The sequence below is a fragment of the Cupressus sempervirens genome, chromosome 4, assembly GCF_028749045.1.
Source record: "Cupressus sempervirens isolate cs-2001-9-10 chromosome 4, ASM2874904v1, whole genome shotgun sequence".
Lineage (NCBI taxonomy): Eukaryota > Viridiplantae > Streptophyta > Pinopsida > Cupressales > Cupressaceae > Cupressus > Cupressus sempervirens.
Window position 1 is genome coordinate 893,928,113 of NC_143121.1, and position 144,179 is coordinate 894,072,291.

Genomic DNA, 144,179 nt, shown 5'->3' on the forward strand with positions numbered 1-144,179 from the left:
GAAGGCACTAGGTCTTAACAATGTGAGGGATTCTTTGAAAACCTAAGGTCGATGCAAAGATGGGAGGAGGAGATCCTATTTTAAATGCTTGTATGGGGAGTGGTACCTATATGAAAGACTAAACCTATGAGGGAATAAGTGCACAAGTGTGTGTGGAAAAAGATAGACCTGATCAGAGTGAATCACAATAGATTTGTTGATAAGGCTATGGTTGACACCTTGTCACAGAGTTAGGTTCTAAATTTTGTAATCCCACTCACTTTGTAATGCAATGTTTACTCTGTCTTTCTCAATTTGGTCTAGCTTGGAAATCCTTGGGTTGGGGGTATGTCTTTTGTGTTCTACATCTATCTCCTTGTAAACTGGCATTTGTGGAAGTTTAGCCTTTTTGAACTTAGTCTTGGGTTGGCTTGACATGAAATAACCCTAATGAGATTTGATTGTAATTGTGGGGTTTTATAGGTAGTGACTACGCTAAGTATACCTTTTGACCTTTGGTTGGAAACATAAATTGATTTAGGGATAGCTAATTTTGTCAAAATGGTAAAGCAGTGAAGTGGGGCAAACTAGACTTTTAGGTTTTGTTGCAAATGAACTTGCTAACAATCCTTTGGTCAAGAAGTAGGGAGTACTTGTTTTGAAGACAAAATATGTTATTTTCGGTCAAGTAGGATAGGCAACAAGGATATTTTGAAAAGAGCAACTTTTTTGGTTTTGAGCAAAAGGATTGTTTGCAACTAGAGTTTGTCGGGTATTTTGTGGGTTTTTAGATAACAAGTATAGGTAAGGATAAACCAAGAAGGAAAAATGTTGTTGCGAATGGACTTGCTAACAACTGTTTGTAGATGAGATTTTTTAAAGACAAAATGTGATATTTTCGGTCAAGGAGGCTAGGCAACAAGGATATTTGAACAAGGAAAAAAATTTGGACCAAGGAGAAAAGATTTGTAACTAGGACTTGCTTAGTGATTTTGTTTGTTTTCTTGAAGGAATAAGTATAACTTTTAGACAAAGGGAAAATTGGACCAACAAGACAAAAGTTGTTGCGAATGGACTTGCTAACAACTTGCTTTTGAGATAACAAAGGTGGAATTTTTTTGATATGAGGGTTTTTGTGAACAAACAGTTTCTCAAAGGACAAAGCAACTTTGAGAAAGACAAACAGATGATCTCTTTAGCAAAAGGATTTTGATAGTAACCACAGAATTGTGTATGTTTTACAAATGTTTTTCACGGGTCTTGAGCACAAATAAGATAGTTCAAACACACACTTTATCCCTAAGGTCAAATTTTTTATTGAAATATGCTATTCAACGGCCCACAACTTGGTCTCTCCTAATTCTAGTGTAATATGTCCCTCTCATTGAAGAGGTTCATATTCACAAATTCACAAATGATACCCATCAAAGAATATTCAAGGCATGACAAATAGAAGTTCCCCTTCTGTGGGAACAATGACCCTTGGAGATGAAACTTAAGTGGCCTTATGCCTCTACTAGGGGAGCACAATGGTGAGTAATCTTGAGGGATGTTGCTTCCCTTGCATAGTGAATGAACATAGCATGGAAAAAAGTGAGATACTTTTGACTAAAATGGTTGTAAATGGGTCTGTAGTGTCTCACCAAATGGTTGTTATGTATGTAATCCACTTAAGAATCTATTCCAAACATGCTAAAATCATGAGAAAGTTTTCACACCTCAGATTACCCCTAGAAACACACCGCCCGAACTTGGGTGATAGAGTGAGAAAGTTTACCTTTCCCCTCATTTATATACCAGCCAGACTTTTTACCAGTTTGAGCTTCTCACCAAAGGGGAAGCACTTCCCAGAGGTGGATGAACCACTAGAAGCACTCCTAGGTTGTTGTGAATGATCTTGCTAACAACTTCGGTACATGCGTCACTTATTTAAATGGTCTTACTTTGCAAGAAAGAGAGAAGTCAAAGATGTGCTAAAAGGCAGAATCTCAAGACACGCAAGACATTGGATTCATTGCTATTTGGAAACTTTAGTGCTCTATTTTATGATTTGAAGATACATGTGATTAAGATTTCCAAGATTCTTTCCATCTTAACAACGTTGCCAACAAAGTAAATCAAGTCAACAAAAGGGAAATCGTGCACAAAAGCTTTAAAGTGAAGGGAATAAGAATGTTTTGACTTTAGGGCATTCAAGATTGGATGAAGTTTATTTTAAGCACCAAATTTGAAGTGTTCACACATAATGTTCTTTAACACTTAAAATTAAATGTTCATCCCATTGATTAATTTTAAGCCTTTAACCATTCATTCTATGAAAAACAAACAAAAAACAAGATTTGTTCAATTTTAAGCTTTTAAAAGAAAGTTATGATGATAAAACCTACAGAAAACCAATTAGCATAAAAACCTACAACAAAAAGTGTTAGCAATTACAATAGAGTGGTCAATGATGCAAACCTGTGGGTTTAAGTAGTATTCCCGCAGACACGAGAATGTGGTCAAAGGTCGCAGGAATGTTGCACAGGATTGGTGAAAAAAAGTAGGAAAATGAGGCCGCGGGATGAAAATCATAGAGTGATCCTGTGAGCAAGCAATCCCATGGGAGGTTTTATCAACGTTCCTATGGACAATTTTTTCAATGAGTTTGACTAGTCAACAAGGAAATTTGGTTTCAAAGGTTTGACTGACTAGAGACAGCATTCCTGCAGGTAATAAAAAGTGATCCCATAGGCAGATTCTAGCGTGCCCATGGGAGGAAGTATGGCAAGGATGCGGGGATACTTTGCAACACGTGCAAAGGAGGTTTGGTGACAAATAGAAAACTCGCTTTCACAGGTTTGCATTCTCGCTTGTGTATAGCTGCAATCCTGCGATCACGGGTTTGCATTCTTGTGGTTGTGGGATCGTCAACAAAAAGGTTTTTGAAGTGTTTTAAAGTTTAAAATGATCAGATGGCCAAGAGCACGTTTCCCAAAGGGTGACAGGTGTACCTGCAGAAATGTTAGCAAACCATTTGCAAAAACCCACAAGCATAAAAGGTTATTTTGGTTAGTTTATCACAAAAAACTCAAAAACATGATTAGATTGACCCAAATGTGAGGTTACACTGAGTGTGCCAAAATGTATCACCTATTATCTAATAATGAAAATTGAATACTAATCTATTAGAGCAATCTCAATACTAAACAAAGCTAACACTTAAGATAGGACCCAAGAAGACAATATAGAGGAAAGTAGACCAAGAATGGTAAACTCCTCAAGAGCTTCTCATGATGATGAAGCTATGTCCCTGATAGGAGGGGATGTATGCTCACATTGTGCCCAAGCTTCCAAAGGATGGGGGATTTCACCAAATGTGTGTATGGACGATGGTTTCAAACAATGGAGATATGGAGGGATTTCAGCATTATAATGGTATTTTGGTAGTTTTTAGGCTTTCAAAATAGCATGATAACTTTGCATGAAAGGTGGATGATATTTGTGAAGGGAGAGGGTTTCATTTATAGGCTAAGGGGTAGAGATATGGATGGTTAGGATGCAAGGATGGTAAGATGGTGAGGGAGGGTCAAGATGCACTCAAAAGAGAGCACATGGATTGTGCCTATTTAGAGCCAATAAGGAGGTGACACTTATCACAAGGAGGATCAGTGTGAGAGGATAGGATAAGGGTTGGTCAAAGGAGTAAAGAGGGAGGTTGAGTAAGTAAGAGGCATGTAAGAGTCATAAAGGGAGTTGTAAGAGATGTAAGAGTCATAAAGGGAGGTGTAAGAGATGTGGTTGAGTTTGTTGACTTTGGCTTGGGTTAGCAAGTCTTAACCCTTGCTTGAAGTTGTGCACATGTTTAGGAGAGGGATTAAAATTAGCTTAGAAAGGGGGTTAGGGGGTAAGTGGTTTAGCTTTGATGGGATGGGTTGGTTAGTTGGCTAAGTGAGCTTAGTATGGGTGAATGGGTTGGATTAGGGGTTAGGATAGGGTTTAAGGATGCTTTTAAGACTTTAGATATTTTATTAAATGATTTATTTAATATAATTGGGGTATGGGATTAAATTAAATAGATTTGAGGATTTATTCAATTTAATAGAGGAATAGGGATTTAATTGATAAATTGATTTTGGGTGTTCATTTGATTTTATCAATTGGACTATAGTTGATTAAATTAATTAATTAACTAGGGGATGACAATTAATTAATTAAATAGTAAATATTTAATCAATAGTGTCCTAAGAGATGACTAAATACGATTACCTATTGATGTAATCAGATTTAGGTGTCTACAATAGGTGTTATCTTTGTGCACTGAATCCAAATAGAGAACAAATTTTGGCAGGATATAATGATCATACTTCAGCAATTACTTTCATGCAGTAAGCAATGAAAACATTATGGATAGGTTGCGTACCCATGTCAGAGACAATTTTTTGATATGCATGTAGAGAGTGGGGAATATAGAAAGGTCTTTCTATTCTTCACATAGAGGGTGAATTAGAATGTGATATTTTCATTTGAATCAAGAAGATAGTGATAGAAAATGGGAAAGGAAGAAATTTTTACATCTATATTCTTGTCTACAACGTTTTATCACTTTACAATAAAATAAGATTAAAAATTGGTTTCTATACAGTTGCTCCATCAATTAGATCAAGGTTGTGGCCTCTAGAGGTAGTTTCCTTAGTCCGATCATGTTGAACCTTTCTTTTTGTTGAGAAGGTTGGAGCCTTGGATTTACTAGGTTGTATCCCACATTTGTAGTGATTAATCATACCATGGTTTTTACCCAAAAGGGTTCCCACAAGATAATTCTTTGTGTCTTTGTTTTCTTTGTGTTCATTCAATTGCATTTACTTTCAAATTTTTGAAATATGTATTCAACTGCTCTCACTCTCAGAATTTTTTTAGTTTTTCAATTGGTATTAGTGTCAGATCTCTCTTTCAAAGGATTAAAATCTTGAGGGTAGGTCTATCCTGTGTCACCATGAGTTGCTTTAGAAGGTCTTGCTACAAATTGTACACCCTTATTTGATGGAACTAACTATGCATTTTGGGTTTGTGTATGAAGACATACATTATGTCATTGGGTTGTGATGTTTATTTAAGCGTGGTCTGTAATGCCCTGTTTGGAGATCCTTGGAAATAGGGATAAATATAAGCCAAGATAAAAAAAACTTTAACAAGTATGAATGTACATGGCATACAACATACGAGGATCACAAAGATCACAACGAAAGACTAACCAAACATCCCAATGCCAACAGATCTCCAAACATCACTACTGACAAAATTGACCAACAATAGAAGACACAAAACTGAATTTGAATCAAAATATTTTGAATTCAAAATGTGACACCAAAGGATTGAAGAGCACCTAAGCAAATAGCCAAAACACTTCTTGAAAAGTTTGGGTCAAACTAAAAAGTGTTTGTTGTCCACTCAAACAGGTTTTTGCAAATACCAGATGATACTTTAAATCAACACTGGGTGATACTTTCTAATATTGTACAACTTTTCTGGAGAAGGGGTGTGACACTTTCAAGGTTTGGGAAAAACTTCTCTCAAGGGCGTGTGATACCTTACAAGTAGCGTATGACACTTCTTTAATGGGGGTGCAATACTAGAAAGTATCACACGATATCTCTCTAAGAGATGTGCAATACAATCAGGGATTGAACAATAGATCTCCATTGGGTGTGTGACACTATATTGTATTGCCCCATGCTGACACATGGTCGCCCAGGAAACAAGAAACAAACTCTAAGAAAAAATAAAAGAGTAAAATAGGGTTTAGAACCTCCACACCAGGGAGTATCGGATCTACAATTCAAGGTGTAAACTCTCAAACACAATACTAAAGGACGAAAACAAAATCTAACCATCTAATAATCGATGAAGGGAAAGTATAGAAGGAAACATCACAGTGTACTAAAACAATATCGCAATAATAGAAATAACATGCAATGAATAGTACAACTGAATTAAGTACATGGTTTCTCCCAAGCATAATAGCATCATAAGACCGTTGTGGGCCCTAGCCATCCCCCACATGTAACATCCCAAGATACCAATTAGATCATCAGTACTATCATATAAGGATGTCACTACTAAAATGTGCTAAAACATAAGCAGAAGGAAATCTAGCATGCTAGAAGTAAAGCATAAGATAATACTACAAATACAGATCACATCATCTATCATATGCTAATCATCATAATAAGGAAATGTGTTAATAACTAACATCATCTAAACATGATATACAAGCATCCCAGTGAAAGCATAAATCACAAGAAAGCATACTCCAGAACTTGAAGTACCAAGTGGAGACATCCAACAACAGTCGCACTAGGACAATAAATTGTCTCTGTACACTGGTCCCTACTAGTGGTATAGGTAGCTACGCTACCCAACCATGTGGAACCCGTAGGCCCACTCTCATCGTGCTAATGGAGATAATGAACCAACCACAAACACACATAAAAGCAAACATCCACGGCTAACACTCACACCAAATAGTAAGATGATTAAAATCAAGAACATAGGCAATGCATAAATTACAGGTCCTGGGAAAACACTCAATGGACTACTAAGTAGGAGCTGACATCATAAAGAGTCACTAGGCATCAACAATCCCAAGCTAGTATTGGCAGTTGCACTCTCCAACAGAAGGTGCACAATCTGGGTGGCAACTCTTCCCAATGGAAGATACTCTCCCCAACATTTTAATTATCTTATATTTATTACCAACCAACAGGAATAGTCACTAGGTTTCAAGATAGAAGCCCCTCCATGTGCTACCTACCCTACCTATGCTCATCCAATGATGAGTGACCATAGGCATGCAAATTCCCAACCCAACCCCAATGATCACAACTTATGGAAGTACCATGAAAGATAAAGCCTCACAAGTCACCCAAAAAATGTACGCACACGTACTTGTGTGTGGCACACCACCATCATGAAGATCATAACACAAGGACTGAATGAGACCATAATGCAGAAGGTCACTCAACTGAAAAAAGAATCGGGAGAACGGATGTTGCATGCATCCCAATGCAACACAAAAGTGCAATAAAGGCCCGATTGACATCCAAATAGATAATCTAGGTCCACGACCAAACTCATGCCAAGAAAATCTAAGAAAATAAGGTGGTAAGCAAAATAAGGTAAAAACCTCAAAAACTAAAAAACTTTGAAATTAAAACCCATTTGGCCTTTGGGTAAAAAAACTCCAAAAATCTAATAATATTTGGGTTCAGACACTGTATGCAAAAATGGCTAGCATAATAGTGCAAAACCCCAAACCCCATCCCAAAAATTGGGAAAATGTTCATACGTAACCAACCATGCAGAACCAGCAAACAAAAATAGAGGGGGACACTAGTTCTCAACCTCCTAACAAATTGCTACTAGAAGCGGAAGCTAAAATGAAGCAAAAACAAAAAAAAATGGGAATGCCCTACCTGACAACAAAAGGGGTTGAAACTGAAAACAACACAATAAAATAATATGCCCGCTAAAGCTGTCAGAAATCATGGCAAAGCAAGGTCTCCCCGAGCTAGATCCAACGAGATTGATCTCGTGAAAATCCCACACTCACAACTCTCAGAACGAGCAAAAAATGAATCCTTCAGGAAGAGGATTTCAAAAAAGCTCTGCACTATTCTAATTTGCAAAATAGAAAAGTGAGGAATTAAATTCCTCTTTCCAAACTTATTCACTTTTTGAGTGAACAGTCGATTAGGACATATAGCTAGTTAGACTAGCTAGACTCCGAATTGACCCAAACAAAAATAGGTTATTCCTCATAACAGGAATTGACCTAAGGCAAAGCTGCCAAAAATTAAATTCAAGAAGATTTAAAGCCCAAAAACCCAAAATCATAGAAAATCACTTAACAACTCTCGCGATAATATGAACCTCTAAATGCACAAACACACTCATTATTCTAATCATAATTCAAATGATTTTGGATTTAATAATCACCAAAAGGTTTAATTTAAACAACTAAAATAAGAATATGTCAACCATACAAGGACAACATTGGTAAAATGAATAGCTGAATCACTAACTCCATGTGCTACTACCAGGGATATAATTCCTGCACACTAAAACACATCATCAAGTGCAATTGCATATAATATCATAGCATTAAAATACCTCATTAATCCATTTACATCACTCACATTTGCATAAAGCATAAAGAGACAAGAATGAAGTAAATCATCATAGCATAAATCCATCACATAACATAATCAAAAAATATGTCCTAATACTAGATGATCAGATATCATCACAGATCTACTATCATCTCAAAATGGCATCAACATGCAAATATGATAAACTGAACAGAATAGCAGTATAGCATCTACGATATTGAATCAAAGTATAACATTCAACCCTCAGGTCATCTCAAAATACATATAATAAGAGTATCAAGTATCTCTCGTATCAAAATGGACAAGGTACAAACTACAAACACGAGAGGCACTACATGGTCAATGGCTACACTATTCTAGCCCAACCACCCACTAATCGTAATTGTAAAAAGGATTTTGAGAACAATGTTAAGACCATGAATGCTTTATTATGTGGACTAACTGAATCTAAGTTTTTGAAATTCATGCATTGCACCTTAGCCAAAAAAGTATGGGACAAGTTGTTTAATACCTATCATGGAGATGTCAAAGTCAAGAATCCCAAGGTCCAAACACATAGGGTTGTTTTTGAAAATCTTCACATGAAAGAAGATGAGAGCATTGTTGTCTATTTTCTTCAAGTTGATGAAGTTGTTAATGCATTGAAAGGATTGGGAGAAAATATTGTGGAAAAAATAGTGGTTCAAAAGATTCTTTGCTCTCTTACTATGAAATTTAATGCTAAAGTATCTATTATTGAAGAAATGTCTAATTTGGATAATCTCACCATTAATAAGTTGCATGGTATTTTAATTGCCTATGAGATGAGAAAAAATGTTGAAGGCGCGTCCAAAAGTGAGATGGCATTCAATGCCTCTAACACTAGTAAGGACAAAGAAAAGAAATAAGGTGAAAGTTCAAATGAAGGCTCAAATGACAAAATTGTAGATCTTGTGAGGAAGTTGAAAATGGTCTTAGCAAGAGTAAAGGAAAGATCTCTCTGAAGTGTTTCAACTGTGAGAATCAAGGCCACTTTGCATATAAATGTCCTTATGAGAAAGAAGATGACGGTCAGGATGAAAGGAATGCAAAGGCTAGAAGAATAAGAATATTTTTTAAACATCATTGGAAAGATGATAAAACAAAAATGGTATTATACTCTAAATATGGCAGAAAAAATTCCTCAAGCAGTGAGGATGATCCTCAAAATAATGAGATTATGTTCATGGCCATTGATGACTTGAATTTGGACCAACATGTTAATTGTGGGGTTCCCAAGTTTGATGGCTTGAATTTCACCATTTGGAGTTTTAGAATGATGACCTACATCAAGGCTCTTGGACTTGAGGTTTGGGAATTGTTTTACCTGAATATGATCCACCCCTTAATCCTCTGAATTGTGAAAAAAGGGTGATTGCAAATGCAAAGGTAGTGAGTGCTAGCATAAGTTGTCTTGCAGACTCTCTATGCGACAAAGTTCTTCATCTCAAAATAGCCAAAGAAATGTGGGAGAAATTACACAACACCTATGGTAAGACCTTCAAGAGGATATGACTCGTTTAGATATGGAGGACAATTTGCTTGAATATCAAGACTTCTTTGAAGATGTGGTTATGGATAATGATGAAGTGGACTTAGAATCTAAATTAGTTGCATCCTTGGCTAAAATTAAGGAGAACAAGAAGAAAAATCATAATCGTGTTGATTTGTTGCAAGTAGAGAGTGAAGAAAAGTTGAAGATTTATATGGATCTTAGTGAAGCTGAAAACACTTGACTAATCTGAAAATACAAAATGAGGAGGCCAAGATAATTTGTGAGATTCTTGATAATCATATTTAGCTTAAGGAAGGTAATATTGCCAAGCTAGAAGCTAAGATTATTTTAGTCAGAAACATTGGTAAATCTACTACCTTGTCTAGTCTGGAGTTCTCAAATAGTAACAACATGTCCTTGGATCACATTCTCGCCTCTCAAAAATCAACTCTTGACAAGAAAGGTGTTGGATGGGAAGAAGGTGAAAGCTCTCTATCAAAAAGAAAGGGTCGGTTGAATTCAAATAATGGTCAGCATGCTATCTCTCAACATATTCAAGCTGACAAGGTGAACAAACCTTTCTTTTATGGTTATTGTTTTTCTTGTAATTACTTGGGCACAAAGCTATGAATTGCAAGACCGGTTACAGAAGAAATCCTACAATTTTGAAAGGAATTTCTTTGTTTCTTTTAGGAGATTTAATTTTATATGCTACAATTGTAACAAGTTTGGTCATGCTTCAAGGTTTTGTAATAATTATGATGCGGGGTCACTCACCAAAGATGGAACTAAAGTCATACCAAAGATTGTCAAGGTATGAAAGAATAATAACTAAGAGGATTCACACAAACTTGTAGTTGTTTGAATAGCTCTTCTAGCTAAGAATGAAAAAGATACATGGTATATTGATAGTGGTTGATCTAGACACATGATAGGTGATTTAAGTAAGTTTTATTCTGTAAGACAAATGAAGAGTGGAAAATTAAGGTTTGTTGGTAGTTCATCTGCTATAGTTGTTGGTATAGGTAATCTCTTGCTGAATAATGGTCAAACTGTTGTAGAAAATGTTCTCTATGTTAAAGGGTTGAAACATAATCTATTGAGTGTGAGTCAACTATGTGATCAAGGATATGATCTTAGTTTTGATTCAAACTCTTGCACTATTAAGAAAGGGAAGAATGTCATAGAAAATGCAAATAGGGCAGCTAACAATCTCTACATTCTCAGGGGCTCTAATAGTGAAACATGTTGTCTAAGTAGCATGAATGTTGCTTGGCTTTGGCACAAGTGTCTTGGGCACATTAAATTTGACAATATGGTCAAAGATCAAAAAAAGGAAGTTGTAAGAGACATGCTAAAGATGGAGAAGCTAGTTGATATTATGTGCAAGAATTATCAAGAAGGGAAGTACACTAGAGTTTCCTTCAAACCAAAAGAACATTCCAGCTCTAAGGCACTTGAGCCAGTACCCATGGATCTTTGTGGACCAACTAGAACAACAAGCCTTCAAAGTGAGAAATACTTTATGTTGTTGATTGATGGTTATACTCGCATGACATGGGTTACATTTCTAAAGGAAAAATTAGAAGCATTAGATAAATTCAAGGCATTTAAAGCTCTAGTAGAGAATGAAATTGATTTAAAAATCAAAGTTTTACGTTCTAATAATGGTGGAGAGTTCGTTTCTAATGAGTTTATAGGATTTTGTGAACTTCATGGTATTAGAAGGCAAGTTTCAGCCCCAAGAACACCATAACAAAATGGTGTTGTGGAAAGAAAAAATAGAACTATCCAAGAAATTACACGTTGCTTGATGAACGAAAGAAAGGTGAGTAATACCTTTTGGAGAGAATCTATCCATACAACTGTTTATATTCAGAATAGGACCTCGTTGAGATCCAAATTCAATGACTCCATATGAACTTTGGAAAAGTAAACCAACAATAGTCAAGTATTTTTAAAAAATTGGTAGTTTGTGTTATTGGAAGAGATGAAGATAACTTGGCTAAGTTTGATTATAGAGTTGATGAAGGGGTCTTTCTTAGCTACTCCTCGAAGAGTAAGGTGTTTAAATGTTACAACAAAAGGTTACATAAAATTATTGAAAATGATAATGTTAAAATTCATGAAGTCACTAACATTTCCAGTGAGAATGTGGATAGTCATAGTGAATAAAAATTTCAAACCAGCACTATTGTACCTTCTTCATCTCAACTCATACAAGTTGGAACAACACGAAAAGATGGTGGAGATGTCATTTGAAGCATGAGCCTCAAGGTGAAATTGATGAGTCCTCTTCTTTTTAAACTCCTTATAAGTTTGTTGAAATGAATCATCCCTTAGATCAAGTCATAGCTGAAAGGAGACTAAGGGCTACTAGAAAAAATGTTAATTACTTTGAAGAAGATGATCTTTCATTTTTGTTTTTGTATGAGCCTAAATTTTATGAAGAAGCAGCCATGAAGAAGGAGTTAGAGCACATCCACAAGAGCAATACTTGGGAGCTTGTGCCAAGACCCAAGGGCAAGAACGTAATAGGGACAAAATGTATGTTTTGTAATAAGGTGAATGAAGAAGGTAAAGTTGTTAGAAACAAAGCTCCTTTGATTTGTAAAGTATTCACAAGGTGAGGATGTTGAATTTGATGAGACCATTGCACCTGTAGCTACAATAGAAGCTATTAGAATGTTTCTAGCTTTTGCATCCTTCAAAGGTTTTAAAGTGTTTCAAATGGATGTCAAATATGCTTTCCAAAATGGTGATTTAAATGAAGAAGTTGATGTCAAACAACCGTATGGTTTTATGTTAACTAATAATTTGGACTATGTATGCATGCTGAGGAATTCACTCTATAGTTTAAAATAAGCTCCTAGAGCTTGCTATGACAAGTTGATAATTATCTAAAACAACAATGTTTCAAAAGGGGATATGTGGAGAGAAACCTATAGCTTAAGGAGGAAGGTAACAATATTCTTATAGTTATTTATGTTGATGATCTAATTTTTCATTGTAATAGCCTCAAAATGAACAAAGAGTTTGCTAATTGCATGAAAAGTTAATTTAAAATGTCTATGTTGGGGGAGTTGTCTTATTTTCCCGGCCTACCAATTAGGCAAACAACTTATGGCATTTTTATTTCACAAGCAAAATATGTTAGAGTTGCTTAAAAGATTTAAAATGGAGGATTGCAATCTGGTTAGCACTCCTATGGAAACCAGATGCAAACTCAGTAAGGATGATGTGTCTCCCTTTTTTAATCAAACATTCTACAGGTTAATGGTAGGTAGTATATTTTTTGTTAGAGCCACTAGACTTGATATTATGCACGCTTTTGGTTACATTGCAAGGTTTCAAGCATCTCCAAAACAAACTCATGTTAATTTTGTTAAGAAGATCTTTAAATATTTAAAAGGAACTATTGAATATGGTCTTTGGTTTCCTAAGGGTTTTGGTTTCTCTCTTACAGCCTATACAGATGCAGACTGGGGTGGCTCATTGGATGATAAGAAGAGCACAAGTGGATGTATTTTCTTTCTAGTCGATTATTTGATTTCATAGCTTAGCAAGAAACTGTCTTGCACTTCTTTATCTACTACTGAAGCAGAGTATATTGCAGCAGTTTGATGTTGCACTTAAGTAATCTAGATGCAGAATACCTTGATTGATTACAAGATTCGGTTTGATAATCACATCTGCATATATTGTGATAATGCGAATGTCAAAGAATCCTATTATGCACTCCCAAACCAAACACATTCCTATTAAGTATCACTCTTTGAACGAGCAAGTTGCTAACAACATGGTCAAGCTAGAATATGTGTGTTCAAAGGAACAAGTTGCTAATATTTTTACAAAACTATTATCTCAGGACCGCTTTGAGCATCTTCAAAACAAGCTCGGCATTATGTTGCCTAATTAAATGGCATATGTTCAAGTGGAGATTTTCATAGCTATATCTCATGGTCATTTATGTCAAGGGGGAGTTATGTCATATGCTTGCAGGGGGAGTTGTATATTCATCTTTAGGACAACTCAGTTTTAGGAATATTGTGGTATCAATAAAAAATAGGGGGAGATTGTTAGTATATTTCATTTCAATATTCTAAATCGAGTGACTTGTTCCTATAGGAAATCCACGAGAAAATGATTGTTTGTTTCTATTTCCATGGGAAAATGAAGTCCATGGGAAAGTTTGTCCACAAGAAAGTTGTCCATGGAAATTTTGTCCACGAGAAAGTTAGTCCACGGGAAAGTAAAGTTCACTAGAGAATATTTAGTCGGCAATATTTCTTCACTATACCCTTTGTAATTGTTGACGTTATGTGTGTGATTCTTGAATTTCTAAAGTGAGGCTACAAACTACTACACAACATAGTAGATTCTCTGATTTTCTGAAGGTAAGAGCTATTTCTTTTGTGCGTTGAAGCCAAATAGAAAACAATTTTTGGCAAGATGTATTTATCATACTTCACCGGTTACTTTCACGTAGGTAGCCATGAAAACATTATGGATAAGTTGTATACCCATGTCAGAGACACAATTTCGATATGCGTGCAGAGAGTAGGGAAAATAAAAAGGTTTTTCTATTCTTCACATAGAGGGTGAATTGGAGTGTGAAATTTTCATTTGAAGCAAGAAGATACTAACAAAAAATAGGGAAGGAAGAAATTGTTGTGTCTGTATTCTTGTCTACAGCATTTTATCACTTCATGATAAAATAAGATTAAAACTAGTTGTAATATATTTGCTTCATCAGTTAGCTGGAGGTTGTGGCCTCTAGAGGTAGTTTTCTCGATCTGATTAGGTTAGAGCCTACTTTTGTTGAGAAGGTTGGAGCCTTGTATTGGAAAAATAGAACAGCAAAAACAAAACAGAGAAAGAAGGAACTTTTAGCTTGTTTTATTGAATAATAGATGCAAATTTATGCAATAGCTTAACTCAACAACATTCATAAATGATTGCTAATTAGATTAACAACAAACTACTTCATGATTGACAACACACAAACTTGTCAACCAACAGAAACTTATGGACACCTAACTCAAACACATCTACAATAAGAACTTGACTCAAACTAGAACTCTTTGACACACACCTAAACTAAATTTGTGTTGCCAACAACTCAACAAGGTTTACCACATGTGCAACAATTATTATTGACTACCGTTGGAACATTAATTCCAACAGCCCCACTTAATGTGATAACTAAAGGAAACATTATCTAGAAATTACACTTTGAAAATATGTCATAGAGGAGTAAGACTTTCTCATAGTTATGCAACTATTATCCAGCTTCAAAACACCATTGGACACACCATCTCAACATGAAATGTCTCATAAACAATGCCAAGCTTCCAGACTTTCAGATCTCCTTGAACTATTGGACACGCCATCTCCACATGGAATGCCTCATAACCCTCGTAAAGGTATAGCTTCTCCAATTCTATGGCAGCTCAAATTTTTCAAGCATCCATCTAGACTCTACCACATCTATTCCTATTTTTCAAAGCATTATTCTCTTCAAAATCAAACAAATTCTTCAATGAAATCATAATCATCTGATGGTTCTTATCTTGGCCTCATCTTCTTAACATCTTCTTTAATAGACAAAACTTAATAGGAAGATAACTCTAATACCATATTGGAAAAATAGAACAGAGGAAACAAAACAAAGAAAGAAGGAACTTTCAGCTTGTTTTATTGAATAATAGATGCAAATTTATACAATAGCTTGACTCAACAACATTCCTAAATGACCACTAATTAGATTGACAACAAACTACTTCATGATTAACAACACACACAAACTTGATAGCCAACTAAAACTTATAGACACCTAACTCAAACACATCTACAATAAGAACTTGACTCAAACTAGAACTCTTTGACTCGCACCTAAACTAAACTTGTGTTGCCAGCAACTCAACAAGGTTTGCCACATGTGCAACAATTATTATTGACTACTGTTGGAACATTAATTCCAACACCTTGGTTGTACTAGGTTGTAGCCCACATTTGCAGTGATTAGTGATATCGTGGTTTTTACCCAAAAAGGCTTCCGTGAGATAAATCCTTGTGTCTATTTTTTTTGTGTTCATTTAGTTGCATTTACTTTTAAATTTTTTAAATATTGATTCACCCCCTCCCCCTCTCAGTATTTCTTCAATTTTTCAATTAGAACAAGCAGCATCGAGTGCCAAAAGCTATATGAGCTAAGTGACATAGTTTGATGTATTTGAGTTTGGAATGGCACAAACTCGTAGTAAACTATTTTGTCAAGTTGGAAGCATGTTTATATGATCGAGGAGTCAATGATAGATGCAATTACGCTTATAATTGTGGATAATTAATCCCTATGTTATATGATTAGCCAATCATAAAAATGGAAAGGTCAAGCAGCAAAAAGAATGAATTGTGATCATTGAATAAGATTTGGAAGCTTCATCAAATAACTATTTAAGGAGGGTTTTAGACCTAATTTTAGTTGTTACGAGTCAGAAGTTTAGATGTGAAGCTGAAGGTGAATTCAGTGGAGTAAGTGTAAATCAAAGGATCAAGGCATTGTTACATTCTAACAAGTGTATCAGGGTAAATCTCTTGACAGAGTGGTCCTAACAAGCTTATGTAAATCTCCTGATAGAGTGCTCACTTAATTGTGTAGTTTAAATCATTTAATCAAGCTAGACTTAATAATCTTGTAAGCTCTTAATAGGGCAGACTCCTCACAAGTTAGATCATCAGAGTTGATCAAACTTTGTAGCCCTAACAAGTACACTATTGTTGCAATAGTGAAGATTTTGTGAGTGTCATCCCCACTGCAGTTTACCTTCACCTTGGAGGGTTTATGCGTTACCAAATCTAGTGTCATGTGTTGATCTATTACTTATATGCGGTATTCATGTTATTAGATGTTAAATCTGATACTACATGTTGATATATCATATTGCATGTTCAAATTTAAGGTTAAGGCAGAGATATTACATTCACACTTAATTAAACTTAAACTTTGCAACACAAGCATTCACACATATAACACAAATGTTTAACATGGAAACCCTATAAAGAGAAAAGCCATCTAGGAACCGACAACAAAAATAATTCACTCTTCTTAAGTAAGCTTTGCTAGGAGCCAACTTTGTTGAAGGTTACATGCACATTTTTTATGTGACCTGGTTAGAGGATTTTAACCAAAGATCATTTAGACCTTATCACTCCTTGACATTTCTACAAAGTGGCTTGCTCTAAAGGACTTACAAACATCACTAATCAATGCTACCATATAAGATCTCAAAGACTTGTTAGGTTCACTCAATTAAAATATGTTATCTCCTACAATGGTAAGAAAGTAACAGTCAAGTGATCTATCAAGTTTAACACTACCTTGCTTGTTCATATCTTTGCTTCACTCTATCTCTTCCTTCTGGTCTTTGTCTGACTAATTAACACAGTTCCACTTTCACTTGGGAATTCCTCTTGCTTGATCTTCACACATATGTTCAGGTCAGTTCACCTTATGTCTTCTCTTTCACTTCAATTTGCATAATCAACAACAATCAATAATGATCAGCAACCAAAAATAATCGCGTTCATCTCCTTACATAGGTAACTTCTGCTTTCCACAATCTTCCAAATTTTGCCACTTAATCACGATCATAGATCTCAGATTAATTGTATTTAGTCACTCAAAAAATATACTTCCTTCTTAAACTTTGTGCTCATCTTCCTTCTGCCAAATCTCATTCATTAGATCTTCATTACATTTTTTTGTCATAGATCTTGTAACTAGCTTTGACTTTATCATTTGAACTTCTCGATCTTTCTTAATTTCCATCAAATGTCGGCCTTATATTAATGTTTTCTTTTTTTAAAAATTGTTCAGGCTCAATGAATATTACAACTTGAGTCGGGCAATACATCACTCAGTTAACACTGAAATTACTCGATTAACACTAAACTTTAACTCTTATTTGCCAAGCACTCGATGACAATTGTAGTAGCTTAGTGAATATTGTATTTCTTCTTTCACTGTGCAGTTCAATCTATGTAACTTGAACATACATAATCTTCAATACTTAATCACAACATTCCATGATTGTAAAAAAATTAAACCAACATTATACTATCACAGTCCAACTCATTCAAGTACCCATCGAATACCATACATATCATCATACTTTCTTCAAATCATCTTCATCAATCAAATCTTGTGGTACTCGACTGAATTAGCATAATGTCTAACCAACTAAGGCTTGACATCAATGACAACATAACAACTTATATGACTATTTTACATACAATAACAGCATTATCAATTAGGACTAACAATTGCCAATATATTATGATTGTTTTTTATATTTCTCAATTGAGGAACAAATGCTCGAAGACTCAAAATCCCCAATCCTCTAAAACTCAAGGGGTTATTAAAGCTAAATAGATTTTATTTATTTATGCATTAAACGTATTAATCTGTCAAAGTTTAGAAGACATACAAACAATAGATAAACCCCTAAAATGATAAATAATCAAAAGCATCACTTTATGCATAAAATGTTTCAAAATAGTCAAAGTGTACCATATATAAGGCAAAAGTCCTAAAAAATTAAAAGCATCATGTAATGGAGTAAATATCACCCTATTAAAAGGAAGTTGTGTTCCTTTAAGAGTCAATTTTGCAACACTCATTCAAATACTTCCAACTAGATAAACTAGTGAATATATCTTATTAAAGATAAAATAAAATAAATATTTTTTTATTGTAAAAATATGCCTCAAGCTCTCTAATACCATGTAGGAATTGGCCTAAGGCAAAGAATGAAAATGTCACGATCTATAAGCTTAAGAGATAGCACAAGAGAGACAAAAAAAATAATCAAATGAATAGTTCAATAATGATCAAATGGTATTATATCAAAATGTCCAATATTCAGGTAAGTCCAATGTAGATGTTCCTAAATATATAGGCAATGCATGATATCTAGGAGTGATGAAGTGATAACCTATCAACTAGACAAAGTGTAGTCACATGTCCACCAAAGTTGGATCATCCTCCATTGTGTAAGAAAGTATGTGAAACATGTGCAACAATGAGAGGATGACATAAAGGTAGAGCTCACAAACAATGAGGTACGAGACAAGAAAGAAGTTTGTGTATAAATCTCTTGCACTATGTGCTAAAATAAAATGCAAACTACTATGTATTTACATGACAACTAATAGACAAATATGTTGTCCTAAGTAAACTTAAGTGTAATTAGTAATATTTAATTACACCAACACCCCCCTTTTAAGTGCAACTTAAGGGGATGCACTTAAGCTTAGAAAAGCTAGATGACAATGTACGATGGGTCGTAGCTACTAGGTCATCCTAGGCACCCATGTACAATATGGAAGTGCAAATGTAATGCAATCTCTCATGAAGTAGTGAAATGGGGAAAACCTCATGGGAAAACACCCCCCCCCCCCCCCCCCCCCCCAAAAAGAGAGATGAAAAAGAAAGAAATATGCATGGATGGATCAAGTTTTCCCTTGGCCAAGGTTCCCTCAATGACAAATCATAGCGTTATGAGTTTCTTATTTTTGTATATAGTTTTTAATTATTTCATTCTGCATTCATATGGTTAAGTATTAAAATACATGGTGTAAAAGTGTTGGAGTATTGATTCACAAAACAACTTACAAAAAGGCTACAGAATAAAAGTATGGACAAGTACAATGCATAATGGACATAATCAATCTAAAAGAAGACAGATCACTTTTCTTGTTTCATTCCTAACAATTTCAACAAGTTTTCTTAAAGCAAGGTAGTTCTTAACAAGACTTCATTGTAAATCCCTCAACAAGGTAGTTCTTAACAAGACTTCATTGTAAATCCCTCAACAAGGTGAAAACTGTAATAGTGGAATAAAACCGCATAGCAAGGTAGCCTTTGATAGGACTTTCAGTACATCTAACAATGTATCAGCCACTCCTAACAAGGTGAGTCAACTAGAAAGTAACATTTGTAGCTCCTATGAGGGAAAAACTTTTCTATTGTACTGAAGAGTTGTGGGTGTCATCCCCACCACAATTTTCCCTGGATAACTGGGAGACCAAAAATCTGGTGTTATTTGTGTGCATGACTTGTTTATTGTTCATTGCATTATTGATTTACATTTCAGTTATATGGTTGAATAGGTGAACAAGTTCACTTGCTGCAAGATAAAGTATATTAGTATAATGTTTCAGGTTTCAAGTTTGAATTAAGTGAATTGTTACAGCACTAAGTTTGAATTAGTTTAATTTCTTATATGAATTTAGAAATTATATATTTATAATTTGAATTAGTTTAATTTCTTATTCTTATGTGTGTGTGTGTGTGTGTGTGTGTGTGTGTGTGTGTGTGTGTGTGATCTTTTAAAAATCTTTTAAAAATAAAATACATGAATTAAGAAACTTGCACTGGCCATCAATTTTAGGCCTGCCCTAAAAAGTTACAGGAAACCATTGTACAAATCTCACACCATCAGTCCATGAAACAAAGAATGCTACAAACAAAAGGGAAAATGCACTTCAAAAATTGAAATGTTGGAATACTCATTCTTATTTTGTTTCTGAATTCATACTCATTCTTTTTTAATTCCACAAGCAGAGACTTTCTAAAGCTCAGTCTCAATCTTGCTTGAGCTTTTGACATCACAACTCGCTAACAATTCTGCCAAGTTCGATAATATGAACTTGCAAAATAGGAGGCTGAACCACTTTATTAACTTAATTTAAGTCAGCTACGAATTAACCAAATTATGCTTTTCAATCATTGCTACAAAAATTACTTGCCGGAGTGTGCAGCTACCGTCAAGCTTAAACAGTCTATTCAAGTACCTGCAGCGGAAAAAACGTAGACTATCACAAACTCATACGTGGCATTTGAAGCTTAAGTGAAAAAAGATGGTTTCAAGGTTTCAAGCATTTAATCTTAGGTAAGGATACAAATAAAGAACAGAGGATGCATTTCAGTAAATGGAAACTGACAGCATAAAAGGAATGTTACAAAAGATATGAAATATGTATGTAGTATCAAAATGTAGCATTTTCGAATTTTCCAACCTGTTTTCATCTATTCCTGTTCAGTCATGCCTCAAGGCAAATTGAGAATTACTTCTCGCATACCAGTGCAATTACCCTTACTGTATTTTATAATTCATGAACCACGTTTCTTATATGTAAAGAGAGCACCAATTCTTCCATATTTGTGCAAGAAAAAAAACAGGAGAGTTCTCTCTAGGACGATCTGTTGCCAAACCTTTACATGAGCATAGTTACATTTCGATTCTATGATCGATTTCAACATTTTAATCATTAAAGATAAAATATCTTTTTTTACTTACTAAACAAGTTTACCAACTATTCAAAAAACAAGCACGGATCTGCAGTTACCAAGAGCAATCTACTTTAGGCATTGATCAGGAATGCATCCTAGGCAGATGGGAAGATGAATTTAACTCAAGTAACTGATTGGCATCCAGGAATATATGCATGCATTCTACCATACATTTACTGAATATACTGAGGAAGAGGCCATAAACTCCCGACGGATCTACTGTCATACTCTGAAAAGACACAGCACCAAGTTCAGCTCCTATGGTAATAAAGATCATTAGTATTTAAAATATATTGCTGCATGGAAGGTCCCTATATAAGGGAAAGCGGAGGATCGTAGTGTTTCTAGTTGGAGTACTCAACTAATAAGCAATTGCCTATGCTTCAGGAGTAGCACATTTCATTTATCTCTTCTTTATTTTAAGTCCTGCAAGCATACAGAACCCTTTTAATTCAACACTGGCACCTTCCTCACTTTCCCTCACTATTTCATTTAGTCAAGAGCAGCATCCATGGAATCTTCTCAACATGTCATCAACATGGATTGGACGTGTAACATGAATCAATGGCATCTGCTTCATGTTTATTTCCAGTCATGGAATGCATATGAAATTGCCACATCACAAAATCTCTCTGAATGACGGCTTACCTTCCTCCAGTGACATCCAAACGGTCACAAACTTTCAAGAAGAATCTTTATAATTCGTCTGTCATTTCTTTCCCTGTTCAAACTCCATCAACACTCACTTCTCTGAGGATTGATCCTTCGTTTGTTATATGCATTACTTCTGAGACCTTTTTCTTCCATCCAACATATTGTTATCCAGTAATAATTTTTTAACTAAATGTCTCCCGGGAAAATATTGGAACTAAAGTTCCAGCTGGCCAGAAGGAATCTGCTTCACTCAAAAATATTGACTATCACCTCTTCTGTTTCACAGTGCACTGAAACCTGCTAGTGTAGACTCTTAAAGAATTATCCCTTGCTTTTCTCTCAATTCCTTTAAGCATTCCTTCTCAGGTTTAACTATTTGTTCCTACGCATTCACAATCAGAGTTTTTAAAGATTGATCATTTGAAGTCTATTCCTTCAGCTGATTCCTTGATCAGAGGTCTGCAATGATTAATGAGGTCAAATACAAATGTCTATGAGTTCTTCATCCATAAACACAGAAAACACAATCTTAGTTACCCGTAGGTAAAATGAGTAGAGATATGTCAGAATAAGATGAGATCACTGACCAACCACCACCAGCCAGAAAATGGAATAGAAAAACGATCTGTTACAGTCCAAAACTTCCATCAATCCATCTGCAAAGGCTTACCATAAATTTTCATTTACCAAACATCATGGACCATGAAAATTTAAAATACTTAATGAAAGATGGACTTAAAAAGACAGCTTTTGCAAAGGCCCCTGTAATCTCTAGAATCCATAGTACAGCCTGTTGACATGCTCTCCCTCACTTCTATAAAATCAAAACTTATAAGATATAATGTTATCTTAATGCACACATATTATAATATGTAAAATATCTACTTAAATGTTTTCTTTCATATTGAATGAAGCTGCAATTCAAACAATGTGCATTGCACTTGCAACTCATGGCCCTTTGGCCAATACACCAAATGCATTTCAGCATCTATTTAGCCTATTTTAAACTGGATGTCATATCAACTGTATATTTATTGTTATATTCATATCATCCACACTAGAACAATCCAAAATATCACTGCACTAGCCCCACTGAATCAGTTAAGTCTTCAATGGCTTATTCAGCACCCTATCAACCAGCATGCAAGTCAATTAGCTAATACATTAATACACTATGCACCTCACAGCCTCAAGGGCCATTCTCTACACTCAACCACCACATAAGAACATCAATGAACTCTCCAGGCTACCACTCGCTTAACCTGCATAAGCAAGCTTCTTGTCAACCCTCTCAGCTCAACCCATGCTCCCTTCTACCTCTCTATGCCTACAATAAGAGAATCGATGATCTCAGGAAAAATGAGCTGTTGCCTTAAAGTGACAGTTCATCCAACCATCATTCATTGCTCTACTTTTTCCCTTTTCTAATGCCTACAAGATGCGGCCAAGTCCAAGCCCGCCATACACATCATTCCACAACCGTGACTATCCAACCACCCCACACATTGCTAACGTTTTCCTGTCAGCCAAATGGATAAGCCAGTCAAATGGCCTGATCCAAATCACCAATCACCAGATGACCACATTGTATATTCTGCAAATAATCACACTTCACTAGCATCTAGCCAAAATCAGAAGCGTCGCTCTAAAAATGCAGCCACGTGCTCACTTTTTCAACTAATATCCACAGCTTCAAACAAGTTCGTCTTCCGGGCTCTTGTATCAACTACCTATCAACTTTGTCAACAAGGAAAACTTCAATAGCCAAGACCCACTTCCACAGCAATTGTTGACTTAGGACATGGCCCCATTTGTCCAACAATCCCAAACAGATTCAATGTGGCTGCTCAAAGTGGCCTTAGTCTGAAGTAAGAAAGAAACTTCAAATTCTATTATAACTTAGATAGTAGACCAATTGTGCCTCCTATTTAGTTCAACTAATCTATAATATCAAGTTCCGCCATACATACTAGCCTCTAATATAAACTTTAGCCTGAAACAGCTTTTACTGACTACTGTAAATACTGTTAAAAAGTATTTTAGCAAATGAACAGAAGCAATAATTCAAACACACAATATTTGGAAACTTCAAGCGAGAGGAAACACCATTTTACACTCGACTTATTATTTCCCTTGTCATTTGTGTCCTAATCAGACTGCCCAGCACAAACCTTCCACAATACAAGATAAATCCCCATCAACAACCTTCATAAAGTTTAGCTACAAATCCGGGCAACTTGATTTTACTCTATACTAGCACAAGTCCATTTTCACTCGATAGCATTAATGAAGTCCTCAAGCCATTTATACCACCGTAAGAGGACAGCCACATTTTGAACATGCCTGCCACTTGCACTGTGTTGTTCTAACCCAGGCTGCCTTTTTTTCATAAACCAATCAAACCCCATCAAAATTAAGTCAAACCGGGAAAGTAGCCCTTCTTTGCCAAAAAGAATGTGATTCCAAACTCGTGAAAAATTTTAAGCATATTTGTTTTGTTTTTTGACTGTTGATCCTCCAATAAATCTAAATGAGAGCATTGTTGATTGTTTCATATGTTACACATGTCACAAAAGATGATGAATCCGATGGGCTGCAGATTCCACCCAAGGGACAGGCATTGCCAGGTTCAAATGAGTGCAATCCTGGGGAAGCCAACCAAGAGTCAATAGTGAAAGACCATATTGACGGACACAAGTGTGATACCAATTGTCAAAAACGATAAACTATGGGCATTATAGGCTTCTAACTAACTATGCAAATGCAAACATAAGTTTATTTATAACATTTTAACAATATTTTAAATTTAAAAATACATCTTTAAGGCATTTTTATAATCAGTATTATTATAATGCCCTTATAACATCTTTTATTTTCTTAATATTTTAGATTTATCTACTAACATATGGTTTACTTCTGCTTTGAGTAAAAAAACCATAGTTGCATGGAGACACATCTCCAGCCCCTGTGACGCCTTCTGTACCTAAGACGTGATTGGGTACATATCTGCAAGCAAGAGATGCCCCACAGCTATCTCTGGTTGTCCCCCACAGTACCCTGCTCAACAACCAAAGAAACAAAAACACGCACAAAAAAATATGCAGAAAAGTCAGAAACACTGTGGAAGGCAAACATGACAGGTGTGAAGGAAATAAAATGTTGATGGAAGGTAAAAAGAACGCACAGGAAGGTTAGAAGTATGCTGCAGAAAGGAAATAACTCCACGGGAAGGTAGACAATGCCATGACCGGTTGAGGAGTGACACACAAGTTTTCCCACTAATTGGAAACAAGTGGATGATTGCATCTGTCTTCAAACCGAAAGTTCAATCTCATATTTTCAGATTTTCTATAAATTATTAAAATTATATTAGAGAAAATTTGACATCTCCAAGTACCCCATCTTATATTTTGGAAAAAGTAGCTGTACCGGTAGAAGTCCCAATTTCCACCTATAATTTTATATCAAAAACTTATATATTACAATATAACACAATATTTTAGCATTATATATAATATTACCTGTTTAAAAAATGTGCCAGTTTACATACTTACAAAAGGCCATAGATTTTGCCTATTGATACTATCATATTCGCAAAAACATATCCACATTTAAAAGAGTATTTTAGCACCCTCAAATTTGCTTCATCGTTCCAATGTTTTTCCCATTTTAAACCCATACACTATTATTCCATTTACAAGTTTCATTTGTGATGCCACTGCCATGTATGTATGATGTGACTATGATTTATCCTCAACAAACCTGCAAATTTTTCAATGTTATTTCACCAATTTTAAACTACTTCTTGGATAGTCGTCATTTGCTTCAATAAAGTTAGACATGGGTCTTCTCGTCAATTTTCTCTGTTTAGAAGTTAGAAATAAAATTCTCATAAAAATGTGCTTTAGCACTCCCCTATAACAGAGAATACAGCCCTCTTAGCATCCTAAGAAAATGGGACCCTTAGACAAGTTAGCAATATATTAATTACTCTGAGAGATTTCATTTTAAGGAAACCCTTATATTATAGATACCCGACTGTTGCAGTTTTAGAAGTCAAATACACCCAAATAATTAGCTTCTGTTTTTTATTGTATATCAATGACTATTTGGATTACTGCTACCAAAAGGATGAATGTCAGCAGCAATGTGAAGTTTAGAGACTCGTAAAGAAATCATTTTAAAAATTCATTCATTATGATGACATTGAACTTTCAGTTTCAGGACAAAGATGCAATCAGATTATGATGACATTTAACTTTCAAGACTTTTGGTTTGCTGGCAAAGATACAATCACATTATAATGACATAATGAATGACATTTAGCGACTCATTAAGGAAATCACATTTTATCATCATTCTGACCCCTCCTTTTTTCAACTAGATTCAACTAGGTTTAAAGACAGAGATGTCATCGTTAAGAAGTTGATTGTTGACTCCCTGAAAAACTCATGTACCAGATCAAACTGAATTTATTGTTATTTGACCATTGTGCTTTGACAATTGCCTGCTGCGCCTCATTAACCACAAATTAATGGTGTTTGATTGATGTACTTTCTTAGATCATAGATTAAATTCTCATCTGACTGCTGTCTAGAATTTTGGAGTTCCATACAGACTGAATACAACTTTGCTCACAATTTATAATTAACGTTGCTCAATAATGACAACTAACACATGCTATTGACTTGATAAGTCATAAATAACAATTATTGTTATATGCTGCTATATTCCACTAATAGAAATCCTGGTTGAGAAATAACGTTGCTCAATAATGACAACTAACACATGCTATTGACTTGATAAATCATAAATAACAATTATTGTTATATGCTGCTATATTCCACTAATAGAAATCCCGGTTGAGAAATACATTAATTATCCAGTTAGTGGGATTTATAAATTGCCACATTATTAATGTTATGAGATATTTGAGAACATATGTAAATCCTTCTCTTACTGAGACTCTGCATATTGTCCGGTTGAGGATTATTTATATGTCATTTAAGTGCATCCATAAAACCTCATCTTACTGGGGTCTTTAAATCATCCTACGATGTGATAATATGGCATTTGGTGGCATTTTATAGTTAAATATTAATGAGGACGAATTTTAACCTTCTTGAATGATTCCTGTTACACACTCAGTCAGAATGAAAACATTTATTATCAATTATTTGAATCTGTAAGTCATATCTTGAAGATACAATATACTTAATGATAATTCAAGTGGTTGAAAATGCTAAGATACAATATGTTTAATGATAATTCAAGTGGTTGAAGATGCTACATTTATATTTATTAATGTGAACTGTGGTTGCATTTTGTGCTAAACGCTGGAAATGTGATATAACGAAAAAATGTTGATGAGTTCTATAATTAGTGAAGCTTTATGGAGTTGAACATAAAGGAGAAACCAAATTTAAGTATGTTTGTTGTTTGTGTCTTCATCCATCTTCAACAAGATGTTTGTCTTAGATTACAAACTTAAACTGTCATTGGTTTATGCGCGAGTGCTAGTATTATCTCACCTGTGTCACTCATGGAAGCACCCAAGTAGGGCAATCCATAACAAAAGTTCCATTTATAAGAACGAATACCATAGCTCTTTTCAACATGTCTTAAACAAGAGCAATGTCAGTTGTAAGGGTGACCCCGCCCAAGAAATCTTCAATCAACCATCATTCACAAAAACTGTCTTTCGTTAAGAGAGGGAACCCTATTCATGTAAAAGAAATTTGCACTTTGATCATTGTGCAAAGTTACGAGTAGTATCTTGAAGCAACAAAAACACAACGCATGGATAGGCCAGCTTTCAACAAGTATTGTAATGCAAATAAAATAACTTGGTTCTAGGAACACAAAAGTTGAAAGCAAAACATAGCTTCCTCTCTCTTTCCTCTCTACATGATTTAAAGGATTTCTCTTCATTCAAACAGCCACTAAACAAAGGATTTCTCTTCATTCAAACAGCCAATAAACAAACAAGCCATAAAGGCATTGAACATCATTTTTAAAAGACTCCATTCGTCACATGCATTTTCACTGATGGAGATTATAATATGTTGGACTGCTTTCAATTACTTATGCTAGCATCCATATCTTGCCTCTTGAGAAGATAAAACTAGACTACAACTTGACTTATTCAACATTGGTCATGCAATACAATGAAAATATATAATCTATTTTCTTCAATTCCAATTTAGACTTCTCAAGATTGTTATGCAGTAAAGAATAGTTGACATGGAGTATAGGAAGCATCGATGGTACAAGCCCAGCTCAATACATACAGCCCACCACTATGCAACCTTAAAAGGCCAATTTTAATGGAACAAACTACTATAAAATGCCAATTTTGAATCAAAGAGAACAATCCAAGTTAAACATTAAGCTCAAATCTTAACAAGGGAATGATTTCTCCTTACTACTTATTGGTGAAAGGCTCGCAACATTTCATGAGAATCTAGTCACCACTTTCCATTGTTGCCTTTGACAATAATTTATGATTTCCCGAAATTGAGCTCTCTTGCATTCTCTTCAAATGAAACTTCTCCACTTAATATTTTCCAATGTAAGGGAGAGGTCACACCTCTTCATCATGTCCGCCTCTTGGCAAAAGCCACAACCTTTCACAATTACCACCCTTCGAAAGATTCACAATCCTTCATCATTCCTGTCTTCTGAAAGAGTTACAACCTTTCATAATTGCAACCCTTTTGAAAGTGTTACAACCCTTCATAACTTTTGCATTTTGGAGGAGTCACTTCTTTATTTTCTTCTCGATTAATCCTTTCTTGATTTACACCTTTCCTTTTCTATTCCTTCCTCTCCCACTTTCAATTGCATAAAGTTCTCTTCTCCCTTTTATATGTCATGTTTGAGGTTGTCACAACTCTCCATCTCATGCCTTTTGTCCACTCACTAAACTAAATTCCAGTTGTGTTTAATTTATTCTTATATATTTATAATTTAAATTTTATTTGTATTCTTTTATATTTTACTTTTATTATTATATCCTATTTTTAAAAGAGCACATAACAGAAGATAGGAAGGGGTCTTGTGAGATCAATATATATTGTTGCACAAATTATTCGATAGTCTATAGATTTACTGAATCATACTGTTCCAAAGGTCCTGAGACAATTTGATGGAAGATTGTGGATGGCTCAATATGGATTGCTGTCAAATAATTGGAGGGATCTGTGAGTCGAGTTCGAAAGGGCAATAATCTGAGAACTAAGATACAACACCCCTTTGAGAGTTACGAGATAGCTTGATGGAGTTATTTTGGTTCAGGATTTGTTTTCTCATTGAAGAAAAGGTTTCTTAAAAATATGTAGTGGATTATTTTGATCAACATATTTTGTTGCATGAAATGTAAACTTAGAAAGGGGTGTTGTAATGTTAAGGTTTATGTTAATAAAGTGGCCTTAGTGACTTGTTTATTTTTGTTATTTAATAATTAGTTGTATTCTCCTAACATGGTAGTTTGTAAAGCTATATTTGAAATTATTTATAAAAGCCATATTGTAATACATTCCCAAATCAACTCAATAATGTTAGTATCATTTTGCATTAAGACTCTGCAGATGTATTTGATATTTTCATTAGATGCTTGAAAATTAACAGCTAATTACATTTTTCTTTGTATTCATAATTCATTTTGAGGAGCACACTCTGGCATGTAGCTTTATCATTCTCTAAAGCTAAACATAAAGTAATTGTCAATGCTAGTTGGAAAGCAATACAGCTACATCAAGTTTTTGTCATCTCCAACATCCTCTAACTACAATGACACCACTTTTTGGGGGAAGTAAACTATTTTTAAGTTGCCAAAGAAGCCAATTTATCATGTTCACACACAGGCCATTGGGGTTCCTCACCATTACATTCAACAAATAGTTGATTGTGGCATCTTATGAGTAATCTAGTGATTAAAACTCTTGGTCATAACCATTTATAAAATTTCACAACAAAATTAACACTGCCTAAAATATAATCATCAAGAGTATTAGATATATAACATAATGTACTTTGAATGAAAACATTTATACACTCCATTAGTTATGTCTATAAAGGATAATAGTACAACGTAAGTTATAACGACTGATGTAGCTTCCCATACATTAATAAATGTATTGTACACATATTAGAGTGTCATGCAATCCTCTCAATCTTTGCACATTCATTCTTCAAACATTTCTTTCCCACCTTCAAATTTGGAAATGAACTTAAAAATTTAGTTTTCTCCATGTCAAATCATCTGGCATAAAAGATTATGTGTTTCCTTTATAAAAACTAACATTATGTCATGCCCCAGCCTAATGCCTGTCACTCTCTTTGAGAAAACATTTTAAAATATTTATTATTTCTACAAGAGCTTATAGAAAAATTAGCTTTAGTACTAATTAGACGAATTAGTCGAATCTTCTTGGCATGCAATTGTAAGCAACATTCATTTCCTCGCATCAAGGTCAGAGTACAACCAATCATTTTGAATAACCGAACAACTACCCATTGCACAACATTTGTTAGAATATTAAAAATCTAATTCAAGTCACATGAAATAACTAGGTTTAAGCAGCCACAACTGTCATGCCATAATGAAAACCAGGTTTTAGAAAATCAACAATGCTGAAGGATGCAGAAGTAAATCAAAATACATATAGAAAGCATGAAAAGAATATAAAAAACATGTTGATATCATTGAAATAAAACTGAAATGCAGAATGGTCTTCAGTAGTAAAGCACATTTAAAATAAGTAAATGTAATACAAAATAACAAATAACAGATGTACGGCAGAATTTTCAAGTATTGATTTTGAAAAAATATACATGGACATTGTGCATCTTGAGCTACCATCATGAATTCCAAGCTAATATAAAGTTGAGTTTTTTAATTTACCCCCCATCAACCGCTCCAATGTCACCTACAAGGTGAACCATGTGTTAGACTCAACCCTTGATAACTATAACATTTAGTTTTAATTAGTTTTTGTTAATAATTATCTGCACTCTAGTAAAACTATATCAATTTATATTAATACGATATAGAAATTTAAGTAAAGAGATAAAATCAACTTTGTTTATACATAATGATAAAACAATCTTGTCAAGCAAATGCATTTCCAATCAATGTGTCTACCTATAAGATACTATCAAGCATTAACAATCCAGTATGGGTATAACACAATAATAAGGATATTGTTTAGCACTGTTAATTAACATTGACATTTTTTATAGGCTTGATTGATTTCCTTTGATTTTGCTAAATACTGTGGACCATGGACCATTCGACAACCATAACTCATCTGAGGCAGCAAGGAATTAAACAAGAATTCAGAACTGAAAATAGAATTTCCTTAATTAGGTACAGTCTATTTACCTCCCAAGTTTGTGGGAAGGGGGGAGCAGATTTTGAAGATGGTAAAATAACTTCCCAGGTTGCAAGAACAGCATAGGACAGCCAATAAAACTTATATCTATACAAGTATGGAGGATGAAGAGACATGTTTCGAAGGCTCTAAAATAGTAATATTACTATCAGGATTCAACTGTGCAGATTTCGAGTCAAACAAATTGAACCATGTTTCATAAATAGTGGTTTACAAGAACCCATCTCTCATGAGAATGAATGGAACACTTAGATTGCATATAGGTGATGCTCACAGAGGTGAAGCATTGGGCCTTCCTGGGAGGTCACCGATCTGAGTACGACTTCAACTCAAACATGCTTAACATGGAGTCTCCTCCTAAGTTAAACCCACTTAGCTTGCTACCTGTTGTAACCTTTTTGCACCATTGACCCATTGCAAATGGGGACCCTGCTTGGCAGCTTTAGTAGTTTTCTTAGGTTGGTCTTAGCTTGGCAGCGATTTTTGGAATCTCGGGCGTTAATGAAGTGGGAGAGATTGAACGCTTGAGAAGAATGGGGAATGGAGAAAGCAAACCAGATCCAAGTTTACAAGCCAGGATCCTTAGTTCAAAGTTTCAATCCAAAATGCTATCACGTGTGAGATTTCTGACCTCTTTTGCTGAGCTGTTCTTGGCAAGTTTGAAAATTCAATTGAAATGCTTAATGAAAATCCTAACCATCATATAATTTCCTATCATGCCATAGAACTTATCCTTGTGCAATTTTAGAATCCGCTTAACACTTTGAATGAGTTTGGAAGTGCATCTCAATGTGCAATGGAAAAATCCTAATCCTTGGTGAAATTTCGACCTGTAGTCAATGAAAAATCCAATGAACCAGTGGACTTCTGACATAAATTTAGAAGACCTATATGGTAAGAAAAACACTCAAGTATAATCCTAATGAGGGTTGGGATTCCAGCCCCTCATAGGATAAAGTTAAAAACAATCTGTGATAAAACTGCCCAAATTGAAATGAAATTTGAATTTGTCATGGGTTGGCTCATTTGAAGAAGTGGATTTGTGAACCCAAGGTTGAATTGCTAATAGGGTCAGTGTGCTGGGAGGTCATGTTTTGGACATTTAAAAGCAACATGAGTTTGGACAGCTTGGGAAAAGGAGAGTTGTTGAATTATATTGTTTAAACGGTTATGCAAGGAGTTGGCCTTGTGAATCTAATGGGTGAGTCTTTTCATGGAATGCCTATAAAGACAGCTCAGATGTCTTCATTTCAATCACAATTCAATGCATATTACAAGACCAATCGACCATTGTCAGAGCAGCAGAAGCAAAAATTAGAACTTGAAGGTTGAGGCTAGGCATTCAACAAGAGCAAAACAAGACTGCTCAAACCCAGAAGCAAGGCAAGGTATTCCAATTATTTGCAGGAGAATTCATGAATTATAGCAAAGAAATTGGTGAGTTCTGTGAAAGTCAAAGGTATTTCAAAGTCCCAGCAGGTAAGAGTTAGAATTCCATCATGGAAAGGTGAAGTTCTGATTGGACCAAGTACTAATTATCAATTATGTCAAGATTACGGATTTTCTGAAAAGGTTTAAGCAAAATCAAGTGAAATCAGGCATTGTATGAAACTTGGAATTAAAAAGAGCATAAATGCAAGGGATAATGTCATACCAAACCCTCTGATCAAAGATCAGAACTGACTTTCTTGAAATGCATAGGGTTGGAATTACAATGTTAGGGATTCAGAGATGCAATTTTGTAGGTCATTTGTAACAATCTGAAATTGCCTCACATTTTGGTTCCAACTTTCTTTCAAATTTCAATCATAAGTTTTAACAATTATTCTCTTTAAAAAAATTACAAGTAATACAAATATTTCCTTGTTTTGGAAGGATTCATACATGGAGGACATACAAGTGAAAGATGACTTCCAAGATGAGGATGACAATCAAGATCACGAAGGGCCGAGCTTTTTCATGTACAAGGATGATGTTCAAGGTCGAGCATTTCATGCATGAAGATGATTATAACATCAAGGTCAACATGAAACATCAACAAGGCAGTCGCAAGTGATTTATCAAACAAGCAAGGAAGGTTAGGACTCAAAACCAAAATGGAAGTGCAAGTGCAATGGCCTAAGTCAACAAACACATGAAGGGGAATTCAAAGAGCAAGGCAAGTGAGTAAGTTATACCACTGGAGAAATGCTATATCAATCTTGAATTTCCTTTGGAAATCCAAGAACAATAGAAACAACTTCAACAATGTAAAGGAAAGGATTATGAGATGACTTACTAACATTTAACCTTGTGAATTGATTAGTGTCTCATAAAGAAGGCATCCTTGATATCATGATCAATGTTGTATATCCAGATTTATTGGAAATCTCAACCAAGTGTTATGATCAAATTGCAAATATACACATTTTGTGGAATAAGGAAAGTCAAAATGCAAATCAGAGTCAAAGATAAAAATGATTGCACAAAAAATGTATGGTGAACAAACAATGTCACTGATGCCATCAAGATCAGCGTATACAAGATTACAAAAAAAAAAAAACGTTTCGTGAAGGAAGGAGGATGAATCGAGCCCAAACAAGAAAAGATGAAGGTGGACACATTCAAGTCATGAATAAGGAACAAGGTAAGACATCAAGACACCAACAATTTCAAGAACATTTCAATAAGAAGATTTCCGAAATGGGGAGAATGAAGAAGTGGGGTTATAACAAAGATTGCAAGACAAGCATGTTGAGGTGGCACCTTTTCATCTTCAACCAATCAAGTCACTTGAAGTTGGCATGAGGAAAGCATTTAACGCATTCCCCCATTGAATTTTATCATTAGTCCATCCTCAAAAGGATATGTATTCAAAGCAATGTAATTTTCTAATTGGTCAGCATTTAATGCTTGTAGGTGGAGTTTAGGCAACCCCTAATTAGCATTACTTGGAATATATGGGTTGTTGATCTTGGTTTAAGCTGAGTCGTCCGTTGTGCTTGAGGCCTCTTTATAAGTCTTGCTCATTTCATTTGTAATAGGAGATTTTTGTGAAATTATTGGAGTTTGGTGAATACCTGTGTTATTTTGGAGTGTTGCATAGTTTCTTATTCCTCACTTAGATAGAATTTGTTTGTTTTAAGTAGTTGAGTTAAATATATTATTGATGATTCATGGTGAAACTTATGTTCCTACCTTTTTTATAGTATAAGGTTAGGCTGAACTCACTGCAAATCACTTAACTTCAATTGTCCCATGCTCATTGACTTGCATATTTTATGGTTTCGATGTGTATGAGAAATTTGAAAATTCTCCATGCACCTTTAGAAGATGGCACCTTCCTTTGCATAGTTGTTTAAGTTGGCAAAGCAAGGATTGGTTAGTTTCACCTCATCATCAATAGTCTCTTACATTGGTAGAGTTAGAGATAGAGTTAGCTTAGATTTCTAAAACCGTATCCTTTTCGCATTTTATTTCAAAATCCCCATTATAAGAAGTTGAAGAGCTCATATTGTCAAATCATTTGTCACTTAAAAAGTTGATAGATCTCCATTGAATACTTTATGTCTCCCCTTATGATTAATAGCAAATCACATCATGAAATTAAGTTGTGTCCAAAACTAAAGACGTTATACCTCAGGGTTGCTTTACTTAATCATACAATTTCACATTGCTTGACATTTGAACCTTCCTTATTTAAGCGAGGGTAGATTACTTAGTATTATATCCTGCATGTTGGGGTGGTCACAAAACTCACATCAACACTACCCAATTTGCAAAACCTTCCACAAGTGTTGTACCTTATGGAACATTCATTGTAGAGCCTCCTTAGCTCAACAACTGATAAGTACAAGATACTTTCCACAACAAACCAATTACCAAGTCCTATCAAGAATCAACTGTGTAGTTTTCATGTCAAACTTACTGTCCCATGTTCCACAAGTAGTGGCTCACAAGAACCCATCTCTCAAGAGCATGAATGGAACACTAAGCACTCATTGCATCTAGGTGACAACGGTGAAGCCTTGGGCCTTCCCGAAGGTCACCCATCCCAGTAGGCATCCAGGTCAAGTGCATTTAAAACATGAAGGGCACTATAACAATTTCTCACATTCTGTGGATGGCATGGGACAGCCAAAATGTGTGTGCAATAAAACAAAAACTATATTTGTAGAAGGGGGGGGGGGGGGGGGGGGGGGGTGGTCAATCGGTTTAAGGAAATCATTTCTCACATTGTGTCGATGGCATAGGAGAGCTGATATGTGTGTGTCATATACAAAAATTTAATAAAAAATACATTTGTATAGAGAGAGAAAGGCAATCAATTTAAAGGAAAACAAGATGGTTGCTTCTAAACAATATAGAAGACTTAGAGGAGCCCACGCATCTAAGGGCAAAGGACAATATCTAGCCACGTGGGAATACAGCCCCTTGGGAATTTAAAACTAGTGGAAGATTCTGAATAAGCGGGACAAAATATAGGAAAGACCCATCTACAAAAAAGATGGATTTTCTAAAGAGATCCAAGTCAATAGATAAAGGTTTTCAATGGAAAGTTCCTTCCTATAGTCACTTCTTAAAACAGAAACAAAAGCAAAGCTATTTGAATATTTTTAGTATCCTAGCTTCTTGCTATATTTAGCTCATTGTTCTAGAATCTTATTTAATGATCATTTAGGTTTTATTTTTAGTTGTTTTATTCAATTCTATTCTTAGAAAATGTCTTCATTTAGCCAACTTTCCTTTTGAGTTAATATTTTTTACAACGTTTGTAAACTCTATTTACTTGTGGGTATTGTTAGTACAATTCATTCCATTTTCAGAAATTCAATGGTATCAAAACAAATTTCCTGGGGGATTATTTTTTCTGTAATTCGTGTTTGGAAAACACATGAGGAAAATTAAATTAAACTTTCATGATATCAGAGCGGTGAAAAATTTTGGGCAAAATTTTCTAATGGTAAAATTCGAAATTGATTTTTCAAATTTTTGCAGTCTGTTCTAAACCGGTCTGGAGTTTACTACAAATTTGTGGGTGCATCTAGGTTTTGAAAGATTTTTTTTCCTTTCCCATGAAGCAGGTTTAGTTGAGTTAAATCCCTACTAAAAATTGTGATTTTTCACTACCACAAATCTGCAGTTTCCAGCCTATTCTCGAGAGAAGATCTTGACAATCTATTTATGGTGGAAACCCTAACCTGAAAATTCGGATTTCAGCACTATTTCCTGTACTTTGTTGCATAAACCTGTCTACAGTTTTCAGATTCAAAAAGAAAAAAGAAAAAAAATGGACTGTTTTTTATTTTTCAAGTTCACCATAGTTTGATTTATTTCTAGAATGTTCAGTTTTTTTTTAGCATCTACCTCATTTTCTATGCCTTCATCGATTCAACCGGCAACCTATATTTCAGTGATGTATTTTTCACTAACATTATGTTGGAGGGAAATCAGAGGCTTAATAGGTGCATTTACAACACCTGGAAGCAAAGCATGATGACAATATTTGAAATTTGAACACCGTTATATTGATAAGATAGTTTTGGGTAAGAAGACACCTCCCACTCAAGCTCAGTCTGATCAGGATAAATGAAATGAACATAATTGAGAAGCTGTCATGTTGATCAAACTCTCAATTACAAATGATCAGCTCCCTCAGGTGCCTTATGAAAAAACAAAAAAGAGATATAGGCCATCTTGAAGGATCTTTATGAGACATCTAACAAGAGTTGAGCTTTCTTTCTAAAGAAAGTGTTGTTTCCTATCATGATGGATGAGAAGACATCTCCAAGCACATCTTACAAAAAATCAAAGACATGAGTGACCAGCTAGAGGCTATTGGTTGCAAGATGAAGGAAGAAGATATGTTAGCAGTCACATTGAAAAGGTTTCCCAGATCTCACAAGCATTTCATAGAGACAATCAATACCACTTCTACTAATGTTGATTTGATGTACTCTGGTCTTTGCAACAAGCGCCTGCTGCAGGATAGATGGAAGCAACAGTTTGGAGATCATGCAAGTTCCTCCTCATTTGAACAAGTGGCCTTCTCAACGCAAGTCTCAAACAAGAACACAAATAAACTCAAATCTCCTAGCAGAAAGGATCGGGTGAAACTCCAACATCCTCAAAGAAGAAGAGTGATCACTGCAACTATTGTCACATGTTTGAAGAAAGATTGTGAAATATTCACAAAGAAGGGTCTCAACAAAAGGCCCCAATTGTTTTGCATTCTAATGAGGAGCTTGCTACCTATGCATTATGATCAGATCATTTTATGGGAGGGTTTTAATAATTTTTTGTCAAAAATTATCTGTGGGTTCTACCCTTTTTTTCCCTAAAAAGTTTCGTTTCTCTAATTCATGTCTCTAATTTTGTTTCTAGTTTTAATGATTTTCACCTCAAACATCGTGTTTGGCTTTGATCAATTTTTCACCTCAAAAATTATTTCTGGTTTCTATAATTAGCAAAGTTTGCATGGATTTTTTCTCAAGGATTCCTGTTTCAGGGTTTTGTTAGTTTTTCCATAAAAAAACTGTGGCTTATTGCAGTCAATTGAGTCATGGTGTTCATCTGCAAAAACTTCAAATCACAGTATCTTGCAATCTGATTTGGGCATCCTGCTCGTCTGCAATCGTTTGGAGGGTTTGCGGATTTTTCGTTGAAATTGTGGCAGTTGTGCTTAGTATGTATCTCTGTCTATAGGAAGAATAGATTTTTTATCCAACATCATATTGGACCTTTTGTGATGATTTCTAGTCAAAAGTTTTGCAGCTTCTGGGAGGGTTAATGGCAGCCTCATCTCAGTGGTGAAGTCAGTGGCAGGCTCTACTCTCTTGTTGCAAACCATTCTAGGGAGGGTCTAGGGAGCAGCAGAATGTTCTCAAGAATTTGCGATCACAAGACATGTACAATGACCGTTAAGGGAGGGTTTTAGAAAATTCTATATTTTTAGTTTGCTTTTTAGTCTACTATGCTTAGCATTTCTTAGTTGCTTTGTTGATGGTCTTCTTACTTTAAGTTGTCAATATTTTTAGTCTTGCTATTTTTAATGCTTCAGTCTAATCTTTATTTAAGGAACCTTGGACTCCTCAGTTTAATACATTAGATTACATCAAATATTTGAACAAAAGCAAGGCAGCTGTAGAAGGATGTTGAAGGCACATGAATTAGGCTAGGCCATAACCTATATTACCATAATCTAATGTTTCTATAATGTGCATCTTTGAACAAAAGAAAGGCAGCTGTAGAAGAATGTTAAAGGCACATGCATTAGGTTAGGCCATAACCTATAGTAATATAATCTAATGTTTCTATAATGGTCATCTTACCTGGTTTGGGAAATTTCCTTTCGTACATTTTGTTATCGAGTGTTTTGTTTAGAAAGATCCTCTTGTAATCTCTTACAACTAGAGCCCTTTTGTCTCTATTGTATATATCGATTTATAATAATAACATGATACAAAGCGGGTTGATGGGGTTTTTAAAGATATGATAATTTTTTCAAAAAAAATATGGCTTTCTACTTAGAATTTTTTCCAGAAAATTTTTATCGATTTTTTATATCGAAATCATGGGAGGCTTATGGCAAATTGTTTTATAACAAATTCGTGGTCGTTCTTTTTTATGAAAATTGTAAGGGGGTTTCAAACATTTTTTCTCTACCAAAGTTTATTTTTGCTCGCACAAGTGTTCTTCAACCATTTTTTGGTCTACTTGAGATTTGTGGGTGTTTAAAGAAATGTAACAGAAATTCTCAAGGGTTTTGTCTCAAAAGAAATCAAGGGTTTTCATGTCTATTTTGACACCATTTCTGTCTGTTTTCTGCTACTTCGAGCAACATCAAAATCCTTAAAAACATGTTGTTTCTTCTCCCAACATGTCATTCTTCAAAACCTCAAAACAGTTTTCTGCAGATTATATTCAAACTCGAGCCATTTTCAGTACCAACACAATAATCAGCAACTCACATTTTCTTTTCTACAGTGTTCATGTCATTTTCAAGGGTTTATTCCAGAACAGCACAACAATTTTTTTTTTTCAACCAAGGGTTTTATGTTTGGCGACTCATTTCTCTAAGTCTTTGTCCCATGACTTACTAAAGCCCGCATGACAGTTTTTACCCATGAAGTACAAGTTTTTTGTGCCTCATGTGTGTACGATTTTGTTTGCAGCTCCCACACTTTTTTTGAGATTTTTTCTTGGCTAGGGTTTTAAGTTTGAAAACTCAAATTTTTTTCTGTATCGGGTTTTTGTGTTTTATGACCTAGGGTTTTTTTGCAAAAATGAAGGCATTTTTTGTGGGTTTTGCACTACTGTGGTTGTATAGATTTTGAACAATTTTTTCCACAAATGTCATAATTTGTTTTTGTAACAAATTTTTGATCGATTTTTCCCAAAACTCATGGCTATGCATTTCTGTTTTTGGCCCAGCTTTTTCCCACATGAATCATAGATTTTTTCTCTACTAGACGGGTTTTTATGATTTTCTACTCATAAAAAAAGTTTGGGTTTTTTATTTTTTCCAAAAAACTCATGGTAGATTTTTTTGTTCTCAAAAAAATGTGTCTAGGTTTATTGATTTTTTCCAAAGAAAATCATGATTGGTGTTGTTCACAAGCTTTTCATTTTTCTGCAAGAAATAATGGAGAGTTTGACAAAAAAGATCGACAAAAATTGTGGTTTCTGTAGTCAATTTTTGGGTCATAGTGCTCATCTGCAAAAAACAAAAATAGTTTCTTGTATAAGATTGTGGCTGTTGTTTTGGAGCATTGGGGTTTGCCAATTGTTCTAAAATCACGGTTTCAATTTGGGAAGCTAATCTCAGTGTCTCTAGTTACAAGGAGGGGCAGCTTGGACACCCAACATTGAGTTGGAAGGAATGTAACTCTCTTGATTGTATCCACAAGTTCTACAAAATTAAGGAGAGTCTGAGCTGCAAACTCATGTCGCAGACATTCTCAAGAAAAGAGAGAAGTCTTCTATGCGTTTGTGACCAAAGGACATGTAAATTATGTCTTGTATAAGGTAGGTAGTGCGATAACCATTAAGGAAGGATATTAGAATATTGTAATCTTTTTGTAATGATCATCTTAGTTGGCCTAGAAAGTTTCCTTTCTATATTCTATTATCAAGTAAATCGTTTAAAAACATCCTCCTATGATCTATTATATATAGAGCCTTTCATCTATATTGTATATATCAATTTATAATAGCAATCTAAGCCCTCCTTAGGAAACTATTTTCTCACGAATACTGGAGAATCCAATCAAGTAGATGACAACCATACATGGATAAAAAATCAAAGGACCCTAGGTTGTCCCGAAAGGTCACTCCAATTTTATGCATTCTAGATGTCATGAGATCGAGATATGTGAATAGTCCTTAAGCGAGGCAATCGAACACTATAAGGAAACCTCCTTGAATACCCATATAATGAATTGCTAGCCAAGGAAAGGTTGAAAAATCAACTAGTGTAGGGAGAACCAAGGAGTGTGGTCAAAGTGGAATTTTTGCCTCAAACATATATCTGATGGTTGCATGTGGATCAATGTTCGACATGGATAAGATATCGAAGGTGGCTCATGGATAATAGATGGCATGAGATTCTTTTTGTAGGAGTAGGAATCCAATTTTTATAAATAAAGAAAAAGATCCTCTAGGCCCCAAATGGAGATTTGATTATACAAGCTCCCTATTGGATATTGGGGTCCTAAAACTGTAATTGCTCTTGAGGAATCTCCAAGCACAATCATTGTTGTAGACAAGGAATTATTGAAGATGAAGGTCCAGAGCTTTGAGCATACCTATGTAATAAAGAGTCTCAATCACCCCCTCCCACTCAAATGGTGTTGAAATTGAACTTTGGCACCTAGACCCAAAAATCTGGTCAATGCTAGGAGAGAACATACTCCTAGGAAAGGCAAAGAAAGGGCTCAAAGATGAGATGGCTCCTAGTCTAGACACAAAGAAGAGGATAGACCTATAGATCAAATAATTGAAGAGATCTTGGACTAAAAATCAAGAAGTTAGATTTGGTGATGGCAAAGAGGTGAGGCAACAAGGAAAAGCCAGAGTTCACTAAGCCCATAAAAGAACTAAATCTTGAAATTAACATGGTAATCTCTTGGGCATTTGAACAATTTGACAAACAATAATAAAAACTCCAATGGAAGTGGCAATGAAAGTAGAAGGAAAGGATGATCGCTTGACAAGGTCCTTTAGTTGAAAGATGGCAAACAAAGTGGACAAATAAAGTTAGCAAAGATGAATTTAGGGTTTGGGAAGAGAAATACCCTTCCTTTAGAGCAACGAACATAGGGGCTTAAACACCCCTAAGCATCAAATGAAGTCCTCTAAGGCATCAAACCCTTCTAAGAGACCAAAATGGGGTTTAGAGGAAGCATATAAGCATTTGAACGAATAGACAAAGTGGTAAGGTGATTTCACAATAGCAATGGGTGCTTCTAGTCACCTAGGCGTTCTTTAATCTATGTGCTTGGGGTAAAGAAGATAGAAGATCAAACAAATTGGTGGCTCCTTTGAATGTCAAGCTTCAATTCAAAAATGAGTTTCTTGCTAATCAAGACCTTCTAACAAGGCACCTACCAAAATCAAAACTATGTCTCAAGACTGTGGAGATTCTTTCTTCCTTGGATGGCAATCTTATTATGTTAGGGGGCATTTCAACTCTATTGAAATAAGAAGGGATTGATAAGCACAAAACACAGTCGCAAGACTTCAACAACATCACCTTTCAAAACAATTCAATTTATTGCATCTTGAAAATGGAAACATATAAAAGACAAGTTTTCATCTATATAGCAAAAAGGACGGAATGTTTTCTACTCTAACAATTACTTAGGACACAATTTTTTATGACAACTAGATATTATTCCTTATTTGGGATTAGATCATTTCTATGTTCAACTAGATATTAGAAAGGACTGCCCATTGACTATTGCACTTACATTTGAGTAAATGCAACTCCATCACCCAAAACTCTATGTTTTAGGCCAATTTTTGGTGGAGGAATGCCCCCCAAGTCCAAGCACCAAATGTTCAGTCTATTCCAAAAATTACAACAAGAAAGAAGTTTCTAAATGGATGGAACATAGCCTATTTCAAGAAAATCTTCAAACTAAAGCATAAGGTTTGAAGTAAATTGGAAACTTTGAACAAGGAGATAGTTAAAAAGGGCATGGACCAACAAGCATATCAACAAGAAAAAAAAAATATTTCAAATCTAATCAAGCTCGACCCAAGAGAAGAGATCTTCTAATGGAGGCAATATTGATAGGTGTGAATCAAGGAAGGAGATAACAACACCGAATTCTTCTGCAACTCAATCAAGGCCAAGTAGAATTTGCATAAAATCCCTAGAATCGTCACAAAATATGAAATTTTTACGAAGGATACAAGCAAATTAGATCCAAAGAGGTAAGCTTTTTAAATCTTTATTGATTAACAAGGATGGGGTTGATTTCATTAGCCAATCAAATGTCTAAAGCACATCTTCACTCTAATTTATGACCAGAACATAGCCTTCACTACCACTAATACGAAAGAAGACATCGAGATGGAATTTTCCAACTCCACCAAATGCTTGAAGTCAAGATGAATTTGCAAAAGCTTCTGTCATAAAATTTGGGAGATTATTCACAATGGCATTTGTCAATGCCAAAAGAGTCTAGGAAACGAATGAGAAATGCTCAACTATTTAAGCAACACATTCATTAATTTGATTCTCAAAAAGGGGTTAAAGTGCACCTTACATTATAACATGATTTGTGAAATAATCTTGAATGCTAAGGCGTATCAATTGAATTCAACTCTTCTTGATTTTGAACTAATTGAAGAAAAAAGTGAATTCATTCCTAGAGAGCAATCAATAACAAAGTTTTCATAGTTCATGGATTTGCCCGAGGCTTTACCAGGCCCTTGGGTGAACCCATCCTTGGACCAAATCCATGTGGATAGAAGGGGTTCCAAGCAAACTTAGAATCTTAGGTAAAATCAAATCTGAAGCAAAGTGAGGCATTACTCACATGCTTTTGTGACTTCCTCTTTGCAAGTGGAAGGGAATGTTCAATAGTTATTAAAGACCATTCTAAGTCTATGCCCAAATTGGCCCTCCCCAATTTACTAGATGAAATATAAAGAAAATTGTTCCATATTTATTATTTTTTATGTGTGAGAGGTTGCAATGGTGGAACAAACTTCTGACATTAGCATGTTGATCAAAATACTTTTTTGGTATTGCTAAGCCTTTATTGTGACACATGGAAGATATCTGAAACCTTTTCAAGCAATTAGTAAGCATCATGATTTTTCTACTTCCATTTGATATCAGCACCTTGCATTAATATTGTTGTGCAAATGATGACAGTTTAATATAGTTGGCTTCTATGTTGCCTCTCATGTTTCCTTCACCATGTGTCAATCCTATCCACATGTGCAAAATTTGTAATTATCAATGTCACAGCAAGTGATTACAGGTGCTCTCATGTTTTTCAGTTTTGTGAGTGGTTTTTGGTGGCACTCATTTGTTCTCTTCAAAGATGTAAGTAAAATAGTTTTTTGCGTTGTTTGGGAACAAATTTTCTAATGCCAAAAACACATATTGCAGGTAAAGGTCATGATACCTATTATTAAAGAATATCGTCAAACCATTATCTACATAAAATATTTACTATAGTTGCTCTGGTCATTTGATTTCAGCATGCAAATTTTTTTTGGAACTCACAATTCCTTCAGACAATGTGCATAGGCAAGTGATGCTTAGAAGGTAGCAAAATGTGGAATAATGTTTCCAAAAGCTAAAAGTAACAAGAGATAGAATGCAAAAAATTCTCACAAAACCTTTCACTGTTACAGTTAAATAAACACATACAAATTCAGAATTAAACAAACACATAAAACTTGATTTATGTGAGAAAACCCTTTCAACTAAAACCCACACTCCAAAAGCCAAAGCTCAATTGCATTATCAACAACAACCAACAGTAAAAGTATAATTCACAGAGGTAATGCTCTTGAAGAGAAATTCCAAGAAAGGATTCTACAAATAATCTGAGACAAAACAACTTCTTAGAAAACATCCAACCTACCATACAAAATACACTAAGAAGCCACATATCTGTAGAGATTTGCACAAGTCAAAAGTGCCCATGGTTTCCAAAACCAACTCATACACTCAAAAGGTAAGTGGTGTAGAAAACAAATTGACATTTTCATGACATGTTGCACATAGCAACTATCCAAACCACTAGTCATGAACATTCATAACAATCATCTTGACATATGCAACACCTATCTCACACCAGTTGTTAAAAATGAACTCTGCCATAAATACCAGCTGCCAAAAAATACCTCAAGAATCTTTCCACTGAACTAGTTATCATTATAGTAACTAAAAGAAAATGTTACAGTCTCAACATAGCAACATATGACACTAGTCCCCTACATTTTAGGACTTCCAAACTGAGTACAAAATAAACTAGTTAATAAACATATTAGAACTTTAGGCTTGAGATAATTAATCCCAGCAATTCTAGGTCTTCAATCTAAACATATGGGTTTGAACTTGTTGATTTTGTTGAGCATAAACCTATGTCATCTTAGGTGAAGGCATGAGTGGGGTTTCCCAAAGCAATCATTGTGTATAGCAAGCAATGAAAAGTCTGGCAGCTAAAATCTAAATCTCTATTTTCTTCAGAAGTGATTTTTCTTGTTGTAATGTCATAAATTGCACCCCATGCAATTCCATGTTGCCTGGCACATCCACTTTAGGAAATCAAAATCTGCACCCAAGCCTCAACTTCATCTTGCTTGCCTAATCACTGTTTTTTCTCTGAATTTCTAATCATGTAGACTATCTTGATTTATGACACATGCATTTGTGAAGACATTCACACAGCACACCCGTGTCCCCTGTAGGAGTTGATGAAATCCAACTCCGCAATCGCCAAGATCACCTACATGCAAATAGCTTGCTGAAGAGAAACTGAAGGAGCAAGAGTTTGAAGGAAACAAAGCAAGAGAAAATATTTCACAATAGGAAAAATGAAATTGCTATGTGAATGGATGAATTTACAATGAGAGAGACCGCTTATAAAGGCCTCAAGGAAGCTTGTAGAACAAGCTAGAAGGAGGTAGAAGATAAGGTTGACAACCAAGCATCCACAAAAAAGTGGAACATGCTAGAAGGGAACAAACTCCTGTGTTGTCAACAACTAACCACTACAACTATTAAATACTAAATATTAAATAAATGCATTAACCTAAGTAAACTTAAGTAAATAGAATAAATAATTAATAATTAATTAATTATTTACTCTAACACCCCCCCTTAAGTGCAACTTTAGGGAAATGCCTTAAGCTCACAAAACTAAGATAAAATGCAGAATGGGTCCCGACAACAAGGCCATGTTAGGTACCCATGTACAATGCAAGAAGATGCAACCTCTATAAACGGGGAAAGAGAGAAAACCACATGGGAAAAACCCTCCCCCAAAAAGAGGTAAGAACAAACATGCTGAAAAATAAAGAAAGGAAGGAAGGAAGGAAGGCCTCAACAAGACCCCCAAAGGACAACTTTCACTGGAAATGTTTCAAAAAACTCTCTCAAAACCATAAGTACAAACAGCCCCCCCCATGAAAGATACTAAAGCCTCCCCAGAATAAAGGAGCCCTTGAAGGAGGGATCGAACCAATGCAACTCCAATGTGGAAGAAACAAGGGTACATAACAAGGGAATCCCTGAATGAGAGGCAAAATTGGAAAGCCTAGCTGATGCCCAAAGGAGAATGTATGAGGATCTGGAAATGGAATCCCAAGGCAGGTGTGATGACACTGTCATGAATGTCCACGGTAGTATCTACAACAAGTGTACCTGGAGTCTCAATAAATGAAGCTAGAAGCTCAGGTAGAGCGGAAGGAGAATCTTGCAGAGGAGAAAAGCCCTCAACTAGATGTGGTGTGGTAGTCAAAATGGGGATCTCAGGAACAATACAAAGGTTCAAGTATCCTAACTGCACCACATGATGCTCCTGCGAAAGAGAAGTAGTGTGCTCCAACAATGGAGATGGTGGACCAAAGTGTGAGAAGGTGTAGAGATGAGTGGAAGGATCAACTACCCCTGTTGCAATAAGACCTCCTGTTACACGATCCCGAATGAAGACTGAATCAGCAGTGAACTCTACTGTCTTCCCTGATCCACTACGTGTAATCTGAGAAATCGAGAGAAGGTTGGCAGACAAAGATGGAACATACAATACATCATTGAATATACCATCTTGGATGTGAACTGAACCTTTCCCACAAACTGGTAGTGCAATGTTATTCCCCATGAGAATATGAGGAATAGGAGAAGCCTCAAGAGTAGAGAAGACACCTTGAGAAGATGTCATATGGTGAGAAGCACCTGAATCTAGTATCCAAGGAACCTATGAAGAAGATGCAATGGTAGCCTGTAATGCATGATCCTTTCCAAGATCCAATGTAGATGGCAAAGATGTGGAAGAAGACTGAAAGACAGATCCCTGTGAGGTAGAAGAAGATGGAGAAGAAATGGTGTTCTTCTGAAGAAGAGCTTGCAAATCTGCAATTTGTTTCTCATAGCCATCAAATCTCTTCTGAACACAATGTGCCTCATCATGAGATCGTTTCCCACAATAGGAACAAGTAGGAGTCTCAGTCTTCTTTTTCTCCTTCTTCTTAGAAGATGATGAACCAATAGAAGAGGGATCTGATATCTGCTTTGACTTCTGCTCCTATGTAAGCAATGCCTGTGACTGTGAACCTGAAAGTGAATCCATCTGAGTAATCTTGGACTGTTCACGAGTTAACCGATCACAAAATGTCTCAAAAGAAGGCATCCTATGTCTATCACCCAAGGCATCCATAGTGGAGTAGAAAATGGAAGAGAAGATCTGATACTTTCCTCTCAACTTTGAGAGTATCAAAAAGATACACTCATCATCTGTCTTGGTTTTCTCACATCCCTGCAAAAGTGTACATAGAGATTTGAACTTCATCAAGAAGTCCTCAATGGTGGGAAAGTTGTCAGGTGTTAAAGAAGTCAACTCTGCATCTAGCTGAAGTGCCCGAAACTCATTCACTTGGCCAAACAAAGTCTGAAATTTGAGCCAATAAGCCCGTGGAGTAGTCAAACCATCCAAGTGAAATAGTAGATTGTCTGAAATGTTCAGTGCAATCAATCCCATAGCCTCATCCATTTTGTTCCTATGCTGAAGAACCTCAAAAGCTCGTGTAAGAACAGGTTGATTCTCATCCAAACATGACCATAAGCCCCTTGACATGAGAAGCCGTGTCATTTGTGCCTTCCAAGTGTGATAGTTGTGTGGTGTGAGACGGGTCACAGATAGATCCGCCATTGAGAGAAAGAAGAAGATAGAAATAGAAGGGTCTTATTCTGAAGTAAATTACAGAAAAGAAAATGCTCCCCCCCCCCCCCCCCCACAATGTATAAATTGGGCACTCTTTACTTAGTGCGATTACAATAGCCAATTTAGGGCCTATTTATGAAAGTAATATTTCTATCCACAAAACTTATAATCTAATTGCAGATCTGGAAAGTAGACAAAAAAAATACACTTTCAAAAAAAAAAGAACCTGATTATGTGTCCAGATGAGCCCGTACTAAGCATTTGAAGTGGCAAAAATTGAGAATTGCGAGTTGCAGAAAAATTCAGGAACAACGATCTCAAACCACCTGCACCAATGTGTAGATCACGAAATCCTACCCCAAAACAAAAAAAATTGCTCGAAAAAATGAGTTTGTATGAGGGAGATATCGCTGTTTGAAAATCACCTCTGTAGTTATTTTTTCTGAATTGCCGCCGTCGCACCTCCAAAAAATAAAGAAAAAAGCCCAAAAAATATTAGATCTGTTATGTCAAATCCTCTTTCTCCTTTTTATCCAAATACTGAAAAAAATGCTCTTCCTCTCGATTGAAGAAAAAATCACAAACAAACTAGGGTTTATGTCTCAGAATCGCGGCTTCAAAAAAATCCTTCGAACAAGAAGCAACAGGGAGGCTCTGATACCATGTAGGAGTTGATGAAATCCAACTCCGCAGTCGCCAAGATCACCTACATGCAAATAGCTTGCTGAAGAGAAATCGAAGGAGCAAGAGCTTGAAGGAAACAAAGCAAGAGCTTGAATTTCACAATAGGAAAAATGAAATTGCTATGTGAATGGATGAATTTACAATGAGAGAGAGACCGCTTATAAAGGCCTCGAGGAAGCTTGTAGAACAAGCTGGAAGGAGGTAGAAGATAAGGTTGACAACCAAGCATCCACAAAAAAGTGGAACTGCTAGAAGGGAACAAACTCCCGTGTTGTCAACAACTAACCACTACAACTATTAAATACTAAATATTAAATAAATGCATTAACCTAAGTAAACTTAAGTAAATAGAATAAATAATTAATACTTAATTAATTATTTACTCTAACATCCCCCGAATGTATGGACTTAAGGTAGAGCATTAGACTTTTGTCTCTAGCAGTGAAACACCTGCTTTGGTTGGCCACCAACATTGGAAGTCCTTTGGGTTGCTTAACACCTCCTTTCTGCCTCAATCTTGGGTTCTTAGTCATTTGAATAGCTTCTTAATTATTTTCACAAACTTCTTGCTCACTGGAACACTATCTTGACAACTTGAACAACTCTTTCGCCATCCTACATTGTTGTTCAATCAACTCCACTGTACACCACCTTGCTCTTACCTTCATTCCAATGTGCTATGACTTCTTGACTTCGAACAGGAGTTGTCTTATCATCTCACATTGATTCGCTTTCATACATTTTGAATTAGCATACCAATAGTGTCTTTATCATTTATCCTGTATCCATTTTTTGTGGTTATTGAGATGTTTGTCATATGTATCTTGGCTCTATGTAGAGGTGGAAACTCCAAAACAGGCATCTGACTTCCACAAGCCTCTAATCAACAACCACAATATTTTTCTTATAACTATGTGTCCATGTTCGAAGAGAAGATTGGAGTGGCACAGTGGGATTCTTCTTTGTTGGGAGGTTGTAAGATCTTCTTCCTTTCCCTTGTCACTTGAGTACTATATTCTAGTTATTTTGTTCTTAGCTTAGTTCACATTTTAATTTAATTTGTTAAGTCACCCTATACTTTCTGGTAATAATCTTGTACTTTGTCCATACATGACACACACACCACATTGTGATCATGAATCTGAAGCGTAGTCCTTGATAAGCAAGCATCCTAGCAATGACTTAGTCTTTTTATTTCCATGATCTAATCATTATTATCATTTTGTACCGTTATCTCAGTATTTGTTGTTCTTAATCTAGTTAGCTTATTGTTATTTAATTTAATTGATCTCCCTAGCTCACCAGAGTGTTAGTTAAAGTAAGGTAGTATTGGGTTATTCGTCCCTTGGAATTTATCAATCTCAAGAGAGGCCAATCCCGTTCTCCATAGTTGAGTGGGGTACAACTATTGTCTCATATTTAGCAAACAATTCCTTAAAAATGTCTCATCACTCTCATTATGTCACCATAGTTAATCTTGTTCTTTATTTGAGAAATGTAGTCGTTAGATGATTAAATTGATACTTTACAATACAATATTAAAAACACAACTCACTTCTTCTAAGGAAATATTATTTGTCGCCCTCAATAAACCTTAAAACACTCAATTTCCAAAGGAGAGAATGGAAACTATTATTTATTCAAGAGTGGCACCTCTATCGCGTGAAATATACCAGACATTGTTCCATATTCAACACACGAGTTGCTCAAAACATGTTTTAATACTCTCATCAAGTTAACAATCAATCTTGCTCGTTATGATAAAAAGGCATAAGTGGATAATAGAATTTAGACTTTACAATAATAATAAAAACTCTTCCAAAAAACATGTGTTACCCCAAGTTTTTGGGACGAGAGAATGAGGAGTAGATTTCCAAGACATTTTCTTCTTTTTTTTTTTGCCATCTTATGGGCAAAGGGGACAATAGAGGAGACAACTATATAAAAATGGGAAAATTTTAAAATAGAGATCACATTCGCATTAAATAATCTAAATTGAGAGTTCACATGAGAGTTGAGTCAAACAAATTATAAAAACTCAAATATTGATGCTATGAGACAACCAATGGATGCATTTTCGAGACAGATCAAATTTTGTAAGGGACATGTCCTTGAGTAACACTAAAAAATTTCAATTTCGCCCTAAATAAACCCAAGAAGTCTTCATGTTCAGACTTGTCTAATGACTATTTGGCTATGTAGAGAAAAGAATGGAAAATATAGTGGTTAAAATAGAAAAGTCCTCTTATTTTTCAAAAATGACATCTTCGTCCAATTGAGTAAACAAATATCTTAAAAAATAGTTGACCACTCTTATCATGTCAATGTAGTCAATCTTGCTCCTTACTTCAAAACGACATATGGTTGAATAGTAGAATTAAAATTTTAGAATTATATTATTAAAAAATATCTTCTCTCCAAACTAAGTTACCAATTTTCAATTTAGTCTTGAATCCTAATTTTGATGCAAGACGCATGGTTGGATAGTAGAATTGATATTTTAGAATTATAATATTAAAATAAAGTCACTTCTTCCCAAACTAAGTTACTAAATCCTTCAATTTAGCCCCGAATCCTAGTTTCAGTGCAAGTCTAATAATGACTCCTTCCGAATTCCACCCAAATTCTAACAAGATTTTGGTCAAGCATCCGAATTCCCTATGGATTTGTTTTTGCAAAAGCACAAAGAATATGAACACTCCGCTGAAATCAGAGCGAAATCCAAAGGATTCCACGAGTGTCCAAGGTTATGGGAACCCAAAAATAGGCCCCACATGCCATCTTTATATCTAAAAAGCATCTAAACACTAATTTTGACCAATAAAGCATGCATTATGTCATTTGATGATCATTCATTCATCTTGCAAGCATTTTTCACCATTTTTGCTTTGTTCCTCAATGGTGAAAGCTTCAAAAGACTAAGACCTATATCAAAGACTTAGGAATCATTAGGGAAGGCAGATTTAGTGGTCAAAGGTAAAGTGAATCTTCATTTTGTTCAAGTTTTTAATGAGTTTTTCAAGATCTTTAAAGACTTGTAAAAATTTCAGGTTTATTTTAAAGTCTTTTTCAAAGTATTGAATACTTTTTTTATACTTTGTATGCATATTAAGGCATTATAATGCCATTTTTTTCCAATTAATTATTTGGCAATAATGTGTTCACTTTCAATTCATTTTAGGTCCATTACTCAAGGTTAGGCAATTAATGCCTTTGATAAATCTTATAGTGGTACTACAAATCTTATAGTGGTGTTACCTAAAAGGGTGATGTAAGGCAGTGGGTTGTGAGGGCCAGTGAAAGATGCAAGTGTCATTGCCAATATCCTCATGGAATCAATTGAGATGTGATGGGGGGCGCAAATGTTGTCCAATCTGTAATGGAAAATGGTAGGTCAACTGGGGCTATAGTAGAGGCCACATATAAACACATTTTGTGGACACCACGTTCAATCCACTCACTCAATTTAATAATGCAAACTATTGGCACTCAAATTGAATAGGTCAATAATATTTACACAAAGGCTAAGGAGATACAGATATTTGTGACTAATCATTACATGACACAGGCCACATTCACCTTCTCTATATTGGAGTTGTTCAAGGTAATTTAAGTTTGTTCTTGTATTTTATTTTATAGTTTCAATTTTTTAATTTAAAAAAATTATAGTTGAATTTTATATATGACATGTATGTTTTATGCCATCATATGCTTAAACACTACTTGCATCTCACACAATTGTCTTAAGACAGCTTGTGGAGGTGGGAGAGGCCTTGAGTTTTATGGTTATCAACACTTTGAGGAGTGTATGGAGGCAATCAAACACAGAAAGAGCCCAAACAGTAAAAGCATTGATTATGATGATGAATGGTGGTATTGTGCAGAATATGTTTCAAAAATCACCAAGCCCATCATGAGCATGATTAGGTTTGTTGATATTGATCGTGTATGTTTGGGTGGAATTTATGATGGCGTGGACACCATAGTGGAGCACATAAAAATAATAACAGTTATATACCAACGATACAAGGACCCACCCAAAAAAAATTGTCGAGTCTAAGAATCCTAATCATAACCCAAATCTAAATTAGATCCAGGATCAGCAACTTAGTTCCTAAACTATCCTAATATCCACCATTTATTAACCAAAATGAAGATCAACGCGAACCTTTGATTTGCGTTGCTTTCATTACCATTGTTGAATTACTTGTAGACCTTGCTTCTATTGGACATGGCATTTGTCGAGGCATTGTTGTTTAACAAGATATTGAAGGTGTTGTGAGACAACCAAAGGCAGAGACTAAGATACAAGGTACCTTGTTGTTAAGCATACATTATGGATTAATTTAGCTCTAGCACTTTTATTTGCTAATCCATAATTTTCCACCCTCTCCACCACTAAGGGGTGTGGAGGAGACTATAGCTAGAGTGAGAGGGAATAATTTTTGAAAATGGTATGTTTATCATTAATATTGATATTTTAATGTGTAAATAGCTCAAATTTAAGATAAAAGGTGAGAGATTCTATTAACATCCTCATACCATTAGAATCCACCCCTTGTTGCCATTGTAGAATTTCCCTTGACATTAAAATCTTTTTTGAACTTGTCCAACAAAGACATATTCTTGTGCAATCGCACAAACCAGTTATTAGCTTCACCTTTTAAGTGTATGAAAAAATAATTTTAACTATAACTTCACAACCAACTCCTTTGAATTGAAGCCACCAAATTAATGCATCTCATATATAATTAGTATTAGAAATCCCAATTAAGAACTAGGGTATTTTAATTTCTACTACATACTGAACTTTGATTAAATCATTTCATAATGTTTTCAGCTTTTTAAAAAAAAATTGAATTAAAACCTGATAAGATTTAGTGAAACTATCCTAGGGTTTGTATTGTACTCTAACCAATTTAGAATGGAACAAATTATATCATTAAATTATTATCTTTAGTAACAACAATTAGTCAAATTCGTACTTTGCTTTTATTCATACAATTGGAAATTTCAATCACAAATAACAATTGCCAACTTCTAACCCACTTAGTTAAAAATTTCAAATCAAAACCTAGTACAAGGTCAATGCAATATGTTAAGTACTCATTGTTTTCTTTAGATATACCAATGGAGACCTAGACAATTAATTCACCCCTAAAATCCTCTTATTTTTGTGATTAGGCCCTAGAATTGACATGTTGCTAGAAGCTTTACATCCTTAGATCCTCCAAACAAGCCTTCCAACTCATTCACCTCAACTTGGGGTAAGAAACTCTCTAGGCTCATCATCCCAAAAGAAACTCTTGTATAGGGTTATTGTTGATGTTTGATAGCTTCAGTCGGATAAACCTATAGATAATTATATATGAGATATTATATATATATATATATATATATATATATATATATATATATATATATATATATACGCACATACATATATATGTATGTATGTATATGTGTGTGTGTGTTCTTTACATTGAGATATAAGGTCAGTGTTATATGAGAATATATATATATATATATATATGAGATTAAATTTATTATTATTAGTTATCTGATTAATGAATAGACATGTCCCTTCATGTCTATTCATGACCTACTCTCTCTCTCTCTCTCTCTCTCTCTCTCTCTCTCTATCAATATAGATGTTGCATTTGGAACACACGTGCCTAATAAGGTAGTGCTTAATACATTTGCAACAGATCCGAAAAATTCAACATGGTTTCAGAGCCAAACTCCAAATGTAATCAAGCAATCAAATACATAATAGAAAGATTTCATGTCTGTGATAAAAGATATGAACAAACATTGGACTCTGCAATGTAAATCATCAAAAGAGTCAATATCCCTATGAATGGGAACGAGACTATAAAAATAGATCACCAAAAAGGGTTTGAAAATATACAGTGACAATACATAATTTGACAGGAGGTATCTCACATCATTTATAGCAACAATATGTAAACAGCTAGAGATTGTGATGCACATTTGTATCCAACTGCAGCAATTTATAAAAATCAGATGATGACACATGTTCGATGTATCATTGGAAACATTTTTAATTTAAACTAGTGATGATGTGAATATAATTTATTTTGGATGCCCTTTTGAAATAAAGACATTAGATTTTTAATCATTTCACAGTCAATGAGATTGATGTTGTTGTCTCTGGATTGGATTGGATTTGATTGCTCAATATTTTGAGCAACCATTTAAAACGTATCCTGGATGACATTATATAGGCCTACTTTAGATTGAGTAAAAATACAAATTTGGAAACTTATCACATCAAATCTAAGATTAATGGTTGACATATTATCATTCAATTTTCATATGCAAACTTCTATCAAAATAGAATAGAAGAGTCGAGAAATTTGCCTAGTAAGTTTGAGAGTCTATAGCGGCAATTATCCACTTGATGGTGTTTGTCTTTTACTTGACTGATAGCAGAAAAGATGTGGGATCTCATCTAAAGCAATAAGAGTGCTTTTAGATTTAACACTTCCATTTTAGAAGACAGTATTGAACCATATTCGGGCATACACAATGCAGAAATTTTATGGTCAAGAGGGAAGGTCTATAGAATTTTGATGAATTTTGAATGTTTGGTTACTTTTCCTGCCTGAATGCTTTGAAAATATATTGCAAGTGGCTCAACAAAGCTTGTTTCCAAACTAAATGTAGACGAAGAAACAAGTCATTTCAATAATGAGTAAGTTATTAAAGAGCATCCCACCTGGCAAAGCACAGAACTGTGCAATTTGAATATGTATAAGACCATCAAAGGTGACAAAGAACTAATAGACCCATCCTTCCACATGACAAGTTTGGACAGAATACATCACAGGCAACGGAATTATATAAGATCCCTCCTTTGCTCGATCGTGTGGCATGTATAGGGGTCTCAATGCGAACTCAACGGGAAGTAAATGATATGAAGAAGTCCACTAACATACATGTGGGTAGAGAAAGGTAAAACCAAGGTAAGTTTCATGGTATAAAGTTTTTCTTATATATACAAAAAGAGATTCATTATGAGAGTATGAAAGGTAAGATGTATTATGTTTTCTTATTTCATTTGTTGAAAATATAAAATAAAGAGTTAGTTATGTTATTGTTAGTAATAAAAAATTAGTTGAATTACTAACATCTTAACTAATGTTAATATTATTATTAGCATCAAAAGAGCTATTGTCTTGATCTTTTCCTCCGAGAATGTTCTTGCACGAAAAAAGGGAGTCTAGCGCTCCATCAGAAGCATCATTGGATGAGGAGCTCAAATGATTGATATTCAAAGGGAATTTGAAAGTCCATATGTGTGACTATGATTCTAATGGGCCTACCCCCTATGTCCATCATGAGGAAGTGACGACTTCCAAATGATGCCACTTGTATTTGCAGAAGTTACTATAAGGTGACGATCTTAACATGTAGTATGAGATCAAACAAATTGAGTATATGGTGAATGTCTTGCATCTCAAAATTCTATAAGGTCATTATTCAAAAAGTATTTGGTGAATATCATTGATATTGTGGGAGGCCAATACTCTTGATATCAGATGTGATATCAAAACTTTTTGAGTACTTGGTGAATATCATTGATATTCTGGGAGGCCAATAATCTTCATATCAGATGTGATATCAAAACCTTTAGAGTACTTGGTGAATATCATTAATACTCTAGGAGGTGAATACTCTTGATATCAGATGTGATATCAAACCTTATTTGGGTACTTGATGAATATCATATGTTGATATCCTAGAAGACCAATATTCATGATATCGAATGCAATATCAAATGGTGGAAATCTTTTGAGATATCAAATGAGATATCCTTACAATTGTTATTTGTGATATTACATTGAAGTAATATTTATTCTTGTGTTTATCCTTCTAAGCTAAGAGGGAGTGTTGATGTTTGATAGCTTTAGTCAAATAAACCTATATTTAATTATATATGAGATATAATTTATATATGTGTGTGTCTATGTGTTCTTTATATTAAGATATAAGGTCGTTATATATATATATATATATATATATATATATATATATATATATATATATATATATATATATATATATATATATATATATATATATATATATATGAGATTAAATGTTTTATTATTATTAATTATCTGATTAATGAATGGCCTATTCTCAATATGTGTGTGTGTCTATATATATATATATATATATATATATATGAGGATGTTGCATTTGGAACACACATACCTAATAAGGCAGTGCTTAATACATTTGCAGCAGACCCGAAAAATCAAATAGCTACAATCTAAGTAATGACCCTATGGTAATTTAGGATTGTTGATCTCTTCAACTCACTTCTCATACTATAGACCTAGATCACAGTAGATTTAAAAGGCCTTTAGTGTTCACCGACATATAATGAATTGTCTTCTAAATAGGCAATGCGGTAGATTATCGCCCAATTAAAGCTTTCTTAACCCTCTACTATGCACAAGGGAATGTAGGATAGTGGAGATGTGCCCAAAAATATAGTGATAACTCTTAGATCTAGCCATCTTGATGTAAAGATTGAAGACAAAGCTTGCAACTTCAATCAACTTTGAAAGCTAGATTTGAACAAAATCAATAATTGTAGGTCTAAGGGGAATGCATCAAGTTGCATCCCTATTTGAGCCAAAAAAATAATTGCAATCATCATCCCAAAAAATTATGCCTCTAATAGGAGCCAATGACAAAACTTATACTTCTCGATAAAAATTGGGAGTCCACATCAGCCTTATAAGCATATTTTTTTGTTCTTTATTAATATTTCAGTTTTAAATATTGAATAATATATTTTATATTTCTATATGAACAAATAGTGTTTTAAAACACTTTTCTCTTCTAGATTATAAGTTGAAGTCGACTCTAGGAAGAAGCAAACAACATGTGATGGGCATAAAAAAAAATCTATGATTTGTGGCCCTACAAAGTGATTTAACGAAAAATCACACTGCTTGATACTGTTGATCAAAACTAGACTTTTAGATTGTACTTCCTTGTATGGCCCTCCAACTTTAGTAAAAATTGCTAAAGACTTCCATAGCCATTTGGAGGATGAAAGTTGTTGATGTATCAGGATCGCTGCAAATGTACTAATATTGCCTCTTTGCTATATATTTTCCAAGGGCAATGATCTCTCTCTTATATTGTGGATGAGACATAGAGAGACATGTCCCTTCATGGGACATGTATATTCATTATTTTTTAATTAATATAACAATTAACTATTTAACATTAACACTCCCTCTTAGCTAGGTAGGATAAACACAAGATAGATATTGCACCATTGGTAATATTAGAAATGGCAAATTTTAAGGATATCTTTGATCAGAAGACCTCCACCATTTTTATATCATGAGTATTGGGCTCCAGAATATCAACATGTGATATTCACCAAATACTTTGGGTAATGGCCTGCAAAATATCAACACATGATATTCACCAAGTACCCAAAAAGGTAATGGCCTGTAGAATATCAACACATAATATTCACCAAATATTTGTCATATATCTATACAAAAAGCTCATAGATCATCAAGTGAATGACATCTAATACTTAGTTGTAATTTACAAGATATAATTCATCATGATATGATTCAACATTTACAAAAAACGTATATCATGATTTAGGTTATTCTAAGATTGTCACCTTCCAATAACTTCCGCAAATATGAGTGATAATGATTTAAAAGTCTTTATTTCCTCATGATGTACATAGGGGGTAGGCCCATTAAAAATCATACAATCACACACATGGACTTTCGAACCCCTCCGAATATCGATCATTTGAGCTCCTCATCCAAAGTTGTCTTTGAATAAGTGTCAGACCCCCTCTAAATCTGATATCAATCTTCGTTTTTTTGCAAGAAAATTCTCAAAAAAGATCAAGGCAAAAATGCTCTTATAATACCTATAGAAATTAGAGAGAGACTACAGTTGATTAGATAAATAAAATACTCAAGGATAATAAATATAAGATTATTCCAATATAATATAGATAAATATCTAATGTAAATACATACTTTGGACATATAAGCATATATTCTATCTTCTATATATATATACTCTAATCTATATATGTTCACTTATATTTATATTAAATGCTTATCAAATTTGTAAAAATTATATTTATATTACCAATTCATTATATGTAACAATAATACACATAATTGTTATATATATATATATATATATATATATATATATATATATATATATATATATATATATATATATATATATATATATATATACCTACCTCCTTATTATTTATCATTATAAAAATATCATATCTTATAGAAATTAATATTTATCGAAGTATAATAACATACCTTCCCACTTGTATGTGTGGTCTACCTTATCTGATCGTCCTTCACCGTGAGGTTGACCATCCACCACGTGGGTGCTAAGTCAGCTTTGACTATCGTTGGCACTTGGGGTTTGCATTTCAAAGTCATCCCTTGCTGATGGTTGTTTTTTTTAATTTGTGTTATTTGCTATCCACGTTCGAGCTTGGGGTTTCCTTAGTAACTCACTATTCTTTTTGTTTTTCTTTCCTTTGTGTAATCAGTGGAGATCATATCCTTACTTGTCATCATGGCACATGCCACGATACCCAATAGTTTGTCCCTTTTTAATATTTCTTTTCTTTTAAATATGATTTATCTTATCCTTTTCATGTTCTTCTATGATGACATGTCTTCAAATTATTTTCCTCCAATATATGTCTTGCATTCTACCCCATGCTATCCTTTCTTCTGATTTGCTACTATTAAAAAATGTCTTCTCCTATTTTGAGTGGTGATTAGACCCTCGACAATATGAAGATACACTTTTGTCCTCGCTGGCCTTTCCAAACACCAACACCTATCCTCCTACGTGGTGATTAAACTTAATATCTAACAGGTCTGTAAGTCGATGTACATTAATATTGTTCTGTTGTGTTTAAGAATTTGACGTATCAAATATTAGTGTGCGTTTGCAATCCTTATATTTGAGGTTTTCGAATTATATTTTATTTACATTTACGGCTTGGCTCTGAGACCATGTTGATGTATCAGAATTGCTGTGAATGTATTAATATTGCCTCTTCGGTATATATTTTCCAAGAGCAGCGATCTCTCTCTTATATTGTGGATGAGACATCTTATTATTTAATTAATATAACAATTGAATATATATATATATATATATCTTCAATTTAGTCTCATGGGTTTATTCAACTAAAGCTACCAAACATTAACACAAGCAAACTTTCAAAATTTAAGATCTCTTCCTCACCTTATAGCCCAAATTGTAGGTTTGATCTCACTTGATAAAATCTACACATATAATAATGCAATGTAGAAGACAAATCCTGTACCACACACAATGTTTAAAAGCCAAGAAGCCTTATATCCAATATATGCAAAAACACAAAGAACCCTTAAGTAGGGTAAAACATACAATATTCCTTGTGGAATATGTTGTAACAAATGGTTTTTCATATCAAAAACAAAGACAGTTTAAATAAAGATTTTCCAACATTCATTGAATAGATAATTGAAATCATTTTCATATGATATAAACTGTTTTAACAAATAATTGAAATAACCATATCCATATCAATGATCATCTGAAAATAATTATTTTAACGATTAATCAAAAATAACTGTATCCATGATCATCTGAAATAGCTAGATTAACGATTAACTAAACATGATCAATTGAAAGAACTATATTAATGTTCAATTGAAAATAACTATATTTATGATCAACTAAAATAACTAGATTAACAATCAACTAAAAATAACTGTATTAATGATCAACTTAAAATAATTGTAACTTTGATTAACTTAAATAACTAAATTATCGATTAACTATCCTTTCTACATATAAGTAAATGATTATCAAGAAAAGAAGGAAAGAAACATACAAGTATCAACCGGAGGGTCTTTAGCTGGTTGTGCAAGCCTCAGCTTTTGTTAAGAGGAGAAGCATTAACATAGGCTTAACCTCCCAACCTCGGACCATACTTATTTTCACACAGTCTATTAAATTAGAAAAGCCCTCCCTACCCCAAGATCAGGGTTGGGATGTTCTTAGTCCAGCCACCTGAGCATCCTGGTGTTTAGATTGTCCGCTCAGTTATGAAACGGACATGTTTGCATAACTGGCACCACTGACATCAAGTGATCATTAGATTGGAAACATGCCTTTAAACTACCTTGGCCAAGGATTTCTGATGGGTTCAATGACCCGATCACCACCGCTCGACTTGACAACAGGTTACATTTATAGGAACAAGCATGAGCTAATAAATATGGTTATATATAATTCATTTAATCATATCTGATTTTATCTTTCGTGTTCTTGCAGATATCATTCTCACCTCTTCACCTTTACATGGCTATACAGCTGGTGAGTCCTAGGTGTTCAAATTCTTAGAGCAATCGGCTCTGTTTTTTTAATTTATGGCAAATGGTTGCTTCGAGCATCTCACATTCTATGATTAAAAACTTGCAAAAATGAATTCTTTGTATTTTAACTTCCATTGGCTAAATAATTTATGATTCCATGACTTGGTACTTTACTATGAATTATGATAACAATTTCCTACCATTATTCAAATAAGAAAGGAGTATAACCTGAAGTCTATTGATATGGAATTTGGAAAGCATTAATGGTTATGAAGGGAATATAGCAACATTGAAAGAATGATCATTCACATGACCTTGTATATTTTCTAGAAATGCTTGAGCCTTTGCTAGACACTAGATGTCTTCTCTTCTTCAAATGATTTCACAATGTATAGAGGCAGCTTCAACTTCAGCAAGGAGAAACACATACAGCAGCAAGTACAAGGACGGCAACACTTATATCCTATGTTCCCCGGGGATGCGTACCCGGCCTAAAACTTGACGTTTCGAGGACGGGGACGTCCCGGGGACGAGGGGACGGGTATGGGACATCCTCCAGCCGTCCCCAAATGTCCCCTTTTTTCAGGGGACGTTTCGGAAACTTGGGGACGTGGTGGGGACAAAAGGGGGACGTCCCGTTGTACCCAGTGCGAAAAGGGGACATCTAGCCGTCCCCCGACCGTATCGAGTACGGCCGATCGTCCCCCTTTTTTGTATGCTCAAAACTTTTTAAAAAAAAATTTAAAAAACATTTAATGCCTCCTTCTTGGTCGGCTAGTGGGCCCCAGTCCTCCAAAAACCCTAAAATATATATAACACCACACATTTAAGTTGTTTTAACAATTGTTTGGTTTTCATTTTATGTTGCAGCCAGCTGAAGTTTTCATTTTGCAAGTAGAGGAGGTAATATTTTTGCTTCCAAGAGCTTGACCAAGAGTTTGATCTTCTATTTTGTCCACCAAGTAAGTATAAAACTCTTTGTGCTTTCATCTATCAATTTTTTAATAAATTTGCAGCTTGCAAAGTCTGATTTTTATTTATTTTTTCATTGTTTCAGCTCATATATTTATTCAATTGCATATTTAAACACAATGAGCAGCAATGGGAGTACAAGTAGTAGTAGTGAAGAAGAAAAATGTAGGGGTTGATGTTGCCAGTAGTGACATTAGGCAAAAACCCAATCCTAAAGCTGATTTGTTTAAATGCCCTTCTGCCATTATGAAGAATTTTGCAAAGGGTCCTTTCAATAGGAAAAAACCTCTTCTCCAATATGTCACACCTCGGCCAAAAGATAAAAGGAATTTGAGAGGGACTAGGGTTTGGGATTGCCATGTTTGTCTTGATGATTTTAGGGGCAACTATACAAGAGTGAAGTCACATTTTTTAAGTGTTTCATGCCAAGGAGTCAAAGCTTGTCCTAACCTAACCGATGAACAAAAATTAGAATGCCAAAGATTGCACTTAGAGGCTGAAATGGAGGGACAAAATTTGACAGTGGCATCACCATCCATTCTCTCACAATCATCTAGGCATATTTCATCCGCCATTGGTACTAGTGGCAGCCCTAGTGGGTCTAGAGGGAAGAGAAAGATAAGTAGTGGTGAGAAGGGCTCGATGGAAAGTATGTTTACTGCACAAGCAAAGGAGAAGTGTGAGGCATCCATTCGTAGATTCTTTGTTGCTAATGGTATCCCATATAATGCAGCCCGTTCCACTTATTATAAACAAATGGTGAAAGATATTTTGAGCATGAATTCCTCATTTGTACCCCCCGGTGAGCATAAGCTACGAACCACTATCTTAGATGAAGAGTACTCAAAGGTTGCTTTGTTATTTGAGGATATGAGACGCACTTGGGTTAGGACAGGCTACTCTGTTGTGATGGATGGGTGGACCGATGTTAGACATCGACCACTCATCAATATCATTGTCACATCCCCTGCTGGCTCTTATTTTTTGAGAGCCATAGATTGCTCAGGAAAGAAGAAGGATGCAAATTTCCAGTTCACCATTTTGCGAGATGCCATAGAGGAGATTGGGCCCTCTAATGTTGTAAAGGTTATCACAGATTCTGCACCTGTGTGCAAATCAGCTGGTTTGATGATAGAGGATGCTTATAGGCACATATTTTGGACCCCTTGTTGTGTTCATTCCTTGAACAATGCATTGAAGGACATAGGGAAAATTGAATGGGTGAAACACACGGTGCTAAAAGCTAGAGAAGTGCAAATGTTTATTTGCAACCACCGCACTTCACTTGCTCTATTCAGGTCCTTCTCTAAGAAGGAGTTTCTCAAACCAACCGAGACAAGGTATGTCAATTATAATTATAGTTTATTTTTAGTTTGTTTTAACTTTAGTTATTAAAAAAAATTATTTATAAGTTTACCTACATGTGATGCATTTTGTTTTAAATTTTAATCATTAATGTTTAAGTTTAAATTTTTAATTTTTAATTGTTGCTATAGGTATTGCACATATTTCATCTTGATGGAGAGGATGATTGAGGTGTATGAGGCCCTTCAATTGATGGTGGTGAATCCAGAGTGGGGACGATGGTCTCATTCTAAGTCCTCTAAAGGAAAAGCGGTGAGGCAAAGGATCCTTGATGAGAGTTGGTGGTCCACAATAAAGTAAGTTGTTGATTTTTAAATTTACTATTAGTCTTTTGCTTGCTGATTTTCCTACTAATAATCTTAAAATTCTTAAAATTCTAATTCTGATTTTTATTTTTGTTGGCATCTTGATCTTGCAGATATATTTGCTCTGTCATAGCACCTATTGTTGATGTCATTAGATATGTTGATACTGATGCTCCTAGTTTGGGAGAGATCTATGAGACTATTGACAGCATGTTGGGTAAGATGAAGAGAATTGTTGCGGCAAAGGATCCTACATTGGGCTTTTATAAGGAGCATATTACGCCTATTGTGACACGGAGGTGGAACATAATGAATACCCCTAAATCCCAAATGGTATGCACAGTTGGGTGGAAGGGGCCTCCGATGTGATGATCTGAGGTTTTGGATGGCTTCACAAGAGCAATTGATAAGATGTATTCAGCTCAAGATGCCTCTACTCTTCGTGCACAGTTCCTTGACTTCACCAACCTTCGTGGCCCAAACTTGGGTAAGCCACAAGCAAAGTTGGATAGAGTTGTTTTGGCACAGAGGGATCCTATTGGATGGTGGACCTAGCATGGGAGAGATACACCTGAGTTAAAGATACTTGTCAGTCGCCTCCTTTCACAGGTTGCTAGTTTCTCAACTGCAGAGAGGAATTGGTCCACATATTCATATATCCACTCTATCAAGAGGAATAGACTTACCTCTAAAAGAGCGAAAAAGCTAGTGACAGTGCATCATGCTTTTCGACTTGCCGATCATCAGACTCCAAAGTATAGGCAGACACCAACTTTGCGATGGGATGTTGAGCCTGAGGATGTGGCCCAGATAGATGAGGATGACACAGCACCAAGACTGATTGAGATTCCATTAGATGAGACTACGCTTCCTGTGGAGGATGACAGTGAGGAGGACTCTGATTTTGATGCCATGGCAATAGAGGCAGAATAGGAGCAGCAGTCTGCTTCATTTTCTATGTTTTGCTTTTTGTGTTGAACATGAACATGATTATGATATATTGATAATATGATACTTATTACTTTATGGCAGCCCTCTACCCTTTGGGCCTATAGCTTTGGGCATATTTTGATTTTGATTTTTAGATTTATCATGCTTATCATTATAAGTTTTATGATATTGACAATTGTTAATAACTTAATGTTCATTGTTCAATGTTCTCTGGTATTGTATTAATATGCATTTTGACAATTGGGTACTTAAATTAATAAATAGTAAAATCAGATATTATTTCGTAGATGGCATTCAAATTTTGTATGTTATGGTTCTATTATATTTAAATGACATGCTTTGTGCTTAGTTTCATATGAATGACATGTATGTTTACAAATTTCAATGTATATTTTAAAATTTCCTTATATATATATATATATATATATAGCCGTCCCCGTTTGCCGTCCCCCCCCCCCGGTCCCCAAAATCACCAAAAAAATTTGCCGTCCCGAAAACCCGTCCCGCCGTCCCCCGCGGTCCCCGTACCGGAAACTTGGGGGAACATAGCTTATATCCTGCAAAAAATTCCGAGTTTGGCAGAGGTTCAATGGATGTATGAAGCCGGAACTTTGAGCATGGATCAATGGTAGAATAAGGAACGAGTCGATTTTAAAAGGAGCCAATCTTGAGTATGACAGTCGAGTGTATGGAAAAGGCATAAATGTTCTCTGAATATTGTGGCACAAACAAGGCAGTCTGGTGTATGGAAAAGGCAAATATGTTCACTGAATATCGTGGCACATACAAGGCAGTCGGGTGTATTTAAAAAGATGTCTATCTCTACACATGGCTTCAATTAAAAAGAATAGTCGTGACTTCTTGGCTTCCATAACATAAGAATATTTGTCAGTTTATTATGCCAAGTGTCTAATCGGTTATAAACAAGGAAAGAATAAAGATGGAAAAAGAGTTGGAAGGTTATAATTCGAATATTATTATAATTTGTATTTATATATGTACATGTAAATATATTAGTGAGGTGGCATCGTTATATTATAAGAAAATAATTTAACGGTGCCACTTCATTTATATATATATATATATATATATATACGGTGAAAGATCATTTTAAATCCTTTGAGGTACGTTTTATATTTTAACTCAATTATTTTATGTTTCTTATATTATTTATTTTAATAACTCTTGCAGGTCTAGATGTATCCTATGTTCAAGTCGTTAAGTCCTTACCAAAAAAGTTTAAGGTCATACCTATCAATCTTGTTTGATTGGACTAAGCAAGTATCCCATTCCGATTGTAATGTCCCATTTGTTTTTGGGAGGAAATTAATTATAAAGTTATCAATTAAAAAATATATATTACAAGGTAACTTTATAAATTAAATTTAAAAAAAAGCTTCTAGAGATTGCTGGAAGAAGCGAAGAAAAATTAAAAAGGGAGGTCGACTTATCAAGGAAAAAAGAATAAATAGGCATTGAGGGCTCATTGTCTATCATCGAAATTTATTATTGATTTTTGCTTATGATGGGGACACAACCCAAGAACAGAATGGAACCAACAGAAAGGGAAAATTATATTAACTGAGAAAATAAGCTAGTACAAACAGTGCAGAGAAAATAATCTTCAAAACATGCCCTAAGGGCTTACAATAGCATAAATCTGGAAATAATTTCTCCTTATGGCACCTCCTCTCAAACTCCACTCCGAATTGCCTTTTACAATGCCAAAAATCTTCTTAAATAGACCCCGGAGGGTGAAGGACTAGGGGTACATTCTAGAAAGTGCTAGTAGGCATCCACCGACCAAATAGAAGGTTCCAGAAGCGGCGTTAGAAGTCGGTACAAATCTAGAAAAATTCAAAAATGGTAACCGAACTTCCGGGAGGCATAACTTTTGAACTGTAGCTCCGATTGACGAACCGTTTACATTTTCGGAAAGCTCTCGAAGCGCTCTATAGCCCTGTGGACAGTTTCGCTCGTCCCCCATTTTTTGGCCCTTTTTGAGGTCATTTAATGCCCCTAACCTGACTTTGAAGTATTCTTAGGAGGTCTCCAAAACCCGAAAAACTGCAATAACTTTCAAACCGTGGGGCCTTTTGACCTGATTCTTTTTCTGGAATGCTCTAAATCACAATTACATTCATCTGGCCAATTCACACCTTCTAGGTTACCAAAATGATGGCCAAATTGCATGCTCCTATTTTTTCGGGATTTTTAAATACACTGATAGTGGAACTGTGAGAGTTGGAACCTTTATTTGACTCAAATGGGTATCCAAAAATGTAAAGACATGAAACAGAAACTAAGTCTAAGTACATTTTTTTGGGTGACACAAGATTGCCCTTATACCTCTGGATGCTCCTGCATCAGACACCCAGGGTAGATTGAAAAGTGACCCTGTCACTTGATGAATGGTAGAGGAAATCCCAAATGGGAAACCTCAGCTGCTGAAATCCAAGTTGAGTCCTCGATCGGCCGTCCTTTCCATTTGACCAAATACTCTTCATACTGCCTGCTTCTGGTACTCCTACCCACACGATGATCTAGAATGTCTTCTATCTCCTCCTTCTTAGAAGCAGGAATTGGACATGGCTCTAACACCAGCTCCTCATCTGCACCATCATCATGATACTCTGTTAAATCTGCAATGTTGAAAATGGGAGAAATCTGAATACCATCTGGCAGCTCCACTTCATATACATTTCCTGAGTCATGTTTCTTCAAAATTTTGCAGGGGCCAAATTTCTTCATTTTCAGCTTGTTGTAAGTACCGGCTGGAAATCTTTCTTTTCGTAAGTGCACCATGACTAAATCTCCTACTTGGAATCCCTTATGTCTTCTCCTTTGATCAGCCCTAGCTTTATACTCTTGATTCATCTTGGTTATGTGTGCCTGAACCTCCTCATGTAGACGCTTGATATGTTCAGCAAATTTCTCAGCTTCAGCACTTGTCCTCTCCCCTTGTTCTATCTTCCTCAGCTCTGGTGCAGTCCTTGGGCTATTCCCATATACAATTTGGAATGGTGATTTTCCAGTACTCCTATTTATAGAGTTATTGTAAGCAAACTCTGCTTGTGGAAGAATTAAATCCCATCCCTTGGGCTTATCCCCAACTAAACATCTCAACAAGTTGCCCAAACTTCTGTTTACCACTTCTATTTGACTGTCAGTTTGTGGGTGATGCGTGGAACTGAATTTCAAGTCTGTTCTCAACTTTTTCCACAATGTCCTCCAGAAATACCCCACAAATTTAGTATCTCTATCAGAAACTATACTCCTTGGAAGACCGTGTAGTCTTACCACCTCTTTGAAAAACAAGTCTGCAATATGGACAGCATCATGAGTTTTGTGGCATGGAATGAAATGTGCCATTTTGGAGAACCTATCAACCACCACGAATACTGAGTCATTACCCCTTTGTGTCCTTGGCAATCCAAGAACAAAATCCATACTTATGTCCTCCCATGGCCTTGATGGAACAGGAAATGGCTGATATAGGCCAGTATTGTGACTAAACCCCTTGGCAACTTGACAAACCTAGCAACTCTGTACAAACTTCTTCACATCCTGTGAAATTTGAGGCCAAAAATAATGTTCTCTAAGAATGGCAATGGTCTTATCTCGACCAAAATGTCCTGCCATTCCTCCACTGTGTTTCTCCTTAATCAGATTTTCCCTCATGGAACTCCTTGGAATGCACAATTGACTACCTTTGAACAACATGCCATCCTGAATCAAATAGTCTAACCACTTGGTTCTATCTACAGCAACAGGTTCTTTACAAGCTTTCCATGCTTCAGCAAAATCAGGATCCTCAAGGTACAAATTCTTGAGTTCATCAAATCCAACTACTTCAACCTGCATTACTGTAAGCAACAACTGCCTCCTACTTAGTGCATTTGCAACCCTGTTAGATTTTCCACTTCTATGCTTCAACACAAATGTATAGCTTTGCAAGAACTCTACCCACTTCATATGCCTCTGATTCAATTTACCTTGGCTATTTAGGTACTGTAATGCCTGATGATCAGTATACAAAACAAATTCCTTTGGCAATAAATAATGCCTCCATTTCTTTAAGGCCTGAACTATTGCATAGAACTCTTGATCATAAACAGAATACTTCTTCTTTGCATCATTCAATTTTTCACTAAAATATGCAATAGGCTTACCTTCTTGGCTTAATACAGCCCCAATAGTGTTGCCACTGGCATCACAATCTACCTAAAAAACCTTTCTAAAATCTGGAAGTGCCAACACAGGCTGTTCTATTACCTTCTTCTTCAGCAATTCAAAACTTCTCGCAGCTGCTACAGTCCATTTGAACTCTTTTCTATCCCCTCTTATTGTATCAGTTAGGGGTGCACATATGCCACTGAAATTCCTAATAAACTTCCTGTAAAAACTAACCAGACCATGAAATGATCTTACCTCAGTAGCAGACCTTGGAGTAGGCCATTCCAAGATGGCTTTTACCTTCTCTGGATCCATTTTGAGACCTTCAGGTGATATAACAAACCCCAAATAGACTAACTCCCTTTTTGCAAAGATACACTTCTTCAGATTAATTAACAGTTTCTCTTCCCTTAGCCTTTCAAGAACACTACGAATATGCAGTAAATGTTCTTCCAAAATCTTGCTGAAAATTAAGATATCATCCAAATAGACAATAACAAATTTTCCCAAGAACTTCTTAAGTACCTCATTCATGAGCCGCATGAAGGTGCTTGGGGCGTTCATCAATCCAAAGGGTATGACTAACCACTCATAAAGACCCTCCTTGGTCTTGAAGGCTGTTTTCCACTCATCTCCTTCTCGAATCCGTATCTGATGATAACCACTCTTCAGATCTATCTTTGTGAAGTACTGAGCTCCACTCAAGCAGTCCATAATATCATCCATACTTAGCAAAAGAAACCGGTACTTGATGGTGATCCTATTTATAGCTCGAGAATCTGTACACATCCTCCACTCTCCATCCTTCTTTGGTGCGAGTACTGCAGGTACTACACATGGACTCAGGCTCTCACGAATCAAGCCCTTCCTCAACAGCTCTTGAACCTGTCTATTTAGCTCCTCTGTTTCAGTAGAAGTCATCCTGTGAGCAGCCTTGTTCGGCAAACTAGCTCCTGGAATCAGATCTATCTGATGACTGATTTGCCTTACTGGTGGCAATCCATCCGGAATATTATCAAAGATAATATTTCCAAACTCCCCTAGTAAATCTGAAACTTCAAGTGGTATTTCACTACTACCTTCTTTATCTTTCCTAGGAATCAAAGCATAGCACATATGCTGATGTTTCATGCCATCTAAAAACTTTCTTCCATCAACAAGACAAATCCTAGCACTGCTACATACCTTTTCACCTTCCTTTTTCATGGGCTTCAATTTGTGGCGAACTCCATCTTTTGTCAGAGAGTATGTGTTTGCATGTCCATCATGTACTGCATGTCTATCAAACTGCCATGGTCTACCCAACAATAGATGGCAAACATCCATCAAAATAACATCACAAAGAACTTCATCATGGTAACTCCCAATTTTGAATTTCACTAAACATTGTTCACTTACCAGGACCTTATGATCATCTTTTACCCAAGAAATTCGATAGGGCTAGGGATGTTTCTCCCTCTTGAGCTTCAGCTTAGAGACCATCTCTTCTGATACCAAGTTATCAATGCTACCACCATCAATGATCACGTCACAACATTTATCCTCACACTTGCATCTGGTACGGAACAAACTCCTCCGTTGTCCTGGTTCATTCTCACCACTTAGTAGGACTCTTTCATTTACCAAGGTCTCTCCTCTTTTTGCATCCTCTAAATGTGATGATTGTGCATCCTCATCCACATGAGCAACCCTAGCTTGGCCCTCAGCTCTCCTATCTGTCCTTCCTTGTTGTTGAGGGCATTCAAAGGCACGATGACCTTCTTCATTGCAATGGAAACAGGTACCACGGAAGCCTCCTCTTCCTTGTCCACGTCCTCTACCTCTTCCTCTCTGATTCCCAAAGTCTTGATCATGGGAACGGTTGAAACCCTCATTCCTCTGGTTCTTGCTAGTACCCACATCTTCATTTTTCTTTTGGGTTTCATTGCAGCCTCCAGATGATCTACCACTTCTCCTTCCTCCTTGACCGCGCCCTCTTTGTCTTCCTTCAAAACTCTTATTCAGCTTCTCTTCAACTCGTAGGGCAAACTGGTATGCCTCTTCAACGCCGGTCATTCTTACCAGACTTAATTCCTCCTGCACGCTAGGTCGCAACCCACTGATATAACGAACAACAATCTCCTTATTTGCTTCTGCATGTCCCACTCTAATCAAGAGTCGGTAAAACTCCTCTGTATATTCTTGGACTGATCTTCCTGCTTGCTTTAACGCATGCATCTTCTTAAATAGATCCAGCTCGTAGTCCACAGGAATGAACTGCTTCTTCAATTTGTCCACCATGCGATCCCATCTTGTGATCTTCTCCTTTCCTCTTCTGTTTCTTTCCAGTTGAACCTCTTGCCACCAGATTTTGGCATGGCCTTTCAGTTTGGCCTTTGCAAACTTAACCCTATCTAGGTCCCTTATATCCTCATACTCAAAGTATTCTTCCAGTTCATTGATCCAATCAATCAACTCATCTAGTTTCAGATTTCCTGAAAATACACCCACTTCAATTGTAGGTCTTTTCCCAAACTTAGTAATGGCCCTAAAAAGCCTTTCCTCTACAGGATTCAGAACTTCCCCGTCAAATTCCTCTTCTGGTCCCATTACTTCTTCTTCATTGTCATCCTCACTGTTGTCACCTGCGGCAACATTTGCTCCTCTACGAAGCTCCTCTTGCAATGCCTGCACCTGCCTTTGGAGGGCTCTAACCTCCTCAAGATTAATAGCTCTGGCCCTTCCACCACGCTCTCTTCGTGGAGGCATCTTCTAACTCGAACCCACAACCACACAGTCTTGGTGCAAACTGCCTCACAGTCGGCGCTCTGTCTACACACTCAGGAAAACTCGCTTTGATACCACTTGATGGGGACACAACCCAAGAACAGAATGGAACCAACAGAAAGGGAAAATTATATTAATTGAAAAAATAAGCTAGTCTAAACAGTGCAGAGAAAATAATCTTCAAAACATGCCCTAAGGGCTTACAATAGCATAAATCTGGAGATAATTTCTCCTTATGGCACCTCCTCTCAAACTCCACTCCGAACTGCCTTTTACAATGCCAAAAATCTCCTTAAATAGACCCCGGAGGGTTAAGGACTAGGGGTACATTCTAGAAAGTGCTAGTAGGCATCCACCGACCAAATAGAAGGTTCCAGAAGCGGCGTTAGAAGTCGGTACAAATCTAGAAGAATCCAGAAACGGTAACCGAACTTCCGGGAGGCATAACTTTTGAACCGTAGCTCCGATTGACGAACCGTTTACATTTTCGAAAAGCTCTCGAAGCGCTCTATAGCCCTATGGACCAGCTTTGCTCGTCCCTCATTTTTTGACCCTTTTCGAGGTCATTTAATGCCCCTAACCTCACTTTGAAGCATTCTTAGGAGGTCTCCAAAACCCAAAAAACTGCAATAACTTTCAAACCGTGGGGCCTTTTGACCTGATTCTTTTTCTGGAATGCTCTAAATCACAATTACATTCATCTAGCCAATTCACACCTTCTAGGTTACCAAAATGATAGCCAAATTGCATACTCCTATTTTTTTTGGGATTTTCAAACACACTGATAGTGGAACTGTGAGAGTTGGAACCTTTATTTGACCCGAATGGGTATCCAAAAATGTAAAGACATGAAACAAAAACTAAGTCTAAGTACATTTTTTTGGGTGACACAGGATTGCCCTTATACCTCTGGATGCTCCTGCATCAGCTTATGTGCATTGTGGAGCCTAGGGTTTCTGCAAATAGTCACAATTGGCCATTGAGAACGAAAACTCTCAATTGGTACGCAATTTTGAGGGTGTGAGAGATCACCTGAATTATTGCAGCTGGGGGAAGGATATTTCATTCCTTTCATTTATGCTTAATTGCTGATTTGGAGTTTCCAGTGGAGTTGCACTTTCATGATATCATCTACAGCATTCAGTCTCCACCATTTGATCAATCCAGTGGCCTACTGGTACGAGTCATTACAGTGGTATCAGAGCGGTTTCCTGCCAGCCTGATAGGGTTACCCAGCCACCATTTAATTTAGTTTACAAAAGAACCAGCATAACTAAGAATATGGCTAAGAGACATTCTCAAAGTCCATCCAGAAGTGTGCGAAATGATGAGACTTTACAGCAACAGGAGAGGCTTCTACAGTCAATAGAGGCAAGTACACAGGCAATGATGGTTATGATGCAACATTTGATTGGGAAAAATAGGAGGAATAATCATAATAATGACCAGGATGACAGGAGCATAGCAGGATCACAACATATGACACGATCTAGAAAAGCTGACAGACCCACACGTCCTACATTTAGAGAAGAAACTCCAGCACGCACACCTGATGCTATGATAACAGATATTGTAGATGAACTCCGACAAGCAAGGAATGAGTGGAATTCATTACCAAAATATGTACAAGATGGATGGACATTTGATAAGTACCTGAATTATAGAGTTGTCAGGCAATAGCAAGTAGATAAACACAGTGAATTGCAACAGGTCACCAACAAGTTGGTATTACCCACATTTGATGGCAGTGGAAAAATGACTGCTTGTGCTTGGATTCAGAAGGTGGATACTTTCCTATCTCTGAAGACTATGACAGAAATTGAAGCACTCAAGTATGCCACTTTACACTTAGATGGGGCAGCACATGATTGGTGGACACATGGCATGATCACATTGCAACACAATCAAGTAACCACTTATCAGGAGTTTGTGGATAGATTGATAGAAAGGTTTGATAAAAAAAACCTTGAAGCTTATTTTCGAGAGTTAGCCCAATTGAGACAGTCAAGAGGCTTAGAACAATTTATCAATGACTTCCAGAAGCTTGCAGTGATGGTGCCTGACATTTCAGAAAGGAGGCTAGTCATTTTATTCACAGAGGGATTAACTGAACCACTCAAGGGGTGGGTAAAGGCCTTTGATCCTCCTACATTACAGGAAGCCATGAAGAAAGCCCGCAGTATGGAACTTGTAGCTCCAGCAAATCGGTTTAGTTCAAAGGGTTCTTCATCATTTAAAGATAACAAAGGGGAATTCAGCAAGGGTAAAGAGAAGGTTAGTGACTCAAAAGACAAGCTAGCTGCACCTTGGGATAAGGAAACACTTAATGACTTGCATAGGAAGAAGCTATGCTTCTTTTGCAAAGGTCCCTATGAGTTTGGTCATGATTGTCCTATGAAGCCTAAGGGGAAGGCTAACCGGGTGATGTGGGCTTAGTATGAAGGTTCAGATTCAGACATCTCAGAGCACCATGATGAGGATCCTGATGAGGTAAAGGGAGAACAAGAGGTAGATAGCGCTGAGAAAAAAGAGGCTCCAGAGATACATTTATAGGAGGCACGTCTGTCTAGTATTCAAAGAGAGGGATCTTTCAAATTTCGAGGAGTCTTGGCAGGACAAAAGATTATTACTCTGTTGGATACAGGTGCCCCACATAATTTCATTGATGCACGATTTGTGGAGAGACGTTGACTCATTACTGAGGAGTTCGAGGGACTAAGAGTTAAGGTAGCTGATGGATATACTCTTCGTTATGATAGGATGGTGCGAGATCTACCTTTGCGCCTAAACAACATTGAGTTTAAGGTAGACTATCATGTGGTCAACATGGGTGACATGGACATAGTACTTGGGATGCAATGGTTACATTCTTTGAAGGAGGTTACCCTAAGATTAGAGGATATGGAGATACGATTCGTGGTGGATGGCAGGACTCATGTGCTGAAGGCTATTAATGGTGATGTTAGGACTATCTCATTTAGGCAATTGAAGAGATTAGCCAGGCATAATAATATAGAATAGGCAGCAATATGTGCCTTGATGCCTACCCAGGGGGAGCAACATAAGACTGAATATCATCCAGATATTCAAAAATTGAGAATCAAGTATGGGATGGTATTCAGTGAGATTCCACCAGGCAGGCCACCAGACAAAGGTATTGAGCACATTATCAAGTTCGAGGAAGGTACTAAGCCTGTCATGATCACACCATATCAGCACCCAAAACAACTCAAAGATGAGATCGAGAGGACCATCAATGAGTTGCTAGCAATGGGACACATCAGACCAAGTAAGTCACCTTTTGCATCTTCTATTGTTTTGGTAAAAAAGAAGGATGGAACTCTACGAATGTGTATTGATTATAGGGTGTTGAATAAGTGAACTATAAAGAACAAGTATCCCATCCCACGCATCGATGAGCTAATAGACGAATTGCATGGGGCTTGTTATTTCACAAAAATTGATTTGAGATCAGGCTATCACCAGATCAGAGTTTGAGAGCAGGATATTGAAAAAACTGCTTTTAGATGTCATTACGGTCATGTTGAGTTTGTAGTCATGCCTTTTGGTTTGACTAATGCACCTGCCACTTTTCAGTTCACTATGAACAAGGTCTTCCACCATCAGTTGAGGAAATTTGTGCTAGTGTTCTTTGATGATATTTTGATCTATAGCAGGACATGGCAGGAACATTTGGAGCACTTGGAGACAGTATAAGCATTATACAGAGCGAGTACTTGTATGCCAAGGAGTCCAAATGTGATTTGGGAATGACAGAATTGTTGTATCTTGGACACATCATTAGTGTGGAAGGAGTGCGAATGGATCCTAAAAAGATCCGTGCTATTGTTGATTGGCCACCACCAGAGAACCTTACACAGTTAAGAGGGTTCCTTGGTCTATGTGGATTCTATCGCAGGTTTGTTAGTGGCTACTCACGACATGCAGCACCCATGACAGATTTGCTGAAGAAAGGGGCATTTATGTGGACTCGGGAGGCACAGGAGTGTTTTATGCAGTTCAAAAAAATAATGACTACATGCCCAGTATTAGCATTGCCTGATTTCACGAAACCATTTGAGCTTCAATGTGATGCTTCTAGAGAGGGAGTTGGTGCTGTACTCATGCAGGACAAGCATCCTATAGCTTATGAAAGTAGGAAACTTAGAGGGGCTGAAAGATCATTCAGCATATATGATAAGGAGATGCTGGCCATCATGCATGCCTTGGCCAAATTCAAACAGTATCTTGTGGGCAGCAAATTTTGTATTAAAACTGATCATAATAGTTTGAAGCACTTTTTGGGACAACGAGACCTGAATGATCGTCAACAGAAGTGGGTGAGTAAGTTATAGGCATATGATTTTGATATCACATATGTTAAGGGGACACAAAATATTGTTGCAGATGCTTTATCCCGTAGGCCACACCTCACTTCTATGATTCAGATATCAGAGGATTGGCAACACTCGATTGTAGCAGAATATGCCAAAGACACGTGGGCCTCTTCTATAGTGGAGGGGACAACAATCGACACCAGATACTCTCATAGATGATTTGATCATTTACAAGAACAGCATTTACTTAGTCCCAAGATCGAAAGTGAAGCAATTGGTTTTGAGAGCATTCCATAATTCACCTACAGCAGGCCATCCTGGGTATTTCAAGACTTACAGGTTAGTACGGGAACGATTTACTTGGAAGGGACTTAAGGCTGATGTTTTGCAATATGTGCGTGTCATGTTTGCCAGCAGAACAAACAAGAGCACACTTATCCAACAGGGCTCCTACAGCCACTTCCTATTCCTGATAGGAAGTGGAGTGCATCTCTATGGATTTTATTATGGGCTTGCCTAGGGCTCAAGGGCGTGATTGTATCTATGTGGCGGTGGATAGGCTGACAAAATATGCTCACTTCTTCCCTATCGCTGCTACATAATCAGCAACTCAGGTGGCAGAGGTCTTCTTCAAGGAGATTTTTAGATTACACGGGTTACCTCGGAGAATTGTGAGTGACAGGGACAGTCGCTTCATGAGTCACTTTTGGCAGGAGATATTTCGGTTGTCTGGCACTGAGCTTACACCTAGTACCAGTTATCACCCACAGACTGATGGTCAAACAGAGATTGTAAACAAATGGGTGGAAGGGTATTTGAGGAATTATGTGGCAAATCAACAACAAGCTTGGGTCAGATGGATATATCTCTGTGAGTATTGTTACAATAATACATATCATATGACTATACAAATGACACCCTTCATGGCACTTTACGATTATGAGGCACCTAGTTTCTTAGATTTGTTGTTGGCAGACAGTCGAGTACCCCGTGCAGATGAACTATTACAGGAAAGTAAGGATATAGTTGCTACTCTCAAAAACAACATTGCTAGAGCTCAAAACCAGCAAAAACAATATGCAGACAAGAAGAGGACTGAGCATAGTTTTGAGGTAAATGATATGGTTTACCTCATGTTGCAGCCATATAAGCAGTCCACTCTCAAAAAGAGTGGTACCGAGAAACTCAAGCCACGCTATTATGGACCATTCAAGATCATCAAACGAGTTGGTGAGGTGGCTTATGAGTTGGAGCTTCCCACAGATAGTCGAGTGCACAATGTGTTTCATGTATCACACCTCAAAAAGGCGTTGGGTCAAAATGTGATGCCTTCTACAGTATTACCTCCCGTGGATGATGAAGGGAAATTGATCTTAGTGCCAGAATTCATTTTGGATAGTAGAGAGAAGCAGCTTCGCAGGAGAGTAATCAAAGAGTATCTAGTTAAGTGGAAAGATTTACCTATTGAAGATGCTACTTGGGAGAGAGAAGTGATTTTGCAGCATCCAACATTAAGATTGCTTGAGGCCAAGCAATTTTAGGAGGGGCCGACCTGTAATGTCCCATTTTTTTTTGGGAGGAAATTAATTATAAAGTTATCAATTAAAAAATATATATTACAAGGTAACTTTATAAATTAAATATATAAAAAAGCTTCTAGAGGTTGCTGGAAGAAGTGGAGAAAAATTAAAAAGGGAGGCCGACTTATCAAGGAAAAAAGAATAAATAGGCATTGAGAGCTCATTGTCTATCATCAAGATTTATTATTGATTTTTGCTTATGTGCGTTGTGGAGCCTAGGGTTTCTGCAAATAGTTACAATTGGCCATTGAGAACGAAAATTCTCAATTGGTACGCAATTTTGAGGGTGTGAGAGATCACCTGAATTATTGCAGCTGGGGGAAGGATATTTCAGTCATTTCATTTGTGCTTAATTGCTGATTTGGAGTTTCCAGTGGAGTTGCACTTTCACCATATCATCTACAGCATTCAGTCTCCACCATTTGATCAATCCAGTGGCCTACTGGTACGGGTCATTACACCGATGATCCCGTTTAGCAATGCTTCCCCCCCTTCATCTTCTCCTACAATCACCCATGAAAACACTTCGACCATAATAACAATTCCATAATAATTTGCATATAAACATTTAAAACACTTTAAATTATTAACCATAATTTCAAAATCAAGCAACTGCTAAACATCATATAACAATTAATGGTTAACGATCATCTTCATTAATAGTTTATACAACGGATATAAATAACTATCTACTTCACATGATCATGAAAAACAAATCCGTTAAATCCAACAGTTATGAGCAAGTTTAAAATTAGGTCAAAAATTTGGGATGTAACACATGTATACTATATCACGAACACAATATCATACTAAACACACCTCCCTTTAATTAATCACTTTTTTTAATAGACCGACTAGTAATATAACAAAGGGGTGAATCCAATGAAGGCTTGTATCACCTAAAACAAGTAATTGCACAATTTTTTACATGACCAATCTAAACAACTTAGGTGATGAGTGCCATATGTCAACAAACACATCCACCTAAATACATTACAATATCATATCCGTAGGTACACAACAAGATGCGAGTGTGCTTTGTAAATGTTAGAAATGGCTTTCGAAAAACAAAATTTCTCCTATATTCCCTTCGACTTATTTCCCTAATTTAGTAATAAAAATAATTAGTAATTTTCCATTCATAAAGGCCAGTTGTTAGTAAATCTTTCACTTTCTCCAGCTTTTAAGCATCTTCGAAATGATATTGATGTTGATAATCAGCAATCAGAATTAATTTATTGAAGCATTTTACTAAAGAGGGGGTATGGTAAATAGGTAAAACTCTAACTTTAACACGGATAGCATATCTTTAGTTTATGTAAGGAATAACTGTTAATGCATTGAAACTGTTTGAACAAAAAATAGGAAATAGCCCATAAAGCCCAAATAATTCAAGTATCGGCAAAATTGTTACGCAATGGGAACATGGGAATCATTGCAGACTCACTACCGTAATATATTAACGATCTGGAGAAGTGCAGCAGAGGGTACCCTGAGACAACGCGCTGCAGCTCCTGGAATTAACACTAAGATGAGATGTAAGCCTGGCTGTAGCCATCGCATTGTGCAGCGGCATCATTGACATCGCACACCCTAACTCTGTAGGCAACCTGCACCAGCAAAATTGTAAGCCAAAAAGCCTAAACCTTATGTATTGCCTCTATACAATCTCCTAACCTTTGAATTTAATCACATCAAACATTAAAATCTAAACAATCCTGATGTTTTTGCATTAAACCTTATATCTAAACCCTGAATATTTGGAACATAATCACCTTAAACCTAAAATATTTTGAACATAATCAACTTAAATCCTAAATACTTTAAATGTACTCGCGTTGAAAATCAAATTTCAAATCTCAAACAACTTGAACATGTTCAAATCAAATATAATCAGATTAAATATATTAATATTGAACCCGAAACACACTGAATATAGTCACATTGCACCTTGAACCCTGGAAAGGTAAACTAGCAATCTAAAATCTTAACAATTTTAACATCAAATATATCTTCACAGCTCGGAATAATTTTTTAAAGCGTGTGAAGATTGTACTACAACAGATTGAACGGCAACCATTAATTGCGTATGATTTCTATTGTATCCATTTGTATAACAAGTGCCACAAGATCAATTTCTACATCTAAATCGTCTCACCGAAAGCTAGATTCCGAAATAGCTCAAGGATCCAAAAACTAAACCCTATGCCAAAAATATTGACATTTTCGCAAGAGAACAATGCACCCTCGAAATTAACCTTGAATTAGAAACGAAAGAGTTCCGAGATCTTGAACTGTCATTTCCCAGTGTATTTTTGCGGGAAGAAGCTCTGGTGGCTGACTTAGTAGAGCGACCACCTGCCTCTGCAACTGCTCTCAGTGAATGAAATGCGGGCTTCACGGACCTTGCAAAAGTTCCACAACGAGCCGCCATTGACATGTATGCAGCTTCAATTTCTGAGTAGTGATTAGTAGATTGTACCGGAGGCTTTGAGAGAAATTTAGAAAGGCCAGATCTTATGGTTTTTACCCTGCCCCACCCAAAAACGGGCTCCTGCCTGAAAAATATTAGGCCCCGTTTGGTGCTGGAAGATGAGGGGCGGAATAGGGATATGGGGGCCAAAACCTGGTTTTGGCGCTAAAAACCAGCATTTAGGGTCCGTTTGGTACTCGGAAGATGACAAGAATTGGCTTTTTGAAAATCTGGATTTGAAAATTTGTACGTTTGTTTCAAAACTTGCAAAATGGAATTAGCATACGGGACTTCCAATTTTACCTCAAAATCAGGTTTTCCAACTTCCTAAAACAAGTAGGAATTGAAAATCAAAACCTAGTTTTATATTTTAAGGAGTGTGAAAACAATAGATTGGACTACTTTTTGAAATTTGCCTTTAACTCTAAGCTTATGCATAAAAATGCAGCTTCACATGCATCTTCCAAGTGAAACAAACAGTTTCAGTAAAATCTCAAAAATCGGAATGAAGATATACAAAACCTTGATTTGGCTAAACCAAGGTTTGTAGAAATTCAGGTTTTTAAAATTCCACGAACCAAACGGACCCTAAGGTCCGTTTGGTTTTTGGAAGATGACAGGAATTGGCTTTTTCAAAATCCGAATTTGAAAATTTGTGTGTTTGTTTCAAAATTTGCAAAATGGAATTAGAATACGAAACTTCCAATTTTGCCTCAAACTCAGGTTTTCCAACTTCCTAAAAAAAATAGGAATTGAAAATCAAAACCTGATTTTGTTTTTTAAGGAGTGTAAAAACAATAGATTGGACTACTTTTTGAAATTTGCCTTCAACTCCAAGCTTACACATAAAAATGTGTCTTCACATGCATCTTCCGAGTGAAACAAACGATTTCAATAAAATCCCAAAAATTGGAATGAAGATATACAAAACATTGATTTAGCTAAATCAAAGTTTGTAGAAATCTGGATTTTTTAAATTCCACGAACCAAATGGACCCTTAGTTGCTTAAACTTAATCTGATTTTCACTTTCGTCTTCCATTTTTGACCAAAATTGGAACATGCATCTTCTATCGAAAGATGGAATTCAAAATTAAAACCTGATTTTGGGTTATTATGAATGTGTTTTAATAAAATAATCAGGTCTGCCAAAATCGTGGTTATTTTGGGTTTCTTGTTGGGCGAGTTGTTCGGGTTTCTTGTTGGGCGAGTCGTTGGGGTTTTTTGTTGGGCTAGTTTCATGGCTTTGGGTTTGTTTGGCGACGGTTGTGGGTTTCTTTGCATTGTTCTTGCCCGACAACTGTGGGGTTTCTCTATTTTGGACGACGACGGCGGCTTTGAAAACAATTCTCTTCTCCCACCCATCTTCTCTTCTCCCAATCATATTCCATTTCAATTCCAAATTCTAAATTGGCAACCAAACGTAGAATATGGATTTGTATATTCTTCTTTTGTGTCAACCAAACAGTCCAACTATCTTTCCAAAATGCAAAACTAGGTTTTTGAAAACCTAGTTATGAGATAATAAGGTTTTGAGCCAAATTCATCTTCCCCAACCAAAAAGGGCCTATTGATTTGTCAATTTTACAGCTTGTGATGTTTTTCTTAGATTTTACGTCAAACTTGTGTTTGGTTATCTTCCCTTCGGATAAGTTCGTAAAGAAGCTAAAACTAGCACTTGTTACTCAAAGAAGGTGAAGAGTACACACTAACATTTAAGTAATGCAATATTGTAGCTCTTTCTAAAAATGTAACATTGTAGGTCTTTCTAAATATGTAACATTGAAATGTATTTTAATTTATTACAAAATGTTGTATTTATAAATATAAATATTTGTATTTCTTAATCAATTAGTGTAAGCTTATACAAGAGAAAAGGCATAAAATTGTATGAAATAAAAGAAGAGAAAATTTTTAAAATTTTATATTAGAGATAAAGAATTAATATGTATCCGTAAAAATGTTTTATGTTTCAAATCTCTCTTGATTGTTCATTGATCACAAAAACAAATGGATAACTTACAAACCACATTGTGTTCTAATAGGGTAAAAATTAGCAAAGCGCTTACATGAATAAAGTGTCATATATAAAGATATATAGTGCTCTTAATTCAAATTTTTTTATCCAACAAGTTTGTTGTTGTTTCAATCGGCTTCAGTTAACCTATATAGAGCTTTAAAATGAAAAATCAATTTATAAAATAATGTAGTCTCCATGAAAGTATCCTCAACTTCAAGTAGTAGATTATACATGTCTCCTTGCTTTTTTGAATTGAACAATGTTTTAGTGAAATCTCCCCAGTGATAGTAGTTAATTTGTTTGGCATATCCAACCATTTTAGTAATATCCCACCAAATAATTATATTAGATAGAGCTAGAATTGGTTTGCACACATTCATTACACGCACTTCTCATTTTAAACTCAAAATCTTGCATTTGATCAACATCTAATATTGTATTTTCCTAATCAATGAGAAACTCACTAATATAGGATTCTATATCACACTCATTCTTCCTAAGGCTTCAATAGTTTCAATAAAATCTCCTTCTCATTTAATCTCTTGTAGTAGTAGAGCATTTGCCTTGCTTAAATCTATTTGACACTTGATCGAGCATCATCTACTAGGGGCATTGATGTCTCTAGCACTCCATACCTAATTAGTCTCATTACTCCACAAGAAGTGCATATCCCTTTTCATTCCTTAATTTCATTTTCCCCTTTGCATTTGCTTCTATTGTTAGTTTAGTCATGTTAGTTTTGTCCCTAATTTCTTCTTTGTTGTTACTAGATACTTTTTTCCTTTTTGATTGATAATTACTAGTTTTTTTTTGGCAATGATTTTGTTTGTTCAATACTTTTCTCTTCTAGGATGTTTGCATGATCTTTTTCCAACCTACTCTCAAGGTTGAGTGAGATTCTTCAAATACTTCCCAAGACTCCATTCCCTTCATTCCTTATGTTTTCCCGTATATCACGTATAATTCCATTTTCCCCTTCTTAGGTAGGAGCAATTTTAATTTCAATGGGATTCTTCATCTATTATAAGCTTACCTTATTTATTTGTTACTTCTTCTTTATCCTTGTCAAGGTCCACAATTGGAGTTTCCTCTGTACTATTTTCCAACATGTCTTAAGTTTCATTATTTTCCTATGTTGTTTATAAGTCCTTTTGCCCTTCCTCAAAATAAATTTCTTTTTCCACACCCTTGATTTTTTTCAAACTACCCTCAAGATTCCTTCATTATTCATTTACAGGTTGCATTCCACCACTTATCCCCTGACCATCCATTACTTATTCTTATTATTGTGTCATCTTAAATGAGAAACACTTCAATTTAATGACAGTTTAACACCTATTTAGTGAGATTTAATGCTAGGTTTGTATTTAATTTGCATTCTCCCCTTTCTTCATATCTGTTTTTATTACTCTTAGATGAAATTAGGGTGGGACCTAATAGATCCTTGATAAGCTAAAAGGTCATTATTTTGAGAACCTTTTATATTGTTTTTAGACAATTATCTTGTAGAAACATTTTATGGATCTATAGTCTTAAGCAAAGGACTTATGTTTTTATGGATATGTTATCTATAAGTTAAGACATAAAGATTGAAGTATAGATAGTTCAGATATGGTGTGTTTGTTTAAATCTATGGACTTTTATAGTGTAATGAAGGAATATTACATGTTGATAAATGTTTCCTCCTCCATGCTATGTTTGGGTAGATTCCTTCATGTAGCCATAGGATTTGCAAAAAGTGATAGTTTGAACATTATACATTTTCTAACATTGATGATGAAATGAATATATGTATGTGGAAGTTGTATGCATTCAATGTTTTGTAGGTACTTGTCACACATATTCAAAGTCAACATTTCAACGCTAAGTCAAAGCCGACCAGATTGATGAATCACCACAATAAGTAGATTAGTGTGTGATTTTTTTTATGGTAGCGCACGAATATAACTCCCTCAAACTACTATATTCTTGGATGAGTTAAATAGCAATTAATGATTTTTTTTTGTAAACGTTATGAATCTATAATTGATCCTCGTTGATGGAGTGATCGTGGAAGTAGGAAGTTATGGTAGTTTTCCTTTAAATAACAGCCACTATAGCTTTGAAAGAAATTTTTGCCAGAAGAAGGATAGAAAAGATTGATTTTCATAACAATAATGTGTGATCTTGTTTTTTATCAGATGTGTAAGAATTTGGTATAGCTCTAATACCATGAAAGAATTAGGCTAAGGCAAGAATGAAATGCCAATATCTAGAAGCTCAAGAGATAGTACAAGAGAGATAATATATGATCAAATGAGAATGGATTAATCAGATAATTGTATGAATACATCATAGAAGAGCCTTGTATATAAAGGCAATCAAGATGACTAAAAGTCATGCAAAGAGATAGGCAACAACTAAGCACGTGTCCACCAAGAGTAGATTATCCTCCATTGTGCATGAATGTGTGTACAAAATTGAGAGGATAAGAATGTAAAGGTGTATCTCATAAAAAGATGTAGTAGGCAACATGTGTCCAATTGAAGTGCAAACTACTATGTTGTCTACATGACAACTCATATGAATATGTAAACTCCTAGGTGTCTACATGAAAACTAATATGAATATGCATTATCCTAGGTAAACTTAAGTAAAGTGTAAATAGTAATTACTTATTTACACCAAGAAGATGTAATCTTTTACTATGAATGAATAGAATACAAAGTTCAAGCCTACATCTCTTGTCTTAATTGTCTTTTCCATTCACTCACCCAAGGGGGACCACTTGGTGAGTGAATTGCTTTATTATAATAGATTCAATTTTCTTGTTTGTTTCTTTGCAAAGTAGAATTTTGTTGTTCCTGCAACTATTGATAACAAAATCATTGAATTGTTCTTGTAGCATAGGTGCATAAATAGATTTACTGTTGCAACATTACTCTAAGCTCTAAGATAAGATGTCATTTCAGTTCCTAGCTCAAGTCTCCTTCAACATTTCCTTGTGTTTTAGTTGCAATGACTTAAAGAGGAATCAGAGCATATACTTTGCAGCCACCCTCTCAAGCTTATGCTCCTGGGTTGACAAAATAAAATGAAGTCAGTATGTTATTCTTAGGAAAACACATGATTTTGTCTGATTATGGAGTCAATGTGAAAGGATGCCCAATCCTTTGTTATTGAGGTATTAAGCTAACCGAGCATTTTTGGCACCATTTTCGAGGAAGGTGTCAATCTAATTCAACCTTGAAGTCATCATGTTAGTTTAGATTTCACATTATTTTGCATGCATAAAAGAAGAGACCTCCATGGGAGATTTCTTCTCCGTAATATTCAAGAAGACATTTTTAATCCTAAACTTGAAAAACCTCACAGCGAGAATAAAAAAGACCCTTTTGAAAATGCATTCATTGTTGCTCAAGAACGAATACCCTCATCCTCTGATGAATCCTTGCATTTGAATGGTCTCTTTGTTGAACCTAAATACTAAGATAATCCACTTTCCCTTGTCATCTATGAAGCACCACCGCCGATTCCTCCAAGAATGGCTCAACCTCTTCCAACATTTCCTTTTCCTACCCCTCCTCAGTAGTGTAACTAAAATTTGAAGAACATACCTGTTGCTGCACTTCCTAAATTTTATTGCCTGACTATCGAAGACCCTAAAACCTTTCTCTTTGAGTTTGACATACTATGTAGAAGTTATGACTATACAACGGATGCCCAAAAAATGAAGTTATTTCCTTCTACCCTCAAAGAAGTTGCTCTAAGATGGTTCATGGGGTTTGGTGCCAATGTTGTAGCATATTGGTCTACAATGAGCAACTTGTTTCTCAAAAGCATAAGGAAATACTATAGGGGTCAAGATTTGAAAGGGGATGGCATTTTCAAAATGTCCCAAAAGGATGATGAAACCTTAGAAGATTATGTTTCCCAGTTCGTGTTCAACCTGCAGTGTAATACACAACATCAATTGAATGAGGAATGAAAGAAACATCTTTTTCTGAGAGGTGTAAATGATGGAAGCATTGAAGCTCTAGATCTTATAGCAGGGGGAGATATCATGATGCAGGGGACTCCCCTTAATACCATAAACTCATAACAGAAGCAAAGAAACAACAGCAAATGCGAGAACAAAATATGGACTTCTTATTATCACCGCAAATGCAGAATTACAGAATTCTCAATTACAATATGCTAACCCAAATGGGTGCCTTCATTATAGTAATTTGCAAGACAATGCTGTGAACTATCACCTAGAGTTGTGATAGACAATGTTCGGGCCTTTCTTAAATAGGCAGTTTTATGCCGCCTAGAAAGGTTCTAGATGCTCAAACTTAATACCGAGGGTTGACAGAGCCTAACAATACACATAGAGTTGGCCAAATACATCTTTGACAAATTATCTTAGAAAATTTGGTAGCCCAACTTCTAAAGGCCATAACTCACGAACCGTTGCTCCAATTGGCTATTATAACTACTTTTCTGAAATGCCAACTCCTGATCTACAAGCTCAAAACCGCACTAGCGCCCTTCTATTGAGTTTTCAGACCTCATCTGGGTACTCTAAGGCCTCCAATGGTAAGCCTGAAGATTTTTCTACAAATTTTTCTACCAAAAATTCGTAATAGCTTCTCTGATACTTAAGCTAGAGCAATGAGTTTTTTATGGTAGGCTTATATCTCTAAAATGAACCTTCTTATAGGAAATGAGAAAATTCTGAGCTCGTATAAAAAACTTACTAAAAATAGCAAGTTTCCATAAATAGTAACTGTATATGAGAAATATGTTAGCAAGTAATACTAATCTATTAAAAAACAAAAGCATTAACTAAAATAAAAATCATAACATATGAGATAGACAAAGTGAAACCCTCAAATGAGAATATGAGCCATGGAATGGCTTTCCCAATGAGGATGGTCACTTGATTTAAGGATAAGTCTAATTTGGATATGGATTTAGGATGTGTGCTCAAGGTTCTCAAACTAGCTTCAATGGTGTTCTTGATGGATTTTGGCTTGGGTGGATGGATTTGATGTAAAACTTGCTCTCAAAATGGCATTATAACTTTAGCTTAAAGGTTGTGATTGAAATGGCTTGGGAGGGGATCCAATTTATAGGCTAAGGGCTTGAGGGATGGAGGGCTAAGATGCAAGGAGAGATAAAAGCTCATGGAGGGCTCATATTGCATGAAAGGAGAGCACATGGATTGTGCTTCCTTACAGTCAATCAGGGAGTGACACATGTCACAGGGTGAGTGAATGGAGGAAAGGGCAAGGATGAGTCAACAAGAGAAGCTCAAAGCCTTAAAGACCCTCATAAATAGCTTGTAAGAGCAATGAATGGGTTTATAAGAGTCTTTATGGCCTTGTAAGAGCATTCATGGCTGGGTGGTTGGGATATTTTAGAGGGAGTTGAGATTGTTGACTTTGCTTGGCTTAGGAAAGTCTTAAGCTTGCTTAGGGAATGTGACAAGGTTGGGGGGGGGATTAGGCTTGGGTTTAGAATTAGATTAGGGATGTTAGAGATATGCAAGTGGATGGCATTCAACGAGGGTGGGTGAGTTAGTAGCTAAGCTTGGTTAGTATGGATGAATGGGGTGGATTAGGCTAAGAAGGGGGTTTAGGGATAGGCTTAGGATGAGGATGAAGACCTTCTAGAAGAGTCTAGAATTTCCTAGGATGAGAATAAAAGGTTTATTAGGAAATAAATAAAGTTTTATTTATTTCATGGGTTTGGGTTGAGGAGATATTATTAAAACATTTTTAATAAACATGAGGATTAATATTTAACCTTAATTAAATATTTTGAGTTGGGATTAAGGTTAGAAAATGATGGGATTAGCCTTTAATCGAAATTAAAGAAGGGTTAAAAGATTTTGGAAGAGGTTAGTGATCTTAAGGAAATTGGCCAAGTTTGGGCAAAATTTTAAATTAAATATTTATTTTAGAATTTTTGGGTCAATTTATTAATTAAATAATTAATAAATAGGAAAATAATGTTTAAATGAGATTTAAACATTTTTGGGAAAGATTCCTTAATTAAATATTTTTAATTAAGACAAGGGGATTTAATGGCATAAAATAAATAAATTAATTAATAAATGATGATGTCATCAGGGACTTTTTAGAAAATAAAAATACTTTATTTTCTAAGAGATTTTAGGTGTCTACATTTTGCCCCTCTTTGATGTGATGCCGCAAGTGGCATGGCATCAAAGATAAGAAAATAAGATGCCCAAGGCTAGAGCAGAAGAGGAGAGAATGGACTGCGAGATGCCCCCTCAAGAAGGCGGTGGGAGGAGAAAGCGAGGCTCGACGGCTTCTTGAAAAATACAAGAATTTTTGATGAGCAAGGAGACTCGGATTGGCAAAGAGGAGGGGTTGAATTAGCTCAAACTCTCACTACGGGAGAATGATAAAGGGCTATTAGATGCATAAGAGGAAGCAAGCTTAAGACTTCAGGGGAAATGGAGGATGAAGGAGGAGAGCACTATAAAAAGGAAACCAAGATAAGGGGAAAAGGATGAGGGGATCGTAAAGTTGATGCAACAGGATTTCAAAGAGTCAGATTGGCGGAAGATGGTTTTCGGAGATCCCTAGGACTAGGATTGTGGATCTGGAAAGATGAGGCTTGGTGGATTGATTGGATTGGTGGATCCCTAAGACTAGGATTGTGGATCCCTAAAGCTAAGAGTGATGATTGATTCAAAGAGATACTGATGCATAAGCTGGGGTAGGAGAGACAGATGCTAGATATGGATGGGGGATAATAGAGATGAAGGGAATCCATTGAAGCTTATTGACCGGGGGGATACTTCAAAGAGAAGTACCACCATGTAGTTGAGCACTAGATTTGCTATAGGACGGTTGGTTAATTGCTAAGGTTACCAAGAACATCGAGGCCTTTTCACCAACTGTCCAAAGGACTGACAGACTGACTCAAAACAAACATGCAAGGATTGCCCCAGCATCACACATGAGTCCAAGAGGAAGCAGTGTGGAACCGACACTGGGTAATCCACAAGCAGAAAAGAAAAACAAATGAAAGACCTGATCAAGACCTTATGCTCAGATTGCCCCATTCGCAGTATACCATGATATGAAAGATCGTGGCAACTTTGAGGAGGGAACAAAAAGATTGCTTGAAAAAGATATTTCAAGACCCTAAAGGGAAGATTCCAAATCAAAAGAAAGCGAAAACTCAAAAGAGAACCGTTTGCCAACGAGATGGGTAGGACGAGGTACTAACGGACCAAGATCAGACATGAGGAAAGCTATATCCTACAAGGATCTATCGGAGAGCACCTAAGCTGATGGGTCTTGGATGAGTGATGCGTTTGGCAAGCTGAACTAAGAAGGATAACACTTTGGTGATAGGAGATCTAGCTAAAGGATGCATTGGAATAGCTAACCAAGGGTTGTGCGATGTGTGCAAGATACTGATCAAGGAGGAACTGACACGAAAGCTGGATAAATACAATGGTACTAAGCTAAAGAGGATGTACAAGTTGACAGACCAAGATATGTTACAAATGTACAAGGTTGTTCATGTTTTGGTTTTGTGAGACTGAAATGTTTGTGAAGGGTGGGATGTCTGTAATAGTTGATAGGCGGATAGGTAGATGGTTTGCAAAAAACTTAAGTGAAAATAGGGTTCTTTGTGTGCATGTGATAGGATACAAGCTAGGATACAAGATTATTTACAAGCTGGAATATGATACAAGCTTTGGACAAGATTTGGATATACAAGCTATGATGCAAGGGATGATACAAGATTTACAAGATGGGGTAGAAGATTTACAAGATGAGGTACAAGATTTACAAGCTGTACAGGAGGTATTTACAAGTTTCATTAGATTTTGGATATTTGGTTGGAACACCAAGGGAACAAGCAGGTGTTTTATGAGATGGTAGGTGAATGGATGAGGGATAGGATAGTGATAGATAATGGATTAGTCTTAGTACACAATGTGCCTGAATTACCAGGTTGTCACCAAGGTACCTATCCAAGGCGCTTGAATTGCCAAGTTTTATCCATTGGATGCTTATTTCTCTTTACCATTTTTTTTTTTTTTGTATTTTTCACAAGCTGGGTATACCAAGGATCTTCAAGCATAGAACTTCTTGAGATGAATGATGTTAGTAGGATCATTCAAGAGTTCTCCTTCTGGTGTAGATAGCTGATAGGCTCCAGAGCCAAAGGATGCAGTGACAATATAAGGACCAAGCCATGTAGGTTCAAACTTGCCTTTCTTTTCTTGATCGGCTTGGATTTTCATGTTTTCTTTGAGGACCGTGTCACCTGGCTGAAAGTGTCGTGGAAGCACCTTCTTGTTGAAATTCCTTTTGAGACGAGTTTGATAGACTGTGAGATGATCATAGGCTTGTTGTCACTTCTCGTCTAAGAGATCTAGTTGGGTGAGTCTGGCTACTCTGTATTCTTCATCTAATATTTGCCCTTGCAAAGATATGCGCAAGGAGGGAAGTTCAACCTCTATGGGTAGTACCGCTTCGGCACCATAGACTAGGAGTATGGAGTTGTGCCTGTGGATATACAGAAGGAGGTTTGATAGGCCCATTGGGCTGGATTTATTTGTAGGTGCCAATCGCAATCGGAATCATTGACAACTTTCTTTAGGATTTTGAGGAGGGTTTTGTTAGTTGCCTTTGCCTGACCATTGCCTTGTGGGAAATATGGGCTAGAAAAGCAATGATGGATGCGGAGGGAAGTACATAATTCTTCCATGTTGAGATTTTCAAAGTTATCTCCGTGGTCGGTGAAGATGGTGGATGGGATGCTAAAGTAGCAAACAATGTGGTACAAGATGAACTTGGAGACCTGAACTCCTATAGCTGAGACTAGGGGGACTGCTTCCACCCACTTAGTGAAGTAGTCTATAGCTATTATTATCCATTTATGTCCATCATATGAGAGAGGTGTGATAGTTCCAACTAGATCAAGGCCCCAATAAGCGAATGGCCAAGGTGGTGCAATAGGCTATAGATCCTGTGCTGGAGCGTGCACGAGATTTGCGTGCTACTGACATGGGAGACACTTTCTGACAAAGTCACAGGAGTCTTCTTCAATGGTAGGCCAATAGTAGCCTACTCTAAGGATTTGTCGTGCTAGGACAATACCACTCGTGTGGGCATCACAAAGTCCGGAGTGTACTTCTTTTAATGCCATCGCGGCCTTATTTTGGTCTAAACACCTAGAGAGAGTATCATGATAACCCTGACAATATAAGGTAGTGGCTATGATGACATAGCAGGATGATTTTTGGATAAGGTTCTGGCGTTGGGTATGTGTGAGGTGAGGGGATATGATACCATCGTTAAGGTAAGTGTGAATCTCATGGTACCAAGGGGATTGGGGACCAACCAAGATACAAACACGATTTGAATCCTCATTCACATAGGCGGGTGTGAGGAGTTGCTCAACTAAGAACTCATACTGTGTAGCTGCTTGGGGAATTTCCAAGAGCGAGTCGATAGTAGCCATAGCGTCTGCTGCTTTGTTCTGCATTCGAGGCACTTGTGTAAACTGAAGCTTTGTAAAATGCTAGGTTAGCTAATCAACTAGCTCTTTGTAGGGTAATAGCTTTTCATCTTTGGTTTGATATTCATTTAGGGCTTGCTTGATGATGAGCTGAGAATCACCAAAGATTTGTAACTCAGTGATGTTCCATTCTGCAACTATATTTAATCCTGCTATGAGAGCTTCATATTCTGCTATATTGTTAGTGCTAGGGAATTGTAGCTTGAAGGCTTTTGGAATGTAATCTCCCTGAGGTGTGACCAACAATATTCCTGCCCCTAATCCATGAGATGTGTATGAGCCATCAAAATAAAGCTTCTATGGGGGTTGTTCTTCAATTAGATAGATATGCTCATTTGGAAATTCTGTGATCAAAGGATATGCATCTATTAGAGGTGCATTAGCTAGGTGATCTGCTATAGCTTGACCCTTGATTGCCTTTCTGTCCACATACTAGATGTCAAATTCGCTAAGGAGCATAACCCATTTGGCCAAACGGCCTGTAAGTGTTGTTCTAGAGAGCATATACCTGAGAGGGTCTATCTTGGAGACTAGTTGGATGGTATGACTTAGCATGTAGTGGCGAAGCTTTTGAGATGAGAAAACAACTGCCAAACAAGCTTTTTCCATAGGAGTATAATTGAGTTCATAACCAACTAGGGTTCTACTGATATAGTAGATGGCTCTTTCTTTGTTGTAGTCATTGTGCTGTGCTAGAAGTGCTCCTAGAGCAGTAGGCATTGCTGATATGTACAAGATCAAGGGACGACCAAGAACTGGTGGAACTAAGTTAGGGGGATTGGCAAGATACTGCTTGAGCTGATTGAAGTTGCATTGACATAAAGGATCCCACTTGAAGTTTTCATCCTTCTTCGGTAAATGTGCAAATGGCATATACTTATCTGCAAGCTGGGAGATGAAGCGCCAGATAGATTGAAGCTTTCCTTGAAGAGTGTGAAGTTGTCGCAATGTCTGGGGAGGAGGCATGTCTAAGATAGCCTTAACCTTCTTGGGGTTGATCTCTATACCTCGTTTAGAAACTATAAAGCCTAGAAGCTTGCCAAATGTGACTCCAAAGACACACTTCTTGGGATTCAGCATGAGATGATATTTGGCTAATCTATCAAAGACTTTCTCCAGGTCAACAAGGTCATCCATGAAGGCATGAGATTTGACCAAGATATCATCCACATAATCCTCCAAAATGCTATGGATGAGATCATGAAATATGGCTGGCATAGCTCTTTGATAGGTAGCCCCAACATTCTTTAGGCCAAAAGGCATCATGTTGTAACAAAAGGTTCCCCAAGGGGTAGTGAAAGTTGTCTTATGCTGATCCTCCTTTGCAATCTTGATTTGATTATACCCGAAAAATCCATCCATGAGGGATAAAATTTCATGTCCAGCTGTAAGATCTACAATCATATCTATGTTGGGCAAGGGAAAATCATCTTTTGGACAAGCTTTGTTAAGATCTCTGAAATCAATGCAGATTCTGATGTCACCGGAAGGTTTAGTGATTGGGACCATGTTGGAGATCCACTCTGAGTAGTCGATAGGTCGGATAACCTTAGCAACTAACATTCTTTCTAATTCAGCTTTGAACAGTAATGCCACCTTGGGGTGCATTTTTCTAAGCTTTTGTCTGACGGGCTTGATCTTTGGATCGACTGCAAGATGATGAACTACAAGCTTTGGGTTAAGTCCTAGCATGTCCTGATATGACCATGCAAGTCGGTCAATGTTCTCTCGTAAGACCTCAAAGAGGAGGTCAGCTTGGTCTTGTGATAGAGATGCAGCAATGTGAACAAGTTTGGGGATCTTTGAAGAACCGATGTTGACTTCTCTAGTATCCTCAATTAGAATAGAAGACACCTCTGGTCGATTATCTTGTGGAGGCAATGCTAAATCCTCATGTTCTGCTTGTGGCTCTAGATTTTCTTGCTGAGGGGTTCTCTTCGCTGCCTTAGCTAGTCTCGGATTCACCTTAGTTCCAGTTTTGGGTGTATTAGAACTAGGTTGGGGATTTTCTCCAAAATACCCCTTGGGATCTAGCTTATAGATATAGGCAGAATCTGGCTTTGTTTTCTTGTGAGGTGTTTCAGCTCCCATGAATCTCAGAAGCGCTTCCTCTGATGTAAATTCATCAATGTGTATGACACATGGTTGGTCCCAATCTATGAGTTGTGGATGGGCAAGTGGTAGGTCAATGAGATGGATGGATAGTTCTTGGAGAACAGAGTCTCCGAGGGAGACTTGGTCTGGGATATCGTCATAGGCTCTCTTTTCGACTTCCTCAGGAATGTCTTCGATTTCAACAAGGTCACAGTGAATGTTTGAAAATGCGTGACCGTTCTCATTGGTGCCCCTAGTTGTGGGTATGCCAAAGCCAAGACCTGACTTCGTTTCCCACTTGTGTGCTTCGATGGGGCACAGCATGCCTCTTTCTTCTGGTCTTAGACCACCACCTTTATAGTTCCATTTGTCAATGATGAGCTTATGTTCTTGGGGATACTTATGGCTGAAGTGATCAAGGCGTGCTTGATTTCTTGGAGGTGCATCCTTATGTAACCAATTGTTGATATCTAGAGTGAGCTCCTCATGAAGAGGGATTTTCGAGTACAAAGGTTGTTGGGCCAAACTGTTTGTATCGAGGAGGTGGAATCTCCTTAGCTTTGTGATATGTCGGTCGTCCATGGGCATGTGGATCAAGTGGGAGTGCCCCGACAACAAATGCATCTGACAAACTATACTCTTTGCAGCCTTTATTATCGATCTTCACGGTAGACAGGGTGGAGGCGAGGATGGTTTCTGGGTCATTACAAGTGTGGGATGAGCTGGCAATGGTTGTGTCGATATCAATTCCAAGGCAATGGTTTGTATATGAAGCTTCAACCGCATTGCAGTAAGCAAAGGATTCTGGATCAGCATGGATGGTTACCTCAGTGCCTTGATGCAGAAATTTGATGCACTGATGGTAGGTGGATGGAACGACTTTCATGGCATGAATCCATGGGCAGCCGAGGAGGATGTTAAATGGTAGGTTTAGATCAACAACATGGCAGAGTGTTTCTTGGATGACTGGCCCAACCTTGATTGGCAGCAAAATAGTTCCTTCTGTGGTTCTTTCCAAGTTGTTATAAGCTTTGATGGTGATAACCTCACTGATGATATCTGCCTCAATATACCTAGCTTGTTTTATGAATTTTAGGGTGCAAATATTCAAGGCTGATCCATTATCTATCATTACTCTTTTTACGACAAAGTTGGATACCATGATGGCTATGCGAAGCAGAAGGGTGTGATCTGGCTCAACCACGGGTATGTCGGTGGGTTTGAATGATAGGGCACATGAGGAGGATAGGTGTCCAACAAGATTACGAAAATTAGTAGCGTTGATATTTGAAGGGACACGAGATTCTATGAGAGAACTATCAAGGATGTTCTTGTACACAGGACTGGTGCAGAGAAGGTCTAAAATAGAGATTTAGGCTGGCATGTTCCCGAGGTGTTCCAAGATATTGTACTGGCTTTTTGATGGCGCTGATGTTGTTGGTGAAACGGGTGAGCCTATGATGTTAAATCACGCTCTTCGAGTGGTGACTACACACTCATTGTTTGGTCCTTGGATATTGATAAGATTGACAGAAGGCTCTTTCTCGAATATACAACCTATGAGGCTACCATAGTCTATATAGGATGAAGTGTGGTCATTGTTCTTCCCATGCTGTTGGTTTGGTTGGCGGTTGTTGGTGTTGTTGTTGGTTTGGATAGGTGCTTTTCCAGGATTTTGGTTGTCATGAGGAGGAAAAGCATTTTGATAGATCTGTAAGTCTGCATTGGGAGAGGTTTGGGCACCAACGGTGATTTCTTTCCTATCAATGAGGTCCTACACATAATCTTTCAGTTTCATGCATCTGAGGGTGGTGTGACCTTTTACCCTATGAAATTTGCAGTACTCATTATCCTTGTACCATGCAGCTTTGGATTGACCTAGGTCAATTTGTTGGGTAGGAGAAAATTTGATGAGGTTGTCCTTAGTCAATTTCTCAAAAATGACATCTAATGGCTCACCGAGGGGTGTATAGTTTCTAGGTACAGGTTGGAACTTGGCTTTGGTCCTGCAGCTACATTGATGACATTAACTTGATTGCTAGATCGTTGGAATTTGGGTCTTGGATTGTGGTTTTGATAGCTTTAGTTATTCTGTTATTGGTAATTGATAGCTTGTTGATTGTTTGGTTGATACGGTGGGTTGTATTGATTTTGGGAAGGACCAACAATATTCACATGTCTAGTGTCATTGACGCCATCTGTTGCAACGTGCTTGTTTTTGTTCCAATACCTAGACTTGTCATTGGAATGTGATTGATTTTGGTTGGCCTCTTTGCAAATATTGACCACACCATCTTTAATGAGTCCTTGCTCAAGGATCATTCCTTTCTCTTTGATATCTTTGTAGGTCTACAAACAGTTCATAATCATGTGGTGAGCCAAGCTGGGATGGGCATTAACAATAAACATTTTCACCAAATGGCGTTTTGGCAGGGTACAAGATATGCAGGTGGTAAGGGTTTGCCATCTTTGCAGATATTCGAGAAGGCTTTCTCCACCTTTTTGCTTAGTGTGGACAAGATCAACTACTGATAGCTTTGTTTCAACAAGATGGGCATATTGGGCTACAAATGCCTCAGACAATTCAGCAAAGTTTCTAATTGTGCCATATGGTATTCTATAAAACCATTCAAAAGTTGGTCTGGCCAAGCTTTTGGGAAAAAGACACAAGAGGAAGATGTCACCGTATGCCACTTCTTGGCAGTGCATATAGAATTCTTTGATATGTGTGATAAGGTCTCCTTTTCCTCTGAATTTGTCAAACTTGGGTATCTCAAAGTGCTTGGGAAATGGTGTCATGGTAATGGCTCTGTCAAATGGGTAAGGACACACATTCTCAAACTTGAAAGTTTTTGGATCATTTCCCTCCTGGATGTTCTTCAAAGCTGTCTTCATGGCTTCCCATTCTAAATTAATGGGTGATGGTTGGGGTGCTCCCAATGTAGGAGTGCCCTGAGGTAGGTATGTACTAGATGGGGCAATGGAATATGGATGGCTTTGAGGTATGGGTTGGTAGGGATTGTACATGGCTTGGGCAACTGAATGGTGGATGATGGGTTGCTGAGGTGGAGGTGGCACATATTGTTGCATGTGTTGTGATGCTTGCTATTGATATTGGATTTGAGGTTGGGATTGAGGAACATAAGCTGGCTGTGGGATAAATGGATTGCTTTGTGGAGGTAAGGTATAAGATGGTTGTGAAGCTTGGGGAAAGGATCGGGGAGCTTGTGGAACTTCACTTTGGATTTGAGGAGTTTGACCAATATATGTGGGTTGTGCCCCCATTTGGGAAGGTATTTGCATGGCAAAAGAGGCCAAGTAATTGGTGGTTGGTGGTGGTGGATTTCCTCCTAGAAGTGGCATAGAAAAATAGTTGGTGATAGGAGGTAATGGATTAGTTGGTGGTGGAGGTGGTGGAAATTGAAAGCTTGGGAATAGAATTGATGGGGTTTGATAGCTTGGTGGTTGGATTTGAAAGCTTGGTAGAGTGGTGGCAGGAGCTTGGGTCACTTGAGAGCTTGGAAGAACATTGGTAGTAGCTTGTGGGGTTTGATAGCTTTGTGGAGTGAGGGTAGTAGCTTGTGGATTTGTGGTTGATGGCACTGAGCTCCAAGGACCTAGTGGAAATGATGGAATTGTGTTATGAGCTGAGGTAAACAAGCTGGGGGTGATTAAAGTTTGATTACTTGGCCCCATGGACGGCATCCCTATTTTGTATTGCTGAGGTTGGCCAAAGATGCTAGCACTGATTTGGGAGATGGGTGGATTTAGGAGGCTGGGTTGGAGAGCAGCAACAACAATAGTGAAGGGAGTTAATGGTGAGGTGCTTTGGGCAAAGATAGTTTGGAGTGGTGAGGTATGAACCAAGGATGGAGTGGTGGTGGTTGGATTGGCTTGCGGAATGAAGATTTCAACTTGGGTGGAACATGGTATGTTTGGGTCTGTTGGATCATATGGACTGGCTTGAGGCTCTTCTTTTGGCACACATTGAGGATAATTCGAATCATAAGAGCCTATGGGTGGTGGGAGTTGCCCAAACAATGGGTGAGATGGATCTGATAAGGGAGGAGGTCTTCCAAAGTCGAAGGCTCCTATGTTGTCCCTTCAAAAGTTAGCCATGATTGTTTCTTTGTTCTTGTCTATAATGGCGTTCACCAATATTGCATTTCCTGGTTGGTTCATGAAAGCTTCAATGTTAGTAGGTGATGTTATGGTGTTCTCTGGGCTAAAGGATGGTTGAGTGCTCAAGGGGAGCGATGTTGTTTGATCCAAATGATAGGGCTCCATTATTTTCTTCTTCTTCTTGGCTAAGCGAGTGATGGGTGGCATAAAAATGCAGAATGTTTCCTAGGGATGAGATGCAACAATGCTAATGGATGCAAAAGGGGAAGGCTTTTCTATGCAAATGATTTCCTAGGTTGAGGCAAAGCTATATGACAAAACCTAAGGAGGATTGGGTTGGGGATTCTAACTTCAAAGATATGCTACCAAATCATGAAAGGTCTGCTTTCTTATGTGCAAGCTTGGTGGTGATTGTGTCAACTTAAGGATAGATTGATGATCCTTTAGGAAGAACATGAGATTGACCACTTGTGGATCCCAACCTTTAGCTCAAGGTGATGAGGGATAACAAGTGACAAAGCTAGATTACCCTAGACAAAGCTCTGTCAAAGGGATAACCTTGGTGAGACTGGTGGATTTGGAAGATGTTAGAAATAGAAAATTTTTGGCAAGGTGACAACAATTTTGAAGGCTTGGATGTGAAGATTTAAGCTTTTGGGATGCTAGCTAGGTTTGAGGGGATTGGTTTGATTCTAAGGCAAAGATCTAAATGAGATGAATGAGCTAAAGTGCTTAAGGGGATGACTAAGGATGGTTGGCTTACCTACAAAGATGACTCTAAAGTGAAGCTTATGCAAGAAGATGTGGAGAAACAAAGGGGTCTAATCATAGAAATCATGCCTAGTTGGTAGTGCATAAGCAGGGTTAACTCTTGGATGTTGGTTAAGTTGGATAGTGCGATCTAACCAGGCATCTTGAAGGGCTTCATCAGCAGCTTTGTCCTCTACTTTGTGGAGTTTGGCAATTCGAGGGCTTGGTGTTATTTCCTTTCTCTTGGCTTAAAGTTCTTGGTATGCCTAAGATGGCTTGAGTTTGACTTTGTGAAACTTATGTTTGGGTTTGGGTTGTTCTGACATAAATTCCTGAATCTGCTTGGCTTTGAGAAATCTTGGTTGTCTTGCTTCAACTCGTTCAACTTCTGAAATAGGCAGTGATTATGCTAAGTATGCCCTAAGCTAGGATTGGCCAAGTTTGGCAAACATTCCTTCAATAAGTAAAAGATCAAGCAATAGATAGGAACAACCAGATAGAAGTTTGTGATTCTCAGAATGTGATACTTGCGCCAAAGAGTGTGTATGTTCTACAAATATTTTGATCAGTCACTTCAAACATATTAACATCCTAGATGGTTGTCTACAAGGTTGACAGTTGGTTTAGCTAGGGAGTCCTCGATATACCCAAGACACGTGAGGCCCAAATCCATAGATGAAACCGAAAAGATGTCACACAACCGAGAGGAGCGGTAACCCACTTCTCCTCTTTCATTTCTCAAGGGTATAAAGTTCCTTGAGGCTTAGCCCGAGTGACAAAATCTTGATTCCAAGAGAGGTGTCTTTGGATTCACCTCCCGATTTTTATACTCCGCTGGAACGCTGGAGTTGAGGTCGTCCAAGGGGTGATGAAATTCCTAAGCAAGCCTCCTAAAACTTAAATAAGATTTTGGATCCTAATCTTATGCACCAAAGATGGCCTTGAAAGACAACAAGGGGAGAGAAGACTTGGATGATCTTGGGCTAAAAAACACGTTTGTTTTTTTCCAATTGACACTTAAGTGTGTTGATCTAGACTTTGCAAGCGCTCATGTTTAAGATGCAAATGTTCAATTCCAACTTGAAATGCGCCAACAAAAGCAAAATCGATCGAAGAATGCAAAAAAGAAGAAGAGTTAGGGTCAACAAGAAAGTAAAGCCGCGCGCCCAGAGGCCCTCCATGTCAAGTATCGATTGATTTTTTTTAAGGCATTCAAAAGTTGGTGTGAAACTCGATTGTCAAGCGCACGCCCGGAGGCCCTCCACATCAAGATTTGTTCAATTTTTTAATGCCCAAATGAAGTGTTAGTGAGATTAATGTGCATTCAAGAAATTTTCTAACTTAGAAAAACTAATAAAAACCCAAGTAAGTGGAGTTTGATTTTTGTGGAGCACTTAACACCCTCTTAGGTGGACCCATCCCCATAGATGGCGCTGGGATTGCAACCAATGGTTAGAATGATGGGTGATTAAAGAGGGTGAGTCCAACTACAAACTCACTCCAAGTATTTTTATTAGTTTTTATAACTTAGAAGATTACAAAAATGTGGATTTAGATTCTTTTAATGCCCAAAAATTGAAGTGTGAGATATTGCAATGGTTAATTGATCCTTTGCATTCAAGATTGAGTTTGTTTGTTTTAAGCATGCATTTCAAAAAAAAATGATTTTAATCCATGGCACTCAAGAGTGTGTTTGAGCAACATTCATTCAAAGAAAAATGTGTTTAACCATGCAAGTTCATTCTAAGAACAACTACAAAAATGCCAAAACAGAAGTGATGATGGTGCGGATGGGCAACAATAACAGGCGGAGACAATAGTTCACCAAGTGGAGATGCTGAACTGCGGAGACGTTAATCTGCAGAGACGACAGGCGGAGATGACAGTTTAGTTTGGTGACGCAGACAAACGAAAAGCAAACGAAGACGCTAAATTGTGGAGATGAGAGTTTGGGTTGGCGGCGCAGACAACCGAAAAGCAGGTGCAGACGCTGATCTGCGAAGATGATAGTCGAGTTGGCGGCATAGACAACCGGAATGCAGGTGAAGACGCTAAACTGCGGAGATGACAATTTAGGTTGCAGAGACGATAGTTTGGTAGCAGCGCAGCCAACAGGAGACTAGGCGGAGAAGCCAAACTTCGAAAATGACAGTTTGGCAGGTAGAGACGACAGAGTATTTGGCAGAGATGACAGTTCGCCAGGCACAAACGCCAATCTACGGAGACGACACTACGCGTGAACAAAACTTATGGGCACGGTTTTTCTAATTTTATTTTTTTTTAGAATTATTTTTGGATTTTAGAGGATATGTTTTTCTCCCAAGTGCGTTCTTCAACCTACAAAAACAAGCAAAACACCTTACAATCCACTCAAACAACAAGAAACATTAGATTATTAGTTTACAATAACAAAAACATGGATTGAATGACCCATAGCGGGGTCCCACCGGATGTGCCAAAATGTATATGAAAAATATGTTAGCAAGTAATACTAATCTATTCAAAAATAAAAGCATTAACTAACATAAAAATCATAACATATGAGATAGACAAAGTGAAACCCTCAAATGAGAATATGAGCCATGGAATGGCTCTCCCAATGAGGATGGTCACTTGATTTAAAGATGAGTCTAATTTGGATATGGATTTAGGATGTGTGCTCAAGGTTCTCAAACTAGCTTCAATGGTGTTCTTGATGGATTTTGGCTTGGGTGGATGGATTTGATGTAAAACTTGCTCTCAAAATGACATTATAACTTTAGCTTAAAGGTTGTGAGTGAAATGGCTTAGGAGGGGATCCAATTTATAGACTAAGGGCTTGAGGGATGGAGGGCTAAGATGGAAGGAGAGATAAAAGCTCATGGAGGGCTCAGATTGCATGAGAGGAGAGCACATGGATTGTGCTTCTTTACAGTCAATTAGGGAGTGACACATGTCACAGGGTGAGTGGATGGAGGAAAGGGCAAGGATGAGTCAACAAGGGAAGCTCAAAGCCTTAAAGACCCTCATAAATAGCTTGTAAGAGCAATGAATGGGTTTGTAAGAGTATTTATGGCCTTGTAAGAGCATTCATGGCTAGGTGGTTGGGATATTTTGGAGGGAGTTGAGATTGTTGACTTTGCTTGACTTAGGAAAGTCTTAAGCTTACTTAGGGAATGTGACAAAGTTAGAGGGGGATTAGGCTTGGGTTTAGGATTAGATTAGGGATGTTAGAGATATGCAAGTGGATGGTATTCAATGAGGGTGAGTGAGTTATTAGCTAAACTTGGTTAGTATGGGTGAATGGGGTGGATTAGGCTAAGAAAGGGGTTTAGGAATAGGCTTAGGATGAGGATGAAGACCTTCTAGAAGAGTCTAGAATTTCCTAGGATGAGGATAAAAGGTTTATTAGGAAATAAATAAAGTTTTGTTTATTTCATGGGTTTGGGTTGAAGAGATATTTATTAAAACATTTTTAATAAACATGAGGATTAATATTTAACCTTAATTAAATATTTTGAGTTGGGATTAAGGGTAGAAAATGATGGGATTAGCCTTTAATCGAAATTAAAGAAGGATTAGAAGATTTTGGAAGAGGTTAGTGATCTTAAGGAAATTGGCCAAGTTTGGACAAAAAATAAATTAAACATTTATTTTGAGATTTTTGGGTCAATTTATTAATTAAATAATTAATAAATAGGGAGATAATGTTTAAATGAGATTTAAACATTTTTGGGAGAGATTTATTAATTAAATATTTTTAATTAAGACAAGGGGATTTAATGGCATAAAAATAAATAAATTAATTAAATAATTAATTAATAAATGAATGATGATGTCATCAGGGACTTTTCAGAAAATAAAAATACTTTATTTTCTAAAGGATTTTAGGTGTCTACAGTAACCACCCTGTCTACTAGTCCTTATTAAAATAGAAAAGACTAAAAATAAAATATTTTTGGGTGATGCAAGCTTGCCCTCACACCCAAGATGCTCCTACATCATATCACTCAAAAGACTTGGACTGATATACAAAGCATATGCCTGAATTATTTTAGAGCTACTGTGAAGAAAGGTAGGGGACTTAGAGATCTACCACGTAAGTTGAATGGCAGTTTAGAAGTATCCAAGATGGAATTATTCAATTTGATGTCAAATTTCAAGCAAGACATCATTAATGATGTAGCCACTCAAGTAGACACCATGCAACCCAAAAGAAAGAAAGATGAAGTTGATATCATGTTGATTGAATATTGTCCACATTATAGAGAAAAGAAAAGGCATTGTAGATGTAAGTCTGTCGCAAGTGTGGACACACAACCAATGTCAACTGAGTTCAAATTCCATTGATGAAAATGGAGAGGTGTTTTATGTCGCTCAAAGAAGGCCATGGGCTCAAATACAAGGTATGCCACAAGATACTCTTCAAAGTTATAATAATAATAATCAACAGCAAAAAAATTAATGTACTAGTTTTAGTGGAAATAATATTGGCAACAACCTCAACAGGGTTGGCAACAACCTCAGCATTGGAATACCCAACCTAGTCAACAAACCCTATTGCCACCACCTCAGCTGCAAGCTCCAATGTCTCCTCCTGAAGCCACTTTAATACTCCTCCCAAGCAGACTCAACTACCAATTTAGCCTAATCCTAATCCAAACAATACTAAATACCAAGCTCAACAACAAAGCTATGTCATCTCATTGTATGATATTCACTTAAAATTAGGCACCACTCTTCCTACACCACAAAAGCCTATAATAACTGAAGTTAAAGATCCTCCAACTGAGCATACAAATGAGTCGAATCAACTGACCTCTCCTATAGCCAAAGAACCTCCATTTCCCCATAGGTTGATAGAACAAAATCAGCCTGCAGAGAACAATGTAGTCATTGATTTGCTTAATCAGCTCAAGCAAATAATAGTAAAAATATCATTACTAGATGTTATTAAGGAAGTTTCTACCTATACTAAAGCTATTAAAGAAGAAGCATGCACTAAAAAAATCAGGAAGGAAGAAGAAAGATCCCAAAACCATTCATGTACTAGGATAGTTGTTTGATTTAAGGCTAGAAAAATTAATTGTACCTAAATACTCTAACCCTAGGAGTCCTATAGTTACAATCACCATTCATGGGATCCAAGTTCAAAATGCTTCGGTTGACCTGAAGCATCTATTAATGTCTTGACAAAGAAGATATTGTGGTGACTGCATATCATTTTCCTCCAAGAGACACCCATCATACTCCAACTTGCTAACAACTCTACCATTAAGCCAGATGGGATGATAGAAGATGTCATAGTCACCTTAAACTCTTGGAAGTATCCAGTTGATTTTGTTGTTCTCTCCCCAAAGGATAACATGAGAGGATATCATTTAATTTTAGGAAGACCATGGTTGGCCACTGTAGATGCCCATATAGGTTGTCGATCTGGAAAGATGACAATATCAAATGGAATTCATACCAAGAACTTAACTTTATACTCCCCTACTCAACCATTGTTACTAGATGACCAAGTAATCAGGCCAGATTTGGGTGATGATGATCCAGAAGTTAATTCAATCCATCAGTTGATGATGATAGGTAGAGAATCTTTTATACCTGCTCGAGAAGAAGATGAAATAATTTCATCCATTATTTTGAATGAATATGGAATAGAATCTCAAGTGTGTCCTCAAGTTGAATGTATCTTAGAGACCATTTTACCATTCTTGAATTCACCACATCATTCAAAAGCTTCACAGTTTCTCCACTCATTAACCTCATGAGATGGATTCTTCTCCTGTTGCCCAATTATTCATGGTAGATAAGGTTATTAAGATGGAAGTTGGTCTAGGAAAAGAACTGAATGTAAACAATGCCTTATCACCCTCTCAACAAAAGGTTGCGTTGTAGTGACTGCAAGGGAATTATTTGCTTGGGATTACATGGACATGAAAGAATTAGATCCTATGCTCTGCACTCACAAGATTTACGTTAGCCCTAACTTCAAACTTGTTCGACTACTGTTGTGCTTGGATGTGTCTGCTTAAATACATGTTAAAGAACTTTAGACTATGATCCTCCCAAGCCAATTCAAACGCAACAACAAACTCACACTAAACCAAACACAAACGTTGTTGTCCACTCTGGAATAATACATTCAACACCTTAAACAACACATCTGATCACTTTTGTAATGCATTTTCATCCTGTAACAGCACATTTGAGAAAAACAACAGCGCATCTACATATATAACAATGTTTTTACCCTGTAGAACATCACCTGGCACCACATGAAATAGTGCATATAAGCACTTAAATAATGTATTTGAAGATTCCTACAGTGCATCTGAGAGAATTTTCAAAACAAAGGCTATCTGCATACAAAATATCTATAAACAAACAATAGATTTGGATACCCTTTTCCCTCATTGCCATTTTGCAAAATAGAGGAATTGTGAAATTGACTATAATCCTTAAAGTAAGCAATGTTCCAACCCTATAGTGGGTCTCTTGTGCAATAGCCATCATTACCTCAACTCTGTATATCAAGTTAAACACAGGAGGAAACATATCCTTCCCTTACCTAACTTCACAAACTTGAACCTTATCATTATCAACATCACCAAACACCTTTTTGAAACATAGCTTGATGTTCCAACATATTTTGGTCTAAAAACAATCCTCATACAATTGCAATGCAAAAGAATTAAAGAGGTTTCATCCATGTCTCATGCCACTACGTAAAACCAATATAACTGCAAAACAAAAAGAACCCAAAAGATCACCTATATGAGTAAGTGCTAGAATAGTGAAATGAACTATCAAATATGTGCAGTCTCTATATATCATTGAACCTATTACGCCCATTGAATTCTTATCAATCACCATTTCCAATGAATCACCCTTGTTCAAATAGCAAAACTTAGAGAAATGGTTTCATCTCACATATGGGATGAAACTAGCCTTGAAACTAAGATTAAAGATTGCAACAAAATCCTAAACTCGTTGACATCATGGACAAGATACTTAAACAACATAAAGAACATTACTTTCTACCATTAGCACAACAAGGTGTGAAATTACCACCGAACTTCAATGTATTCAACCTTTAGAGAAACAAAGAAGAATCACCCCTAAATGTTATCACCCAGAAGCTCCAAGACCTACAATTATACATGGAGAGAATGAAATAGGGAAAGGTCCAATAGGTTGAGTTCAACCTTGAAAAGGAATGCCCTCTCCCATTCAACAAAAGCATTACCTTGACACCCTTTCCATAAAACATGCAAATACTGAACTATGATATGTATTTCAGTACAAATGACCCACAAGATCATCTTTGACAATTCTATACTTTGAGTATGGGATTCGTCCATGACACAACCTACCTCATGTGGCCATTCCATAGGAGTTTGGGGGGCAAGCCATGGAGTGGTTCTCGAAGCTCCCCGCCAACATCAAATCATTTGATCAACTAGTTGTTGTGTTCATTACACAATATTCCTATAACATTAAAAGAGAGACCACCATGATAGACATGTGCAATACAAAACAACTCCCATGAGAATCCTTGAAGGTATTCGTATAGAGATGGAGACATACCTTTGCCAGGTATCATCAGGACATTCCAAATAAAGTAAAAATAGATATTTTCATCAATAACCTACCTGAACCCATGAATTATTGGCTACAATTACAAGGTCCAAAAGACTTTAAAACCCTTTTAGAGAATGTAGCTAAATTGGAAGAAACCTTGTTAAGAAATGACATTGGTAAGTTATTGAAGGATGGCAAAGGTTTCTCAAACAACTCCTTACAACCTCATAACTCCTCTAACCAGTTGAATGACAAACAAAAATCGTGGTGGAGAAATAATAACAAAAACATGGTAAATGATGGGGTGGTGGAAGCCAATCATGTTAAACCACAACCTCACCCATACCCAACTGTCAATAACACTAATGTGCCTACTTGCCAAAATCCACCAAAACAAGATAACATTCATCTTTTCTACTAATGAAATAAAACTACTCCTTCAATGCAAAATCATCCCAATCAACAAGTAGTGTGCAACCAAGCTCCTCTCTTGAGAGGATACAAGTCCACCAACATACCCAAGGTAAACACACCCATTAGCGAGACGTACAAAAGAGCTTTATAAACACTCTTAGCTGATGAGATCATCATACTCCCAAAAGCTAAACCATATGAACCACAAGTCAAATCATTGTGGTGGAATGAAAAACATTTATGTTCTTATCATCAGAACCAAGGACACCTCACTAATAATTGTTATGCTCTCAAGGGGGTTGTTCAAAACCTAATGGATAACGAAACTATTGAAGTAAAACATCTTCGTAATAATGAGGATCACACAACATTCAAAAACCCTTTCATGAATCATGAGAAATTCGAGTCTCCCAAAAGTAATCAGTCTACATCCTCTAATGACAAAGTTAACTACGCTCATAATTATGACAACACAATTAATATGATCTTTGGTTTTGAGGACACTATCAATGTCATTGTGGTTAAAGATAACATAAGAAACAATCTTTGAATGCCATTACCCAAGGTCGAGCCTCTAAAGTGGTTCTGCTAGGGGAACCACTAGTTCTGACCAAGCCCCAATCAGTTCCACATACCTAAATATAGTTTGGTCAATCAACTCTTGAAAAATCCTGCCCATATTCCCATTTTCAAGTTATTGCAAATATCCTCGAAGCACAAGGAGATACTCACCAAAGCTTTAGTGCCCAATGACCTTGCTGAGAATAGCTTTCAAAACATGGTGAGCAACCTTATTGCCCCTTACTATGTATCCTTCTCGATGTAGGACACCATGTCCTTCACTCATCCTCAAAAATCTCCTTTGCACATTGAAGTCTTCATACACAGGAATAAAGTAAAGAGAGCCCTAGTTGAAGGTGGGGTCGGCTTAAATATTGTACACTAAACCTATTATAAGCACTAGGATATACAGAGAATGTAGTTGACCGTAAGAAGAAGATCATAATTAAAGTTTATGATGATGAGGAGAGATCTTCTAAACACATGGTAATTTTACACATAAGGTTTGGCCTGGTAGTAAAAGAAACTGTCTATCAAGTCCTAGACTTGAAGTTTACATACAACATCTTGTTAGGAAGGCCATGGATCCATGATATGCAAGCAGTCCCTTTCACTTATCATCAATTTCTACAATTTCCATACATGGGCCAGGAAGTAACCATACCTGGGGATCAAAACTATGCACAATATTGTAACTCCCTTGTTCCTCACAATAGTGAAGAAGTCCCCATCTCAACAAGTAATGCTAGCTAATCTACATCAACAAAAGCCTCAAGCTCCACCGGCCAAAGCAATAACCTCTTATCCACAACAACTAAGAGAAAAAATAAAGTAGGTTGTTCCAGTTCTTCCACTCTATCAGAACTATCATCAAGTGATTCTCAATAGACATATGAGAAAATGGATTGCTCAATGAAAGAATTTGACCAAAAATGAAAACTACAATGCAAGGGCGTAGGTGAATATTTAGTTTCATTGTTTGATCCACCATCATCTCCCAAATCACATGGCAGACCACTTATAAAGAACACAATTTATATCCAACAAATTGAAAATAGGGGTAGAATATTTAGAACAAGAAAATGAAAAGTATGTGCCTAACCATAAATCCCACTCTAAACATGGGGATTCATCTTCCTCCACCTTAGTGTGGGCACCAAAATAAAAGGATATCAATGATTAGTAAACAACCAATACAAAGAATATGAATATCTCTTCCCCTGATCTCCACCATGCAAGAGAGTTGTCCACAGACACCACTCATAACGAAGACGATGACAATTCCACTAAGTGGGAATTTGACTCGTTATCTCAGGAATCCATCCAAGATAAATAATATGATTTTTTTCACATTCTAGCACCTTGTTGGGACTCAAAATTGCATCCTTGATTTGAGTACCACTTTAAACTTTTGAGTCAATTTGAGTCCCTATAAGTGTATTTAATGCATGTATACCAGGCTGTCATTTTGAGGTCTAAGAGGTGTTTAATGTTTCTAACACTTTGCATTCAATATACTCATGCATTCCATAATAATAAATTACCTTTCCAAGTTATTCCATTAAGTTTCGTTTTGAGTATTGTTCAGATCTGCATTTTTGCCCAAGTGTCAAACAACGACAAGTAGCCTAGTTTGAAATTGAATATCTTGGACCAAGTAATGTTTCATGACTGGCTGCTTTGGGAGTGTTTTGTATACATATCAAAGAGCCTATATTTTAGATTTTGAGTCAATTGACTATGTTTTGAATAGGTTTTGAATCCCTCAAAGTCGGTTATTTATTGTTGTCATGTTGATGTAAATTGTTCATAATTTTGGGAGGCCTTGTTTGACCAGTTATAACTTTGACCCAGTTGATCAAAATGAGAAATCTCTTTTTTGCATTGTATTCTAAGGGCTAGACACTTGCTATGTTCCAGTTTTGAGCTTATGATGAATCCGTTTGACTAGTTTTCAAATGTGATTCCAAATACAATTTGTAAAGTTTTACTGGTGTCATAAAGTGCAGATTGATCAGTAGCCCTGTTCAGGATGTCATAACTTTGAATTTGTGATTGTCTGAACCAAATGGATTGTACAACTATGCTCTACTCTATTTTTTTTTTTTAAAGTGTGTTAGTTTTCAAACCTTGACGAATTTGTTTGCACACTTTCCCAGGTCCATTTTATTTGTGAAAACCACTTTTCTGCCATTGTTCCCAGCTCTACAAATCCAAGTTACCCACTTTGCACGTTCACCAAATGCACCCAGTTATTTTTCATGAGCCCTAATCAAAGAATTATATTCTCCCCATGACAATAAAATAATGCCCTAGTTTTCAAGCCCTTAAGTGTCAATTTAACTTGTTTTTGAAGCCAAAACTGAATGCATTTTATGGTTTTTTAACATGTTTGTTTGCAGGCAATTTTAAGAAGGCAACTTTGATGGTCAATAGCTTTTGACCAAGATTTCATCATGACACGAGATCTAACAAGGTAAGAGAATGTGAAATAGAGAATTAGCATGTCAAATCCTAGGGCCCAATTATTTGTTTCAGTCAGTTTTTAAGGCCAGTCAGAGGACCCCTTGGCATGAAATTGCTATTTTGCAAAAGAATGACATTTGAGTTAAAAATGATGGTTCAGCGGTTGAATTTGATTTTAATTAGTATGATGGGTTTAGTAGGCCAATTTGAGATACGAGGTGTTTCAGTTTGATTTTTTTGGCTGGACCCACTTTGGGGCCCGACTAATTTCATCATATTGTAATTTCATACTCACAAAGTAAAAGTGTCTTAATTAGACATAATAGCCATGATCGTGAAAAATGTTTATACAAACATCTTGGAATTCTTGATCAAACGGGTGTATAGATCTATACTACAACAAAACAATGAAGGCATATCTTGTGATATTATTGCATTTATTGTGAATAATGCAACTAGTGTTGATATGGGTGGTATAATAAAGGTGATTAACCAAATGAAACCATTTTTATTTGTTGTAAAACATGGATAATGTGGTGCAATGTCTTTGTTTATGTTTCCCATAGTAATGACTAGGTCAAACATCACCAGCAGTAATTAAAACATTGGAGATGGAGAATCCCAAGCATCAATTATAATTTTATGTATGTGCAATGAAGCTAAATATTCAAAGAAAGTGCAAAGAAGATTAAAAGCATGGAAATCACACCAATGCGTGAAACATATTTCATAGTATGCATTGTTAATGTCTCCAAAACACAATAATTGATTGGCCAAATGAGTATAGGCAAGAACCAAGATCATTATATACACACAAGTCTCTTTCAACTGTCGAGTAAAGTAAAGTGGGTATTAATATAAAGAAGAACATAAGGAAATGAAGGACAATGATTCATGTGTCGGTGTCATGGAAGTAATGAATAGGTAAGAATATTTTTGATAGTAACAAAGACAAACTAGAATAAAGGATTTTATTTTATTTTCATTCTACTTTTGGCTTTCCATTCCCAAAGACTATACAAAGTTGGTCACAATGGCATGTTGGACATAAGTAAAATTGTCATAACTAGAGGAGGTAAAATGCATGGGTTGTGTGAGATAGCATCAAGGTCCTAAGTCAGAATTTCTTGATAGTGAAAGGATGGAGTGCGTTGATGTCCTAATAGGAGATGCAGTGCATTGAAAGGAGATGAGATGTAAGTTCAGGATTGTCAATTCCTTAAAGATGGTGGCAATTAAGCAGAGTCTTAGCCGATGAGAATCAAATGTTCGATGGTTTTAAAAGAATCTTCAATGTACCCTTACAAGTGCAAGCATGGGCAAATAATGGTGGATATGTTAGCATTAACACTTGTTGTGTATAAGGAGATGCTCTGTGTTGTCCACAGGAGAGGTGCTACACATCAGAGGAGCTTCAATTGTGAGGAAGTGGATTATGAATTTCCTGCATGAGTTGAATGCAAATGCCAATGTTTTGAGACTACCATTTCAAAGCGGCTTAATGCCCGAGCTGTAAACCAAAAAATGTTAGAATGTTTTTAGGAAAGTTAAAAGAGCAATCACCATCTTGGACTATGGAATGCAGAAGCTTGTTTGCCTAGATGCTTTGGTCGAGAGAATGGAGTCGTGCATCTTCTAAGAAATAGGAATAAAGTGGTTTTCATGAGCAACAATGGAAAAGTGCTTGAGTTGCAGGGAAAACAAGAATTCATTTTGTCCCACATTGGCTATGTGCGAACGTTTTGTGCATTTTATAAGCACAAACACTCAAAAATGAAATGTCTTAAAGGCACAAGCCTTTTAAAGACATAAGACCCGCGTGAGGGCCCCACCATGGATGACTATGATAGCTAGTAGATACTAAAAAAATTTAATAGGTTGTACACATGCCCAAATTGCAAGCAAAAAATGATGACATCATCAGACATGTGGCACTCAATCATGTGTTCACCATGCAAATCACATGGTTTGGCGGTAACCACGTGACAGTGTGAAAACAATCAACTTAATTACATTACAAGGTTGCAAGTAGTAAATGTTATGTCGAAAAAAGGACTTTGACCATGAAAAAAAACTTATTTCACATGGTTGTGCCAATTAACTGTAGTTAGCAAAGAAGGGTTTTGATGATGAGAAAATGCATGTTTCACTTGGTCGTAGCGGTTAAGGTGGAGTTAAGGGTTAAGCCTGGGATGGGTGACGAATCACATGTTGACATTTGGCCCTTGTGTGGCAGTCAACAAGAGGTTGACCTGGATTGAAAAAGGGGTAAAAATGTGAGATCATTAAAAAAACATATTTTATTGATTTTCTTTCAATTTTGTACATGCAAACCCCAAACTTGAATTTTTTTTATGATTTAAAGATTTTCTATAGTTTAAACTATAGGGCATTTAAAATTTTTCATTTTAATGCTTTGTTCATGAGTTGGCCCTGGAATTTTTAAATGCATGTTAGAGGGGCATTTTTAATTAGAAATACAGAGTGCAGTATATCGTTGGAATTGGGAGAAGATGAGCTTTCTGAATATGTAGTAAGAAAATGCATATGTATTCAGTGGTAAGAGCTACAGACATATTTGTAAAATGGGGGCATTCTCAACAAAATAAGTAGTTTTCATGATGAAGCATCAAATTCAGTTAGAAGAGTAGACATGAAGTTTTTTAACTCCAGATTTGGAGTAAAATGTGTTTGAGAATTGCTTTTTGCCCCTAGAGGTCATTTAGCAGGTGTTTTTTGCCCTTGTTCTAATATCAGATCTGGCATCTTAATTAGTTACATGTTTATATCATGGTAGAGATATTTTCAAGCATTCTTCAACAACAAAGAAAAGGATCTGATTTTCAATTATAGAGAGAGTAGAGAGAAGTTTTGCATCAACAAATGGAAGCTTTTCAAGTGGACAAATGGCAGCATCTGATCTAATCTAGGATTGCTTCCTATCTTTATATTCTCTTCTCTTCTCTTTCTTTAGAGTTGGTTCCAGTTCTTGGACATTTTTCACTACTGTGCTACCACAAGGATGGTTCCAGTTTGGTTAAAATTTCTTTCATGATTGTGATTACACCATTCTTCAACATATCTCTCACGTAATGAGCAACAATTAATGATAATATAGGTAGTTCTAGTATATTCAACAGTTTGAGAAGTTGTTTTCATGCATCCTTTATGTATTTGTTTCAGAGAAATGAATAAAAGTGTAGTAGCAAGGTTATCTTCAGTTTGAATCTTGTCCCCTTTTTATGTTGTTTGTAATCTTTTATGGCTTGTGAACAAAGGGCAAAAATCTCATTTGCAATATTTTTTAGGTTGTACATTTGACATGTTTTGCTTATAATTCAAGGAGTCATGTAAATGCTTGATTTACCATAAAGGGGTTGCAGATTTTGTGAAGGGATAGGTTGAGTGTGAGAGTCAAAAATGATGTAGATGTTTGATTCACAAGATGAATGGTTAGATATGGAAGTCCTGATACATGAAATGTATCAATGATTTCCAAGAATGTATGTCAGTGATTTGTAGAATTGCCCAATAGATAAGGCAATGATCAACTACATGATTGATGTGTTTTGTTCTTCATGTCTTGTTTATGCTGAAATCAATATTATAATTGAAATCCTTTTCCTTTTTTTGTTGAAGAGCTGAAAAGAGTTACTCTCACTTAGCTTATTAGGTTCATAGGTCATGTCATTGGCTATTTCATGTATATGTTGTTTGCATAAGTATAGAAGATTCAATTGTATGCTTTGGTACTAGTACCATATGAAGAATCTAAGGTTCACCCACCTAGGTGTTGGAGAGCCTGAAGTAGAAGAAGGAATGTAGCCTTATAGTTGGCCCCAAGGTTTGAATGGGTTCCATAGTGCAAGGATCCACTTCTTATTCAAGCCTCACTTCACCACAAAGAGTTAACACACATCACAATGGTTTAGAAGATGGCATAAAGCAAATGCCTGACATCACATCACATGAGGATCAAGAACTTAATGATTGGTTCCATTTTTAGACCTTATTCCCATATTTCTTTCAAATAGAGGTTGAAGATGAGTATTATGAGCAACTTGGAAACTTTACTTTCCTTGACAATTTAGAGGAAGCACACGTTATAGATTTAACCAACACAATGTATGAGTCACCAAATAAGGTCATATCTTTGAACCCTGCAAAGCCAAACACATATCTAGAATCATTAACCTTGGTCCATCCTGAGCTTATTAGCTGGGCTATTACCGAGCCTTATCACATCTCTAATTTTGACAAAGACCAAAACATATTTGTATACCTTAATATGGTTGAACCATCTCTTAGACTAGGAACAAGAGAAATACCTATGGATGGGTTGAGCATCAATCATATCAATCATACGAGAGCAGGTCATATATATCAAGGAACTAATGACCCGAACTATGTTGTAGCTGGACTTGACAAAAAAATAGAAACAAATGTAGAAGTTGATGAAAGCTAACTTCACAGCTCGCCAAGATCACCTGCATGCAAATAATCAACTGAAGGAAAACTAAAGAAGGAAGAGGTGGAGCTTGGAAAAACTAAATAGACTGAGAGAGAAGATATTGCAAACAAAGAAAAATGTATTACTATACAATATGACTTTAAAATGAGTTATGAAATACAATGAGAGAGCTCGAATATAAAGGCCTTAAGGAGCCTTCTAGAACAAGCTAGAAGATGCTAGGAGATAAGGTTGAAAACTAAGCATACGTTCACAAAAGGTGGGATATCCTCAATCAAGGTGAGAGGATAAGTATGACTTTAAATAGGAACAAACTCCCATGTTGTCAACAATTTCTAAATTACAACTACTAAATAAATGCATTAACCTAAGTAAACTTGAGTAAAATAATAAATAATTATGATGCAAAGCTTCAGACTCTAATGAATATTCAATGTCTTCCAGGATGAAAACAACATTGACTTCCAATCTCAACTTCAGATGGAAACAAAATTTTAATACCACTTTTCCTAATTGACACTAAAGTACCACTAAAACTTTGCATTACTAAATGTTCAAGTCCCTTAAAACATTCATCTCGTTATTTTGCCTATAATCCTCATTGAATTAATCATAGTCTGCTACTTTATGAATAAAGATAGACTCTTGCACACCCTGTTTACCTTCTTTCCCGCCAACAGCCCAGTTCATTTCCTGTTGTTGCTCTGGCAATTTCATTATTCTTCAACGAGTTTCAATGCTCATTCTTTCCAAATCAGCATCCTTCTTCGAACATACAAACGGATTTATTGAGGTGAGTGCTCTGACTCTTCTCGTTGCATAACCAGGTCTAAAGTTTCAGAGAGATTACGGGTTCCTTAAGGTGTCGAACTTCTATTGACCAAACATCCAATATGTCTTGTCTTAGTTCAATCCCACTTCTTTCTGTTCATTTCCATCATTTTAGAAATCAAAACACAAATAAAAGACTGCATATGGTTACGTCTTTCCTCACTGAATTTCATTACTTTTCTTGGGTCATTGGAAAGGAACGGGGATTTAGAGGATCCCCAAGTGCCGATTAGGGCACGTTTCAAAAATTTCTTCACCAAGTGTCGCAGGTTCAAATTGGAGATAGAATGTTATGCGAATTCAACAGATTTCACGACAGTTTGAGAACCATTTTTGTCATTTCAATGAAATCTCGTATTCAACACAACATTTGTTTCGACAGCAGCCCGTTTCCTTTATCGCCTTTGACAGTGACTTTGGAGACAACCGAATTCAATCACTAAACCAAACATCGTGGGAAATCAAACATTTCAGGCTTAAGAATCGATCTCGCTAACACAAAACAATAGCTCCAATTATGAAAAAGAAACAAACAAATTCTCCCTTTTATTTCTCATAGAATCCTCTGACACAAACTCTCGATTCTTCTGAATCGACTCACCATCCCCCATTCTTTTTGTTTTCTTGTAACATATAGTTGCATCATTTTGCAACCAGAAAACAACTGTTCCAACCACCTTATGGAGGGGTTGTCCACAGTGGTAACAACATCTATCATTAAAACTGTGCCAGCCACAAAAACTAAAAAAAACTTAACTAGTCTATCTAAAGTCCCGCCAACCTTAGCAAACTATGGAATTTATAATCTATTCCAAGTTGCTAGATTGCACATTTATAGGACGTATTACATAATGGAAACCTGTTGATCCAATGTGATCATAAAACAATTATAACTTATGAAGATCATCCTTAGGGAAGTTTCGGGTCTCCTTCTTTGTCGAGGGCTCCCGCACCATACTCCCAGGGTGGATTGATCTCAAGTCCACTTGAGATAAGCTGTTCAACTAAAATACCATGCCTCTATAATGTTGTTTCATCCATCCAAGTGGCATCCGCTTTAGACTGTCTGAACCACTTCACAAGATACTGTTTGTACACATTGTTCCGAGTGTTTTTGACAACCCTTGTATCTAGGATCTGTTCCAATTTCTTAGGTACATGAGAAGGAATATCGGCAACATCTATCTGCAATTCATCCACATGAATATCTGAACCTGCATCAAAATGACCTTTGTATGGTGTTAGATCACAAATATTGAAGATAGGAGAAATACCAAGGTGAGAGGGAAAAGAGATTTCGTAAGCATTCAGCCCATGCTTCTTGAGAATCTTGCAAGGACCCACTTTCTTCATAAGAAGTTTGGTGTGTTTTCCCTTTGGCAGTCTTTCCCTCCTCAGATATGCCCATACTAAATCACCTATCTGAAATTGTACATCCCTCCTCTTCTTATCAGCATTCTCTTTATACTTTTGTGAACTTTTTTGCAATGCCAACCGTACTTGATCATGAATTTCTTTCATACTTTCAGTAAACTGTTCTCCATGAGCACTCACTTGCTCATCGTGAGGAAGATACCTCAACTCCAATATGCCCCTTAGGTGATATCCATCCACAATCTAAAATAGACTTTTACCTGTACTTCTATTTACCGAATCATTAAAGGCAAACTCAACTTGTGGAAGAATATTATCCCATTTATCTCCGTATTGTTTTGTCAGACACCTCAATAAATTTCCCAAGGATCTGTTGACAACTTCAGTTTGCCCATCCGTTTGGGGATGATAGGCTAAACTAAAGTTCAAATTTGTTCCTAACCTTTTCCATAAGGTTCTCCAAAAATGCCCAATGAACTTCACATCCTTGTCAAATACAATAGTTTGAGGCAGTCCATGTATCTGCACTATTTCCTTGAAAAATAGATTTTCTACATAGGTTGCATCATTGGTAGTCTTACATGGTATGAAATGGGCCATTTTGCTGAACCTATCTACCACAACAAAAATGCTGTCAAAACCCTTCTGAGTCCTAGGCAGTCCCATTACAAAATCCATACTACAACTTTCCCATGGCCTCGTAGGTATGGGTAATGGTTGATACAATCCAGCATTAGTGGAAGTACCCTTGGCCTTTTGACAAATAGTGCATTGTTCAACAAATTTCCGCACATCCCCTTGCATCTTAAGCCAAAAACAATATCTTCTTACCTGTTCCAAATTTTTATCCAACCCAAAGTGTCCACTCATGCTCCCACAATGCTTTTCTTGTATGATGTTACCCCTCATAGAACACCTAGGAATGCATAATTGATGTCCTTTAAACAACAAACCATCTTGAATCAAATAATCAACATATTTAGCATGATATGCTTCCAAAAAATCAGAACAAACCTTATAAATCTCATGAAAATCCTCATCATTTTCATACATGCCTTTCAAGGAATCAATACCTACACTTTGCAACCTTACCTCTTGGATTGTCATGGCCCTTTTGCTCAACACATCAGCCACTTTGTTTGCCACTCCTTTCTTGTGTTTGATAGAGAAAGTGTAGGCTTGAATTGATTCAACCCACTTCATGTGTTTGTGACTCAACTTCTCTTGGCTGTTCAAGAAACTGAGTGCTTGATTATCCGTGAAAACAATAAACTCTTTTGGAAGGAGGTAGTGCCTCCATTTTTTCAAGGCTTGCACCAAAGCATACAACTCAAGATCATAAGAGGAGTACTTCCTCTTTGCCTCATTCAACTTTTCACTGAAAAATGCCACGGGTCTTCCCTCTTGACTTAAAACAGCCCTTATAGCTACATTAGAAGCATCACATTTAATCACAAATACCTTTTGAAAATCTGGAAAAGCTAGGACAGGCTGCTGTGCCACCTTTTGTTTCAGACTTTGGAAAGCCTCCTCAGCCTCTTTGGTCCAAACAAACTTACATTTCTGCCCCCCTTTGATTGTTTCCGGAATTGGTGCATAGATATAACTGAATCCCCTTATAAACTTCCTCTAGAAAGAAACCAAACTGTGGAATCTTCTAACTTCTGTCATGGTCCTTGGAGAGGGCCAATTCAAGATGCTTTCCACCTTTTCTGGATCCATCTTTATGCTGCCACCTGAGACCACAAAGCCAAGATATACCAATTCTTCCTACATGAAAACACACTTTTCCAAATTTATCAGGAGCTTTTCTTCTTTCAATCTTTTAAGGACCAAATTCAAATGTTCCAAATGCTCATCCTTAGTCTTGTTGAAAATAAGAATATCATCTAAATACACAATTACAAACTTGCCAAGAAATACCCTCAACACTTCATTCATGAGCCTTGTAAATGTGCTAGGAGTGTTGGATAATCCAAAAGGCATTACCCTCCATTCATACAGCCCCTCATTAGTTTTAAATGTTGTCTTCCATTCATCTCCAGCCCTTATTCTAATTTGGTGGTACCCACTCTTAAAATCTGCCTTTGAATAGTACCTTGCACTCCCTAAATGGTCCAATAGGTCTTCAATTCGAGGCATAGGAAACTTATATCTAATAGTGATCCTATTAATGGCTCTTGAGTCCGTACGCAATCTCCAAGTCCCATCCTTCTTAGGTGCCAGCAGGGCAGGGACAACACATGGACTCAAACTTTTAGTAATCAAACCCTTCTCCAAAAGTTCTTGGATTTGCTTGGACATCTCTTCATTTTGCTGGGGTGTGAGTTTGTAGGCTGCTTTGTTTGGAAGTGTGGCTCCGAGAATTAGATCAATGTTATGGTTGATCTCTCAGATTGGGGGTAAGGTATTTGGCAACTCCTTAGTCACTATGTATTTATACTTTTCTAGCAAATCTGCTACCTCCTTAGGACCTACTCTCCTAGGTTCCTCTTTTACTTTCAGTACCTTCCCTTCTTGTGCCTTTGGAAAAATTACCAATGCATAACAAGGAGTGTCTTTCCCCTTCATCACCTTCAGAAATTCTTTTCCTCCTACAAAACAAAAACTTGGAATCCTTTTGTTCTTCACCATTATAAGGCAGAGGTAATAACGTTACCTTTTTACCTTGGTGTCTTATGGAATATGTGTTCTTCCTTCCATCATGGTGTGCCTCCAAGTCATATTGCCACGGTCTCCCCAAGAGCAAGTGACATGCATCCATAGGCACTATGTCACAAAGTACCTTATCCTTGTATTTCCCAATCTGAAATTCAATCCATGCTTGCTCTTTTATGATTGTATGCTATCCTTTTGTGAGCCATGACACCTTGTAGGGTGTGGGATGTTTCATCCTTTCTAATTTCAGCTTTTCAACTGCCTCAAGAGACACCAAATTATCAGTAGAACCAGAATCAGTAAGCACTTTACATACCTTGTCTCCTACTTTACATGTAGTTCTAAAAAGTGCCTTCCTTTGGGGTGGTTCTGGTGGACTAGGTGCATTTATTAACGCCCTTCTCATCATTAGTGTCTCTCCTTGTTCTGGTGTTGCAAAGGATTCATCTGAATGCATGCAGCATGTGTCTTCATCTCTCACCAAATCGGTTCTCCTTTCACCATTTTTATTTTCCTTTTCAGGACACTTTGATGCCAAGTGTCCGGGTTGATGACATCTAAAGCATTTGATGACAGTCGGGCCTCTTCCTCCAGATCTTCCTCTAGAGTTTGATCTCCTTCCTCCAAAAGACCCTCTAGAGCTGCTCTCCCCTTGTTTTTGTTCATGACTGGATTCTCCATAATCCTTAGGACCTTGTCCTCTCCCTTGAGGATTACCTCTGCCCCGGTTTCCAAAATCTCGGTGTCCTCTTCCTCTACCACCTTGTTCTTGCTTCCTCTTGAGTTTTTCCTCAACCTTCAATGCTAACTGATAGCATTTCTGTACTATGGTAGGATTACCCAAACTGAGTTCATCCTGAATTGTGATTCTTAACCCTTGTATATATCTCGCAAGCTTTTCACTTTCCGGTTTTGTTGTTTTGGATTTCATAACCAGTCTCTGGAACTCCTCTGTATAACTTGAGACATCTAGATCTTTCTACCTCAAACTCATCCTCTTCTTATGAAGTTGAACTTCATAATCTTCCGAGATGTATGACTCTCTCAGCAAGACTACCATCTGTTTCCAAGCAGTTATCTGCCTCTTGCCATTCTTCACCCTTTCATCTTGAGTGAAATTCCACCATGTAAGTGTCGGTCCCTTCAACTTGGACTTGGAAATCTTTACCCTCTGATTCTTGGGTATGTCTTCGCATTCAAAGAAACTTGTGAGAGCATCAACCCAATCCATTGTTGCTTCTGGATCCATCTTCCCATTAAACATGGGCAGATCTAGTTTAGTGTTCATCGTCCTTCTTTCCATGGACTTCAAGGTCTTCAAGAGCAGTCTCTGATCCGCAGGAAACTCTTCCTCATCCTTCTCAAGGGGCTCTGCTTCACTTCTTTCTCCCTCAGAGTCTCCACCACTCTTCTTATCAACCTTTCCTTTGAGTCTCTCAACTTCTCTCTTTAACTCTTTGTTCAGATTCATCTGCTCCTTCACAATCTTGGCCAATTCTACATTCATGATCCTTGTTGGGATCTCAACATCTTCTTCCTCCGTTGACATGGTGTCAAATCCTTCTCCTAAGGATCTTTCTTGCTCTGATACCAATTGATGCAGAGCTTCAGACTCTAATGAATATTCAATGTCTTCTAGGATGAAAACAACATTGACTTCCAATCTCAACTTCAGATGGAAACAAAATTTTAATACCACTTTTCCTAATTGACAATGAAGTACCACTAAAACTCTACATTACTAAATGTTCAAGTCCCTTAAAACATTCATCTCATTATTTTTCCCGTAATCCTCATTGAATTAATCATAGTCTGCTACTTTATGAATAAAGACAGACTCTTGCACACCCTGTTTACCTTCTTTCCCGCCAACAGCCCAGTTCATTTCCTGTTGTTGCTCTGGCAATTTCATTATTCTTCAATGAGTTTCAATGCTCATTCTTTCCAAATCGGCATCCTTCTTCGAACATACAAACAGATTTATTGAGGTGAGTGCTCTGACTCTTCCCGTTGCATAACCAGGTCTAAAGTTTCAGAGAGATTACGGGTTCCTTAAGGTGTCAAACTTCTATTGACCAGACATCCAATATGTCTTGTCTCAGTTCAATCCCAATTCTTTTTGTTCATTTCCATCATTTTAGAAATCAAAACATAAATAAAAGACTGCATATGGTTACGTCTTTCCTCACTGAATTTCATTACTTTTCTCAGGTCATTGGAAAGGAACGGGGATTTGGAGGATCCCCAAGTGCCGATTAGGGCACGTTTTAGAAATTTCTTCACCAAGTGTCGCAGGTTCAAATTGGAGATAGAATGTTATGCAAATTCAACAGATTTCACGACAGTTTGAGAACCATTTTTGTCATTTCAACAAAATCTCGTATTCAACACAACATCTGTTTCGACAGCAGCCCGTTTCCTTTATCGCCTTTGACAGTGACTTTGGAGACAACCGAATTCAATCACTAAACCAAACACCGTGGGAAATCAAACATTTCAGGCTTAATAGTCAATCTCGCTAACACAAAACAACAGCTCCATTTATGAAAAAGAAACAAACAGATTCTCCCTTTTATTTCTTATAGAATCCTCTGACACAAACTCTCGATTCTTCTGAATCGACTCACCATCCCCCATTCTTTTTGTTTTCTTGTAACATATAGTTGCATCATTTTGCAACCAAAAAACAACTATTCCAACCGCCTTATGGAGGGGTTGTCCACAGTGGTAACAACATCTATCATTAAAACTGTGCCAACCACAAAAACTAAAAATAGCTTAACTAGTCTATCTAAAGTCCCGCCAACCTTAGCAAACTATGGAATTTATAATCTATTCCAAGTTGCTAGATTGCACATTTATAGGACGTATTACATAATGGAAACCTGTTGATCCAATGTGATCATAAAACACTTATAACTTCTAAAGATCATCCTTAGGGAAGCTTCGGGTCTCCTTCTTTGTCGAGGGCTCCCGCACCAAATTATTTACTCTAACACCCCCCCAAGTGCAACTTAGGAGAATGCCTTAAGCTCACAAAAACTAAGATGAAATGCAGAATGGGTCCTGGCAATGAGGCCATGTTAGGTACCCATGTACAATGCAAAAAAATGCAACCTCTAAAAATAGGGAAAAAGAGAAAACCACATGGGAAAAACCCTCCCCCAAAAAGAGGTAAGATAACCCAGTGAAGGACTAAAGAAGCCTCCAACTAGAGGAATTTCCCAGAAAATAAGAACAAAGAGTGATCATGAAGAGCATCACTGAAGCATGAAGAAGCCACAAAATTTGTCATAAAAATAAATTGTTGATTTGAAGAACCTCCATGGAAGAAGAAGACACGAACCAAGCATGTCTATATGGTAGATGATCCATCTCACCAAAATGCATAGGTAGCTAGCCACTGCAATTGCCTAGTATATAGGATCAACCACTAAATACATAGCTCACACTATTGAACCATTGAACCAAGGAAGCATTAGAATAACAGAATAACCCCCCCTTAATGCAGATGGGATGAGATGACAAGCAACTAAAAAGGTAACACAAAATCCTCTGCAAAAAGAACCAAGAATGACGAGAGAGTTGAAGAGGTACAAACACCTATAAAGGCATACTCATCAATGCTACATGGGGCAAAAAAGGAAGAGGGCACAAAAGTGGCAAACAACTATCCCCCCATAGTGCTTTATAAAATAGTGTAAGTACAACTTACTCAAAACAACATTCATGAACCTAAAATGCAAGAGTGGCACTTTATCTTAGTACATTTGTGTAAAGATGCTTACAATGATCAAAAAAGGAAAAAAGCTAATACAAAAGATAGTACAACCCAAAACAAAAGATCCCATGCCATGAAAATGATCCTCAGACCTGGAACACCCAAGATATCTACCATAGAGAAAAAAATGCCAAAAACATGATAGAAAGACCATGGGGTAGAATCTGAAGGAAATGACAATATTTATAAAAAGGTGACAAAACTAGCTTTCCAAAAATATAATGTTTTCAAAAAATGGAGATGAGATGCACAAGAAAACCTTGCCAGAGTGAAAAATAGAACTTTAGACTTTGACTATAAAAATGAGCCATAAAACTACATAAAAACCTAAAAATACATACACCAACGTCTCCATCTCGAAACTAGCTTTCTAGTGCTTTTTTTGGATCAGAAAAATACCTCTGTATGCTCAAGATATGGACAAAAAATTGCGAGTAGGTCAAAAAGGAACCTAGAGTGCTGGAAAGAAGGTGTTGATGATGCAGTGCTACTGTTATGTTGATGTTAGTAAATCACGAGCTTAAAATTGATGACCTCAGGGCTATTGCAACAAAAAAAGAGCCACGTGGCATCCACGTGGCAATATGCTAACTAGGGAGCTAACATGGCAGGGGCCACATGGCAGCTGCAAATCGCACCAATTGTCATGGAAATCCACGTGTATCAGGTGAGCAAAGCACGATGCAGGTGGTAGTGGACGAGCAGAGGAGCCCTAGTGAAGGTGGTAAAAAAGGGAGGCACCACTGGTGTGGGTGGCGAGCTAGCTGCCCCGTAGCTGCGTTGCCAGTGGCGACGGTGCCTGAGTCACACGCGAGTGGGGCTATAATGGTGCAGCAATGGTTGTCGGATGGTGCCATGGTGCCACAACTCTGTGCATATTTTTTTTTAAAATCATGTAATAAATGCATTTTTTTGTCCGTACAGCCTCCTAAGCAAAAAAAATTACCTCTCAAAGCGACTTTCTCCAAGATCAAGAAATTTTACATGGATTCTGACTGTAATGAGCCTTCTAAACTCAATGGTAGCATATGTTTAGGTCCAAAGTGCTCCAAAAAATGCTCTTCCCCCAGATTGAAGAAAAAAATCACAAACAAACTAGAGTTTGTGTCTCTGAATCGTGGCTTCAAAAATACTTTAGCCAAGAAGCAGCAGGGAGGCTCTGATACCATGTAGAAGTTGATGAAAGAAAACTTCACAGCTCACCAAGATCACCTGCATGCAAATAACCTGCTAAAGGGAAACTAAATAAGGAAGAGGTGGAGCTTGGAAAAACTAAACGGACTAAGAGAGAAGATATTGCAAATAAAGAAAAATGTATTGCTAAACAATATGCCTTGAAAATGAGTTATGAAATACAATGAGAGAGCTTGAATATAAAGGCCTCAAGGAGCCTTCTAGAACAAGCTAGAAGATGCTAGGAGATAAGGCTGACAACTAACCATACATCCACAAAAGGTGGGATATCTTTGATCAAGGTGAGAGGATAAGTATGACTTTAAATATGAACAAACTCTCATGTTGATAACAACTCCTAAAATACAAATATTAAATAAATGCATTAACCTAAGTAAACTTAAGTAAAATAATAAATAATTAATAAATAATTATTTACTCTAACAACAAATAGAAGTGACAGATCTCGTAGTGAAAAACCAACTGTGGCACCTACAAATGAGATAATTGATCCCTTGCCATGATATTCAAAGGAGAGGTCATCAATCCTAATTGTGCCCACACAAAAAGTTAACATTGGAACAAAGCAAGAACCTAAAATCATCCACTTGGCACAGTCATTGACTCTAGATAAAAGAAGTGACTTCATTCACTTTTTCAAAGACAAATAAGTTAATTTTTCATGGTCCTACATTGATATGCTAAGGTTAGATCCTAATTTAATCCTTCATCATCTCAACATTTCTCTAGATGCCAAACTAGTCAAACAAAAACTCAGAAAAATGCATCTGCATATAGCTTTGTTGGTCAAAATAGAGCTAGAAAAATTACTTCAGAATAATTTCATTAGGCCATTAGCCTATGCTTCATGGATATCAAACATTGTTCCCATTCAAAGAAAGACGATAGCATACAAACCTATATTGACTTCTATGATGTCAACAAAGCCTGTCCTAAAGATGACTTCCCCCTTTGAAACATTGACACAGTTGTGGACCTAACAGAGGGACATTTTCTGTTTTCCCTCATGGATAGTTTTTTGGGTTATCACCAAATAAGAATAACATGTGAGGATCAAGTGAAGATAGCTTTTACTTGTGCACGGGGAATATTTTGTTGGAACATCATGTCCTTCAACCTTAAAAATGTAAGCTATGACCAATATATTCCATGGCATGATGCATACCTTTATGGAGGATTATGTTGATGACCTTTTGGCAAAATCTCATACTTGTGAAGACCATCTGTCAATTTTAGATAAGATATTCACATGCCTGGAATCCTTCAAAGTCAGACTAAATCTTAAGAAATGTGATTTTGACATGCAATATAGAAAGCTCCTAGGGTACACTATCTCTACAAAAGGAATAGAAGTTTACCCCAAAAAAGTGCAAGCCATTGTCAACATGCAACCTCCTACGAACTTGAGATACCTATGCTCCCTCCAGGGGAGACTTCACTCAATTCACAAATTCATATCTCTACTAGTCGAGAAGTGTATACCTTTCACACATCTCCTTCACAAAGACATAGTCTTTAAGTGGGATACTTAGTGTCAAGTAGCCTTTGATCTTCTCAAGAACTACCTAATGAATCCACCTATTTTGGTACCTCTCGTACCACATAAGCCCTTATTGTTATATATATAACAAAAAAATCAATTGGAGTCCTCCTAGCACAAGAGAATGACCAAGGCAAGGAACGAGCTACCTACTGTATTAGTTGCACCTTTGTCAACTATGAGTTAAATTATACTTACATTGAAAAGGCTTATTTAGTAGTAGTTTTTGCCTCCCAAAAAATATGTCACTATCTCCTGACACACAAAGTCAAACTCATATCTAAAATACACCCTCTCAAGTACCTTCTCAATAAAACAACATTGACAGACAGATTGGCCAAGTGGGTGATGATCATCAATGAATTTGATATTGAGTATATTGATAGAAAATCCATAAAGGGATAGGTCATTGCCAACCAGCTCATAGATGCACCTCAAGAGAGTTCAAACCCAATCTTAGCTAATTTTCTAGATACACATATCCTCCAAACAGAACCAATCACATAGAAGGGGGAAGTCATCTTTAAGACAGGCTTTGTTGACATCACAGAAGTCAATATAGGTCTGTATGCTACAGTCTTTCTTTGAAATGGGTACAATGTTTGATATCCATGAAGCATAGGCTATTGGCCTAATGAAGTTATTTTGAAATATTTTTTCTAGCTCTATTTTGACCAACAAAGCTATATGTAGATACATTTTTCTGAGTTTATGTTTGACTAGTTTGGCATCTAGAGCAATGTCAAGATGATGAAGGATTAAATTAGGATCTAACCTTTGCATATTAGTGTAGGACCATGCAAAATTAACTTATTTTTCTTTGAAGAAGTGAATGAAGTCACTTCTTTCTTCTGGAGTCAATGACTGAGCCAAGTGGATGATTTTAGGTTCTTGTTGTATTCCAATGTTAACTTTTTATGTGGGCTCAATTAGGATTGATAACCTCTCCTTTGAATATTCAGGCAAGGATCAATTATCTCATTAGTAGGTACCACAATTAGTTTTTCACTAATGGATCTATCACTTGTTTCCCAATAGATAAGGCACTGATCAGCTACAGGATCCATGTGTTTTGTTGTTCATGTCTTGTTTATGCTAAAATCAATATTATAATCAAAATCCTTTTCCCTTTTTGTTGAAGAGCTGAAAAGAGTTACTCTTACTTAGCTTATCAGATTCATAGGTCATGTCATTGGCTATTTCATGTATATGTTGTTTGCATAAGCATAGAAGATTCAGTTGTATGCTTTGATACTGGTATCATATGAAGAATCTGAGGTTCACCCGCCTAGGTCTTAGAGAGCTTGAAGTAGAAGAAGGAATGTAGCCTTATAGTTGGCCCCAGTGTTTGAATGGCTATGTTGTAGATGAGAAGTAGTTCCCTCTAGATGTATTTTTTTTCTCATCATTGGATTTTTGAAATATGACATTTTAAAACACCAACTCACCCAATAGTTCCACACCGAAAGGATCCACTTCTTATTCGAGCCTCGCTTCACCTCAAAGAGTTAACACACATCATAATGGTTTAGAAGATGACATAGAGAAAATGCCTGACATCACATCACATGAGGATCAAGAACTTAATGATTGGTTCCATTTTTAGACCTTATTCCCATATTCTTCCAAATGGAGGTTGAAGATGAGTATTATGAGCAACTTGGAAACTCTACTTTCCTTAACAATTTAGAGGAAGCACATGTTATAGATTTAACCAACACAATGTATGAGTCACCAAATAAGGCCATATCTTTGAACCTTGCAAAGCCAAACACATATCTAGAATCATTAACCTTGGTCCATCCTAAGCTTATTAGCAGGGCTATTACCGAGCCTTATCACATCTCTAATTTTGAAAAAGACCCAGACATATTTATATACCTTAATGTGGTTGAACCATCTCTTAGACTAGGAACAAGAGAAATACCTATGGATGGGTTGAGCACCAATCATCCCAGTCATACGAGAGCAGGTCATATATATCAAGGAACTAATGACCCAAACTATGTTGTGGCTGGACTTGACAAAAAAATAGAAACAAATAGAAGTGATAGATCCAATAGTGAAAAACCAACTCTGGCACCTAAAAATGAGATAATTGATCCCTTGCCTAAATATTCAGAGAGTTCATCAATCCTAATTGAGCCCACATAAAAAGTTAACATTAGGACAGAGTAAGAACCTAAAATCATCCACTTGGCATAGTCATTGACTCCAGAAGAAAGAATTGACTTCATTCACTTCTTCAAAGATAAATAAGTTAATTTTTCATGATCCTACACTGATATTCCAAGGTTAGATCCTAATTTAATCCTTCATCATCTCAACATTGCTCTAGATGCCAAACTAGTCAAACAAAAACTTAGAAAAATGCATCTGCATATAGCTTTGTTGGTCAAAATTATGATTAAGAACCTATGTAGTTATGTCTTGAAACATCTCCTTGAGCTTTGGAGAATCTGACACAATGCGGATGGCTAAAAAGGTTTCATCAATCTCCCTTTTCTGTCCCCTTTCAAGAACAACAACTCTTGACAAATTTCCAAATTTATTTACGTTGCAGAGACCATGATTGATCCTAACTCCATTCAACAAATATATCAATTCTATCTTGAAAGACCCTTGGAGCCTCACATTTCATCTCCACATTTTAAGACCATTTGTTGGTCAACTTAATACCCTAGAAACAAAGGATTGGACATCCTTTCACAATGACACCATGATTAGATAGAATCACTTGTTCTCTTAAAAATAACATACTAAGTTCATTTTATTTTGTCAACCCAGGAGCATAAGCTTGAGAGGGTGGTTACAAAGTATATGCTCTAATTCCTCTTTAAGTCATTACAACTAAAACAAAAGGAATACTAAAGGAGACTTCAACTAGAAACTGAAACAACATCTTAACTTAGAGCTTAGAGTAATGTTGCAGACAGTAAACCTATCTATGCACCTATGTTGCAGGAACAGTTCACTGATTTTGTTATCAATGGCTGTAGGAACAATAATATTCTACCTTGCGAAGAAACAAACAAGGAAATGAAATCTAGTTCAATAGAGTAGTTTACTCACTGAGTGGGCCTCCTTGGATGAGTGAACAAAAAAGACAATCAAGATAGAAGATGTAAACTTGAACTTTGTATTCTATTCATTCATGGTAAGAGATTACATCGGATTAAAAACAAGATTACACACTATTATTATGAAAATCAATCTATTCTACCTTTTTTTCCAAAAAACTTCTTTCAAAGCTACAATAGGCATTATTTAAAGGTAAACTACAACAACTTCCTAACTCTACGATCAGTCCATCAATGAGGATCAATTATAGATTCATAAAGTTTGTAATAGAAATATCATTAACCATGACTAAATCTTCCAAGAATATAGCAGGTCAAGGGAACTATATTCATGCACTACCATAATAGAAAACATTCAATATCTTACTCATTTGTGGCAGTTCAACAATTTGGTTAGCTTTGACTTGGTGTTGAGGTGTTGATTTTGAATACACATGACAGGTACCTACAAATCATTGAATGCATACAACTTCCACATACATATATTCATTTCATCATTAATGTTAGAAAAGGTGTAATATTTAAACTATCACTCTCTGAAAATCCTATGGCTGCCGGAAGGAATCTACCCAAACATAGCATGGATGAGGAAACATTTATCAGCATGTAACATTCCTTAATAATACCAAATAATTCCATAGATTCAAGCAAACATAGCATATATGAACTATCTATACTTCAATCTTCATGTCTTAACATACAGATAACATATTCATAAAAAGATAAGTTCATTTGGTTAGAACCATAGAGCCATAACTATTTATGCAAGATAATTGTCTAAAAACAAGATAAAAAGGATCTCAAAATAATGGTCTTTTAGAGGCTCATCATTCCCCCCAACTAATCTATTACTGGTCCCCAACATCCATGAAGTTCCTAATCCAAGCCCGAACTCTCCAGTCACTAGGTGTCTTTTCCCCTGGCTCATCATGAACATAGTCAAAGTAACCATAATTTTCCTTAAGCCTTTTCTAGTGCTGAACTTTAGCTGTCATATGATGATCTTCTGCATTGTCATTTTCTACTAGTAGTGGCTGCGGGAGAATAAGAGGTTGATAACTTAGTGGAAGTCAATGTTTGCACTGATTTCTTCCCAACTCAATATACCATGGATCCCTAATAGTAACAAGAGTCAAATTATGAGGAGAGTGGGGTTCTTTTATCCTTAAGTCATGTGGCATCCTTGCCCACCGTTGCCTTGAAGCAATAATTGATGTCTCAACATCTTGAAACAAGTGATGTTCCCAGTCTGTAAGAGCTCTCTCTCTAACTGAACACACTTTACTAGATCCTGCAGGGTTGCCCATAATGGAAATCCAATCCAAAAATGCCAGTCTAGAGTGTTGAACCTTTGGTCTCATGAGCAACGATGCTATCGTTTCACTCTCCCTATAAGGTGCAACTTGATCTTCTCTACTTATCTCATTCTGTATCCATGACATCATTGCACTTAACTGCACATCCCCTACATAGAAGAGTGAGTTCTACTCTGTGTCATTCGACACTACCAGATTATGGAGATACAATTCACACAATAAATTTTTCAAAGGAATGGGAACAAATTGGAATGCGTCATAAAACTCATGTGGAGTAGAAATAGAAGGATTAAGACCTTCCATAATTCTAGTCAATTTAAAATTTGCAAATTGATCTTTAAGAAACAAGGCATACACTAGTGATGGCAACTTTCATTCTATTAATTTAGGAATCAATCCTGTGATATGTTCAATTCTTCTTTTCAAGACTTCATTCTAGTCTAAACTCTATGTCAAATAATGATTTTGCTCATTAAAAACATGCTTTAGTTTTTCTTCCTCCAACTTCCATTGAGCTCTTTCCCATAATAATTGTTGAAACAAATAAATATGTATGGACAAAGGTGTGGACAGATTGGGTGGTGGCAATGGTTTTTAGTTAAAGATATCTATCCATTCAAATGCCAAATGAGAAGTTTTGTTGACACTTTCTAGTGTGGAGCATTCTCCTTTTCTTATGACAATTGTTGTCACCACATTTTATTCCTTGCTGGATTTAGTCACTGATGTAGCTAATGTGTCTTGCCCATATTGATCAAGTTTTTGTATTACTTCCTTAACAATTTATGGTCTAAATTTTGGGTAGTCCTCCGAAGGGAACTCTACAGAATTTTCACTAATGTCTTGCATATCAGGGCTTTCCTCAAACTCCTCAAATACTTCAGGTTCACAAAACTCCTCGTCACTATCAATAAGCACATAGTTAACACTACAATCAACTTGAAGTTGCAAATTCTAAAATTTGTACTCATTTTCACTAGCTACATTTTGTTATAATTTTTCCTCCAAAGAGGACTCCTTTTCACATTTAGAAAACTCAAGGGTAACTATTGGAATAAAGATTTTAGGAACCCTATTTCCCTCATAGAGCCTTGTACTTCACCTCGTGGGTGGTTTAGACAAGCATGGAGGATTCTTTTGTTTCCTCTTGCTTACAGATATTTCCGCCGTAGGTGCTTCAGGAGGTTTTTCTAAATCCTCCTCTTGTGAGTGCAAGGTTTCATTAATGTTACTCTCATCATCTGGTCGTTGTTCTAACCTTTCTGCCTCAGGTTCCACAACTTTATCTTTACCTTTCTTAATGGTAGACCTATTCTTAGCAGATGATGGGGTCTTAGGGGCACTAGCAACTTCTATATTTTTGTTTCTCTTTTTGCAAGCAATGAAGGCTTCAGCTTTGTAAATCCTCTTAGTCAGTCTAGAACTAGAGGGAGAGACTTTGGGAACATTTTTAGTTTTGGGAACAACCTTACAGAAACCAATAGACATTCTTTCCCTTCATCCAACACTCTGACCTCTAGGGCCGACCAACCTAGGTTATACCTCATATAACCACTAAAACTCTTCCCATGTCCCAATTGCTTGCTTATTTAACTCCCTTTCTATGATTAATTTTATTAAGCAATGGTGAGAGACAAACTGATCCTTTCCTGATTGTACTAAAGAAGCTTACTTCTTAACAAGTTAAATAGGAAATTTGGAACGTTTACTTGTCTACAATCATGTCGTAGGTGAGCCAAGATCTTGAAATGTAGGGCATGCAGGCATGTGTAACGTCCCTTGCACATAAATTTCTAGATGATAAACACTATTGGTTGAATAAATTTCATCGACAAGGATGATATAAAAATATCATGCTTCTTGTCAATTTCTAGTGGAGGCTCCTGGTGTACACTGAATTGTACCTTAGTTGTTCGTAGGTCAAAATATTTTTCCCAAATTTTGCCTTCTTGGGTAACCCAATGACCTTAGCTACTACCTCTTCTATGAACTCAACTCTCAAGCCCTTAACTATTGTAATGCCATCTTTTAAGGTGCTCGTGAATTGAAGAGCGACCTCTTCATAAAATCCTTTTAGACTAAGATAGTAATCCAACCATCCCTTTCTTTTAAACATCTCACAACTAGTTGCATCATCGAGAAGAACCTGGTGATCAACTGGTCTATACCTCTAGAGACCTCCACCCATGTTGGCTTCAGCAAAATTTTGGCAAAATTGTGATGTTTTAGAGCTTAGTGAATCAAATTTTACAATATTACGACACTGGTTATCTTCAAAAAAAAATGGTGTGTACTTGGAGAATTTAATGCACAGTATCTCATAATATCCTTCTTGCATCAAGTTTCATAATTTTTGCTCATAAACAAGTTCATCACCCAAACATGTTGCAATATTACCATTAAAAGTTAAGTAATTGCTTTTAATTTCATTAATTTCATAATGACACAATCACAGAAGGATAAGTCATCAACATGTGCCATTAAACACTCATTTACTTCTAGTCATCTCAATTAACTCTTAAAGTTACAAGCGATTTGAAAAAAAAAATTTACATATTTCCCTTCCCCTAACTATGAAAAGACATGGGTCCCACTCGGCCAAGATATGCAAGAGTGAATAATTATAAATAATACCAATTCCTAACAAAGCATGAATAAAATAAAATGTATGAAAAGTTTTGTGACATGTACCTGACAACTACTGCAGGAAAGATGTTATGGAAAATATCATCGAAATAGACAGAGCGATGGGATGGAATGGTAAGATGGGAAAGAGAGAAGGTGAAGTGGAGTGGATGGTGAAGAAAGTACTTTCAAGAAGAAAGTGTTTATTATGAATGCCTTACATGGAATCAAGAAGTTATAGGAGTGAGGGTAGGAGACCCAGACTCTTTTGCTACATGAATGAGAATATCCTCACTGTGTTGAAACTGCTATAGGAACTCCTCATGATAAACTAATTTATTTTAAAGCTTGAGGCAATGCCCATTAACAAGTAACTTGAAGCGAATAGGATCAATGGTAGATAACTGAACTGCACCACTAGAAAATACATCAACGGTCTCATACGGTCTTAGACAACATGTTTGAAACTTTCTTGGATTATGTTGGTATTTGGAGTCATAAAGGAGTGCTCAATATCCTACAACAAACATTTTCTCTTTGATAAACCCATCATGCCATTGTTTTCCTTGGTGCTGAATGATTTCAGTGTTATTCAATGTAGATTTCCTCCATTCATCAAGACTATTTAAACTCAAGATTTGGTCTTGTTGTGCAATAGTGATTTCCATACCGAGCTCCAAGGCAGTCCTCAATGTTTTATATTCAAATTCTATAGGCATTACTACTGACTTACCATAGATGAGCTCAAAGGAAGTAAAACTAGTTGTGGATTTCTAGGTGGTTCTATAAGCCTTAAGAGCTTTAGAAAGGCGTATGGTCCAATCCTTCCTATGGAGTACTACTATCTTAGTGAGGATGGATTCCAACTCCCTATTAGTAACTTCTACTTGACCATTAGCTTGTGGATGATAAGGTGATGATTTACCATGTTTGATAGTATACTCCTTCATAAGAGTAATTATCAAATTTGATGTAAACTGAGCCCCTTGGTCAAATGTCAACTCCCTAGGGACTCCAAAATATGTAAAGATGGATTCATATAAGAACTTGGCCACATTGATATCCCATGGGTATTTCATGGGTTTAGCTTCTACCCATTTGGTTACATAGTCAGTGCAAACTAGAATATAGGATTTTCCTTGTGAAGAAGGTTCAATAGGTCCTACAAAGTCAATTTCTCATTTGTCAAAAGGTGCAACAACTACTTGAGGTTGTAGGGGCATTTCATCTAATTTATTGGGTCTTCCCATACTATGACACTTGTCACATTTCTCTATGTATCTAGTTGCATCCTTGTGCAAGCTTGGCCAATAATACCTAGTTGTCAAGATTTTGAAAGTTGTTCTTTTGGCTACAAAGTGACCTCCACGGGGCTCATCATGACATGCCTTTAAGATATCATATGTTTCATCCTCTCTTAGACACTAATGCATTACTTGATCAGGTCCAATATAGAATATAAATCCAGCAATCCATGAATAGTTAAAGCTCTTCTCTGCTAGTAGTTCTTTTGCTTTGACAAAGAAATGAAGTGGCATTTTACTTGTGGTGAGGTAGTTAGTAATATATGCATACCATGGATTCTATGCTGATAATAGAAAAAGGTGTTCATTTGGAAAACTATCATAAATGGCTGCAAGATCATCAAGGACATGTAACTGAGAGAGAAAGTTAGCTACTACATTGGCCTTACCAGGTTTATCAACTTTGGTGGTATCAAATTCTTGCATGAGTAACAACCAGTGAGCCAATCTTCATGATATTGCAGGCTTGTTCACCAAATATTTTATAGCAGAATGGTCAATATGGACAAATATTTCATATCCATTAATGTAGTGCCTGAATTTATTGAGGGCATAGACGACTACGAGTAATTCCTTTTCAGCGACTGTGTAGTTAAACTCTACACCTTGCAATTTTTTTACTGATGAAATAAATGACATGTTCAACTGAGTCTACCTTTTGTCCTAGCATGACACTGATAGCATAGTCTGAGGCATGTGTATGAATGTGAAAAGGTAGTCTCTAATTGGGTCCTCGCAAAATAGGTGTTGTAGTAAGGACTTCCATGAGTTGTAGGAAAGGATGTAGCATAGGTAGAGTCCCAAGCAAATTTAGAATCCTTTTTTAAAAATTTGTAGAGGGGTGTTGCAAGTTGACTGAAGTTTTTAATGAATCTTTTATAGTATCCAACATGGCCTAAAAAACTTTGTATATCCTTCTATTTCTTTGGCGTAGGCAAGATACTAATGACTTCAATCTTTGTTGGATCTACTTGGATGCCCTTAGATGAAATGAAATGGCCTAGCACTACACCTTCCTCAATCACCATAAAACATTTTTCACAATATAAAGAAAGGTTATAGTCTTGACATCATTTGAGTATCGTTTCTAAATTTTATTTTACTTCCTTAAAAGTAGTTCCATAAAAAATAAAATCATCCATGTAGATCTCCATATAGTCAACCAATATATCTAAAAAGATATTGATGATAGCTTGTTGAAATGTGGCTAGGTCATTGCACATGACAAAAGGTAAATTTGAGTAGGCAAACATTCCCCATGGGCAAGTAAAAGTTGTTTTTTCTTGATCCTCTCGAGCTATTTGTACTTGATTATATCCACTAAAACCATGCAGGAAAGAAAAATACTTTTTTCCAGTTAGGTTATCACGGACTTGGTCTATAAATGGTAAGGGAAAATGGTCTTTCTTAGTGGCTGAATTGAGCTCCCTATAATCTACAAAAACTCACCATTTTCCTCCCTTCTTGGGTACTGTAACTAGGGGTGAGACCCATTGATTGTCAAAGATGGGGTATATAAAACCAACACTGAGTAGTTTTTGCAATTCATTCTTAACTGTATCTTTTAGAACAGGGTTAACTTTCCTAGAAGGCTGTCAAATAGGTTTGAAGTTAGGGCCAATGTAAATATTGTGAGTGCAGAGCATAGGATCTAATCCTTTCATGTCCATGTAATCCCAAGTGAATGCTTTTTGATTCTCCTACAGTAACTGCAACATAATCTTCTGTTGGGATGGTGATAAGGCATTGTTTATATTCAAATTTCTGTCTAGACCAAATTCCATCTTAATAACCTTATCTACCATGAATAATTGGGCAACAGGAGAAGAATCCATCTCATGAGGTAATAATGAGTGGAGAAATTGTCAAGCTTCTGAATGATGTGGTGAATTCAAGGATGGTAATATAGTCTCTAAGATACATTCAGCTTGAGAACACACTTGAGGCTCTATTCCATATTCATTTAGAACAATGGATGAAATTATTTCATCTTCTTCTTGAGAAGCTATAAATGATTCTCTACCTACCATCATTAGCTGATGAATGAAATTGACTTCTGGATCATCATCACCCAAGTCTTTCCAAATTACTTGGTTAGCTAGTAATAATGGTTGAGTGGGGGAGTATAAAGTCAGGTTCTTAGTATGAATACCATTGGATATTGTCATTTTTCTAGATCGACAAGTTATATAAGCATCAATAGTGGCCATATAAGGTCGTCCTAAAATTAAAGGATATCCTCCCATATTAGCCTTTGGGAAAAGGACAACAAAATCAATTGAATATTCCCAAAAGTTTAATGTGACTATGACATCTTCTATCATCCCATCTAACTTAATAGTAGAGCTACTAGAAAGTTGAAGTATGGTGGGTGTCTCTCTGAGGTAAACGATATGCAATTGAGATAATACCTTCTTAGTCATGACATTTATAGATGCTCCTAGGTCAACTAAAGCATTTTGAACTTGGATCCCATGGATAGTGACTGTAACTATAGAACTCCTAGGGTTAGAGTATATAGGTACAATTAATTTCTCCAACATCAAGTCAAACAATTGTCCTAGGACATGAATGGTTTTGGATCTTTCTTCTTCCTTCCTGGTTGTTTAATACATGTTTCCTTAATAACTTTAGTATAGGCAGGGAATTCCTTGATAGCATCCAGTAATGGTAATTTTACTGTCATTTATTTCAGTTAATTAAGAAAATAAATGATTACATGGTTTTCTATGGGCTGGCTTTGTTCCATCAACCTATGGGGGAATGGAGGTTCTTTGGCTACAAGAGAGGTCTTCTAATTTGACTCATTTGTCTACTAAGTTGGAGAATCTTCAACTTTAGTTATTATAGGCTTTTGGGGTGAAGGAAGAATAGTGCCTAATCTTAAGTGAATGTCATTCAAGGAGATAGCACAACTTTGTTGTTGATCTTGTTGTTTACTATTGTTCGGATTAGGATTAGGTTGAACTGGTAGCTAGGTCTGCTTGGGAGGAGTATTAGTGGCTATAAGAGGAGGCATTAAAGCTTTCTACTAAGGTGGTGGCAATAGGGTTTGCTAACTAAGTTGGGTATTCCAATTATGAGCTTATTGCCAACCCTATTGAGGTTGCTAGCAACTTTGTTGGGGTCGTTACCAACCTTGCTAGGGTTGTTGCCAAACTTGTTGGGGTTATTGCCAATTATTATTTCCAAAAAAAGAAGTATTCTATAAAAAAATCCATTGATTATTATTATTATAACTTTGAAGAGGATCTTGTGGCATACCTTGTCTTTGAGCCCATGGCCTTCGTTGAGCAATATAAAGCACTTCTCCATTTTCATCAATGGCTTTGAACTTAATAGGCATTAGTTGTGTCTCCACACTTGCAACAAACTTACATCTGCAGTTCCTTTGCAAATTGGATAATTTCATCTTTGATACTCCTAAGCTGTCATTGGACTTATATGGTAGATCTCTAAGTCCCCTACCCTTCTTTACATTGGCTCTAGAATAATTTAGGCTTATATTTTGTATATCAGTTCAAGTTTTTTGAGTGATTTCTCCTCCTGCCATAAGATCTAGGGCTTCAATGCTTCCATCATTCATGCCTTGTAGAAAAAGATGTTTCTTTGATTCCTCATTCAATTGATGTTGTGTAGTGTAGGTTGAACATGAACCAATAAACATAATCTTCCAGGGTTTCATCATCCTTTTGGGACATTTTGAAAATGTCATCCCCTTTTAAATCTCAACCTTTGTAGTATTCTTTATACTTTGTGAGAAATAAGTTTCTCATTGTAGGCCAATCTATTACAACATTGACACCCAACCCCATGAACCATCTCAGAGAAACTTCTTTTAGCATAGAAGGAAACAACTTCAATTTTTGGGCATAAGTTGTATATTCATAACTTCTACAAAGTATGTCGAACTCAAAGAGAAAGGTATCAGGGTCTTCAATGATTAGGCCATAAAACTTGGGAAGTGCAAGAACAAGCATGTTCTTCAATTTTTAGTTACCCTACTGAGGAGGGATAAGAAAAGGAAATGTAGGTTGAGGATGAGGATGATGCTAAAGCTAAGGCTGAGGCCCATTTATATAGAAGGTACTAGCAGTAGTGGTTGATAGATAGCAAGGGAAAGTTGATTATCTTGGTATTCAGGTTCAACAAAAATATCATTCAAATGAAAGGATTCTTCAGAGGATGAGGGTATTCATTCTTGAGCATCAACAAATGGATTTTGAAAAGGTTCTTCTTCATTCTTGCTACTAGGTTCTTCAGGTTCAAGATTAAAAATGTCTTCTTGAATATTATGGGGAAGAAATCTCCCAAGGAGGTCTCTTCTTCTATGCATGCAAAATAATGTGAAATCTAAACTAACATGACTTTAGGGTTGAATTAGATTGACACCTTCCTCAGAAATAGTGTCAAGAATGGTCAATCAAATTAATACCTTAGAAACAAAGGATTGGACATCCTTTCACAACGACTCCATGATTAGATAGAATCATGTGTTTTCCTAAAAATAACATACTGACTTTATTTTATTTTGTCAACCCAGGAGCATAATATTGAAAGGGTGGCTACAAAGTATATGCTCTAATTCTTGTTTAATTCATTACAACTAAAACAAACTGAAGGTGACTTAAGCTACAAACTAAAACAACATCTTAAATTAGAGCTTAGAATAATGCTATAGATAGTAAACTTATCTATGCACCTATGTTGCAGGAATAGTTCACTAATTCTATTATCAATGGTTTCAGGAACAACAAAATTCTACCTTGCAAAGAAACAAACAAGTAAATGAAATTTAGTTTAATAGAGTAGTTCACTCAACAAGTGGCCCCCCTTGGATTAGTGAACAAAAAAGACAATCAAGACAGAAGATGTAAACTTGAACTTTGTATTCTATTCATTCATGGTAAGAGATTACATTTGATTAAAAACAACATTACGCATTGTTGTTATGAAAATCAATCTATTCTAATTTTTTTCCAAAAAACTTCTTTCAAAGCTACAACATGCATTATTTAAAGGAAAACTACAACAACTTCCTAACTCTATGATCACTCCATCAATGAGGATCAATTACAGATTCATAAAGTTCGCAACATCAATATCATTAATTGCGATATAATTATCCAAGAATATAGCAGGTTGAGGTAACTACATTCGTGCACTACCATAATAGAAAACATTCAATATCTTGCTCATTTGTGATAGTTCAACAATCTAGTCAGCTTTGACTTAGCATTGAGGTGTTGACTTTGAATACATGTGACATGCATTTACAAATCATTGAATGTATACAACTTCCATATACATATATTCATTTCATCATCAATGTTCTAAAATGTGTAATGTTTAAACTACCGCTCTTTGCAAATCTTATGGCTACAGGAAGAAATCTACCCAAACATAGCATGGATGAGGAAACATTTATCAACATGTATCATTCCTTCATTATACCATAGAAGTCCATAGATTCAAGCAAACATAGCATATCTAAACTATCTATACTTCAATCTTCATGTTTTAACATATTCATAAAAACATAAGTTCATTTTCTTAGAACCATAGAGTCATAATTGTTTCTGCAAGATAACTATCTAAAAACAAGATAAAAAGGATTTCAAAATAATGGCCTTTTAGAGGCTCATCAACCATGTTGGTTTTTGTGCTCATTTGGATTGCCACTGATATCTATCACAGTTTCATCATCACCCAACAGTGGCATAGAATAAGTAAGTGTACATTTGAGAGACTGTAGCAGGCTATTCTAGCATTTTTTTAAGGCCCCCTAGCACTTTTTAGGCCATCCAACATCTTTTTTTGGGCCCTAATAGTACCATATTAGGCCAAACACCTTTTTCAGGGCTGCTTAGCACCTTTTGAGGCCCAAATACATTTTTTAAGGCCCCTCTAATGCCTTTTTAGGCCATCAAAGCCTCTTAATGGCCCAAATGCCTTTCCATAAGCACCATGAGTATTTGTCTTGACACTCACCTAGTGAAAAATGCCAACTTTGATCCTAAGCCTGTCTACTAAGGCCATCAATATCTGTAGAATTTTCGAACAATGCTCCATCAGTCTTTTGTGAGTTAGCACTTCCTACTTTTTCCACCCAATGCACTTGTGCTCTTAAAACGTTTCACTAGTTTGCACTCATCTTTCATTGAGAGCCCACATCAACATTCAGTTACCACACCTAAGTGAAGGTTAATCTTCCTCTAAATATCTCATGGCTCACACTTTTGTGGATAGTGACAACCTTCCAAATATCTCCAAAAATCCCAAACACATCCAAATATTTGCTGAAAACTACAAAAAAATCCACATATTTACAAAAAATCCAAAATATTGTGAAAATGCAACAAAAACCACATGGAAAAATATATCAATAATAATTAGCCATTTCTTATGCACACATCACCCTTTTTGCCAAGGAACTAACTTATTTTATTTATTATAATGGAAAAGGTCCAATTACACCCCAACGAAAATATTTATTTGAGCCTTCCTTGTAGGAGTGAAATACTAGGACCTTCGTTTAGGGGCACTTCCCCAGGCATAGTACCAGATGAAATAGCTTTGAATGTGGATCCCACTCGCACCTAGACAACATCCATGTGTATTGGAAATCTCCCACTATGCAATTATGCGTTCAACAATTGTGTAAATTCCCTATCTATAAACTGGGTTTCCCGTCAATGCTCTGTGGGAACTTACTGATAATATAGTCCCATATAATAAGTAACTTCCCAGTGCACCTTCTTCATCCTCTCCATATCCACAAACACATTGTCCACCAGCTTGTTGATGCTTGATGTTATAATCGCCCTTTGTGCCACATCTGATTCTTGCTGTATCTATCTAGTCACCATCCTCCACCTTTCCACATCTGCCCACATCTCACTCAGTCATTGTTGTAGTGGTCTCACCCTTCCCTCACTCGTTGCTAATCACTCTTGCAGCTGCAATGAGATGGTGTTCATTTTTTACATCACATTCTTAAAGGACTATGACTATACCTGCAATAATACTAGCTCATTTTATGCATTTTCCAAACCCGCTTGGGCCATCCTTAGTGAATCTTGTAATCTTTGCACTTGTGCTCATTCTACCCACAACCCCCATTATTTCCCTATGCTCACAACCTTTCCACTAGCAGCTCAGCTTCTAATTGTAGAACCAGAATCAGTATGCAAAGAACATTAACAAATAAAGTAAACATTCACAAACCAAAAACTAAATTCACATATATGCTTAGACAAAGGAAGAAAACAAGAAGTGCAAACCTCACAAGAAAAAGCACTCCATGCTTTCTTGATTCTGTAGATGTGTCCTTTTGCTGTGGATGTATGCTCAAGATGCTCAAAAGCTGCTTCAATGGAGATGGGTAATGGAAAATTGGTAGCTTTGTGAGCTCTCAATTTGGCATTATAAGGGTATGGTTGATGGCTTTGGTTCTCAAAATAGCATGGTAACTTTAGCTCAAAGATTGTTGATGATATGGCTTGGGATGGGATTCAATTTATAGGCTAAGGGGTAGAGGGATGGAGGGCTTAGATGCAAGGATGGATGAAGGCTTAAGGAGGGCTAGGATGCACTCAAAGGAGAGCACATGGATTGTGCTTGTTTAGCACCAATGGGAAGGTGACACTTGTCATAAGGAGGATGAGTGTGAGAGGGTAGGGTAAAGGGTTGGTTAAAGGCATGATGAGTGGGGTTGAGTATGTAAGAGGGATGTAAGAGGAATGAGTGTGGAAGAGGGAAGAGTGTGTAAGATGGATGTAAGAGTCATGAGTGGGCTTGTAAGAGTCTTTTATGTTTTGTAAGAGCACTCATGACTTAGTGGTTGGGTTTTTTGAGGGGAGACTTTGGTTTGGATTAGGAAAGTCTTAAACTTGTTTAAGGAATGTGACAACATTAGGGGGTGGATTAGGCTTGGGTTTAGGATTAGATTAGGGATGTTAGAGATGTGCAAGTGGATGGCATTAATGAGGGTGGGTGAGTTAGTGGCTAAGCTTGGTTAGTATGGGTGGATGGGGTGGATTAGGCTAAATGGAGGATTAGAGATAGGTTAGGGGTTTTTGAATTTGAGGATTTCATTTATCAAATAGATTTATTTAATAAATGGGGATTTTTGGAATTAGATAGGAGAAAAGGATTTAATTGATAAATAATAGATTATTTGATTTATCAATTAGGACTATAGATGATTAATTAAATTAATCAACTAGGGGATGACAAAGGATTAATTAAATAGAAATTTAATTAATAATGCCTTTTTAGATAACTAAATAGGATTACTAAAATAGTGTAATCAAATTTAGGTGTCTACACTAATGATTACACCCATGCCCACTCTGCATCCAACACCCCTCAGAGTTGTCTAGCTTCTATTTATGCTCCATCCTCCTGAGCTTTATCCGTCAACCCTAACAAAAATGTGGCTTCTTGCTCTGCATTCTCTGCCCATACTTTCTCTATAGCCAACACTCTTCTCAACTCCTCCACTTTGTGTGTCATGCCCTTCACCTCTGGCTTTGGCTTAGACACAGCTACTCCTCTCATCTCTTTGCCCGTCAAACCTTGCACTAGGATTATGAGACTAATTAACTGAGTCACAACGCTCATCACCTCGCCTGTACTGACGTCATCAGTGACTCTCTAACCTCTTTTGGAGATCTTCCCAAGAGAACTCATCCCCTATACTCCTTGATCCCTTGGCCACACTTTTTGCTTCTATCAAAGGGGTATCTTCTGTCTTCATCATCGGATTGCCACATATTTCTTCCTACCACACTACACTCCCTGACAACATTAACAATGTTGACAAGGGAGTTTCCTTCACCCTAACTTCTAAGTCCCAAAGCTACATCTTCCTTGGCTCTATCTGACTTGACTCACCATATTCATGCACCAATAAATACAATTCAAGCTGATAGACTAGTTTACTTGATGTCTGTTAGGCATGCTTCACCCTTCATCCTTGTCTCACCTAGCTTCCTTGTGCAACATCCCCTATCTCTACCTCCTGCTATGACTATTCTGGTGAACTTGATATGTTGACAACCTAATGTAGGAGAATCCTAGGTTTACATGTTATCCTACTCATTTGTGTTCATTCTACCAATTGTTGCCTAGTTGCAGTTATTGCCAAGTTGCAACAATTGTTGAGTGCTAGTAATTATGCAGTCTCTATTGAGTTGAAGTTATCCCACACCATGTTAACACTCAGGTTAATGTGTTATCCCATCTCACTCTACAATATGTGTCGAGTTCTATAGTGTATGTTGAGCTATCCTTCATGTGCCAAGTGTTCCTGTTGATGCCGAGTGTTAGCATTTTGGATGCATTTTCTACATTTCAATTTTTAATGGGAGTCAACTTGCATGATTAATTCTGATTGTGATGTTTATGATAAGATCTTGTCTTTGGATGTATGCAGACCATTTTTGGGTCAGCCTTTCTATTTTATAATGTTCCATAATGTTTTATAAGTCATTTTGGAAATTATAAATAGAGTGTTTAGACTTAGAGTTAGGGAAGAATGGGAAGGTTTCAAAAGTTTGTTGCATATGTGTCTAGGAGTGTGAATTTGAAGTTGGATCTTGGATCTTGAATGTATTTTGTACCTGGCCACAACCCAAAAGGCCTTACAACTGAGCATGTGTGTTGATAATTTCATGAATTGATAAAAGTATCTTGTTCTCTCTCTGTGGTGATGTTCTCTTTGTGTGTTTGCTTCTGTTGTGTTTACTCTGTAAGGTTGGTTTTGATTGCTGGGTGTGCCTTTGGCCCTAGTTCTTCTCTCCATCCTTGTGTCAAGTGGTATTAGAGCTTGACGTTCATCCTTGTGGAGATTGGATCATATAGAACCCTAAGTGGATTTGATTGTAGGGTTGTATATTTGTGGATTTGACCTATAACTTGCAGAGGGTTATGATCTTCCAGGAACCTAATTTATAAAGATGGTTTGTAGTAGAGGAAATATCGATAATGTCGTATTGGATGCATTGAGATAAATTGTAACCAGATTAGATGTTGTGGAGATAACCTAGAGGAGAGGAGCACATCTTAAGGATGTGAGTGATGCTGAAGTAGTAGCACCAAACCCTAATCCAGAACTGGAGGAAGATCAAGATGAGGAAAGATTGTTAAGAGTATTGTCTAGGACACATTTGTAGCTTGTTGCAGAAGTTGTTCTGTATGATAGAAAATTGGACACCAATGTTGTGTTGGATTGGACCTTTGATATGGAGAAGTTATTTGAGTATGAAGGTGAAGATTGTAGTTACTGGGCTGAAAGGTCATGCTTCACTATGGTGGGAGCATTTACAAACTGATAGACAAAGGAGAGGAAAGGAAAAAATCATAAATTGGGTGAAAATGGTGAGCAAGGTAAAGAACAAATTCCTTCCTGTTGAATATCAAGTTAGCTTGTTGAAAAAGATGCAAAAATTGAGACAAAGAGACATGAGTGTGAAAGAGTATAATGAGGAATTCTATAGATTGGACATGAAATTTGGACATGTGGATGATGATGTAGAGAAAATTACAAGATATCTAAATGGATTGAGATCTAGAATTCAGGATGAGATAAGTTTTGTGAAATTGGAAAGTGTGGAAGAAGCATATCAATATGCCTTAAAAGATGAGGAGATCTTGACAAAGAAGCATGAACAAAGACAAAGAGGTAGAGGTGGTAGATTCCAGAGAGGCAGAGGTAGAGCTTATGGTGAAGGTGGCAGATCTGACAATTCTGTGCAAGATAAAGGCAAATCTAAATGGAAGAATGATGACAAAGACAAGATTGAGTGGAAAGGTAGCAGTTCATACTGAGGAGGTACTAGTTCTTACCAAGGAAGAGGTAATTCTTATCCTAGAGGAGGTGGTTTTCATGGTAATTGTTTCAGATGTGGTAAAGAAGGTCATAGATCTTTTGAATGTAGATCTTCTGACAGTGGGCAAGGTAATAGAAATGTTGTGATTGAAGGAGAC

At 36.6% G+C, this 144,179-nt stretch overlaps 1 protein-coding gene across 2 annotated transcripts; it reads right to left on the reverse strand.

Moving 5' to 3' along the window:
* Positions 1-20,189: 20,189 nt before the first annotated feature.
* LOC149564277 (uncharacterized) lies at positions 20,190-79,658 on the reverse strand. 2 transcript variants are annotated; one of them, XM_089827325.1, is made up of 4 exons: positions 79,267-79,657; positions 78,500-78,618; positions 30,558-30,582; positions 20,190-20,499 (listed from the first exon to the last, which is right to left on the reverse strand). In XM_089827325.1, exons 1-4 carry the CDS (start codon positions 79,446-79,448, stop codon positions 20,403-20,405), a joined length of 423 nt encoding a protein of 140 aa, XP_089683451.1. In that variant the 5' UTR covers positions 79,449-79,657; the 3' UTR covers positions 20,190-20,402. The 2 variants fall into 2 exon arrangements, with proteins under 2 accessions (XP_089683451.1, XP_089683452.1); XM_089827326.1 differs by lacking the exons at positions 20,190-20,499; positions 30,558-30,582 and adding an exon at positions 77,355-77,511 and having other exon boundaries at positions 79,267-79,658.
* Positions 79,659-144,179: the final 64,521 nt, after the last annotated feature.

Bases quoted from the DNA above. Each gene is read 5' to 3' on its own strand.
- LOC149564277 (XM_089827325.1), bottom strand. From the start codon at position 79,448: ATGTCAATGGCGGCTCGTTGTGGAACTTTTGCAAGGTCCGTGAAGCCC. The intron at 30,583-78,499 runs GTACCCTCTGCT...TTCACCTTGTAG, and splicing joins CTGCAGCGCGTTGTCTCAGG to GTGACATTGGAGCGGTTGAT. The intron at 20,500-30,557 runs GTAAATTAAAAA...TTTCCGCTGCAG, and splicing joins ATTGGAGCGGTTGATGGGGG to GTACTTGAATAGACTGTTTA.